This window comes from Coptis chinensis, chromosome 1 (genome assembly GCF_015680905.1).
Source record: "Coptis chinensis isolate HL-2020 chromosome 1, ASM1568090v1, whole genome shotgun sequence".
NCBI classification, from domain to species: Eukaryota; Viridiplantae; Streptophyta; class Magnoliopsida; order Ranunculales; family Ranunculaceae; genus Coptis; species Coptis chinensis.
In genome coordinates, this window is record NC_141456.1 from 5,536,418 (window position 1) to 5,680,596 (window position 144,179).

At 37.6% G+C, this 144,179-nt stretch overlaps 7 protein-coding genes, 4 long non-coding RNA genes and 3 pseudogenes across 20 annotated transcripts; 7 read left to right on the top strand and 7 right to left on the bottom strand.

The window, feature by feature from the left end:
• Nucleotides 1–1,691: 1,691 nt before the first annotated feature.
• Nucleotides 1,692–9,829, top strand: LOC147521608 (hexanoyl-CoA synthase-like). The gene is given in 16 exon segments (XM_086576473.1): nucleotides 1,692–2,025; nucleotides 2,115–2,244; nucleotides 2,342–2,610; nucleotides 3,023–3,227; nucleotides 3,724–3,764; nucleotides 3,847–3,914; nucleotides 3,917–3,977; nucleotides 4,199–4,272; nucleotides 5,220–5,440; nucleotides 5,853–5,947; nucleotides 6,233–6,449; nucleotides 7,139–7,264; nucleotides 7,377–7,475; nucleotides 7,556–7,768; nucleotides 7,869–8,014; nucleotides 8,749–9,829. Coding segments are annotated over 15 exon segments (2,187 nt in total). The 5' UTR covers nucleotides 1,692–1,768; the 3' UTR covers nucleotides 7,980–8,014; nucleotides 8,749–9,829.
• LOC147521609 (protein trichome birefringence-like 19) lies at nucleotides 9,051–13,540 on the bottom strand. Its single transcript, XM_086576576.1, has 2 exons — nucleotides 12,912–13,540; nucleotides 9,051–9,995 (listed from the first exon to the last, which is right to left on the bottom strand). Exons 1-2 carry the CDS (start codon nucleotides 13,425–13,427, stop codon nucleotides 9,174–9,176), a joined length of 1,338 nt encoding a protein of 445 aa, XP_086432702.1. The 5' UTR covers nucleotides 13,428–13,540; the 3' UTR covers nucleotides 9,051–9,173.
• Nucleotides 13,541–17,027: 3,487 nt separating this feature from the next.
• Nucleotides 17,028–30,986, bottom strand: LOC147521610 (SART-1 family protein DOT2-like). The gene is given in 16 exon segments (XM_086576660.1): nucleotides 17,028–17,436; nucleotides 17,727–17,808; nucleotides 18,479–18,699; nucleotides 19,561–19,797; nucleotides 19,799–19,914; nucleotides 20,820–21,435; nucleotides 21,523–21,582; nucleotides 21,677–21,743; nucleotides 21,818–21,914; nucleotides 22,025–22,138; nucleotides 23,825–23,879; nucleotides 23,983–24,124; nucleotides 25,801–26,411; nucleotides 26,560–26,638; nucleotides 30,573–30,622; nucleotides 30,803–30,986. Coding segments are annotated over 13 exon segments (2,475 nt in total). The 5' UTR covers nucleotides 26,391–26,411; nucleotides 26,560–26,638; nucleotides 30,573–30,622; nucleotides 30,803–30,986; the 3' UTR covers nucleotides 17,028–17,358.
• Nucleotides 30,987–33,292: 2,306 nt separating this feature from the next.
• Nucleotides 33,293–34,514, top strand: LOC147521611 (uncharacterized). Its single transcript, XM_086566022.1, has 4 exons — nucleotides 33,293–33,463; nucleotides 33,659–33,767; nucleotides 33,880–34,172; nucleotides 34,245–34,514. The coding sequence occupies exons 1-4, from the start codon at nucleotides 33,293–33,295 to the stop codon at nucleotides 34,512–34,514; spliced, it is 843 nt and encodes a 280-aa protein (XP_086422148.1).
• A 2,626-nt stretch (nucleotides 34,515–37,140) lies between these two features.
• Nucleotides 37,141–47,391, bottom strand: LOC147521612 (uncharacterized). The gene is made up of 4 exons (XR_015194259.1): nucleotides 47,005–47,391; nucleotides 45,972–46,248; nucleotides 37,965–38,085; nucleotides 37,141–37,542 (listed from the first exon to the last, which is right to left on the bottom strand). It is a non-coding gene; the product is annotated as an uncharacterized LOC147521612 (long non-coding RNA).
• A 230-nt stretch (nucleotides 47,392–47,621) lies between these two features.
• LOC147521613 (enolase 1, chloroplastic-like) lies at nucleotides 47,622–51,737 on the top strand (annotated as a pseudogene). The gene is made up of 7 exons (XR_015198672.1): nucleotides 47,622–48,208; nucleotides 48,989–49,296; nucleotides 49,443–49,597; nucleotides 49,676–49,993; nucleotides 51,196–51,346; nucleotides 51,439–51,489; nucleotides 51,603–51,737. The product of XR_015198672.1 is annotated as an enolase 1, chloroplastic-like (transcript).
• A 1,103-nt stretch (nucleotides 51,738–52,840) lies between these two features.
• On the top strand, nucleotides 52,841–57,715 carry LOC147521614 (uncharacterized). 2 transcript variants are annotated; one of them, XM_086576748.1, is made up of 9 exons: nucleotides 52,841–52,952; nucleotides 53,081–53,214; nucleotides 53,304–53,437; nucleotides 53,686–53,863; nucleotides 53,967–54,107; nucleotides 54,734–55,345; nucleotides 56,042–56,221; nucleotides 56,474–56,659; nucleotides 57,191–57,715. In XM_086576748.1, exons 1-8 carry the CDS (start codon nucleotides 52,910–52,912, stop codon nucleotides 56,648–56,650), a joined length of 1,599 nt encoding a protein of 532 aa, XP_086432874.1. In that variant the 5' UTR covers nucleotides 52,841–52,909; the 3' UTR covers nucleotides 56,651–56,659; nucleotides 57,191–57,715. The 2 variants fall into 2 exon arrangements, with proteins under 2 accessions (XP_086432874.1, XP_086432928.1); XM_086576802.1 differs by having other exon boundaries at nucleotides 57,306–57,434.
• Nucleotides 57,716–58,389: 674 nt separating this feature from the next.
• On the top strand, nucleotides 58,390–63,274 carry LOC147521615 (tetraspanin-8 pseudogene; annotated as a pseudogene).
• An 8,549-nt stretch (nucleotides 63,275–71,823) lies between these two features.
• LOC147521616 (uncharacterized) lies at nucleotides 71,824–73,655 on the bottom strand. Its single transcript, XR_015194266.1, has 3 exons — nucleotides 73,582–73,655; nucleotides 72,375–73,421; nucleotides 71,824–72,267 (listed from the first exon to the last, which is right to left on the bottom strand). It is a non-coding gene; the product is annotated as an uncharacterized LOC147521616 (long non-coding RNA).
• Nucleotides 73,656–100,952: 27,297 nt separating this feature from the next.
• LOC147521617 (uncharacterized) lies at nucleotides 100,953–106,661 on the bottom strand. Of its 7 annotated transcripts, none has more exons than XR_015204272.1 (4): nucleotides 105,917–106,624; nucleotides 105,527–105,653; nucleotides 105,377–105,415; nucleotides 100,953–101,372 (listed from the first exon to the last, which is right to left on the bottom strand). It is a non-coding gene; the product is annotated as an uncharacterized LOC147521617 (long non-coding RNA). The 7 variants fall into 7 exon arrangements; XR_015204379.1 differs by having other exon boundaries at nucleotides 105,324–105,415; nucleotides 105,516–105,653; nucleotides 106,531–106,604; XR_015204388.1 differs by having other exon boundaries at nucleotides 100,954–101,372; nucleotides 105,527–105,666; nucleotides 106,531–106,661.
• A 7,860-nt stretch (nucleotides 106,662–114,521) lies between these two features.
• Nucleotides 114,522–129,576, bottom strand: LOC147521618 (uncharacterized). 2 transcript variants are annotated; one of them, XM_086577197.1, is made up of 3 exons: nucleotides 129,417–129,576; nucleotides 114,858–115,157; nucleotides 114,522–114,785 (listed from the first exon to the last, which is right to left on the bottom strand). In XM_086577197.1, the coding sequence occupies exons 1-3, from the start codon at nucleotides 129,471–129,473 to the stop codon at nucleotides 114,633–114,635; spliced, it is 510 nt and encodes a 169-aa protein (XP_086433323.1). In that variant the 5' UTR covers nucleotides 129,474–129,576; the 3' UTR covers nucleotides 114,522–114,632. The 2 variants fall into 2 exon arrangements, with proteins under 2 accessions (XP_086433323.1, XP_086433270.1); XM_086577144.1 differs by having other exon boundaries at nucleotides 114,522–115,157.
• LOC147521619 (uncharacterized) lies at nucleotides 116,839–125,460 on the top strand. Its single transcript, XM_086557358.1, has 8 exons — nucleotides 116,839–117,118; nucleotides 117,215–117,263; nucleotides 123,070–123,141; nucleotides 123,231–123,712; nucleotides 123,781–123,975; nucleotides 124,062–124,133; nucleotides 124,209–124,486; nucleotides 125,250–125,460. Exons 3-8 carry the CDS (start codon nucleotides 123,075–123,077, stop codon nucleotides 125,458–125,460), a joined length of 1,305 nt encoding a protein of 434 aa, XP_086413484.1. The 5' UTR covers nucleotides 116,839–117,118; nucleotides 117,215–117,263; nucleotides 123,070–123,074.
• Nucleotides 118,063–118,988, bottom strand: LOC147521620 (dehydration-responsive element-binding protein 1A pseudogene; annotated as a pseudogene).
• Nucleotides 126,862–128,759, top strand: LOC147521621 (uncharacterized). Its single transcript, XR_015194273.1, has 2 exons — nucleotides 126,862–127,221; nucleotides 128,194–128,759. It is a non-coding gene; the product is annotated as an uncharacterized LOC147521621 (long non-coding RNA).
• Nucleotides 129,577–144,179: the final 14,603 nt, after the last annotated feature.

Genomic DNA, 144,179 nt, shown 5'->3' on the forward strand with positions numbered 1-144,179 from the left:
TAAAATACATAGTGCATTAATTAAAATACATAGTGCTTTAATTAAAATAAAATATTAGATATTACATAAGCTTAGTTAGAACTAGAACCACCTCTAGCCCTTGCCCATTCAACACGTATTTCAGCTTGTTGTTGCTCGATTATAAAAGCGGTATCGGGATGGAGGACACTTGTATCGGTCGCTAAAATCTTAGCTTCATATTGCATCTTTTGAAGCCGATTTTTTTCCAATTGAACCTGATTTTTTTCTACTTGAATCTGATTTTTTTTCTTCTCTTGCCATCACAGTTCTTTGACCATATGCAAGTTCCATTTCCCTAAGTTCTAAACATTTTTGTGTTTCATTTGCATCCTGTGAAAATGTATCATCTAAACGTGTAAAGTAACCCCCCAACATACCAACTGATTTTTCTTGGTTCCTTTTGGACTTGGCTTTCTTCGATCCAAGAGGACGCTCCATTTCTTTGGACGCTCTATTTCTTGAGAACCCTCCAATTCAACTCCACCAACACTTGGTGAATTAGAAGTTGAATCTTCACCATCATTTTTGCGACCTTTTCCATTTGTGGGGCGGCTTGACCTTGCCTCAAAAACGTTACTCCACTTTGGATTATCCTTGAGTATAACGTAACAATGATCAAGTGAAAAAGCTGATTTTTCTTGTAGTTGGTACGTCATCCTTGCCTCGGACAACTAAAAAATAAAATGGTGGTAATTAGACTAAAATAATCACTAGGACTAAGATAATTAAACTAAAATAATAATTAGACTAAGACGAAAATGGAAATAATAAATGCACTAAGATAATTAGACTAAGACGGAAATAATTAGACTAAGACTGAGATAATCAATAAATTCACAATAATTGCAACAAACTTGTTCATCATTTTTGAAATATATTTTCACCTACCGCTAATTGAATTGGGAGACCTATCCGACCCACGTGCTTGATTGAACTCGTTTGTTACACGATTCCAAAATCATTTTGCATTTTGGAAAGCACCCACAATGGAGTCTTCAATAATTTTTATCCAAGCAAGACATAGAGCTTGATCATCGGACATGCTAAAGTGAGTTCTCGCTTTTGCTTGAGTTGAGTGCTACCACTTGCTTGAGATGTTTGAGTTGATGTCATTTGATATTTGTTTTTTTTTCAGAACTGATTTTAAAGAATAAGAAATATGATATATGATTGTTGGAAGTGTGAGTTGAAATGAAACAAATGTTGTATATATACCAAAGTTTTTTATTTTGACCGTTTTTTACTGTTCTGACTTTTTGACCATTGGTAAACTAGCCGTTAGGACTCCGGACGGGATGTTGGATTCCGTCTGGTGAGTTTTGTAATCCAGACGGAATCCAACATCCCGTCCGAAGTTAACAAGTCAGTGAAAAACTCGGTAGAAAGTTTCACCTTGTTTTGAACTGGGGAAAATAGTCACCGAGTTTATCACCCTGCATTGCACAGAGCTTTTGGACCCAACTAGGTGAAAGTTTTCACAAACCCCCCTTATTTCCCTACATTGCAAATGCTCTAACGGAAACGAAAGAAATTACCGTATCAGAGCACGAAGCGCGAAATCAGGAAAACGAATAGATCTACACCTACACAAAAATCGATATTTACGATATATTAGCAAAATATGTCGGAATTTGGACACTTTTATATGGATAAATATTGATTTTTGTGCCTTGCCTTGAAATGCTGACTGATCTACCTATCTCAACGGTTATAGCTGACAAGAAGAAGAAGAAGAAAAAAAAAACCAATGGCAACTTACAAGTCACTTGATCAAGTAACAATAACCGACATAACAGAACTGGGCATACCACCTCAACTCTCACAAAACCTTCACAAACAACTAACTCAAATTCTTCAAACTCATAAAACCAGCGCACCCGAAACATGGAAAAACATCTCCAAACACATATTAAGCCCAAACCTCCCATTCTCTTTCCATCAAATCATGTACTACGGTTGTTACAAAGATTATCCATTTGATCCTCCTGCTTGGTTTCCTGACCAGTAAGTACTATCATTGTCCCCATATATTTTCTCTTATTCATTATAATAATATTGTTCTAATTATATGCTACACGTACTGAAAACCACAGTGAGGAAGCTGTTTTAACAAATGTTGGGCAGATATTAAACAAGCATGGAAAAAATTTCCTTGGCTCTACATACACTGATCCTATCTCTAGCTTTTCTGATTTCCACAAGTTTTCTGTCTCTAACCCAGAGGTATTGTTATTATTATTATTATTATTAAGTCTTTTCTAGATATGAGTTGTGAATATGTCATTGCACAAGTTTATGTTCTCCTTGTTTTCTTTATTAGGAATTTTGGAAAACAGTGCTGGATGAAATGAACATATCGTTTTCAGTACCTCCTTCGTGTATATTCCGTGAACGTTCATCTGAGGAAGGCCATTTGTCTTGCCCCGGAGGGCAATGGTTGCCAGGAGCAGTACTGAACTCTGCTGGAAATTGTTTGAGTTTGAATTCTAAGAGGAGCTTGGATGATATAGTTATTAAGTGGCGTGATGAAGGGGTTGCTGATTTGCCTGTGAACAATGTGACGCTTAAGGAATTGCGCGAGGAGGTTTGGTATGTCATGTAACGTTTCATTTTTATTTCAATTATCAATATATTAGAGCTTGAGTACAATGCAGTGGCAAACTGCTTAGATTAAAGGATTGTGCGTTTAATTGTTTCTCAATGAAATATATTTTAGGAATACGTTATTGTGTATGCTCTTTGAGACACTTCATTATGCTTTGGTGTACTGAATAGTGAATATGATTTTGTGCATTATTGGAACCATAATACACGTGCATGCATATCCGGATTGTCTGTCCTTGAACTATTGATTTCAAATTTTTACTTATATAATACACTTTTCGATTGTTTCAATAAGTTTCGCGCTTTTATTGATCAGCTAATGTTCTCTTATAACATGCATTCTTGTGGTCTTTGACTGGTTATTCTACTTTGAATTTTATTGGCATTACATGTGCAGGTTAGTTTCATATGCACTTCAAACATTGGACCTGGATAAAGGATCTTCAATTGCAATAGATATGCCAATGAATGTCACTGCTGTCATTATCTATCTTGCAATTATTTTGGCGGGTTATGTTGTTGTATCCATTGCTGATAGTTTTGTCTCTGGTGAAATATCAATGAGGCTTAGGATATCAAAAGCAAAAGCAATATTCACCCAGGTAGGCTTTGTTTGTTACATTTTCACTAGAACATGATAATTTTAATTTCTCAACGGCTAGTATGCAATAAGTTAGAAGTATTTGGTGGGTTTCTGTGTGTTTGCTTTCGCATATTAACGGGCATCATGCAGTTGATAGGTTAGACTTTACCTAGAAGCTTCTAGCCTTCTAATTAAAAGGCTTTGTTTTCTACCTGCTGAGATTATGAATCAATGAGGATATGTTGATGGTTCATGACATTTGAGGTGCCCCCACTTGGTATCCATGGTTCATGGCATGCAAACAAATATTATCTCCAAATTCGATGCAATATGCTTTCTTTATCATGACTGGGTGCAATATGATTTATTCTTATTCTTTCATGCTTTTGTTTTTCGTGGCAACAAAAGGCTACTATTATTCAATGCAATAGCTTTCTTTATTTTATGGAAATATGAATTTATTAGCAGATTTATGTGTCGTAAGAATCTTTCATTTAGTTACCTTATCCTTTCAGGATTTTGTTCTTCGTGGCAACAAAAGACTGCCCTTATATAGGTGATGTATCGCCTTCAAATATTCTAATTTGACACCTTGTACATGTGGACAAAGTTCTCATAAAATTTCCTTACGTTTTCAGTAGAGTAGTTGATGCTGGATCTCCCTTAGCAATTGTTGTTCCTGCTGGAAGTTCTAGCTTCTCTCTACCTAAACTTCTTGGACTGTGATATATCGTGGGCCCACTTTCCTTGAAAGAGTCGAGCATCGCAAGTATGCTCTCTGTTGTGTATACTAACTTTCCTTGTTTCCTAGCTAAGCTCGTTCCATTTTCACTTGTTTTCAGTTAGTTATTAGAAATGAGTCAAATGACACTTAACATTATGCCATACTTTCAAGTTTTCACTATTTATCTCAGCAATAAGCTAGTACCGCACTACCGCTTCATAAACTTGGAGTGGATTTAATTGTTCTTTTTCGTGTTGATATTGCAGAAGTGATTTTTTTACTGCAGTGGAACAGCCTGTAGATGAATTTACCAATATCCTTTTTTCATCTGGAACTACAGGTTAGTTATGCAAGCATTCACCTTTGATCTCTCCAACAGTAGGTGGTATCTCAGTGCACGATATATGAGCATCCGTTCTGTTCTCAAGTATATTAGCATAGTACTTAGTAAATAAGTAGTGTCACTCCATAGTCTAAAGCAGATTGTGATAAAATAGGCATATATTGATTATGGAAGAGCCCAAGAGGTAAAGTAAGTTCAAGCTGGACAGAGACCAAGTGGTTCTGAAATGTGAATACCATGGTGCTTTAGAAACATTTAAGATTGAAAAAACACAAACTTAAACAAACCGAAGAGGCAGCAGTACCCGTTGGATGCATGATGTATATGCAGAATTGATATTCTCACTACTCATAAAGCATGGATGAGAAGCATGTGGCCAAAATTTTGAAAGAGTTGGTACTTAGTCAATGCAAGATGGATACTTACCAACTTTGATTTGTTGAATGAATGATACACAACTGTGATTGTTGTGAAGTATTTTTTTATTTTATTTTTTTGGTGTAGATAAGTGTCTTTTAATCATATATTTAAGTTTCCGTCATTCGACATGCTTGTCAAAAACTTTGACAACGCCCCTCTTTGGTTCTCCGATAAATTTCTGAAGATACTTTTATTTCTTCATTCACTAAAACATTAAAAAACTAATAAAAAAAATCGGCAACAGAAGTAGTATAGAACCGAAATGATAAATAGAGCAGTGGAATTCTCAAATAGGTTCAGATATTGTTATGTTTTTCTTCATGGTGCTGTTTTTGTTGTGGGCCGTTGCTAAGATAGAAAAGACCTCTTAAAACAGGGATACACATTAGACTTTAATTTTTTTTACCTGCAAATTTTTCCGATGAGCCAAGTAGAGTCTGTATGATGGATTTAGTAGCATCAGGTAGATAACGATTTTCTGCAGCAAACACAATAACTAGTATGTTATTGTTCTTGGTGTCTAGGGGAACCAAAAGCAATTCCTTGGACGCATGCCACTCCTCTTAGAGCTGCTGCTGATGCATGGTGCCACATGGATATTCGTAAAGGTGACGTTGTTGCTTGGCCTACTAATCTTGGCTGGATGATGGGCCCTTGGCTAGTTTATGCATCTCTGTTAAATGGGGCTTCCATGGCGTTGTATAATGGATCCCCCCTTGATTCTGGATTTGCGAAGTTTGTACGGGTATGGAATTTTATGATTGCTTTCTATTGTAAACATAGATGTAGAAGTTTGTAACTTTGTATGTCTCAACGACCTTGTAACTGGATGTTGTAATGTCTACTGTGAGGCCTAAGTCTGATGATGCTAGACTGGCTTCTCTCATTATCCTTTAATAGTACTTTTCTCATTATAGTTCTTTATATAATAATATAATTGATTATTATTTACCCACATTTATTATCAATCACATGCACTTCTTGTCATTGTCATGTTCATCACTCTTCAAACCTGAGCTAGCATGTCTCATTCACATTTTCATTATACTGGCTAATAATTTAAATTCTAACATTGATCATTGCACAATGTCTTTTGTTGTGGCTGTTTTATCTCTTGCATGGTCGCATTCTTTCAACGTTTCCTGCAACTTCCACAGGATGCTAAAGTGACGATGCTTGGTGTGGTTCCAAGCATTGTTCGGGCATGGAAAAGTACAAATAGCACATGTGGCTACAATTGGTCTGCAATCCGGTTAGTCAAGTTCTATGTAAAGGTTTCTATTTTTTTACCTGGTACACGTGAGTTAATGTACTTATAGGCATGCATGTATCATGAATAGTAATTCCTTAATAGGATCCTGTCTTCTAACTCTATGATGGGCATGTATATTCACGAATACTCGTAATTGTAAACGAATATATGATTAGTGCCCTTGTGACTTTGTGAGTATGTTTTGAGCAGAATATATGACAGAATAAAAACGTCTCTAGAAACTGATGTTAATCAAGCCTTTTCCACTTGATTGTAATTTCCTAGATGCTTTGCCTCCTCTGGGGAGGCATCTAATGTTGATGAATACCTATGGCTAATGGGGAGAGCTCGCTACAATCCAATCATTGAGTATTGTGGTGGTACTGAGATTGGTGGTGGATTTGTTTCTGGGTCGTTCTTGCAAGCTCAATCATTATCTGCATTCAGTACACCTACCATGGGCTGTACCTTGTTCATCCTTGACAGTGATGGAAATCCTATTGTAAGCAACTAAGCATACTTCAGATGTTCTTAGCTTATTGTCCAGAGTGTCTGTACTGCTACTTCCCTACACGCCTACTATGTGTTGGGTTGATCTTACTGAGTTTTTATTTGATTAGACCTTTTGAACTTACAGTTAAATAATCAAGTACTGTTCCTGGACAATATGCATACCAAATAGTTCTACAAATTATTATACCATATGCACTTTTCCTATAGTCATTAATATCTTTGTACTTGAAAAAATTGCTTTTCTGACCCTTGATGTATGTAAGTGTTTTTATGTTTTGGCTTTCAGTCGTTATTCTCCTGCTTATCCTTTTGTGTCTGTTGTATTGAACTGGTTTAGTTTGCAATGATGATATTTATGGTTTTTCGTTGGAACCTAGCCTCTTAGTTGAGTTTTTTGGTGTATAACAGAAAGCATTATTTCTTAAACCTGAAATGTTGGCTCTATCTCCTTGACACATCTGGGTGGAAACTTTTTATGGTATTTGGAAAAATTATTTGGAATAACACATTGATTTGGTTCTTTTTTCTTTGCATCAAAAGAATAAACTGTTATGGAAGTATGTTACTATAATTCCAGTTTACTACAAAAACTATATTGGGTCAACAGTCTATTGTAGATAAGAATAAGTGGTTTTCAGTAACCTTTCAATGTAATTATGGCTTGTTTATCATCCGCAGCCACAGAATGCACCGGGAATCGGTGAACTAGCCCTAGGTCCGACGATGTTTGGAGCCTCAAATACATTACTGAATGCTGATCACTATGATGTCTACTTCAGAGGAATGCCGATATGGGAAAGGAAGGTAACTGGATTTTCTCTTTTCATTTATAGATTATAATTTTACTTGGGAATTCTTTTGTATGCCTAAAGTGCATCTATAAGCTTTAGAGTTGGATTTATTTTCTCTAATGTAGGTTCTCCGAAGACATGGAGATGAATTTGAGCGTACTTCTGGCGGTTACTATCGTGCACATGGCCGCGCAGATGATACAATGAATCTTGGGGGTATCAAGGTTGTGATTTTTTGTTGGAGACTTTTGTGCTAGAACATCTCGGATAATATCGTTGAAACTAATCTGAACTTCTCATGCAGATAAGTTCCATTGAGATTGAGCGGGTTTGCAACGGGGCCGAAAACACTATCCTTGAAACAGCTGCAATTGGTGTACCACCTTTGGGTGGAGGACCTGAACAACTGGTTATTGTTGTGGTTTTTAAGGATTCGAAAAACCTAGTGCCGGACTTGGATAAGTTGAAGGCGAGCTTCAATTCCTTGCTTCAGAAAAAGTTGAATCCTTTGTTCAAGGTATATTTCTTTTCTCCTCTAGGAGGAACCTCGTCAGCACATAAAGTTTTTGACACCTAACTATACTTACACTAGCAGTCCTGGTTCTGTTTTTATGCAGGTTTCTAATGTTTTACCCGTTTCTTCTCTCCCAAGAACAGCCTCAAATAAGGTCATGAGAAGGGTTTTGCGACAACAATTGACCCAAGTTAACCAAGATGCTAAATTATGATACAAGTTTCAACATTACGATCATACTCGTTGTGAGTAAGAAATCCCCATATCTTGTACACTTCATCATCAAAACATAATGCATCATCCTCTACCCTTTCTTATTTTCTTTCTTTTAACTTACTTGGAATTAAGGCAGACCCCTAGGTGTAGACCATTAAAACCACACACGAAGCTTACAGTCCTCCCTAAGAGTATTATCATTAGATGGAGGAAAAAAGGTTGCAGAGAAAACTAAAAACCCTTCCCTACAGAAGGAACTAATGTATCATTCTGTACTTATCACTTGAAGGAACTATGATTCCATACTTTATCTGCTATGGAATATATGTTGGTCCTTTTTCACGGATTAATGCTTTGCTGAAATATGGGGAACTTTAACCCTGCTGCAAGGGGTGCCTAAAGGTACACCTCAAATGAGGTACCTTCATAGTCCGCCAGAGGTAACCCTTATCTTGTTGGCCATACCAAATCTGCTATGTGGTTTTGGCCATATTTGCCTCTATTTGTATTTGTCTTGGCCATACCAAATTTGCTATGTGGTAACAGGCGGATTTTACTTCCTATCTATATTTTACTCTATATATAGAGAGTAATATTGAGGAATAGAGAGTGCGTTCTGCCGCAAGTTGAATTGGCGCAAAATGAACAAAACCAATTTGTTTAAACTTTAAAGTGTTTGACTTGTCCAAGTGTTTAAAGTGTCTGTTCCAAACCATTGGATCCAATTTCGTACTCCTTATCCTTAAAACACTGTTTTTTTTTTTCAGTTTTGCAGATACAGTCATGGACTCAGCCTTAATTGCTTTATTCCTGTAAATGTGCTCGCAAGGAAATCACCAACCTTCATTTTTCTGTCTGTATGTGTTGGAAACATTTTTGGTAAAAAGCTCAAAGCTGATCCTTTTCTGGAGCTTTTGACTGACATGAAAGCTTTTGATAGCATCTTTAAGTTCAGCCTTTAAATTTTCATTTAATGGTTTTAGCTAAATTTGAAAGCTCTTGATAGAGATTGTCAAGTTGCCGACAATTTGGATGAGAATAAGTAGGGTTCACAAATTCGCTCCACAAATGATATCTACATTATGTAATTTTATTTTCATATTGTTTGTCTACAAATATAAATTGACCAAACTCCTAATAAAAATTATAGAAAACTAATTAAACTGCAAAGAAATATTAATATGCAAAACCGTTACTTGAATTTCATCTTTCTGTCACTTAAATGGAGCCTCCAGTCAAATGATCCCATTTTTTCCATCTTTAACATCTCAAGCAAGAAATCATTCCATGTGTCAATTGGTCCTGGCAAGCACCAATGCACACAGTCATTATACAAGGTCGCATTCTCTTCTGGCCAGTGCCCATATTTGCTTGGATGCCCATCTGGTCTCATTAACGTAGCTTCAGTTGTATCAAGCAATCTAAACTGTTTTCCTGTTTGTACTCCTTCCCGCTCTGCACCTTTAAATTCCTCCAGTTGGGTCATGTACAGCTCTAGGTCTCGACCATCTAAATGAGTTTCAGTGCTCAGGAATGGTCTCCTCCTAACGCAGTTCCCTCCCTCGTTCCATAATCCATTTTCAAAGTGTGAAGGCGCAAATGTTCTTAGAAAAGTTATACCTTTGAAGTTCTTTAAACTATTAATGGCTCTGAAAGCTGTTCGAAAGGCTTTTCTGTAACTATAGTACACGCCGAGGTCTGTGACGTTTTTGTCGAGACAATAGTGACATCCGACAAGTTGATTATTTTCGAAAAACATAGATGGGCGAAAAAACCAATGCCCACCATTTATGATCACATAGTCGAATTCATCGATCTTGGTTGTCCAGGCCTCGTCGAATTCATCTAAGTAGAGATTGAATAAACCTGTTCCTGCTGGACCATTTGGATCAGCTTCCCTCGCTTTTACTAGGTATGGTGACCAAATGTTTTCAATGGTGAAGTTGTAATTGATGTATTCCCATCGTCTGGATAGCTCATCTGTTGAGGTTGAAACATCTACTGGATACTCCACCTGAAAAAATGAAAAAACGAGGTTGCTTATGATGTATTACTAATATACAAATTCGGCTTCTTAAGTTCGTTTTGGAGATGGAGATCACGTAGTTTCAAATAATGAAATAAGTAAATAGCATAACTTCACCACTTAATGTCATTCCTGCCTGAGACTAATTTCATATCAAGTAACCCAAGCTCACCAGACTTCACTTAAAAGTCCCACTTACCTAGATATCTTAAAGTACATTATCGACAGCGGGTAACATACTCCATGCACTCAGTAATTTTCGTTTAGGTACGTAACAATTAGATTTAATGGTTGAGTTTAACACTTTAGTCAACTGCTCCAATTATTAGATTTAATGGTTGGTTGATTTCTTCGCTGTAGGTACTAGGTACCCAATACGCTTGTGTCGTCTATGTTATTCGCGCGACCAAAATACCATTTAGATTAAGAATATAAGCTGCCAGTATCCTGTTTAGTGATTGCAATTGGACAAAAACCACGCTGGCACAATATATGATCGAGAAAAGCTTCGGTCCTCTCCGTGCTTAGGACTGAAGTCCATCCACATCAGCAACTTAAAAAAAAAATCCTCATCAAATTAAAAAAACCAAATGTGTGATCTTAAGTCGTTTAGGACGGACTTTGGTCCTAAGCGCCGAGGACCGAAATCTTTTCCACATTTAATCAGTCAACTTCTTGTTCTAATCTAGTCATTTTCTCGCACTATCATATGCAATATAGTAAAGAACCCAGAAACGATGGTAGAAGTGAATTCTTACCATGGCGAATATCAGGGTTATTTTTCAATAATGCCTTCTTTCGATCATTTGATGTCGCCGACTTTCTTACTGATGTAGACTGAGTACCAACTACCAAGTATATTTTGCCTTGCGACTGCCACTAACTGATTGACACGTGGTATAATGATCTCACTGTTGCATGCCCGTGAAATATTGGTCATATCAATAATTATTATTATTATTATTTGATAGACAAATATGCAAACTGTGTTAGGCATTGAGATTTTTTTTTTCCTGAAGTCTTAAAACTCGTCATTCGAGATGATAATTAAAATGGTTTTTTTGGATTCTAATTGTAATTACATAGGGGAGGCACATCTAATTTAATATAAGAGATAATTATGTTATTTAAGTGACATTAGAGAGTTTTTTTTATAAATTGTTAATAAAAGAAGACTTGTTCTAAATTCAGAGAGAAAAATGGAGAATAATTATATAATTTAAGTTCCATTAGAGGGATTCTTTTAAATTATTAATAAAGAAAAGGGGTTTCTAATTTTTGTGAGGAAAGTAATTATAAATTGAACAAATAGAGAGATTTCAATTTGCCTACTCGATAGGAGAGAGTGGGTTCCTCATTAGTGTAGAAATAAGCGAGGTTGATAGAGAGGGAAGACTACCACACATGGCCAGGTAACAAAATTCTTTACCAAGTCAATTCTTATTGGATGCTGGGATCCAACGTGAAAAAGATAGAGAAAACTAAATCAAGCAAAGAAAAATCAAAATTAAATGGGAATAAAATAAAAATGTCTATCTCTGTCCTTCCTCTCTCCTCCTCTCTTCCACTTTTCAAGTAAAAACCACCATCCCTTTCCTATTCAACAAAAGCTTTAAGTCCATCGACTAATATTGAAGTTGGGAAGATAAACCAAATTTATAAAGTTTGGTGTCTCAAGTAACCATGCATGGAGTTGTACAAATGGGGAATTTTGTGCAAAATTTAACAACCCCACACTTATTCTTTTTGGCTAAATCTACTATGCACGAGATGTAGGCTACGCCCTCACATCTCGGCCACTCATCACAAAGGGGGTGCGTGTGTATTGTATCAAGAAGTAGTGATCCACGGCCCTCAGTTCTTGCGCACGATACATCTCGCGCACCGAAGTAGTGCTCATTCTTTTTATCTTTTCTTATTATGGACAAAAAGAGGTACATCGAAAATTTTAATCTAAACTAAGATCAGACATGTAAAATTTCAATGTTGAGTATATATCCACAATGCAATAAGATTTGAGTCATTTGTGAGGCTTCATACAACACCACCGCGAGCATAATTACAGCAAAAGAGAAAAGGAGGAGTGGTCACAAAAGATAGGGACTAGAGGTTGTCTTCTTGATATAGAGGTCCCCTACCCTTTTCATTAATAAATTATCAAAGGTTGCGAGGACAATATATAACTAAGACACTTGAGAATTCTCATATAATTAAATTCTCAATGATAATGTGAGAAATAGGGTTGTTTGGTTGTCCATAAAAAATTTCTTAGACCATTCAAAAACATGTACATGTGTCATTCAATTAAATAAGAGTTCTTTAAAATTCTTCCATATTTTAGGACCACTATATTACAAACCCCTTTTTCTAAAGATGCACTTCTTTGTTAACTATATTTAATAAATTAACTAGAATCCCAATTAACATGGTTTTAGAGTGAGAATTAAATTCCCACCAAAGTTAGAATCCAAGTTATTTGCAAACAAACACACATGAGAATAAGAAAACCCACCAATTTCAGTTAAAATGGGAATTCTCTAGGTTGTCAAACGTACTCTAAGATGTCATGCAACTGTACGTTGTTTTAAGTTCTGTGGTAGACTGGTAGCTACTAGCTAGGCTTGTAGGTTACTTCCGTAGTTATTTGTCTAATTAAATGCCTAGTCTTTGTAACGAGGTAATAGCTATTGGCAACCAACTTTGAATTGCCACCTTTTCATGCTATCTTTTAAAAAAAAAATCAATTGTCAACCATAATGAATAATCAAGCGATCAAATCGCAATACTTCAGTTTTATACTTTTATAACTCTGAAGTCTGAACATGATAGACACCGAAAATTTACATAATGAAAGCATGAACATATATATAGTATATTAGGGATAGGGATGAAATTAAAGCTTACTCTGGACAGTAGGCATATCAAGGACTGCATCTGGTTTCTTCCGACCGAGTCTCCTACAAAAGCTAAGGACTTTCCTCGAACTAGTTCCAAGAATTGAGATGGATTGAAGATGGGTAACTCACAATCATCTGGCTTCCATCTCCATTTCATGAAATCAGTGTCTGGTCGTCCATATTTCATGCAGTTTTGGTGATTATGGATAGCCCAACAAGTATTATTTGTGTAATATGGTGCACTTGGATTTGGCACCCATTCTCCTGTAAATATATCACACTTTTTAGTTGTTATATGATTTTTAGAATCTTCCACAACATTCGAAGAAGAAGAAGATAACGATGATGGCGATGATGATCGAGAAAGATTACTTAACAGAAATAATGGATAACTTATTAAAGGATAGTAAAGAGGAACAGCGGTGAGAAAAAGGAAAGCTACTCCCACAGCAAAAGTTATCTTGGAGGTGCCCTGTAGATTTTGTTTCTTCCCTAGTGGAAGATCAATGGGATGAAGTTTCATGTAGAGTGATTTGAAGAGGAAGAATGGAGGGAAAAGAAGAAAAAGAACTAGCTAGCATAAATGAAAGAACTAGCTAGTTAGTTCATGCAAAAGGTGCGCAGGGATATCATGCAAGAAGGTGGTGATAGAATTTTATAAGGTTTTGCTCTGAATAGGACACGATGTCAATAATATCCTACTTTTTTAAACAACGCCAAACAGAACCATGTATTCCAAATCTAATTATTGTAGATTTAAAAAAAATGCACACCGCCTATTGAAGGCTTGAAGCCACTAAGCCAGGTCAAGGTGGGAGATTTTGCTTAAATGTTTCTCTTGTATTCCTGGATGGTTCAGTGTTTCACTGCTGTGTCTGACTGATGAGGCATCATACATTCTTACCCACTGGCCGCTGCTCAAGTTTGTTTAAATTTTTTTATAAATTAAGTTCACAAAAATTATTTAAGTCCAGGCCGTATGATCTTCATATGATAACATTTCGATAATGAAAATTATGGTATTAGTCATACTTCCTAAAGTCACTAAGAATAAAGATATAGTATCAGCATGCATCTGATATTCTGATGGAATAAAAACATAACTAATTTGGGGATATGGATCATAAACTCACCCATATATATTTGGGTTTGGGTACACACAAAAAAAATATGGTCAACCCAGTTTGACTTTTTTTTTTTTGTTAATCTAGGGAGAGACCCTAATTTTCCATTTAGAAAGAGAGAAATCCTAATTGCCTCGATCATCTAGGGGGGCTAATATTGGTTAACTCTTTACCCTATATATTTTAGAACTAGCTAGCACCATTCCATGCTTTACTTAGTTTACTGTCCAATTAATCAATTGATTTCAAAATGTATATCTGTTTTGCATACTAATTATGGGAAAATTGACTCCATTGATTAGTACAGTGTTGTTAAATGCAATAGAGTATGGAATGTTATTGCATGAAATAATTTAATTCTATACTCACTTCTTAAATCAAACTAGTCTGGTTTTGACTAGAGGTCTTTATTTAGTTGGCCTAACCATTGGTCTTGATTTTAATTAATTTTGTTTGCCATTCACGTCTTCTACATCAGTTCTCACAGCTGGGTGGAGTAAATAGAGTTTTACAAGTATTGGGTAACTTGTACGTGAAAACAAAAATAGATTTTCAAGAATAATGCATGGTTCGATAAAAATAATAATAATAAATAAATCCGAGTTGGCCTAGACCATGTATAATGCATGTCGATGTCATTCTTTAATTTCTTTTTCTTTCATGAAATGCACGCCTATGTCATTAGGTTGGTATAACATGCAATCTCATATTCTCTTTCTGGGACGTATATGTCATCAGCTGGTAGTTATACTGTATTAATCAACATTATTATGTTGAAATCAATCAATAATATCAGAATGAAATTGGAATCTCATTCAATTTCCCCATAAAATCTGAATAATTTTTAGATTATGCAGCTAATGATCATGATTTTTCAACGACCAGTCGACGATAATGCATGGTTCTCCTTTATCTTCTTATCATAAATTCATAATCTATCTATATTCCCTACGACATGAAAATTGCATCTCAAGGTGGTTTCTACATGAACCCAGCAACCCCACACGCCACACCTAACCACGTTTGAAGCCCAACCAAATACGGGCCTGATTAAGCATAAGCTCACCCCATCGATGGTATGTAAGTAATGTAACCACGTTTCTTTTACGAATTGCCGTCTGTGCCCGTAGTCCCAAAGCCCATGAAAATTGCAACCCAGCCGAAAAACGTCACTTACAAGAACGTACTTAAGTTTTCTTAAAGGGCATTCTGGTCCAGTCTCTCACATTCAGTACATCTCTTTCCAAGCAAGAAGCCCTTCCTCTCTCGTGTTTTAGACATCATTTTCTTTTGTCTTGAACTCTTGTAAGTCGCTATTGGTTCTGAAATTTGTTCAACTGTTGGTTATGAACTTAAGAATGATGTTGAAATTCTGATTTTATGCGCTAGAAAAGTGAATATGATCTAAGAAATGATTCATATTTTGGAAATTGTATATTGCATGTTATGATGTTAAGGCGAGAGTCCATATGTGCAAGAATTATATTTGTTCTTAATTCATGATAACCAAAGTTTTTTTCTTGGTTAGGAGGTTAGAGGATTTTTTTTTTCCCGGTTTAGTTAGCTCTAGTGAAGTAATCTCTTCAAGTGAAGTGATATAAAGAATTTTTGACTTAGTAGTAATTTGTTTCCCAGTTTATATTGGTTAAACTTATCTTAAACCAATTTATTTTCTTCATGCCATCACTGCTCGAGAAAATATCAGCGAAAATGTTCTGAACTCTTATCGATGATTTAACATAAACAAGTGTAAAAACAATAATACTAATTGGTATAGACTACACAGACTAGAAAATAGGAAGTGTTTTTCCGAACTTATGATAGTGTTTTTGATTTCCAGCAATCGACACAAACAATAATTGATCATTTCAATGGTGGGCATGACCATTTCAATATAGCTGTGGATTCGTCCATCGTTGTCTTTGATGATCAATACGCATATGATGACAGAACCACCATTTAGACCCCAGGAGAAACTTCTCGAGAAGCAAAAATACTTCCAAAACATTCACAAACCCGTTTATCTTAAAGGGCCACTTGATATGATCATTTTTTTCAAATGTTCCGTAAAATCTGTTCTATTCCCACCTTCCTAACACCAAACTGTTGTGGTGTCGGGCAAAAGGATTAGGGAGCATAGATCATCTGGATGTTAAGACTCATGACCTTCCTCACACCAAACCAATCTGTTATAGGATGGCGCATGGCATTAGAAAAGGAATGAGAGAGGAAGTGTGTATCCTCCATTCCTCCTTATCCAGTTCTATAGTAACGTAGTATTAGGGAGCATAGATCATCTGGATGTTAAGACTCATATGAACCTTTTGTCTGGGAAGTTGTAACTGTTGATTAGCAGTTACTGTTGTTTGTGTAGTGTATAATATATAACAGGGCGGCATATAATATCGTGGTGAAAATAAAATAAATGTATATATAAATCTACTATTTCTTATCTAGCAGCTATTAAGCAAGAATTATTAATAGTATAATCTACCCTTCACTAAATTGTTTCATCCAGTATATGCTGGTTGCTGGTAATTCACTTTAAAATGTTTTATACTCTAGAGTCTAAAGCTGATGTGGGAGCGTGGGACTTCTGCCCCTACTTCTACTCTCACGGTTTCACTCTGATAAATTTAGTAATCGTCGCTTTTCGAGTTCACAATGACAATTTACCCCTGAATCTTAAAATGGTGTTGTGCTTTCATTTCATTACAGGTTGGAATCACATAAACTAATTAATATTATTAATCATTCTTGTTGTAAGGCGATAGATTGATGAATTCAAACAACTAATACCTTGAGTAACTTTCTGAGGCCCGATGCTGATAGTGGTTGTACTTGTCGTGATGAAAGCGAAGTAGCACTTGAGAAAATGAACACGGGCATAACTAAGAAAAATCAGTACCTATTCTATCTCTTTTTTTTTTTCTTTTTTTCCAGTGTTAGCTCGAAACAGGCCATACGGAACAACCCTTTCTGATTAAGTATCTGCAGAATGTCAAATCGAAAATTATGTTAAAGAAAACTGCAGTTAACAACTATCAATTGCAAACGTAACAAGTTCGAAAAGCCACCTGCTCGGTAGTAAAACTGTAAATAATGTACAGGGTTCGTTACATTGAATAAAGCCATGAAGCTGCTTAAATTCTTTTTTCTTTTTGTGTACTCTATTTATATAGTGCACTGAGGAACATCCTGTACGTGTCTCCCCACAGAATCGAAAGTGGGCACTTACACTGTCATCTAATCAGCATAGTATAGGGGCTATCGAGACCGAATATTCCCCACGCCACTGGAGCGCAATTAGACCACTTATATACCCAGAAGTTAATTAGGTTTCTGCTTCTTTGGTGGACCCATGCTGCCAGGCTCAGCTTTTCGCTTGATCCCTAAGAAATGCTCAACCTGGAAGATGGAATTATTGAAAGACATAAGTGAGGAAGTTGTAAACGTCATTTACAAAAAAATGAGAAGAAAAATTAGATAAATGTCTCAGCTATTTGGTCATCTAATTAAGTAAGAGCGAAAATCAAGAACAAGTTAACGGATAGAATTATGCCTGGATATATGTTGGGCAAGTAAGCTTGATATCTTGCAATATTTGCATAGGGATTACATGTGACAATGTAATGCATGTAGAGATGTAGGGAGTAGAAGAAAAAATGAAAAACAAGAAGAAAATTAAGTTGACTTACCTTCCTATCACCAAGCATCGGCGTTAACCCCCCTGGAAGATCTTCAACAGTCGCATATCCACTTCTAGGATCACTGTTTTGCCTGAAATTATGAGGGAGTAAGTTCAGTGACTGCTCTGCATAATACAGTGTGAGAAAGCAGGGAGGGGAGTGAGATCAAATGGAGAAGGGGTGGGGTTTACTACTGAGGGAAGTCCAAATAATATATCTATGATGCATTAGCAGTTTGCAATGCTCAAAATGTCATAATGTAAGGGGCTGATCTGAAGGCTCATCAAAATTGCCTAAATGAAACATGACAGCATGACAAAGACCTCCAACAGTTGCAAGCTATGCTACATGGACACGCCATATTTTGAAAATAATACGAGTCGGATACGTATCCAAATGTCCATGCCGGTAACATATTGTACGTGATAAACCTCAATTTTTAATATTTTGTCATGTCAGACACACCTACCGTGTGTCAATGTAACTTAAGGTTGCAAGAGATCATTTACCATTATCATTCACATATTCAGTCTGACCCTTTATAGATTATCTATTGGAGCCGTCAAATGAGGTTCAAGTAGCATTTCGTTCTCTTAGCTTCTTTTCAGTTTATACGAGAAATTTGTGTTTCTTTTTCATAAAGGAATGTTATATTTGTCTCTCCTCTCCCCCCCCCCCCCCCCCTTCTGTTTCCTTTTTGGATAATTCAAGCAATTCTCAAAATATAGAAGTTATATAATGTCTACTGAAGCAGAAAATACCCTTGCGTGTCTTTCCCACTGAGCAGAATATATGGTGTCTGCATCCGAGCTTGGGCTTCCCTCATCCTCTCCACCGAAAGTGATGGTGTGTCAGAATTCTTCATCTGCTTCAATTTCTTTTCTTCTTCGTATTGCTTCATACGCTTTTCAAGCTTTGTTTTGCCTGGACCCTTCCCATGAAATTTATGAGAAATCAACCGAAAAGCCTCTTTCGGAGTCATCTATAAAGAATCAAACAAAGGAACAGTATCAACAACAATATGGAAAGGCAAACAACTACATGATGATTACAAAATCTTGTGAAAAATGATAATATGGGATGCTCCCATATACAGCAGTTAAGAGTTCTATAAATGGCATGCATGCATGCATAGTGCAGAGTGAGATCTAATAGTCTCGATTTCCAACAGCTAGGTCCAAATCTATGTTGCATGGACGCGGACACAGACGCGGCGACTTGGTTATCAAAAAGGTAGGACGCGGAAATTAATTAATATTTATAATTTTATTTTATATAATTTGAACATAAAAAACTAAATTAAATGTATCAACATTCATAAATTCAAAACTATTAAAGATAAATAGCCACAAAATTAAGTTTAATATATCCTAATCAAACTTTAAAAACATGTCATAAGTCTTAACAAAACAAAAAATGAAAAAAATGAGTTTTTTAATATTATTTTGATTTATTTTTAATTTTTTTGGGTCAAAATCTGCATCCTGACCATGTTGACCGCGTCTTGACCCGCGTCCGTGTCCGCATCCGACGCAGACACAGCCCATTGGTAGGTGCATCTGTGCTTTAGAGGTCCAAATTATACCCAATGTAGAAGAGAAATTCGTGTTTCAAGGACACTATTTAGTTTATCCTGACCGACGGCAACCAAAATAAAACTAAAAAGGTATTTCTACCATATTTTCAAATAGGCACAGAGTTTCCGAGACTTTGTCCATTGAGTGTTCCAATAATGAGTTTTACTTGGACTACAATCACTCGTGTCCGAGGTCAACCTAAATATTATAATGGTATGCACATGCAGAGTTAAAGCAACATGAAACATTGGGAACAGAAAACTTACAACTCGGCCAAACTCATCCAATCTCTCAATATTTATCTCCTTCGGCCCATCACTTTCATGTATACCAACAAGCTTGCTCTTTTTCTTATCCATGTTTCTGCCACCCCACTCCACAGTCTCCTTGAGTGTTCCCCGCTCTTGAAGCAGCTTAAGTGCACCTGACAGTCCTTTCCCAACCGCAACTTCATGGAGATTCTCATCTGGAACAAATTCCACTTCTTCAAGTACAGGAAGTTCGCCTTTTACTAGTATCATTTAACTCTGTCGAACTACCAGATTCATCTTTTACTTCCTGATCCGAGGGCTTTAACATTTCATCTTCATCCATATCTTCACCCTCAGGCTTATGCGTTTCTGGTTGAGAAAGCCAATTGTATAGATGTGAGTATGCTAGTATAGGCCTTGAAAACACAAGTTAAGTGACTAAAACATTGAATTTAAATCATCTTACATTTCTTATTAGCAGAAGCCATTCTAAACTGATCCCTAAACTCTTAAATTCCCCTCTCAAGGTGAAGGTGGGAAGTGATCCCAAGACCTTAAGTGTCCAACCGCCAAACGCTTAACCAGAAGGTCACTAAAGAATTTAAATTGGTATAAGCCTTGGAATTATGAAATTTAGAGTAACATCTTTCCCCAACAACCCCAAGTATAATAGTTAGAAATATAATAAATTAGATGCGATAGTTTGATAACTTTATCCCTTCTTAGTCACTAATAAATGGCTGGTAATCTGTGATATACTTAGGAGATAGTGTGCCACTAACATTATAAGCTTATTTCTGAAGGGAAGGTAGGCAGGGAGTAACACCTACAGTTTAAATTCTGAATGTGCTAATACGTAAGGATATAACAGACTAATCTGATTAATTACGATAAACCATGCATCAACTTGAAGCACTAAACGTAATGTAAAATGGACTGTTACTTTAGTTCTAGCTCAGATTTTGTGAGTCAGCCAACCATAGAGCGGGAAGACTAGACTAAGAACAAGTACAGCTAGATGCTGGCTCGCTGGCTGGCCTTGTGCTATAGCTGCTATATCACAGTAGGCTCAACCAATGGAGCACTGCCCTTGATTTGATCTAAAACTTGCTAATGGCTGATGGATGATGATCTTGTTAGTGTCAATAAAAGTGTTGCCAATTGAGATTCCTCAAAAACTCATCTCATGTGTAAATAGTGAACCACAGCATAATTACAGTCTGTAAATTAGAAGAGTAGATATGATGCATAATAATGACAAAACAGATAATTACCTTCATTAAGTTGAAGACCCCCAACAAATTCCTCCATTTCTGTGAAGACAAGTGTGTTCTCTTGTGTCTCCCTGGATAAGGGTGTGTGGGTGTCTGCTGATTGAATTTTAATGCTAAGAGCCAAGGAGGCAACTGCCTGGGGACCAGATGTCACTCCATCATCGCGCTTCTTTAAAGCTATCCTCCTAGCTTTCTCTAATGACTTGTACAAATCCTCATCTTCATCTCCAAAAACAGGACTTTCATCTCCCTCCACTTGAGTGGTTGACCCTAAATCTTGTTTAAGTGCTTTAGACGCCTCTTCAGCTTTAGCATAAGCTGATTGGTAAGCATTACTTCTCATCTGTACCTCGGATCTCTGTAGTTCCTCTTTGGCCGTTTGCCTCTTCCCATCTTTCCTGGAACCAAGATCCCCAACACCCAGTCCAGCTGAAACGGCTTCTGCTTCAAGGGCGTCTAAATCTAGCTTGTCTCTCTTCCTTAAAGATTTCTTTTTCTTGGGCTTTTTAAATTGAAGCATCTCCTCATGGGTGTAGAAATCTGATGATATCTTTGTAGATGAAGTAAGATCATCAAACCCACGTTTTGTGGAAACTCCCTGTATCCTTTTGCGAAGCTGAAAACAAAAAGTACTTCTTTTCAGGAAAACATAACTAGGTGACAAGTCGTGTGTATAAAAGATGAGAAAAAGGCTGAGAGTTACCTCCTCCAGTTTCTTCTCTGCCTCACCAGTAAAGCGTCCACTTTCATCTAGAGTTACACCCTTCAATATGTAACGATTTTTAATTTAATTTATTTTTTTAGAAAAATAAAATAAACTCAGAAATTAGACACATCCAACTACAATGAGGACTTACTTCATTTTCAACAGGATCGTCATACTGTGGGAGCATCTTCTTCTCAGCTTCAGCTTCCTCACTAAACCTAATAGACAAAGGTAAAAGTTCATTTAAAGTTTTATTATATCCAATGAGTATCATATATAGTATCACTCTTACTTGTCATCATAAATCCCAGTCTTTTTCTTTGCAGCCTTGTAGGCCTCATCGCGCTGCTTCTGCTGTCCAATCTCAACATTTTCAAGCATATCAACCTCTGAAACAAAACACGTCTATTCAGTTTCCGGAAATATAAGACATGTCGACAAACAGAACATTATGAAAATGTAAATCAATTTAAGGATGCAATTCAAAAAAGAACATTACCATCGTTAATATCACCGTCAGCTAGTATACTCTGATCTTTAAGAGTTAAAACAACTGCTCCCCCTTCAATCACTTTATCAAGACCATGAAGAACTTTAACTCCAGCAAGATCCTCTGCCAGAGATACAGAAAATGTCAAAATATGATAAGTTCAAGCCATACCGAAGAAGTAATGCAAGCCCCAGTTACAAACTCATATACTATCTTAGAACCTGCAATCTGAAAGTAGATTTTGGAAAGGGTTAGTTAGTGTTAGATGAGCCAACTAGGATTCTCCCCCAAATACACACAAAAAAAAACACGGTCAACCCAAGTTGACTTTTTTTTTGTGTACTTGGGGGGGAGACCCTAATTTCCCCATCTATTAGGGGGGTAATACTAGTTAACCCTTATGGAAATTGATAAGACAATATATATTTTGTACTTGGCCCAATTTTGTGTCAAAACCTGTTTAGAGTCTCTCTAGGAGTATCAGAATCTTCTGATTACCAACAAAAGTCCGAAAGATACAACTAGGTTTGGTCAGGAACAAAGCTTTACATTAGCCACTCTGGAACAAACTAACACGAGTTAAAGCCCTGGATTAATATAAAAAGTGAGAGAAATCGTTTGATACATATTCTGAAATGAGCCTATTGTCATTTTAGTTTACATGGACAAACCATGTTTTAAAAATGATGCATGTCAGATACGTATGCACGTGTCCGTGTCGGACACACCAAGGACACATTTTTTTTGGTCGGCACCACCAAGGACAGATTGTATGTGACATACCTCAATTTTTAATATTTTGCCGTGTTAGACACTTCTTATTCATGTCAGATATGGACACACATATCCGTGTCAATGTAACTTAGTGTAGATATCAAAATGTGGAAAAGAAAGAAACTAGATTCCCAACACCCAAAAGAAAAGGTCTAACTAAAGTTGGAATGGTCCTGACTTATAAAGACTGGCCTCAATCTTAATTTTTCCTATCAAAAAAATTGGACAATCCAATATTAGGCTGGGGAGGTCGTGATGTTTTTTGGTCACTTCAAGGTAAACTAGACCAGTCCAAAACCAAATCAACTGCAAGAAAAACTTTTAATACCCAATTCTGAATTTTAAGAAGGGTTTTTGTGATTATCTTTTTATGATTTTTTTTAAAAAAACAAATATAGACATTTAACTCGATCTTACTATACAAGGCCCTGGTGTAAGAAACTTAATCTTTCAATCAGGAACTGTTTTTTGGTAAGTTTTCTTCTTCATTGAGAGGGAATCTAACCTCTAAAATGTGTCTCCATTTCAGTGTGATCTGAAGCTTAGGAGTAGAGAAGGAGATTCATCAGAGGCGGATTGACAGAGTTGCAACAAAAGCATCAACTGCTCATACGACGATCACGGATTGGTCACTCTGTAAGTTCTCCTTATAAACAGCCAATACGTGCAGTCTCCTAAGATTCGTAGTCTAGATTCTCTATCTCTTGTTAAGTGGTGTCATCTAAATAATCCCAAAAAAAAAAACACAGTCCACCTATATGAGATCTACAAAGGCTACACTTCCAAATAGTGACACTAATTGAACAGACCAATTGATTCTTAAAAAATATATAAATAGAAAGATCCTGATCAGATGGGTGGTACTAGAAAGATTCTTAGTCGGCAGAGGACCTTCATATATTTTTCTATTATTGGTATGAGGTTTGGTCGCATCCAAATTCTCTGAATTGAAGGTCCACAAACTCACATGAGAAGTATCAATAATAATAATAATAATAATAATAATATAGTAATAATAAAAGGATAAATACATACTGATAGTATGCATAGCTGGCTCCTCGTCTTCACTTTCTCCAAGAACAATATTATCCTGTAAAGAGTTGAATCAATGTCAATTAAAACGACATTCTGCAAATAAACATTAAGAAATAAAGAAAAAGTAACCTCACAGAATACAGATGACACAAACTAACCTGCTCTTCAAAAACCTTAGAGCGTCGCAAAGCTTTCTCCTTTTCAGTATTTACTTTCTCTTCAAGCTTGCGGCTCTTATTAACCCATGAAAGAACCTCAGAAACACCTTCAGACTTTTGTTTCAATCTTTCTTCTTTCATTCTGCAAAAAGAACTCATAAGAATTATATTCATAAACTAAGTATTTATTTGCCTTAAGAACAAGTTATTAAAGAAGGAAAATAACAAACGGTAGGCTGAGGATGACAAAATAGAAAGATAAAATGTAAAGAAAAGTTCCAATATCTCTTAAATCAATAAAACTATATTTGATTCCAGTTTGCAAAACATTACGCAACAATCATACGAGAAGCAATTGGTGCAATTAGTGATAAAATTTCAGACATGAATATACAGGATACCTGCAAGTAAAAATGGAAATGGTGGTCGTAGAATAGTGATGCATTCAAACCAAAGTGTTTGATGCTCGAAACAACAATTCAACGATAACCAATTAGTCATGGAAAATTTTACACCTCTGAAACTTCAAAAGAAAATAAAAGGACTAGAGAACACACTGAATGGACCCCATAACAGATGCCTTAAGGGTTGACAACTTTATTAGGATGATCTCCACACAATAAATTTCAAGAAATCAGCTTGTGCTACCACCTCCGACCTTATGAAATGGTGCTTTTCAAGTCTAAGTAACCAGGGCATAGAGAGGTTGTGGAGGTAAGAACGAAGTAAGAGCACTAGAGCATCTTACTTGAGAAGTTCCCAACATTCAGAGCGCCACCAAAGCGCCTACACAGAAAACTTAGGGCCTCAGGAGAGACCAGCTTCTTGGACAGCGAAATTGATAAATTTCTACATGATTTTATAAATAAATACACGTATTTATAGAGATCATGAAATAGTAACAAACAAAAACAACATTACCTAGTTATAATCCTATATTTATCATATATTTTACCAAAGATTCTAGTTGTCGGTTAAGAATATTGAATATTGCTTACCTAGATATTCTTATTGCAATAATTGGGAAGTCAAACATTTTAGGGGTTGATAACTTTTAAATTCTTACGCATAGAGTTTGAAGTCGGAAACCATTGAGTACTTGTTGATAGGATAGGACAACCAAATCAAAACATTACAAGAGGCTTTTGATGGTACATGCTTCATACCACTACAAAGGTAGAGTATCGTACCATGCAAGAAAGGTCTTAGTAAAATCAAAGTTCTGTTATTCCTAAATTGGAGAGTGCACTTTACAAAGTGAGAATATTCTGTTTTCAAGCGCTTTTGCAAAAAAAGCGTCAGGTCGCACTTTCGGAGCACATAAGGTACTTCTCATAAAAGTATTGGCTAGTGGTTACTAAGGCTCCGGTTTACGAGAACAGCCCTTAATTTTCAAGATCTCAAATCGTTCTTCGACATGATCAGATATATTAAAATGATCTGTTTTACATGATACTGATCTTCACAGTGGGGATATCACCTACATATGGGAACCAATTCAATAGATCTACAGTTCTAATTCTAAATAATCTGGCAATTTACCTCTGTATAAAACATGATAATGATATGGTTCAGCTACAAGATTAATCTCTCTATCAAGACATACATGTAAAAATGAAGGAAAGTGTATGCATAAACAGTTTTTTCTAAAGGGTCGCGTGTACAAGATACCCTGAAACGAGTTCACGTGAGCTTATAAATTTTCATGGCACACTCAAAATGTATGTTTCCTAGGGTAGAGCTTAAGATTTATATAAGTTGCTGAAAGAATATTCTTACTTAACAGTAAAGCACAAAGGAATAACTAATGGGACTTACTTTCGGATCCGTTGTTCAATCTCTGAAGTTGATGCTTGTGGCACACCTGAAGTGACCTCATTCTTCTGTTTATGCTCATTCTTAATAATGTCATGCCCATGATCATCCATACCCTTGCCATCCTCTTCATCATATTGGACTAGTTCATGACCTCGATCACGGTTTTTCCCACTTGATTTGTCTCTCTCTTTATTAGATCTCTCATCCTCTTCATCCGTCTCCCTATCCTTTCCCTTACTCTTCTCTCTCTCTTGATCTTTATGCTTCTCTCTGTCTCTATCCTTCAACCTATCACGTTCCTTATCCTTTTCCTTTCTGTCTCGCCCTCTGTCCTTGTCTAAATCTCTATCTCTATCACGGTCCTTGTCCCTTCCTCTATCTTTATGATCTCTCTCCCTTTCACGGTATCTATCTCTATGTCTTTCCTTCTCACGGTCCTCCGAATCTTCCCTCTTATCCCTACTAGAAACTCTTCGTTCCTTGTCTAAATCTTTATACGAATCCTTCTCCCTTTCTTTCAATGCATCACTAGACTTTCCACGATCACGTTCCTTGTCTTCTCTTCTACTCTTCTTGTGTTCCTTTCCCATATTATATAAGTGCCAGAATAACTGTAAATGTAACAAATAAATAAATTACTTTGCAGCTAAAAACATACAATTTTTAATCTTTATAAATCATGTAAAGCTAATAACAATGTTAATTAGAACTCGTAAAACTAATTCAATCGTAAATATAATACAAATACAAATAACTCACGTGGAAATGTCACGTTGCTGCTGGTGGATGTTGTGTATATCGACGGAGCAAAATTGATTCAACGTTGCGCAAGAAAGCCCTAAAAAATTGTGTTTTGGCGGGTCAGTTTTATCAGTCTCCACACTTGGGTTTTGTTTTCCTTGGGCCTGGCCCAACTGGACCCAACCCGGAATCTTTGTTCAAAGTTTCGGGTACATCTTGATACGCAATTAATTAACAACTAGGTTTCTCGAAAGTAGCCAGTGCACACAGATAGATTTTTTATTGATCTAATGAGCATGGGCCAGGCCTTGAGTGTTTCAGCATGGTTATCCAAACGACGGACCTAAATGAACATGTATTTCGAAAGTTGTTGCCATTTCAAGTTTTCAACCAATTACTCCCACAATGTGAGATTGTGAATGTTCAGTTTTGAATTTTGATGATATTTATATTCATTTAGACTGGTTTATTTATAACTTTATGTACATAAAATCAGTCAAATAGGATATTGTAAGCTTTCTAACGAAGGTTTAACTATTGGTAAAGGTTGTACAAACTGGATACCACTAGATTTTTGTTCCACGAACGGGGACCGTTTTTATATAATTTTTTTCCATTTTATTATTATGTATAAAAAATCTTACTTCCAAACTATATTGAAATTCAGACAGTAAATTAAGTGATCAAAGTTCCCATCGCAAATAATTTGTTAGACTAAAAGAATGTTTTTTTGTATCAATGGGCAGTGTAAATCAGTTATGTAACTAAATATACACTTTACTAAACATTTAACGGATGCCGTTTTACTTAATTTATGTAAGGGAAGAAAAAATTAGTAAATACTTTGTTTTGTATAAAATGTGAAGTTAAAATATGAAGTGAACATGTTCCACTATAAAATCATTCCAATAGTTAAATTTTGAATTCAATGACTTTTCCAATTTGAGCGTGAGAGAAAGCATTCTTTTTTTTATTCAATGGGCATTATAGTGTATTAAGATGTCCAAAATTTGTGGTGTCTTTTAATTTTTTTGGTTTTTAATTGTTAGCCCATTAATATATATACTTAACACATTTTGTCACTTTAACCACTTGCAACTCTAATTTCCATACGTGTATTCTCGATAGTAAATTGGTTAACTTACTATATGGCTTTAACCACTTGCATCTCTAATTTCCATACGTGTATTATCGATAGCAAATTGGTTAACCTATTATATGGATTTATCTTAAGGGGAATTTTGACTTAACCCCCCAAAGTTTGGTAGAATTTTGACTAAACCCCCCATTTTTAAAATCATTTTAGTTTGCCCCCCACTCCGTCAATTTTGTGTGTAACAGACGTTGGTATTTTAGCTATTGACCATTTTACCCTTATGAAATAGACGTTGTATTGCCCCCCCACATTAACACGTTAAACCCAGCTTTGCAAAAACCCCCCAAAAGTTGTCATTATTTAATTCTTGCACTCTCTCTCTCTCATATTTTACATATTGGCCATTTTGCCCTTATGTTGGGTTTCCCGCCACATTAAAACGTAATACCCATTTGAGAAAACCACCCAAATATTGCCCTAATCTAATTCTTTCACTCTCTCTCTCTCGATCTCTGTATGCGGAGTACTTTAATTTAGTAATTGTTGGTAAGTCTCGTTTATCTACATTTAATTTAGTTTTGTTTAAAAAGATTATATTTTTGTTTCATTTTTTGTTCTCTCTCTTCTTTCCTAACACTTTTTTACAAAACTTTGAGAGCCTCAGAGTAGACATTCTTGTGTACACTTTTGGATAAGAGATGAAATGTTTATGTATCTAGATTGCTATATTGCTCTTCATCTTCTTTCTTTATCAATGTGGGGCTATCTTTTATGTGATTGTCCATACGCTGGTGCTGACTGGGCAGGGTGTCCTTATGGAGTGGTTACTGATTCTTTTTTGGTTCAAAGAAGTATCAAGATCCTCTATAGAAGCAGAGATCTGTAGCCTACACTGCTGCAGAAATGACATGGCTAAGGACCTTGTTAAAAGTGTATCTGTCAGATCCACCAATGCTTTAGGGTGACAACTCGAGTGCTATGACACTATCTCTAAACCCTGTGTTTCATGCGTGTACAACTGTGTCTGAGCTGTATTTGTAACAAACTATACTGATTCTCTAAGAATAAGCAATGTAAGTTTTCTGTTGCAGGAGAATAAAACAATTTCAGTAGAATGGCACAAGGGAAAACAACGAGAACATTCATAATCCAATCAGAAATCAAATAAAACAGAGTTTTGCAGGTATCCATTCTCCTATCAAACCCTAGTGTAGAATAATAGAGAGAGGAGTGAGTACTGAACCATGTTTACACAGTCTCACTCACAACAAACTAATTACTCTCACCAAAAAGTTCTTCTCTTTTCATCATTTTTTCCTCAAAACTTAAACAAGAATCAGGTGAATCATCATCCAAACTTCCTATTTCCAACACTTCATCTTCCTGCTCATCTCTTGTAACATTCACAACTTTGAACTCCGAGGAACCAAAGTACTAGTACCCGATGATCTAAGAACCCAGAAACGACTTTGATTATTCAAGCGTAACCCTCTCAACTAAAATTCTAGTCATCTTAAATTTCCAACTCAACCCCTCAAAATTGTCCTTCAAATACCCAAATGCTTATCACGTGCTCTAGCTTTAGGTATAGTGAAACCAATACCAAAGCTAAAAGATTTCACAATTTTTTGCTCTTCCTCAAATATCAATCTCTGCATCCCCCTAACAATTCTCATGAGACCACACAACACTCAAATAATTTCTATATCCTCAAAACTCACCAATAAATATACCTGTTTTTTTTAATACTGAACTCAAACCTTGGAACCCAACCTATTAAAAAACCATTTAAAGTAATAAATTTTCATTCTTTTACACAATTACCCTTACAATTTATTCAAAAAAAAAATGATATAGTGTTGTAATTTTTTCATCGTATGTTTTTTTAGACTTTTTTGGTTGTTATCCAAGTGGTTTCAACTTTCAAGTAAATAAAAACATGAAAACTTCATGTTGTAGAAAGATCCTGCTCCCTCCTTGGTCCAATTGTTTAACTAAAAACATTTCCTCGCTATTTATCATGTGTTCGAATTCAAATTGATCAACATTTATAACACTAGAAGAATTGAACAAAATAAAAAATTGAATAACAAATAGAACAAGGATATTACTTTAAAGTTTTGAAGAAAGAAAGACAAGCAAAACATTTATACGTATTACGTAAAGAAAAAAAATATTATATATTCATATATCAAATGCTTAAGAAATTTGGAAAATCCATAATTCAATGTTCTAGAAGTTACCGAAAATTCGTTGGAAATTTTAATGGTACGTTTGCCTACAACTAGGTCAACATCTATGTCCTCTGTAAGACTGTAGCCATTATGGTAAAATAAACAACTCTATGACAATCAACCAAAGCAACGTGTCACCTATATAAAAGGCTTCCAATATATGAAAAACAGGAACAATATTATAGATGTCGGGTAAGAAATATAAGTTATTGTGATCAGAAATGACATTTATAGGTTTAGATAACCTATCAAAATAAAAATCACGGAAACAAACAAATTCTTGACTTTCAAACATGCCATCCTCCTGGATGAAAACAAAGGAAAAAAAGGACTATGAATGAAACCATCTCATATACTAACAAAGATGAGACCTTTAAACTAATTGTCATATCCTACCACTGTATTCAAACCTTCTGTTAAACGATGGAACACTAGGTCGAAGTAATTAGCCAATTACATCAACAAAATGTAAGTAAGAAGCTGTACATTTTAAGACCAGAGAACACCAAACCCAAATACGGCAGAACTAATTCTAGTGGCATCAACAAAGAACAAACCAAAGACACCCAACAGAGAGAAAATAGATCAATTCAATATAAAAATAGTTCCTCTACTTAAAAACACAACTTTCCACTAATAAAACTAATACCCATCAATAATTAGTTATATTTCACGCAAAATTTTCACACAGGCTGGCTTACCAAAATGTTCTTCGAGATACTCCTTAGGATCAACCGGTTCTTCGTCCGCCCTAAAATTTTCAAAGATAATATACCAATCAGATCCATTATTAAATATGTAAAACAAAACATGGCCATCTCTTTCTTCCTTTTTTTCACATAGTTTGGTAAAATTTTAATAAATGAATAAATTTAATAAATGGAATGATAAAAAGATTGAGACATGGTAAGTGACGGAAGAATATCACGACCTCAGACTGGATGTGTTTTCTGTTGTGGACTGTATGAAGAAAAGGAAAAGAAAAATCGAAAATTAGTTTTGAGTGCGGTGATGAATTAGTTTTGAGGGGATGATAATTTTAGGGATGCGGCGGTGAGAGAGAGAGAGCGAGGAGAGAAAGAAATTTTCGTTTTTAACTCAATGATATTTCGTTTTTTTTCGTTTCGCTCTTTCGCGAAATTTTCAAAATTTTAATAAGTAACACTTCTCCAACGCTTTTTAAGCGTTAGCAATTAATTCCGGAAATTCAACTAAATAAAGTAGCGCTTTACAAGATTACCAACACTTATTTAGCGTTGGAAATTTACTAACAGTAAATAAGCGTTGCAAATCAAAAAAGGTGCGTGTTGCAAATCAAAAAAGGTGCGTGTTGCAAATATCATATTATGGTGTAGTGTCTTAAGAGGAATTTTGACTTAACCCCCCAAAGTTTGGTAGCATTTTGACTAAACCCCCCATTTTTAAAATCATTTTAGTTTGCCCCCCACTCCGTCAATTTTGTGTGTAACAGACGTTGGTATTTTAGCTATTGACCATTTTACCCTTATGAAATAGACGTTGTATTGCCCCCCACATTAACACGTTAAACCCAGCTTTGCAAAAACCCCCCAAAAGTTGCCATTATTTAATTCTTGCACTCTCTCTCTCTCATATTTTATATATTGACCATTTTGCCCTTATGTTGGGTTTCCCGCCACATTAAAACGTAATACCCATTTGAGAAAACCACCCAAATATTGCCCTAATCTAATTCTTTCACTCTCTCTCTCTCGATCTCTGTATGCGGAGTACTTTAATTTAGTAATTGTTGGTAAGTCTCGTTTATCTACATTTAATTTAGTTTTGTTTAAAAATATTATATTTTTGTTTCATTTTTTGCTCTCTCTCTCTCTCTCTGTTGTGTGTTTCTACCCTTTTATGTTTTTGGTTGGGTTGATTACTTGTAAGGGGAATTATCATTTTGTTGTATGCTGTAGTTTTAGAGAAAATGGTTGCTTTAAGGTATCGAGTTCTTAGATTGCATATTAATGGTGAATGGAGAGAAGCTACTAGGATGGTGTTAGGCGTAATGTATATATGGGTGGGCATGAACTAAATACCGAGTTAGTTGATGGCGAGAAGGCAAACATGACAGAATTAGTTGAGTGGATCACAAAACATGTTGACTGCAATTGTAACCCTATATTGGAGATTACCTAGAATGAAAGAGGAAATCTAAGGCAGCTAGTTTCTGATGATGATTTGAAGTATATGTGGGTTCATACAAAAGCTGATAGAAGTAGATATACTGATTTGTATGTGAAAATTACTGAGGTTGAGGAATTGTCGAGTAGTAGTGATGATGAGGAAGAAGTAAATGACGATAAGGAAGAAGTGAGTGATGATGATGTTGTAATTGTAGGAGGGAAACCATGCAAGAAGGGGATTGAATTTGATCTCGATGAGTGGCCAACTGTGGAAGAAGTTAATAGGATTGTGGGCTTTACAAGTGGTTCATGTAAAGGTAGAAAACTTTTAGAATACAATATTGATGGTAGTGGGTCTCAGCCCCAGACTTTAAGTGTTGAATCACTTGGAGGGGACCATTTGGGTGGGGTGGAAACCTAACCTAGTTAGTCTACTAAAGGAATACCAGAAAGCTCTAAGTCCCAAAGCAGCTCTAAAACAGAATCAAAATAAAAGTAAGGCAAACTATACTTTCCAAGCCTCTTCTTCTCAAGTTGCAGGTACGTTTTCATTTATTGGGCTTACTTCCGAGCTTATTTTTCATTTCTTCTTCTTACATATTTAATTGCCCCTTATTAATTAGATGAAGTTATTGATGACTACTTTAACTTGGATTTTCTCAACTTTGGAGTGGATGACCATGCTGCTGATACTGCTAATGTGACCATTGATAATGGTATATTAATAGATTGGTTTTAATTTCATATGTGACATTTTTCTATTACAGTGTCTAATTACATTGGTTTTAATTTCATAATTTTCATATGTAGATGAAGCACAAACTGGTGGAGCACATACAGAAGGGGGTAGATTAAATGTGGACCAAATTGATGCAGAAGAGGCTTACCATAGTGAGTTCTCATCATATGAAGAATACATACCTGATGCAGTAGAGAGTGATAGTAAAGAAGAACAATTGGTTGAAGAAAACTTGAGAGGAAATGATAATGTTGTAGATGAAAGGGATGTTGGTAGAATAAATGAGGTATTGGAGAGAACATACAACATACTAACTGATGAAGGAGTGGTTGGGGTTCCACAATATTTGAAGTTAGAGGTTGTGTAGTGCTGGAAAGATAGGTATGAGTGTAGGGATTATGTCAGACTTTATGCTATTAGTAATAAGTTTGTTGCTGAATACACAAGAAATTATAGTAATAAGATTGAATGTAAATGCAAGGCTGATGGCTGTCCCTGGATGATTTATGTGAGGGTGTTACCAAATAAACATACAATGAAGTGTATGAAGTTGGTGAACACACATATATGTGAGTCTGATAGGGAAGACAATAATCCAATAGCAAATGCAGGCTGGATAGCAACCAGACTTGAGAAAGAAATGAGGCTTCATCATAGGGTATACACACCTAATGATGTTATGGTGGAAATTATGGATAAGTATCAGGTTAGGATTAAGTATTGGCAAGTTTGGCATGCAAATAACATGGCAATGGAGAAGATTCATGGTTGTTATGATACTTCTTATGCAAAATTATCTGAGTTGTGTAGGCAGCTTTTGCAAGCTAACCCATGAAGTGTTGCAAAGCACTCTAGACATAAAAATTTCCATAGTTTTATGACTGTGTGTATTGCATTCAAGGCTAGTCTATATGGTTTTGTGCAAGGTTGTAGGCCTATGATAGGACTTGATGGTTGTTTCTTGAAGGGAAAATATGGAGGTGTCTGCCTATCTATTATTGCATTAGATGGTAACAATGGATTGTTCCCTGTTGCTTTTTATTTGTGTATTGCTGAAAATATAGAGACACCCTCAGAAGTTGACTATTATCTCTGACAGGCATAAAGGATTATGTTCTGCAGTTGCAACTGTTTTCCCTTATTGTAATCAGAGGTATTGTTTCAAACACATGGTCAAGAACATGAAAACTAAGTACATAGGAGTTGAGCTTGAAGCCTGGAGTGCTGCCAAAACATATTCAGAGTCAGAGTTTGCAAAACTGATGGATGAGCTGGAAAAGCTTGACAGTGGAGCAAAAGACTATTTGATGGGTGAAGACCCAAGGTTGTGGGCAAGATCATACTTTGATGAAGTGTGTAAGTCTGATCATTTGTCTAACAACTTTTCAGAAGCATGGAATAGTCGTATATTGATGGTTAGGGACAAACCCATTGTCAAAATGATTTTACAAGCGATGATCTTGCAAATAAAGTTATTATATGACTAGAAAGAGAAATGTGAGCCATGGAATGATAATGATTTAGTGTCAAGGGTTAAGAATATTATTATTGACCTTCGCAACAAAATTGGAAATTTGAATGTGAGTGGTTCAGCAATTGAAGGCACATTTTTAGTGACTAATGTCTTTACTGGAAAATGGTGGAATGTGGACTTAAAGAGACACACATGTGATTGTCATGAATGGCAAGTCACTGGCATTCCTTGCCTTCATGTTGTAGCTGTCATTAAACCAAAGAGACAACCATGGATTGAGTAAGATCATTGAATTTCTATTTCTGTGAATCATTTCTGTCTGTCTTTCTGCGAATCATTTATGTCCTGTCTTTCTGTGAATCATTTATGTCTTTCTGTTAATCATTTATGTCCTGTCTTTATGTGAATCATTTATGTCTGTCTGTGAATCATTTATGTCTGTCTTTCTGCGAATCATTTATGTATGTCTTTCTGTGAAGGGGTCATTTATATCTTCTTCTTTCTGCGAGTCATTTATGTGAATCATTTTTGTCTTTATGTGAATCATTATACCTCCATTTCTGTGAATCATTTGTGAATCCAAACCTAACAGATTGCTCTCTTCTTGAACATTAGTTGTGTCTATAAAAAAATGACATTCCCAATTGACAAACATGAAAAAATCAATCAAATAAGAATAAGTAATTAAATAAGCAGTCTTCTTACCTCTTATTAATTGCTTTATTCTTTTTCTTCTTCTTCTTATTCTTAGTGATTCAAAAAGGAGAAATTGGTAGGATGAAAAAAAGACGGTAAGCAATTGATTTGGGGGTTTATTTTTTCTGTTGAGAAGACAAAAACTACTGATTGAATTGATTTGATTTGATAAGAACAAATTTGTTTGACAGAGGGAACGTGGGTAACGAAGATCTTCTCTCTGACTCTTGTTTTGATTGGGAAAAGAGAGTATGGAAAAAGGGTTTTATCTATTTTGGATTAGGAACAATTCAGTTCGGCAAAAAAGGGCGTAGAATTCCTTTTTTCTGCCGAATTATCGCAAAATCTGATGTGTCAGTCTCAGAGGAAAAAGGGGGGCTGACGTGGGTGCCTGGGAGCATTCTCAACTACTCAATACTAATGGTCTTTGGCTAGCCATTTGGCCCGCCCTATGGCCGAACTTGCTACATAGATAGCTAATGACTCAAACACTTAAAGTCCACTTGAATAAATAATATATGTATATTGATAGCTAATAATTCATTACATACTTTGTTTGAAGAGTTTATGTTTTTCTATTTTTTTTAGGAGATTGCAATCAAAATATTATACACACACAATACTTGTATAGATGAAAAAATTATGATTAAGTTAACATTTCCGTGAAAATTGGAGGTTCTTTAAATATGTATGATGAACATGAATAATTGCTAAAATGAACCAAAATTATACATAACCACTCTTAGGTTGTTTGAAATGACCGTGAATTGACCCTTCCTCAACGATAAGCACTACTGTCTTTTTATCGTGGTCAAGCATTTTACATCCTCTTCCTCTGTGATTTCCGTCTTAATCAAGCAATTAATCACGGATGGTAAAGCTATAAAATATATGACTATCATTTTAATAAAAGTGTGATCAGACTCTGTACATTTTAGTAGCAACTGAAGTCCTTACCTACATATAACCAAATCCCAATAAAATTACAATAAAAATTAGGTGTCAAAATAGAAATGTCCAAATTGCATCAACAGGTACCTACTAACCAAATTGCATCTCTGTGATTACATCAACAAGTTCTCACTTAACCAAATAAATATTGTTAGTGATAGAAATAACTTAAGCTTAAATGATTTCATAAAACACCAATCACCATATAAGACGAAACATCTAAAATGGTCTGCCCCATTAGGTGGTAAATGCTAGGATGCATTTATCTTCTAATCGCTTATTCGAGCACATCATTTTTACCCCCCACACCCAAAAAAAAAAAAACTGAGCCCTTTTTAATGGTTGTGCAATTAATCACAGGGCTTACAGTAAGAGTGGCAAAGCGGCAAAAAGCAGATCCACTGGCATTAGTACCAGCGTACTCATCATATGGACATACCTGGTGGTAGATTTCACAAGTGATGCCCTTCTTTTCGTCACACCATCGCTGTACACAGCTCCTATGAGCATACTGAATAAAACAATATTAGAATCCACATAATTCAACTGCATGAAGATATTTACATTACCCTTTTACGGATTAACATTATTATCCGTAAAGTCACCGCAGCTTTCATCATCTGTTGTTGTTCAAAGCATGGTTCACCTATTTATGAATTTAGTGCTCACCATAGAATTTAATCACGATAAATATGGTACATAATATGGTACACGACTCAACATGTGAAATACATAGCAAAATCTGAAGACATGGTGCACATTTTTTAATATGCAAGTGTAGCAATAAGAGTCGTCACAGACCCACAATCTTAGTTCTAAAATTGGGAAGAGTAACGGGAAGAAACACAAAAAGAACAAAACTATTCAGCTAATCACTCATAATAAGAATTCCACCAAAACATGCCAACATAATACACATCATACATGGCTGAATCGTTGCTTGACAACCAAATCCACAAAATGTAATCTTCAATTTCAAGCCGCTCGATCACATCAAGGAGTTGCAGGGATAAGTGTAGCAGGATGCCTGGTAACAGTAGCCAGAATGTTAGCATAACCCACGAGCCTAACCAAACTTTCCTCATCCTCAGCCTCAGCCACCCATACATGAGTTGCCATGTGTGACAACATTTGAGCCATGACTGCCTCCAATGAACTTGTGACCTTGCATGTCAAGGGTGCATTGTGTCCCCTATGCATGCTCCTTCCCATGCCGATAGTCAGGCTTGTGAGGCTACTAAAGAATCCAATAACACAAAAAGAACAAAACTATTCAGCTAATCACTCATAATAAGAATTCCACCAAAACATGCCAACATAATACACATCATACATGGCTGAATCGTTGCTTGACAACCAAATCCACAAAATGTAATCTTCAATTTCAAGCCGCTCGATCACATCAAGGAGTTGCAGGGATAAGTGTAGCAGGATGCCTGGTAACAGTAGCCAGAATGTTAGCATAACCCACGAGCCTAACCAAACTTTCCTCATCCTCAGCCTCAGCCACCCATACATGAGTTGCCATGTGTGACAACATTTGAGCCATGACTGCCTCCAATGAACTTGTGACCTTGCATGTCAAGGGTGCATTGTGTCCCCTATGCATGCTCCTTCCCATGCCGATAGTCAGGCTTGTGAGGCTACTAAAGAATCCAATACTCCTACAGCCACCAAATCCCTAAATTACAATAGCTCGCTCATTTCAGAAATCACACACACACACGCACAAACCAAAAATAAATAAATAAAATAAAATAAACAAATAAAAAATCAGTCCCCTAAACAATGGAGTAGCACATGCCCAAGCAAAGAAAAACTCTTTGAACCTACCAAATTTTGCAAATCCTTATGTTGGGTTTTGTATTGGGAGCGAGAAGTGAGTCTAAAGCTATTTGGTGGAAAGTGGGCGAGAAGGTTAGTTGTAGGTTTGTAGCATGCAGTGTGGAAGTCCAAATCTGAAAAAATTCTTAGCGTAGAATCAGTAGTATGAAAATTGAGAAAAAGCAAAAAACATCTAAACGTATATATATAGGCACGCACACAATTTAGTCGTTCCAAGTAATGTAATGGAGAAACAATTTACCTCCAACAGACATAAGCAATGCCGCGAGAGTAATGCAAGAACTCCAAATCCATAATTTCCAGCTCTTGATTCCATAACCACAGGATGTACACCTGGTCCATCCGAACTAACCACTGCATAACTGTCACACCCCGAATTTCGACAGAATTCGAAATTACATTATTTGTTCCCGACTCTTCGATCTCCGAGGTGTGACGCACTCTCCACTCCCAAAAACCCATAAATAGTTTAAAATATGCGGACAATTAAAAACCAATAAAATTTTTTAACTTAAACAACAGTCCTCTTCATTTCAAAAATTTCCAAATAAGATTAGGTTACAAATCTCTTTTCAATAACTCCTTATTTAAAATTACAAATGAAAGTACAAATACATTGTCTAGACTGAAAATCTATATCACCTTTAGGGAAAACAAAATACATCCTGAGATGCAATGCTAACACAAACCACACGCAGCAGCCAATCTTCTTCATCACTAAACCTGTCAAGACTTATCAACTATGTTCATTTAATGAACACACCCGATAAGCAAACATGCAAATCGGGTCAGCATTATAAACAATGCCGTGTGTGAGTAGTCCTAAAATACAACATATAATATACATATATATATACACAATCCATAATGGCAGTTAGTTCCTCCACCGAGGCCTTTAACTTTCAACGACTAATACAACATCCTTAAGTACAATAATCTAGGCGGTGTAGTTCCTCCACCGGAGGCCTTTTAACTTCCCACTAACCACACAACAAACTATACGCGATAATAAATAAGGCATTTAGTTCCTCCACGGTAAATTTAGGTTATAACTAAACTACTAACCAGCCAAACATATACAATCATCTATCTAGAGATATATTATTTACCAACATATTACCATAATTATATTAGTTTAGACTTTCTTTGTGTGTCCCTAAAATCACGTCAGATCTATGTTTTACCTAGTTTCCCTGGCTACCACAATCGCTACCCAACGCCCGACATGTACATCCACATGCCTCCCTTTACATAATGAGCCACTACGCCATGTAACCACCACGAAAGGGATGCCGCGACACCGTAAATCCTCACACGGAAGCCAAATCTATGTAAGCACCGCCACTATTCGGCATAAAATATTATGCATCATCGTTCTATTTTTGCTTAACGGAATATATCAAGCCACTATTCGCCACGATTGCCCAACACATGGGTCAATCACATCTTATATATACACCCAACACATGGGTCAATCATATCACATAAGCCCACACAAGGCAAATCTCATGAGTTGTGGTAGTCGTTCCTGTAGATTTTCGCTATTCGTAATTTATTCAGGTGTCATACGTTTATGACTCATAAGCATTTCTACTATACCACGTGCAGGTCAATTACCTTATTGCACTAAGCCACAATACATAGAAATATCTCAGTTACCTCATAACCATTTTCATTCTTTCACGTGCCAATATATTATTGCACTACACCACACTCCCGTGGGCAAATATTCACCAATACTATATTAGCATCTCACATATAAAATAATGGAGTGTATATACATTTTTCCATGATATTGCAGTAATATAACTATCTCAACATATTATATTATGTCACAATGCTTCAACGTATCACATACATTTTTATTATAACGTATTAGGAATATAATATCTCCTAACATCTCAATATCGTCACGTGTCAAAAATACATAACATCAAGGTCAAATCTTTCTTAGATATTGACAACCACATATATACTAGCTTCCACAGCATTTTATTATTATATGTGTCCATATAATATACACATAAAACGTATCACAAATAAACAGTCCACAGTCCACAATCAAAGCCCAATATATATATATATGCTTTACACACTACTCACGTCAAATCTAAATTAGATAATGACAAACCAAGTTATATAATATCGACAACATTTTATTTCTATATTTATCCATATAGTCCAATATGTGAAAAACTATAAAAGTCAACATTCACAGTCAACGGTCAAATGTCAAAGTCAACGGTCGACGGTCAAAGCCAAAGTCAACACATCATGGTCAAAGTCAAAGTCAACACATCATGGTCAAAGTCAACACACCCACTAGTAGAAAAAAGGGCTTTTGTGACTGTTTTAAAATGTTATTTGTGATCGTTTCATTCAAACGGTCACAAATGGCAGAAAATGGCTTTTGTGACTGTTTTGAAATGCTTTTTGTGAATCTCGGATCTAGAACCGTCACAAATCCTTTTTTTTTAGAAAAAATTTGTGTATTGAAGATTATTTGTGACTATTCTCCCAAAATAGTTAAGCCCATACGTGCCACCAGAAGAAAAAAGAAATCCCATCTAAAATAATCCCAACACTAAACACACTTAGAAAAAAAAAATAAAAAATACTAGACAGTTCCAAATGAGCCAACTTTCTCCTTCTAACCATTTTTTTTTTCTTTTTGTTTTTTTGCTCTTTCTCCTTCTTTCTCTCATCTCAACAAGGTAAGTAAAGGAAAGTTTTCATTTCAAGCACCGATTTTTTTTAGGGTTTTATTTGACAAAATTGGGAGGACTAAAGTCCGAGAACAGTGCCCCAAGGAGACTTAGATTCGTGAAAAGGAAGAGTATTGGGAGAGAACGAAAACGCTAAGGGTGATAATAAAAGGAAAAACTTTAAGAAGAGAGAAGTTGATAATGGTGGCACTACAGCGCGTCTTTGAATCTGAAAAAGTTCTTCTTAGGCACCAAGATGTGAATGGAAAGAAAGATGCCCAAGGCTTGCTCAATAATGTTATTGAAGAGACTGCAAGTTGGCTGAGACCAGGAAGAGCAAAGTCAAGTCCTTGGTGGGTGCTTTTGAAACTGTTATTTCTCTCCAAGAAAGTAAACCTTCTGCTACCAGTTCTGGATGACTTGGATATTGAATGTGCTTGTGATGTTGTAACATAAATGAAGATAGTTCAGTTGAAGTGTGGAAACATTGTATTCAGGAATTGAAGTACATTCTTGTTTCTAAGTCTTCTTCCTTGCGGTATGTTTTCCTTGTTTCATTTTCTTGGGGTTTTTTATTTTAGTGTAACCTCAACTTACCTTACAAATTACACTAATCTGAGTTTGCATATTAAATTAAAAAGTTGGTTTAAATTTTGATTTTGTTTTCTTTGTTGATCAGGCATTCAGACTGCAACTAAGTCCTTCCTTTTTTTTTTTTTTTTTTTTTTTTTTAAGTCTTGTTTGTTGGATACTGTATAAATGTATAAACTCAATTAAGTTGGAGTCCTGAACGTTACCTTTTCTTCTTAGGATTCCCCGGTTGAAAATCAAGTTCTGAAATTCGTAAGGCAACTATAATGACTCGCATAAATCACAAAAAATCTTTGCACACAACTTTTTAAGTAAAAGCACTATGAGCCAACAACAACAGATTACAATAATTGTACATCTAAATGCTCCATAATAATTAAAGTAACAGTAATTCATCATTAACAAATGAGAAACACACGCCATATAGAATCACACAAGATTCACTAATACAAACTAGAAATAACATCCAAACAACTTTAAAGCTAGGCGGAGCATACTTCTCTAAATGTAGTCCTCCAAGTAGTCCTCTCGACATCTTGGATCTTTTCATCTCTCCTTGATTGCACAAAACCTTCAGAACCCGTGAGCCGAAATGAGTTTGTGAACATTGATCTCATAATCTTCTGTAAAAAGACCAAGATAGAGAAAACAAGACTTCAAGTGGGAGGGTAAATCAGTGTAACTCAAAGCTAAAATTTATCGACATGGATTTGAATCTTTACTTACCTGCCAATTCGCCACTAACAAATACTTTGGCCCAACTCCCAAGCGTGATGTGTGTTAGAGTTCTTGGAGTGGGAAAGGGATTACAAGATTTGTTTCACTTCTCCAAACTCGATTCTGCCATTACAAGATTGTTTTCTTGCTCCTTTTTTCTTCTCATCACTGCTTTCATAATCATTATATATTATTTATTATATTAAATATGTTTGGCTTTGGTTAGTTCATTGTAGCGATGTTATAACTTGAATAGTTGACAGTGCTGTAATTTGACTTCTCATATGCAAGGCTAAGATTATCGAGTACAAGTATTAACTCAAAAGTAAACATTCGACTAATATTATACAAGATGTCGATTATCTTAATTATGTACTAAAAAATCAATTATCTATTTTGATTGCCAATGACATTTTTAATATTCTCGAACCATGATTGGAAGGCCTTCGCCTCTTCAAGATACACTCCCTCGAGGATGATCGCCGAAACGAAATTGTTGTTGTGTGTTTTTTTGGGGATTTTTCTTTTACTATCTTGTAGTCGGTTATTTTGGAGATTCTATTCCTTCTACAACCAAATTAAGCGGAATCTTTTCCTAGAGCCGAAGCGGTCTAATTGTTCTATTTTTTATTAGGGGCTTATGAAGCTTAGTAGTTCTCGTTGATCGGGAACCCAAAGACAGTAGTGAAAGGTGGAAATCATCGATTCCTCACTCTTCTTCGGTTATAATTTTGATCTCGAAGTGACTCCAATCATATCCCACTTAACCTTGTAACATCGTAAACCGGAACCCGCTTAATCGTCCATCTTTTCTTGACTCTCTTAATGTTCCCGAGTCTCCCTTCCCTCCACACTTACCATTGAGTGAAAATAAAACCGAACCATATATGTCTAGAAGTTCTATATTTCCGAAAGTGCGATACACCAACCTCCCTCTGTTTTAGGCGGCGCTTATTTGACAAGTGGAAAACTCCAAATATACCGATATGCATCACAAATGAACAATTCAGTTTAGTGAGCAGCGAAGAAGAAATGCAAGGTGCAGTGTCAAGGACGATGGTATAAAATGGAATCATGAGTTTGCTACAATGAAGGCAGACAAAAACTTTGCTACTCTCGAATAGGTTGACTTGCTTTCTTTTTGGGTTCACTTCATAAGTCTTAAACAAAGATCATTTGTGCATGCTCTCGAGATAATATATCTCTCATCTCCTTGGTAGCCCTTAACTTAGCAAATTATGATTACTTGTTGGATCTATTGGGCCCTTCACGTGTACAAAATCTGCTATAGGTTTTATCCAAGGATATGAGTTATTTTGCGATCGAGGAACCACTTAATGTTCATTATTCTCTCAGACCCTTTTTCGTTGAGAATCAATAAAGTTGACTCAATTTGCTTGTCTTGACATTTATTCCGTGTCTTTTTTGTTGAAGCATATTGAAGATTTGACACAAGCAAAGTTCTCTATGGAGCGAGATCTGAATGCCTCAAGAGCCTTAGCAGAATCATTAGCTACTGAAAATTCTTCATCACAGATAGTTATAGCCAACAGGTAATCATAAAGTTATAGTTGATATATTTTGCTACAAACACATCTCGAATTTTTTACCCCCGATCATCCATCGAAATTTCCTCAAGTTTATTTTCCCATAAAGTTATAGTAGATATATTCTGGTATCTTTATATTACTTAATAACATCTGTGGTATATAACTTACAACTTGATTTTCTTGACCTTCCAAATGCGCCAATTATTTTATCTTGTGAACATTTAGTATTATTCATAATGTTTATATTACATTCCTTTGAACTTTAGCACGATTATTTGACGACTTTTGCTAATTTTGTATTGATCAATGAGTCAAGTATAACCACTAAAGTCCGACATGGAAAGTTTCCCCAGAGGAAATCAAGGCCCAGATGGTTAGTATCACAAGTGAGATGTAGAAGGAGCTATACTAAGAGTATTCCCCTCCTTGTTGGGTACTAGGGAGTACTGTGAGTACTGTAACTGTGTTAGAGGTGTACGCTGAGAAATAATGATACGAGTTTGTTGGCTTCTTACTAGAATTTGTTGTGGACTACGCTCAAAACGAATGATAAATAACAAATGATAAATGTATTTGAGTTCATGTGACCACTCCGGTGGGCTGAAATGATTTATTTAAATAAATGTAATTGTTATCTAAGTCTAGCTTGGATTGGTTCAATGAAATTAGTGTTTGTAAATGCTATGTGGAAATTTAATGGATTACGGGTTTGTTAAGACTTTATTTTTGTTAAGGTTGTATTGGGATTCAACAGAGATATAGAGTGCGGAACCAATTCATTGATTTTTTTTCGTTTTTTTTTTGTAAAATCTTTAACCATTTGTCACGGTTTTGTGAAAACAGTTATAGAAGTGTTATTTCTTATGACGGTTTTGGATACAATTTATCACACTTCAAAGAGAAAGCGTCACTTAAAGTTGGTTATATTATGGTGGTTTTCAACTATTTGTGATCTGTTCTTCAAAGAATATTTGTGACGGTTTTGGGGAAAAAAAATGACTCCCCACTCAAATCCACGGTTTTGGAAAAAAAAATTAAAAGACTTTTTCATCACCGCTTTTAACAAAGAATATAAAGCATTTTTCTTGTAGTGACATCATGGTCAAAATCAAAGTCAACCCATCATGGTCAAAGTCAACACATCATGGTCAACGCCAAAATCAACACGCCATGGTCGAAGTCAAACCGTCATTGTCAAAGTCAAACCGTCGTTTCCGCTGTTTCGACAGGTTCAGGTCATAAATACGGTTCATGGCTAAGGTCAAAGGTGCATGGCTCATGGGCTCATGAAAGGTAATGGTTCGGACCCAACAAAGTGAGCCCAAACCTTAGACCCTAAGTCTAAACAAATAAAGACCCACGTAGATCTATTTTAAGTCCAATGGACTGGGTCCATGCAATATTAGAAACGGGCCCAAAAACAGTTAAGTTAAACTGGTCCACAAATACAAATGAAACGGACCCATAGGCTAATATTAGAACTGGTCCCAAACTTAATAAAAATCGGGCCCAAACAAAACTTAATAAACTGGCCCAACTAACAAAACCAAAATAGCCCAAAACCAAAACCGCCTTAAGTTTCCAACTAAGATGAACGAGCCATCGTTCATCTTCTAGCTTATCTCCTCCACCAAAAATCCGGCTACCACCAAAACCGATCGTCCTCCCCTTTCAACACATCGGTTTAACTCAAAATGAAAAACCCAATCACATTAAAGAAAACGAAAACGAAAACCCCAAATCCTACAATCCAACCCTCGCCCAAAACTAGATCTACACAATTTTTACTGCCGCCATTAATGAGTTTTGGGAGCTTCCAATGACCCCCATTCGAACATCAATACCCACACTACACTAACCACTTCAACCCTTTGCCACTCAACCAACCAAAATCGACCAAAAAATGCCCCACCACGATTTGGCCACCGCCATTATCGCTCCAACCAAGCTTTGGTAGCCCCGACATCACGCACTACACAACCCAACAACACCCCCCAAACCTCAACAACCAACATCCAAACCAAAACAAACAATCAAACACATAAAAAAGCGATTTATCGAGGATCGCCTCAAGGCCCGCCATCGATGGACCTTCAAGCTTCAAACTCCCCAACCCGCGATACAACAACAAAGAATAATCTAACTAACAAGACAGATAATCAATACGATTTCTCTGTTTTTGGGCTTTTAGCCGCCATGAACAACCCAAAGAAGAGTTCCGGCGGTTTTAAGCTCGAGTTCAACGGTTTAACACTCCAAAATTCGATTTACCAAATGCAACAAAACTCCAAATAAAACAGAAATTGAATAATAATAACGGACATAAACCTTAGATGATAAAATGTCCAGATACACGGAAAAACCATAAATTCGGTGAAATAGCAAAATAGCTACTCACTTAGATGAATGAACAAATGACGACGAATCCTCCTAAATATTCGTCAAGGCCCAACGCCTCCAAAGAAACCAAAACTCTCCTTTCCATTTTAATTATTCTATTCTCCGGGGAACCCTATTTTCTAAAAAAGTGTTTATATCTTGGGTCCAAACCCAAGCCTCAACAAATCCACTCTGCCCAAAACCGTGCCCACGTGATCCCGAAAATCCAATCCTAATTTTTGAAAATAAATAATTTAATTAATTAATTAAAATAGAAAAATACGTATTTAAAAATACGGGCGTTACAATAACCATCCTGCCCAACCCCAAAGAAAAATTACATGACCACCACTGAAGCGGAATTAAAAAAAGAGGTGTTGGTTACCTTGATGGAAGCGGGATAAGGAGGTAAAGGGTCAGGAGCATGGATATCTTGAGCAAGAATTTTCCCAAGCGAGTCTTGAAGTGGCACTATCACGACTTCTAAGCGTAGAACGACGCTTAATACTATCCCAAGCGTTTCTTGCATTGAAATCATCGGACTATTACTTCCGCCGCAAGAATCCATTATTCCTCAGTTGTTCTTTTAAGTTAAGATAAACAGAATAAATTCTTTAGCTACCCATCGATTACAATATACCAACCAAGGATTAAATACCAATTAATTCTTATAAGAAGCATATTACCAAATTAAATAATACTACTGTGATCATAAAATCAATGTTATCAACACCTGATCTGATGTACATGATCTGTTGGTACAACACTGTTTATGCATGAACGTTGTTTTGTATCTAAAGTTACGTCACAGATCAATTACACAATGCACTGTACAGACAACAATCAGCGTTTGTTTCAATATGAAAAATCAACACTTTAATACAGAAAAGAGGGATTGACTTCACCACACCTGAGTATAGTACAAAATATCATGATATAGGTATTTATCGATATTCAATTTCTGGATATGTATCGTGGATATATCATCTTTTTTGGGGATATTTGACATTATTTCACATGCAAATATCGTGGATATATCTAAAATATCGATAAATATCGTAGATATTGTAGATATTTATTGATATATCATGATAAATTATTTATATTTATTTGAAATATAATTGTAAATATTAAATAAAATTGTTATATACACAAAATATCGTCAAATATCTCAAAATACCCTCAAATATCACAAATATCACAAATATCGTCAAAATATCACCGATATTTACAGTCGTATATATCTCTAAACATATCGTGATATTTATATATCTTTCTCTAAAATCTGGATAGATATCCCCAAATATCGCGATATATCGGAATATTTTGTACTATGCACATGAGTATAGCCTCGGTCATTGGATTCTACACCCTCCAGAATCTTGCCCACGACGGACATTGCCATACGCAGAATTCCAGAAGATCCATGTCACGTCCTACAATGTTCTTAAAACAAAAATAAATCTAAGTTGGAAATAAACGAATCGAGCACTCTTTATCTATATTGGTTTGTTTTTCAGTATCACTCTATCATTTTGAACAATTTATTAGTTTAATTTTGGAAGAAGAAAAGAATAAGAGAGAGAGTTTGAAGGGATGAATTTTTTTTTTTTAGAGTTGGGAGTGTTTTGTAGAATTGAAAAGAGATTTTTATCTATTTTGGGTTATTCCCGAACAATTGAAATCGACAAAAAAAGACGTAATGTTTTTTTTCTTATGAAAAATCTGATGTGTCAGTCTAATAGAAAAAAGGGGAGCTAACGTGTGGGCCGTTGGAAGCATTTTCCACTGGTTAGTATTAATGGTCTTTGATAAGTAAGGACCGTATTGGGTCGAGGAGCCAACTAACACGTGTTTATCCAAGTCTCCATCCTCCTCGTGCACAATACAATCTGGACCCGCATTCAAGTGAGCCCCCACATAGACAACGAACGAAAGTAAACGCCTACCAAAATCAGTAGCCACCTACTTTCTTCGTTCTTCTCTGCCTTTCTTGTCTCTTCAAAACAACACATTCTTTGTTCTCTCCGCCCTTTTGACGGACTTCTCAACACCACTCCACTCTTCTCTCTATTTATTTCCTCATACTCATTTCTCCAAACACCAAAAAAAAAAAAAAAAATAAAAATGGCCTTGCTCACTTCACCATCTCTCACTACCACAACCAACCTCTCTTCCAAAATCCCATCACTACCCTTCTCTTCATCTTCTATCACCCCTTCATTCATATCACGTCCCTCAACTGTTAAATGTTCAGTTGCAGTTGCCCCTTCTTCTGGTATTAAAGTTTCGAAAGAATATAGTTTGAAGGCAATGAAAGCTAGACAGATAGTTGATAGTAGAGGTAATCCAACTGTGGAAGTTGATATTGTTACTGATGGGTTGTATCGATCTGCTGTACCCAGTGGTGCTTCAACTGGGATCTATGAAGCTTTGGAGTTGAGAGATGGTGATAAAACTGTTTATGGTGGTAAAGGTGTTCTTACTGCTGTTAAGAATATTAATGAGATCTTAGCTCCTAAGTTGCTTGGTGTAGATGTTAGGTAATTTTTTTTTCCCATTTATTTATCATAGTAAGCCAATAATAGAGTAGATTGTACACTTGACTTTTTACTGCTTTGAAATATATGTGTTGGTAAGTCTTAGGGCAATGTAAAATGTAGGTATGCATTGTAGTGAAGGAGGTTTGGGATGTCAAACATTAGTATATGCAGGGTATTATTATGGAATGATAATTTTCGATAATGTCATGCATTTAGGATGTTTAGTGAATCTGTCAAACATAAAGGAAAATGCATTTAGTAGCATTTTTAAAATTCTACAATGTCTCCAAAGGTTCTTTTCATGAGAAGGTCTGGGTGTCGTGATTAGGGAAATAGGGACAATATTACGAGAGGTACTCTTTTAAAGGTTGCATTCGTGTTACAATCTATTGTTCAGATGCAATTGAAATTTTAAAAGAGGAGACTCTCTGCATCCTTACTTGTAAATTTGTTGAACAAATACGCAATACATTTGTATCTTGAATGAATAACTATTGATATTACAAGAGGCATATAACGGTTTTTCTGTCAATGAGTAGGGCATAGTTAAGAAAAATTGTGATTTGTGAAGGCACCGAGGCAAACCTTTTGCTTCCTAGCTTATGAAAAACCTATACCACAAATTAAGATATGCTCGTGAAAATTCGACCATGCAATTAAACATACCCTACATATTCAGGCTCCATGGTAGGTTGGTATTGGTTTCTGTAATATATAGGATTCATCCGATTTGTCTAATATAGTTTTCTGTCGTATCTTCTTTCTCTTTTCTTCCCTCAGAAATCAATCGGACATCGATGCCATCATGCTCGAGTTTGATGGGACTCCTAATAAGTCCAAATTTGGGGCTAATGCCCTTCTTGGAGTGTCTCTGAGTGTATGTAGAGCCGGTGCAGGAGCAAAGGAAATACCCCTGTACAAGCACATCCAAGAATTGTCAGGGACAAAGGAGCTTGTGATGCCAGTTCCAGCTTTCAATGTAATTAATGGTGGAAGCCATGCTGGTAATAACTTAGCCATGCAAGAGTTCATGATACTCCCAGTTGGTGCAACTTCATTTGCAGAGGCAATGCGCATGGGTAGCGAAGGTTAGCAACATAACATACTTATTTCTCCAGTTTTATCTACTTTACTGTCATAGTGATATTTGTTTGCAAAGTGCATTCTTTTGTATTGGATGTAGGTGCATGACATTTAACTAAACATTATTGTCAAATGCTGCTTCTGTGAACAGTGTATCACATTTTGAAGGGCATTATCATGGCAAAATATGGTCAAGATGCATGCAATGTTGGAGACGAGGGTGGATTTGCTCCCAATGTTCAGGACAACAGAGAGGGGTTGGTTTTGCTTATAGATGCGATTGAAAAGGCCGGTTACACTGGCAAGGTAAGACTATATATTATCTCTTCCCTTATCTTTTATTTCTTATTATTCTTATGACTAACCATAAAGTAATTGATGCAGATTAAAATTGGAATGGATGTTGCAGCATCAGAATTCCTTACAAAGGATGGCAGATACGACCTTAACTTTAAAAAGCAGCCAAATGATGGGGCTCATGTGCTCACAGCCCAGGAACTACGTGACTTGTACAAAGATTTTGTCAGAGACTTCCCAATTGTATCTATTGAAGATCCTTTTGACCAAGATGACTGGAGTGCATGGGCTTCACTACAGTCTTCAGTTGATATCCAACTTGTTGGAGATGACTTGTTGGTTACAAATCCCAAGAAAATTGCCGAGGCTATCCAGAAAAAGGCTTGCAACGCGTTGTTGTTAAAGGCAAGTGTCAATAACTTGTCCCCTGTTGTTACTCTGCTTTGCATTTGAACAGAGTTCTTAACTTCTTTTCAATAATCTAGAACCTTATAGACTGCTCAGATTGGTATGCTTTACTTTGACATATTTTTCTGTTGTCTCTCATTCAAAATTGAAATGGCACTATGTTTCCTATTAGATAGTCATCTGCGTAGAAATCACATTGTCTAAGATGTAGAACTTTCATTGTTCATTAACTAAATGTTACCATTTTTTGGAAGTTAGGGTCATCAGTTTGGTGGTTTAGTGGTAGTTCTTGGCTTCACTGTCGTTGTAGGTGGCAAAATAGGTTAAGTTGTTCAGGTTGACGATAACCTTGTTCATCGTTCATTAACCGAATGTTACCAGTTTTTGGAAGTTAGGGTCATCAATTTGGTGTACTTCTTTGCTTCACTGTCGTTGTAGGTGGCAAAATAGGTTAAGCTGTTAGGGTTGATGATAACCTTGTCAATGAATTGTAAGGATGACTGGAGTATTTGCAACATGTAAAACTGGACTTTGCACTGTGTGACGTGATTTGTTTAGTTAGTAGACTAATGCCTCTCGAATGAGTGCTCAGTTAATTTGTGAATGTGGCTTAATTAATTGCGGCATGAATTGTGGTGTAGGACACAGTTATAATTTATGAGCAGGTATTTTCTTCATAAATAATAGGAACTGCCTATTCTCATGTTTTTTAATGTCAAAAAATAATAAGTCAGATTGCGAGAAGAATACACAGTTATGTTGTGATAATTAAATTATTTGAAAGTTTTTGTCGGACACGTTAGTTGAATAGAAAGACCATAATAGCATCTCTTGGTGGACAAAACTACAAAGTGAATGGTACAACTAAATTTGGGTATCTGCTACACGTTTCACAATCTTTTCTGCAAAGAGATATTTGGAAGGTGGAGCTTTATTTATTTATTTATTTATTTTATTTGGTTAAGTTGGGTTTTCTGGACAAACATTCTCCATCAGTTCAAGTGCTAATAGACAAAATTTGAAACAGTAAAGTGATTGGAAAGACAGAGACCATTAACACCATTAAGCATAGTTTCATAACTATATTCTCAAGGATCTGTTTCATTCTATGAATTAAGTTGCTCGTGTGTTTCTTGCTTCCCTATGTGACGAGTACCTATTTTGAGTTTATTCCAATTCAAAGGTATCTTCTCCTGCAGGTTAATCAGATTGGCACGGTTACAGAATCCATTCAAGCAAAGACTAGACTCAAAAGCTGCGGGATGGGGTGTGATGGTTAGCCATCGAAGTGGTGAGACAGAGGATAATTTTATTGCAGATCTCTCTCTATTGGCTTGGCAAGCCGGACGAGTTTGAATATGGTTCTCCTTAGCCCGGTAGAAATGTTTTGTAATTTTCTTGAGAATGTTGAGTTGATTTTTTTTTATTTTTTTCTCTTATAGATTAAAACAGGTGCTCCCTCTTGGAGTGAGCGGTTGGCTAAGTATAATCGGGTATTTCTCTCTTTCCTTTCTCTGTAGTTGGTCTGGCTTATCTATGTAAAATATGAAAGTGGCATAGCTTTCCGGTTCTACATAATGCTAGTTATATCTTTTCAGTACTACAGTCAAAGCACAAATACGCTCTTAATGCAACAAGATATTTGGTCATGTATACTCTACTTGTAATCTTATTTAATGATCTCAACTTTGATGCAGCTTTTAGCATTGAAGAGGAGCTTGAAACGCGTTATGCTGGGTGAAGCTTTCGATCTCCATAGAAAATACTGGATCACACCTAAATTTTTTTATCTTAAAAATAATGCATTGAAGCAAATTCACCACAAGGTTGAGAATGGAAACCAATGATTACCTTTCGATCTAAAGCAAGTTTTTCAGACATTAGAAGTTTTTGGGTGCAGCCAACCGGCTTATATAGGATTTTGATGAGGGACCTCTAGGGGTGAGGAAATCATGTTCTTTGAGGTGTTTGAATAATCTTTTCAGGAGGGATGCGAGAGATATTTTATTGACCAGAAGAATCTTGTTTCCATTTGTATTTGTTTTTGGTTAAAATGTAATGGTATAATGTTGAATGTGATATGTGTAGCCTGTATCTGGACCTCAATTCCCTTGTTTTAAACAAAGTTGTTTGTAGTTTCTTGTTTGTGAATTTCTATTGCTGGTCAAGAACAAAATTTAAAAAGTAGTTCTGTAAACATCAGGTAAATGTTTCTTGTTTGATTTGATCTGCACCTCATTTGTCAAATTTTGATTTTATCTATCCCGAAATGCTTATAGACATCCTCTAAATTCGTCCTGCTTTCAACTTGGACAAGAACGTGACCGTTTTTTTCGGTAAAGACAGGAACGTTACTTGTAAGAAATGAATACGTACTGGCATGATCACTCAATCTATGTCACTGTGACCTAAAAAACGTACTCACCTTTGGGTAATTGGATACAAGTCAAGTTTGTCAAAATCCTAGCTATTGTGATGGGGAGACACGCTGACAATTTTAGGCTGGTCAAGTGACCGACTTTTGTAGACATCACGACCCTATCATGTTAGAATGGTCGAAATCGTGAATATTTTAAAGCTATGTATGATGTATTCATGTATCTATACTCATTTTATAGCTCATGGTGATGAGGTATTGATAGCAAATTTGCAATTGCGCAACATGACAACATGTCTGCATCATAACAAGAACAACAACAAGGGTAGGCCAAACAACCGCAAAATTTTCTAATATAGCTGAAAAATAAGGTTACCAACATTGACATTTACGAAATTCCAAATTTCCAATAAGGAAATGGGCTAATCAAAGCCCGATATTTTGGGCTTTAAATGTGGGCCGTATCATTTGAGAGCTTAGTCTGATTTTTAAGCAGTTCAAAAATATTTCATTTCCCCGGCAAAAAAAATAAAAAAATGGAAGACGAATCCACACTCTCTAATAAAAATGGTTCTAAAGGTAAAAACAGTCTGAAAATCTCTTCAATTTCTCTTCTATACTTCAAATATGTCACGCATTATAACACATTGCTCAATTTAAGATTTCAAAATTAGGGTTTTCTTGATTCTTTCTTGTTATTAAAACAGCTGTTGGAGGAATGGAATCAGTTATTGCTACAGTTAGTGGGTACCATGGTTCGGAACGGTTTAAGCTCATAAAACTAATTAACTACACTGGGGCTAGTTATGTTGGTGCAATGACCAAATCGACCACACATTTGGTCAGTTTCTTGATTTTCTATTTTGAGGTTGTAGATTTTTTTTTTTTTTTTTATTTATTTATTGTTAATGTTTTTGGTTTGGGAGGTAGGTGTGTTGGGAATTCAAAGGAAGGAAATACGAGTTGGCGAAGAGTTTCGGAACGAAAATAGTTAGTCATAAATGGTTTGAGGATTGTGTGGAAGCTGGGAAACGTCTTCCGGAGCGGCATTATATGATGAAGAGGTATTTACTGCTTTTTCTAACTTGCTAATGTTTTAATTTTGGTTTGCATAGAGGAGTGGAGCCCTATTTTTGTAGTACCACTAGAGATCAATGTTCGCTATATCAAGTCATATGAACTCAGCTTTTTTAAATAACCAGCAACTTGAAGTTTTTGTCCATTGTTTCGAACTTTAAATCCTTTATACCTACCTACAATTGAGATTTAAGCATATTGGTAAATATATGTATGGTGTTTTTATTGTTTGCAGTGGGCAGCAGGCAGGACCTATACTGTGGGAAGTCCCAGTTGCTGTTGATGAGAAAGATGATATATTAACTAGAAAGAGAGGTAATGTCTTGTGTGATATGTCCAATACGAGCAATGGTACCCAAGCAGTAGAGAGGAATCCAGAGTCTGTATGGTTGGATTCTCATTTATTAAGTGAGGTAATAATAACTGGAGTATGGATGTTTCTTGGACATGTTCATTAATGTCTACTACAGTATTTGTTGCATGGCTCACTTTTTTTTATGTGATTATGTTATGCAGAATTTGTCTCCAATGGGAACGAATGTGACTTATCATAACCGTGGTAAATCTGCAGCTTGCCGAACTTCGAAGCGTGGTTGCAGGTTGAGCAGCAAAAAGTGTTCAATAGAGCAGTCTTTATCTGGGCTAAGAGAAATTCAGGTTGGTCATGTGATCTCACATCAATATTTTTAAGCACAGACCTTGACGCTATTTATGTGGATGTTTGAGAGTTTAATAATCTTCATGCAAATAAAATTTAAAGGGTCAGGATCTGTTTATTATTTGTATTTTGAAGTTCTACTATTTCTTGTTTGAAAAGTGTAGAGTCTTTGTGTCCATCTTTTGTTGATATGATCTTCTGATCATTTAGATCATTTCCATAAAAAATGAAGCAAATCTAACAACCTCCATCAGAATTTTCTTACATAGTGAAGAACTATGCACTGTCCATTTTCACCATTGAATTGACCCTATATATCGTAGGTTTAAAAATTTGGAGGGGCCATCTTAGGAAGTGATCATATCCACCATAAACTACTCCAAAATTTTGATGTGGGCCAAACAAAAAGTAATTTTTATTACTGAAAAGATAGAGCAAACCAATTTTGAGTATTTTTGTTTTAACAAAAGCACACACATAGACAAACACTTTTAGGCGATACTTATGCCTTTCACGGTATGCTACCTAGACAGTAAATTCCAAAAGTAATATAATGAATTACTCTGCCTGAAAAATATTTATAGCTTGATAAATTTTACTGTTTTGCAAATCTTATTATCTACAGCATGGAGAACCTAGTACTTATTCTTCGACATTTTCTACGAGACACGAAAGAAATGCTTACAGCAGTATTGAAAATCCTATAACAGCGGGACCCACTCGCAAGAGCCGGCGCCTTGTGAAAAAGAATGCTTGCAGAGGCATCTTGGAGTCTTCTATCATGGATTTGGATCAAGAATTTTCCCCACTGAACGACATTGTTGATGTATCAAACGATCAAAACACTCCTAGAACTGAAAATGAGAATATATCAATACCTCAAGGAAGAATTGTGGAGGCCAAATTCTGTGGTATAGAAAATAGGAATGAAGAGGCAGAAGGTCGTGAAGGTATCACACAAATGAACAACGTGCACGCTGATGATGATTTGATTGTAAGAAATGAAGGTGTGGCACCTGTTGATGATGTGCCTTTACAACATGGGTTGTCAGATTCTGAGGACAATTATGATAGAACACAAGAAGTTGATAGTGAGTTGCAAAAGACAACCAGAGTCCCTGCATCAGTTGCACTCTCATGTGTCATATGTTGGGCAGAGTATAGTCCAACAAGGGGGGTATTACCGTGTGGACATCGTTTCTGCTATACATGCATCCAAAATTGGGCTGATCATATGGTATGCAATCTCACTAGTCAATATCTTTTGCATTATTGTAGTTTCTGTTATTTTATTTTGACATTGTATATGTTTTTTCATTTAAGAGCATAGTCATCTCAAACTAAATCTCGTTCTCCTGAATAAACTCGTTGTTGTAGATTCTTACACTGATATTTTCGAACAGTTAGGGTTTTAGTTTGTCCTGACTGAAATGAAAGTGTGAAACCTTGCTTGTAGGTTTTTATACGGGTATTGTAATCTTTGAATGCAATGTTAATTACTAGAAAATGGAAATTTTGATCTTAATCTTTCAGTTTGCTGTAAGAGTTTAGTATTATACACAAGCAGTTTGGTACTGAAAATTTAAATGAGTCATTTGAAAGCTTAAAAAGAAATTGTGGATCGACAACAATCAATCCTGTTTTTTTTTTTTATTATTATTATTATTATTTATAGATATTTACAAGCAGTTTAGTTCTTCCACTTTGTGTTCAAGTCAGTCATTTGAAAATTTATGTTGTAGACTTTGATTTTCAAAGTTTCCTTGACTAAACTTCTGTGTCCACATTCAAACAATCAAACCTGGTCTAATTTTTTATAACTATTTGTTCCTTTGTTGGCTCAATTGTCATCTATTATGTTGTTTGTGAACATTGTAGTTTTGCCGGGGAACTACATCACTATGGCTTACATAAATATTTTGCCTTTGACTAGGCTTCAAGAAGAATGGCTTCGACATGTCCTTTGTGCAAGGCTATTTTTTCGAGCATAACAAAGGTTGATAGTGCTACCTCCTCTGATCAGAAGATTTACTCCCAGACTATACCATATGACTCTTCAGCAACAGATATATATGTGCTTCCGGATTGGGAGCTGACCAATTTTAGAGCACAGGTAAACACAAAGATGCCACTTCTCTCTGCACCCTCTCTCCCTTTCCTATACATGCTTCATGCATCTTGTTACAACCTGATTGCATTTTCAGTTCTTACTGGTAGTCAGGGAATTTTTTGGATACCGCTCAAGTGCAAGTCTTATTCAATTATTTGTCACTTAATTCTTGCACTAATACTGTATTACTGTGACACTTTCTTTGCTCATGATGTTTTCAATGCTCATCCTCTTTCTTTCGTTTTGGGATTGTAGCCCACTGCAGCACCAGTTTGTTGTGAGTGTCTGTCTCGAGAACCTGAGGATCTTCTTATTTGTTGTCATCTCTGCTTGAACCGATTGGTTCATTCTTATTGCCTAGATCCTCCTTTGATTCCGTGGACGTGCAACAACTGTAGAGACCTCCGTATTCTGTACCAACGCTTCCATTAGTTTGTAAAGGTAAGAGTTATTGGAAATTGTTTCTTCTTTTTTGAGAAATTTTGAACTTGAGTCTGGTGTTGTCCCTTTGTCTGTACAACCTTTTAACTTAAACCATGGTTGTGACTCCATGAGTAACTCTACTTCTGAATGTATCTAGTAATGAGAAACAAAAGCAATTTGTAGAATTCTTGAGACAGCTTGTATTTCTTTTCAAATGCTCCTACAGGTTATTAGATCGATTACGGAGAATTTTAGAAAGGAAACAAACATTAGTACGATTGGTGATGACTAACAATGTTGTTGTTAGTGTCTTGAATATATAAAGTAATATACAAAAATATTTGATGCTTACAATAATATTTATATTTTTGTTTTAAACAATTTAATCAGTTGATAATGATTTTCTTCCTGAAAGTTTGACACTACATACCAGTTACCAGCTTACCATTATCAACAATCACCTTAGAGTCCATTCCGATACTTTTATTTTGACTTTTTGATTCCTGTTGGAGCTTTGAGATCTGATGATGTCTTTAAGTATTTATTCAGGGAGTGCCAATAATGCATTGGGAGTTTTGAGTGACAAGATGTGTATTTCCAGCATAGCAGTATACTTTTGAGTTCTGAATATACTTCCTGGTGTTAATTGCTTCTGATTCAGCAGAAGAGTGAAAGCTCGTGTCTGATGATAGGTCACGCTTGGTGCCACAAACAAACTTGGAATGCAGACATTCCATGTTTTAAGCGATTGTCTTTGCAGCTGGGCTGCAAAATTTGAAGGCAGTGTCCACCAATCATGGTCTTATTTGGCAGTTTGCATCATCATTCTACTGCAAGACATGATTGAATCCAATGGAAAAATTGCTCGAACCTCACATAGTGGTATAGTGCCTATATATTGCACTGCATCAGACAATGTCTTCGCAGTGGCTGAACACACTTATCCTTGATCCAATAATATTGAAATCAAAATTCCAGCTTAAAGACCACTCTGGCCAGAACATCTTGTCTGGTTCTACAATTTTTTAAATGTGAGAAACTACTTGCATGGGCAGTTATTTTTCTTCCTTCAAATGGTTTCTTTGGTTCTTCCTTTTGATGACTTGTATCCGTAGCTCCCTAATGGAGAAGATATGCACTGTGGTTTTTGTGGAGCTTGGAAGAGGCGGAAAGTAAAGAAAAAATGGGTTTTTTCGACGGGATGTTAGATGGATTTCACTAAGATCATAGTGGAAGGATGTTTATCACGCTATGTAGTGTAGAGTACTAGAGTCTAATGGAATTCAGAAAAAAGAGGTGCTGGATTTATTAAATAATTAAGAAAAATGCTTTATTAAATAATTAAGAGTGCTGTACCTTGTTTTCTTCTTGTTTTCAAGTTGTTGAGTATTGGTTGGAGAATAACAGGTAGAATGAAATTATTGAATCAGCGTTTCAGTACAAACAAGCAGATAGGAACAGAGTTGCAAACAGATTAACAGTATGAACTTAAACCATAGTCTAGAAAACATTTCTGTTATTCAATTGAAACAACTGAGAAAATCTACAACCAGCACCTAAATTGTAGACTTCCCCGAATGTCAAATGTGACCTACCACGAGATGGAAGCTTTCGCTTAAAATCTCAGAAACAATAATGAACTTAACAAGCAACACCCAAAGACAAGTAACAACTGAACAGCATTTCCATCAGTACTTGAATAGTTAGGGTCAAAGGGGTACAAATTCCCTGGTGGACCTGTTATGTATATGTATGGAGGCGGTGGTGGAGGGCAGTACTGCTTTGATGGAGTTGTAGGTGCTGGTGGTGGTGGTGATGGTGGTGGTGGAGGAGGGTGTTGGTTACATGGATTTTCACAAGACGAGCATGCAGTACACTTGATTCCTGAACCATCTCCCCCTGGCACCAAACTTCCATCTTCTTTCTTCTCTAAATTTAAACCTTTGATTGGTGCTGCAATTGCAACCATGACAAGAAGCATCACTAGTATCGGAATCAGACGATCCAAATTACGCATTGGGCCATTTGGGGGTGACATAGCCGGATAAGTTCACACAAATCTCAGATGATCTTTGTTCTCCCCCTTGTCTGAAAGTGTAGATCTGCTGAGGTTTGAGGTAATTAAGTGAATGAAGGCAAAGCTGGAAATAGGAATGTGAACGTTTTGCCTACGATAGGTGCATGGACAGTGTGAAAAAGTTGTATTAGTTAGGTAATTTGGTTTAGAAGCCAAGAGTGAGAGACTTGGTTTTGTTGTATTGCACAAACTTATACACCTTGAAAGCGAATCTCATGTGTGTATGTTAAATAAATTGGCCCACTATCTACCCTTTCCAACCGTTTTGATTTATTATTTAGTCCATAAACACCGCCAATTATTGCTTACTTTTACTTGTAACGTTTACGCAACTGCGCGAGTAACTACTGTCACTTTGTTGTAATAATGTTTTAAGGGATAAGGAAATTGACTTTTTTTTTGTTTCTATATCATTTCCATCCATCAGTTGTAGAAGATATCAATACCACAAGACTTTATTTGTTTATATTTTCTATTTTCATTCAAATTATCCTCAAATCCCTCTTTTTGGTCTGCTAATCGAGCCATTGAGAATTGACATTGCAGAAATCAAGTGTGTGTGTGTGTGTGTGTTTTCACTTCTAGAGTTAATCCAGCCTAGCCACATAACATTTTTTCTTTTTCAGTAATCAAGTCGACATAACCTTTGTTTCCAAGAAAAATACTTGTATTGAGCTGATTAACACTGGCTATAATAACATAATTTTACTTTGTTATTATTTTTACACACTTGAGAATTGAGAACTATATCCAATCTTAGCTTGAAGATCTATGCTTCAGCGTTCAGCTGCACTACATGTCATGTCTACCTAATCAACCAGAACATGTTTTTCGAATGATGAGAATCAATATCACACAGTTGAACTTTCTGTATATATAGATGTAAAGGTTCAAAGTAATCCCTTCATAATTGAAAAGATCATGTTACCACAACCTTTGTTTCGAAATTCTAAGCTCAACAATACATGTTACTGCAAGTGCCTTCACATTTGAGAAGTCACCACAATTTTTATTTCTAAGCATGATGATGATCTTATAAGGAGATCAAAGATCAACAATACATGTTATGCAGGTCATAAATTAAGACAAATATGCCAAGTTTCATTGACTGTTAGAATAAAAGTTGACCAAAATTGCATTATACTATCACCAAATACGGCCTGCATTCGAAGCACGTAGTGGACTAATGGGATGTTTTTTGAGAAAGATTCTGGCTTCCAAAGCAGAACGTAATGAACACTATTTAAAAGGAATCGTATTCCTAGCTAAAATAAAGTGCCCTTTTGAATATAGAATGTTTGTACAGCCTTGCATTGGAATGATGTATTAAACCATGGTGTATTACACCGAATTTTTTAGGCGAAGGCCGGAAGGGAATGCCTGTTCTATAGCAATTAGCAATCCATCTATAGGCAGCCTAAAAAAAAAAAATGTTTGTGTGGATTATTGAATCGAGGTTAATTTTGATGTTTACTCCAAATGTCCAGAAAATTGAACTAATTAAAGTCCCTTTATAATTTTTGCAACCTCGAGGATGATATCTGACTGTTGATTGAAACTGACTCTACCTCAACCAACAAACACACTAGATAGTGATTCATTTGACGATAAAGGAGAGTGAGCCTAGGTTTGTGGGATTAACAATTCAACCACTTTAACACCTTTATTAAGCAAGTAAAAGAACCTAGGTGGATAGCGACGGTGTACGATTGGTATGTGGTCTTCACTCTTCACGCAAACATCCTGTCTTGGGCCAACTGTTAGGTTGAGCCTAATTTCATTTGTATAGTTTCTTGGGCTAGGTGTGGTGATGTAAGATCTACTTTTTTAACTCTCCCACACGCAATTGTAACGCCAATCCCTATTTCTCAATGCGACATTGTGACATTGGGGGGAAATGGCAAAAAGTGGAGTATGAGATTGTATCATCTACTGCTACATGTAATGGCCAAACATTTTGAAGAGAGCAAAATTTTAGTTAAGCATACACAACTTCAAAAACAAAAACTCGATTATTCAGGAATCATCAGGATATGCACAAGGTAGACATTTTGCCAGTGTTCTAAAAAACGCTAAGTGGTAGTCGGGCGGTAGGAGAGCGCCTAGGCCTTCTAAGCAGTGTCTAGACAGACTAGGCGCTAGGCGGTTTTTTTTTCTAATATATATAGTAATACACACCTATACTACAAGAAATGAAGAAAAAATTTACCATAACTCAAAAAATAAACACAAATAAATATATTTATTACAAAAATTGCGTAATAGTTGAAGAATATCGACTTCATATAAAAATATACTTTTTGTTATAGTGGCATATAATAATACATTAGACTTTAGTTTTTAAACTCATTCAATTCTTAAGCCTACACAAGCCTTTTAATTTTCGATATTTAATCATTCAAAAAAAAAAAAAAAATTGATTGGATCGCTTTAGACCATTATAGTTGGTCTACCGATTTTTTAAACGACTTGGGCTTAGACTAGTCGGTTGGGCACCTAGCGCCTAGGCCGCCTAGACTGATTTTTAAAACAGTGCATTTTGCAGGTACACATTACAAAGCAAGGTCATCTACTCTAAGCAAAATGGCCCGAAATTTCCATCAAATATTCTTGGACCAAGCCTTAAATCCTGTAGAAGCCCAGCCCGATTAACAATACTGGGTGTTTGGCCTCGGGCCCTTTAGAAGAACAACGCAAGTGTAAAAAGGAAGACTTTCAAAAAGCCCACCACACCCATCACAAGTTCACAACTATTACGGAACTCGATACTACATTGCCTCGTTCAATCAAGCGAAAGATGTCAAGAGCACAAATTTCGTTGAGCGGTTATGTCGTTTTGAGTTGAACATGTAAAAGCAATGGAAGTATGGAACCGTTAGTCTTTTAGATGAATTTGTAAACAGGAGATATAAAAAATTGAGATCACATTAGCTCGGAAGTAAAGCAACACGTACTCACAATCAGGGAAACAACATTCCTAAAATTTGTATCTGTGATAAACTGATAACTGATCAGGAAATGGGATGAAACTCTGCAACTTTTAAGGTCACGAACTATTGTGGTGGAGTGTCCATAACGTCTTAGTGTTTACTGTTTAATAACGTTAAGATCATGGTGATTGAGTAGTCCCGTCACTAACTATTCTCTAAGCTTCTGATAAACTTAGACATGCCAGGTCAAGAAAACAGTACTAATGACTAATGAGATAATGCCAATCTGGTAGTTAGCACCAAGTTTAGGCTTGTATTCAAAAATTCAAAATCCATATAATGCATTAAAAACAGTTATCAATCCACACGGTAATTAACTCCCTATACATAGAAACCACCAACTCATTCACCTCTTTTAGAGGTTTTCTGTTTCTTCCATGCAATACCATCTGTATCTACATTTCTCCATCAAAAACATCTCCAACCTCTTTTCTAATTAAACATTCGAGAATGGTTCGTCTAAGCAATAGTTTGATAGGGATCCTAAACGGTTTAACTCTCATTCTTTCGATCACGCTTATTGGTTCTTCGATTTATTTACGTGTACATGGACACACCGAGTGTGAAAAATTCTTGCAAGACACTCTCTTAATAATTGGACTAGTTTTGTTGGCGTTGTCTTTACTGGGATTTTTAGGTGCATGTTGTCGGGCCTCCACGCTTCTATGGATTTATCTATTTATTCTGTCATTGTTGATATTAGGACTATTTTTTTTTATGATATTTGCGTTTATTGTGACTAATCATGGAGCTGGGAAAGCTATTTCTGGAAGAGGGTTTAAGGAGTATAGGCTTGGTGATTACTCAAATTGGTTGCAGAATCATGTTGTGAATGGCAAACATTGGGGTAAGTTCAGGAGTTGTCTGATTGCATCAAAGCTTTGCATGCGTCTTGGTGACAATGCTGGGAAAGCTAGTGCGTTTAACATGAAGGACTTGTCGCCAATTGAGGTATACTTGCCTACTCTTTTCTTGTATACTTTATTTCTAATACATTACATCCATCCCTAAATTTAGCCTCCTGCTTGTTATTAAGAATGTTTTGTATCGTCACTATGTAGTTTTGGTCACTGATAAATGTGAAAGTTTATTTTATTTGAATTTTTAATACTGAGAGAAATGTGAAATTGACTCGACCTGTTTTAGACCTCTAGTTCGCATTATAGAATGATGTTGTATACACCATTATCGAACATTATATGATTCCTCGTTCAATTACTGTGATGATATTGTTGACATGATTCTGTTTTTCAGTCTGGCTGCTGCAAGCCTCCTACCTATTGTGGATTCACATTCAAGAATGCAACCTTTTGGGAAGTCCCGAAATCAGGTCCAGCAGCTCCGGATCTCGACTGCTTGACATGGAGCAACCACCAGGAGACATTGTGCTATGACTGCAAATCATGCAAAGCTGGAATTCTTGACAACGTTAAGAACGACTCGAAGAAGCTTGTTGCTATCAATTTCTGTGTCCTAATATTCCTTTCTATAGTTCATTGCATTGGTTCGTGCGCCTACAAGGGAAATCGGGATGAGCGATACAAGAGATACAGAGGTTATCCCTGAGCAGGCAATTGGGGCGTATGATGCTCTCATTTGTTCTGTTTTTTAATGTTACAGAATTTGTTGATAATTTCGTGTTTTAGATTATCTTTTAGGAGTTGCAGAAACTTATTTTGATGAAAACAATCATGTTTAGCTCAGTTGGAGATTTCTTATTGTTGGGAGATTTCACCAATACCAATCGGTTCCCCCACTACACAGATAACTTGTATGAACACAATTCAACTCCGGACAAAATCTAAATATCAATTACAACCTATACTAACATGCCCAACTCGCTAAACAACTATCAACAACAAATAATAATGTAAAGCAGTAAAAGGTAAACCACAAAACAAAGATTTACCGTGGTTCGGCCAATGATGCCTACTTCCACAAGAGCCAGTTCTTATTAAAGTGGGAAGGAAGATTACAATCTCTCCTTACAGTCTCTCACCTTACTAGATCACTCTTATCTCTTTACAGGGTTGTATCTCTGTAAAGGTTATCTCTCAATCTTGATAGCTTTCAAGATTGGGTTTCTCTCTCTTTGGTTTTGGTCTTCTAGCTTTTCTGGTTAGGTTTTCCAAAACCTTGATTTTGGTTTTTATCTCCAAAAAACCAAATTTCGCGGGTACTGTAGCGAAGCCCACGAAATTAGGCACAGGCGCTGGCGCTGCCACTCGAAAGCGAAGTCGCTTTAAACATCGATTACCGAGCGCTGGTCGCGCTTTGGCTGGCTGGCCAGCTTATGTATTGGAACTCCTGGCGAAGTCATTTCATCCGAGCGCTGGCGACATTCGATGCCGAATTCGCCCGCTTTCTATCCAAATTTTCTCTCCTCATGTGAGGGATAACTCCAACAATCTCCCCCCGACAAATGGTGGGGCTTCCTCCGTGCAATTTCCAAATCAACAGAGGAGCTGTCTCGCCATTCCGCAATAGCACAACAGACATCAAACTTACCTTTCGGTAAGACTTTGGTCATCATATCCGACCCGCTCTTGTCGGTATGGATCTTCTCGATACACAAATGCTTGTCCTCGAAAGTACTTTTCTAATCCAATGATAACGACGCGTGTATGTGCTTGGACCTAGAATGAAAACTCGGATTCTTGCTCGCTGGATGGCGCCTCGATCGTCACATAGAACTACAAACCGCTTTTTTTTAGCCCTAGTTCGTCGAAGAACCTCTTCATCCATAGCAACTCTTTGCAACACTCGGGTCGCAATATACTAAACTTCAGAAGTGGAGAGGGCAACACACTTTTGCAACTTTGATTGCCAAGAAACCGCCCCCGCAAAAGTAACCCGGATAACCGAGGTGGACTTCATCGAAGTCAATATCACTCGCCATGTCCGGTGATCAAGATAGCCTTCAAGTAAGGGCTTACTTCCACCAAAACACAAACACGATTTGGAAGTGCCTTTGAGATATCTCAATATCCACTTAACACCTTCCCAATGCTCCTTACCGCCCGGATTTGATGTAAATCTGCTTACAACCCCAACGGCGAAAAGCAATATCCGGCCTAGTACACACCATGACATACATCAAACCGCCCATCGGATGCATAATGAATCTTTTTCCATCCGACTCGCCATGCTCACCCCCTAGGACACATCTCTTTGGTCATGCGGAATCGCCACCAAGCGGATAACTCGACCGGGCTTCGGCAGATCCATGTGGAATCTCTTCAACACCTTTCTCAATGTAGCTTTCTTGAGAAAGCCACAACTTTCCACTCTTTCACACGAGTGATCCGCATCCCAAGTATCCGCTTTGCTTGACCCAAATCCTTCATCTCAAAAGACTTACTCAAGTCTTTCTTCAAATTTTGATATCTTGTTGATGTTTGGGCCAACTATCAACATATCATCCACATACAACAATAAAGACTATGAAATCCCCATCCTAAAATCTCTCAACAAACGCGACAATGATCTAAGCGGACTTCTTGTATCCTTGTTTCACCATAAAGGAGTCAAACTTTATGTACCAATCGTCTCGGTGCTTGCTTCAACCCATACAAGCTCTTTATCGCCTTGCATACTAGGTGCTCCTTGCCTTTGACCTCAAACCCCTATGGTGGTCCATATAGACATCTTCTTCAAGGTCTCCATGAAGAAAAGCTGTCTTTAACATCTAGTCGCTTCAACCTCTAGGTTCATACTTCATGGCCATACCCAATACCACCCTGGATAGAAGTCATCTTCACTACAGAGAGAAAAATCTCATCAAAGTCAATCCCTTTTCTTTGACCGAATCCCTTCACAACAAGGTGAGCTTTACGCCTTGGGTGAGGATTGTTCTCCCCTATGCTTGACTTTGTATATCCACTTATTCTTGAGAACTTTTCTCCCCTGGGTTTCTCAACTAACTTCATAAGTGTGATTCTTATGCAAAGAATCCATCTCGTTATGCATGGCCTTCAACCACTTTTCTTTGTCCTGTACCTTCAAGTGCCTCTTGATAGTACATAGGTTCTCCACCATCCGATAGTAGCACGCATATATGTGGTGGATACCGGTTGAAGCTATTCTCCTTTCCTCACAAACCTCCTTGCCCCATCCGGCCGGTGCCTCGTGAGGTTGCACTTCGCTTGCTCGTGGTGGTTCATGCATCTCATCTGCATCTTCTATACCAATAGGTTCTATCCCATCATGAGCAATATGATTCTCATCATGAGCTTCAAACTCATGGTTCTCTGATTCTCAATGCCTTCTCGTGACGCTCCACAATAGGAACTTCGGGTTCAATCAACAATATCATTGGTGAAAGCCTCAGAACTTCTCACCTCCTCAAAGTCCGCTATGGTTTGGTCTTCTAAGAACACAACATCTCGACTTCGATTACCTTCTTGTTAATCGGATCATAGAGTTTGTAACCAAACTTTTCATCTCCATAACCCGTAAAATGCACCGCTTGGCTTTGTCATCAAGCTTGGATCTCTCATCCTTCGAATATGCACAAATGCCCCGCACCCAAATACCCCTCAAGTATCCATAATCAACATCTCGCCCGACCATACTCTCTCGGATAATCACTATTCGGAGGCTTTGCCGGGCGACATGTTGATCACATGCACGGGTATGACGATTGCTTCTACCCAAGAGTTTCTAGGTAGCTTAGAGTGAGATAGCATGCATCTCATCCTCTCTACAATGGTACGGTTCATTCTCTCTCTGCTATTCCATTCTCATTATGTGTCTTGGGAACGGTCCGCTCATGACGAATCCCATGACTCGCAATACTATTCAAATGGCCCAATGTACTCCACCCCCATTATCCGAGCGAATACATTTCAACAACTTCCCGATCTCTTTTCCACCATGTCGTGGAATTTCTCAAACACGCCAAGTACTTCATCCTTGGTCTTCGACTATAGGCCCATATCTTTCTTGACGATCATCAATGAATGTCAAGAAGTACGGCTCCCCTGGGTGGGACTTTACTCTCATAGGACCACATAAGTCCGTGTTCACTAGTTCAAGGACATTGTCCTTTCGTGAGACGGAATCTTTGGAAAGACACCGTGTTGCTTTCCTACCAAACAATGAGTACATGTATTTAAATGTGTACCTTTAATGTCCGCACGCCTTTTGCTTAGCAAGAACTTCCATCCCTTTTATGCCCATGTGACCGCGGTCTCTTGTGCCACGGTTCGTATGAAGCTTCTTCTTTCTCAAGGCATTAAACTTCGCTTTACAAAACTAGCCTGTGTTTTGTAAAGAGAGCAAGTTTTCTTTCCTCCGGCTGCTACAATGGAACCTCTCGCCGTTTCCATACCCCGCTACCAAACGAAGTTAACAAAGCCGTCCATCATCTAATTTCCCACTGAAATTAGGCTTAACCGTATGTCGGGACATGTCTTACATCCTCGAGTGTCAAGGTGTAGCCGACATTGGTTTCTACATGAACATCTCCAATGCCTATAATCTTCGAGACTCCATCGTTACCCATCCTTACTTCACCATATTCACCACGGTACGTAGGTAGTGAAGAATCCCTCAGACGGTGTGGACGGATAGGATGCTCCTCAGATCACCCACTCGTATCCCTCGACATGAGGTACTAAGACAAAGACACACCATTCACCGACACAATTCCCCACTTAGGTCATCGACTAGTGCGGTAGTATCTCGGCCTGGTTTCCGTTCCTCCGCACCATGTCTTCATGTACACGCTTATTCTTCTCATCCCTCTTCGTTTCTCGCGACTCATATCCGAAGTGGCCTTTTGTGGCACAATAGTAACATTGCCTCTCGCCTTTAGAGTTCTAGCTTCACCCCTATATTTACTTCGCCATCACCTCTAGAACGAGATGGTTTTCTGTTTCGACCTCTCCCCGTTTCCTGCGGAAAAGGATCTCCTCGAGCGAGAAGAGCCGCTTCTTGCACTCCTTCTAGTCTCCTCATTCAACAAAGACGTGGTAGCCATCTCCATGGTAACAATTCCATCCTTGGTCGCTCCATGTAGAGAAACCGCTAATGTCTCCCAACTTTCGGGTAGAGCCTAATAGAAACAAAGCCTCAACTTCGCCTCCCAAATTGATCTTCATCAAATGCATCCGATTGATGATATTCTCAGACTTCATTAAGATGCTCGGACATTGAAGAACCTTCTTGGTACTTCGTGGTTCCGCAAACTTCTTAACGACTAGCACTTTGTTTCCACCCGACTTCCTCTCATAAAGGTCTTCGAAGTTTCTTCCATAGATCGGGGTCAGAAGTCTCTTAGGCCACACGGTGAAAGACAATCGCCGCCAATCCACTCAGCCGAATGTATCTAATCGGCACTACGTCAAGCTTTTTCCACTCCATTTCATCGGTCTTTTCTTCGTTTTACTCCCTCATTCTCAATGGGAAGTGCCAAGTCCTTTTGCAAGATAGCAAGTCTTCCATCTTGGCTTTCCGGATGGTGTAGTTCTTCCTATTCGGACTCATCATACGAAAGTGTTCACGGAATGGTCCATCTCTACAAGTTATTTAACCTCAAATCTTCTCTCGTGAATTTCACAAACACCTTCCTCGACTAAGATTCGATAACACCCTAAAGGCTATTCTAACCAAGGCTCTGATACCACTTGTTGGGAGATTTCACCAATACCAATCGGTTCCCCCACTACACAGATAACTTGTATGAACACAATTCAACTCCGGACAAAATCTAAATATCAACTACAACCTATACTAACATGCCCAACTCGCTAAACAACTATCAACAACAAATAATAATGTAAAGCAGTAAAAGGTAAACCACAAAACAAAGATTTACCGTGGTTCGGCCAATGATGCCTACTTCCACAAGAGCCAGTTCTTATTAAAGTGGGAAGGAAGATTACAATATCTCCTTACAGTCTCTCACCTTACTAGATCACTCTTATCTCTTTACAGGGTTGTATCTCTGTAAAGGTTATCTCTCAATCTTGATAGCTTTCAAGATTGGGTTTCTCTCTCTTTGGTTTTGGTCTTCTAGCTTTTCTGGTTAGGTTTTCCAAAACCTTGATTTTGGTTTTATCTCCAAAACCAAATTTCGCGTAATCGTGAAATGAAGCCCACGAAATTAGGCTAAAGCGCTGGCGCTTCGCTCTGGCGAAGTCGCTTAAACATCGATTAATCGAGCTGGTCGCTGGTTTCAGAATATGGCGCTGCTTATGTATTTAACTTCGAGCGAAGTCGCGCTTCATCCGGCGCTGGCTCGACATTCTAATGCCGAATTCGCTCCGTTTCTATCCAGCTCTGTTTTCTCTCCTCATGTGAGGGATAACTCCAACACTTATTATACAGAAGTCGATAATTTGATCCAGCATTCCAGCTTACATTGAGAAACAACTAAGATGTTACATAATAATCACATACATAATAACATGAATGACAACCAAGTATACAGTGACTCTATGTCGAATAGAACACTTAGATACACATGCACTACTGAATGAAACATCTAACTTGAACAAAATTGGTTATTAATCATGTTCTAGTATAGTCTGAGAATCTACCTGCCTGACATGGGGTTTTGGCAACCTGAGCGACATGAGCCCAAACTGTACATACAAAGTTACTATTATCAAGGCCCAAAATATCGATATCGATGAATATATCGGTGTATCCAAAAACCGATATATATCGGATATTTCGGATATATCCATTTTTTTTGGTAACCAGTCCAAACTATTTAAAATATCGAAAATATCGGAAATATAATATCGGAAATATCGGATATATATCGGAAATATATCGGAAATATCGGATTTATATTTTAAAATGGTCAAAAAGTCAACCGATATATATCGATTATATCGGAAATATCGATTATATCGGGCGATATAAAGTTTCATATCGGAAATTCGATATATATCGGAAAAAAAGAGTTCTATATTCAGTGGATATATGTCGGAAATATCGATGTCGGTGTACCAAAATACCGATATATATCGGCGATATATCGGATATATCGGCGATATTTTGGTCCATGACTATTATCAAATCATACGTATGTTAGGTTCTCTGCTCTACTCACCTTCTTGTTGTATTTAATTAGTGTCAACTTCGGCTGTGATGTGACCCCTAGGCTTCAAACTCTTAGCTTTGCGGTGCCCCTAAGCCCTAACTTGCCTGAGCTATACCAAATCTCTGGACGGTTTCATTGTATAATAAGTAGATATCTAGGAATCACTGGACTGAGGATGCCCCACACCTAGGCCACCTGAACCGAAAACTATAAAATCAATTAAATCTTATGATTAATTTTAGCCACATAATTAATAAAACCTATACAAAATTAATCATAAATATTACTAAAATATCATTTTATCGGTTCGGATTCATATCAGTTCAGTGGAAGGCAAACCCAAAACCAAATCAATATCTTATCGGTTTAGTTTTGGTAAAACACAAACGAAATTACCAAAACCCAAACTGTTTTTTATCGGTTTGATTCAGATCGGTTATCAGGTTATCAAAAACCCATTAACAGCCCTAGCCACAACCCATATAGGGCGATACACCTGGTCCAGATATGCATGCCTTGACCCAAGTTTACAACTCAACAACTACTGAGAGCTTGGCTTCTATGTCATAAGATTGGTCCAACTAACTTTGAAAAAGCTACGACATGCCACAGGTCAAAATCTATTGTTACTACAATTTGGGTACAACCGTACAGCCGCAGTCCGCAGGTCCAAATTTGCATCAGATCATCTATTGAGAAACAAAATACTTCAAATATCGACCATGGTGTTTGCACTCTTGAGAATAAAAAAATGCTGTATTCAAGTTCTCAACTACCTAAATGCAAGTGATTTTTTGCTCCCAGCGGGATTTGCTCGAAGAGCTCCAAGCGAAACAGGAACCAGCCACGTGTCTACTAAAAAGAGATTTACAGTTATCAAATTCCTTCCTTAGAACAAACTTTCTGATTTGCCCCCACTAAAAATAGAAATAAATAAAAAGAAAAAAAATTAAAAAAATCTCATTGTAAAATATATAGGAGTTCTTTCCATTATTAGCTAAATATATATTTTTTTTAATCTTTTTTAGTTTGAAAGAAGTGTCACTAGTTCAGTACTTCAAGTTTTTTATTCATTTTTTTCCCCAACAATTAAGACCAAAAACTAGATTTTGTAAGGGGGTAAATCAGAAAACATATATTAAGGTGGGAATTTGATAACTGTTGACCCCTTTTCAGTGGACACTTGGTTGTTCCTGTTTCCCTTGGAACAAATCCCGCTGGGAGCAAAAAAATCACTCCCTAGATACAAACAAAAAATTACCTACGTAGGCCTCAATATTCTCAACTCACACAATTCAAATTAATTCCGTAGGAAGTCTTCTCAACTCCCAGAGAAGTATCCAAAACTAACACTGTTACTTAAGACTCAGCCCAATCCAACTCAAAAAACCTAAATTGCAGACATACGCATCTATATCTGAATTTTTGGAGTCACTCAAAGCCAGCATCAAGAACCCTACATACCTAAACCATTATGAGAGGATTGCATGATTTTTGGATTGCTCTAAATTGATTTCAGGATCCTCATCCTGCATTCCCACCAGTACTAATCCATCAGGATGAGGTGTGCAGCTTGCCCAAGTTTCTGCTCATTACCGATGAATCCAAGAAAATCCAATCCAAGTCACCATATACTAATCCAACCAGTACTTGTTCCTAACTTCAATCTACAAACACAACATTATCACTTTCTGACATCTTGAATTCTTAACCCCTCTCAACACGAAAACTGTGATTATATCTTGTTGTTGCCAATCATATAAAACAAAGATAATAAACGGATAATATGGTGGCTCAGCACCAAGTCAATAACTGATCTGAAATGAAGTAACAAGTATTGAAAATTTGACACACATTACTAACTCTGGCAGTTATCAGCTAATATAATAAAAGCTTTTCCCTACAACACCTCCATACATTAGAACCGAAAAAATGAAACTGATACTGATTTTGGATTTCCTGGTGAAAGAAATTACAGTATATTTATCCAGCAAGGAAAAAAGTAGAAAACTATAGTTTCTACTACCAACATACAGCAGTTACAACTCTTACAAGTACCTGGTTTCAGTATACTACGAAGAAACAAAAAAGCAATATCTCTAAATCCCCAATGAGAGAAAAGATGACAAACAAAATTTATCTAGTTCTCAACTTTGAAGACAAGAAAAAAAAAACGATGGTAATTTTCACTGTTAAGTTTCTTTCTAATGTCTATATGATGCCTGTTTAGTGAATACCGTGACAAGAATACCTTTTTTTTTTTTTCATTTGAAGAAATTCTTTTACTTCTAAGAAAATATGACCAATGATTCTTGTTTGTGTATAAACCCATATACATAAAAGTGAATCCAATCACTTGAGGAAGGTACACGAAAGAAATAAGAACACATAGGCTACCAGTGACGTAAGGAGCTCAAGTGTCCAAGTTGGTTGCAACAGTACCGATGGAACCATTGGAACTAGGAATGAACCGCATATCCAGCCAACGACTAGTGCTCCAAATCTGTCATCAAGTCGATACATAAAAAACACATAATTATAAGTTTTCCAAATAGTTTCGTAATTATTTTGGTAGTTCACTACTTGATTGATCTTCTAATAAAGACATACCCAAGAATGGATGCTCTAGCTAGACTCTTGGTCTTTTCATTTAGGAAGTAAATACACGCTGCCAATGAGATTGCCACCTGCACAAGTAACCCAGCAATTTATACAGAAGCCTAGTTAGTGACAAACACAAGCAAAAATATAATGTCTCAATTTCAACCAAGGCTCTCAGTGCTTAAAATGAAAAGCCAGGACAGGTTGTTAACGAAGGTACAATAGTAATATCTCCTAGAACAATGAGAGATCTATGTACCATTACATGTGAGGCAACGGCTAAACAGGAAAAACAAAAGCACGAGTCCTGTATTTATTTCAATTTGAAATATTTTATCAGTACCAACCGTTTGCAATAAGAAAGCCAGGAAGATAAAGTAAACAATCTGTCCAATCTGTTTCCATTTAACTGTACAGCGTGCAAACGATGTACTCGAGACTAGATGATTTTCTAGACAGGGTCCTTTTGGAGTTTGGCACTTAAGTTCGATGATAATAGATGCCCTTGTGTGGAACATAGTAATAGTAATTTCGAACATAATAGGATGGAAATCAGTTGAATGCAACGATAATTAGAAAAAACCACTTTTTCAAGTACATCTTGGATAAACGTTTTTCAAGAACATTCAACTCAGAGCTAAACTACTGCAGGTGTGCAATTTATGCTCATTTGTCTATAATTCAACTCAAACACTCGAGAATTCATGATACTCCAGCCTCCCATGAATGCAAAGAGAAATAACCTTCTCATGATTATTACAGGTGGTGGAAGTTCTACAAAATCAAGTAAGGTTTTCACCCAAGATGGGGACTCCTCTACTCTCTTTTTCAACCTAGTTTTCAAGTTGAACTTTGTTTTCTTCCGTTCTTTGTAGCTGTTCATTAAAATTTTCTCGAAAGCACCTTCAATAGACTCTTCACTTCTTTCATGTCCCGCATATTGTAGCAAAAGAAAATTGCGTGAACTCCAGATTTCATCTTCAGAAGCATCTTTGCTTATTCCAAGACGCTTATATGGATCCCACACTTTCGTCCGTTGAAATTTTGGAAGGTTCCCTGCAGAGAAGACCCAGAAAGATAAAAGGCATAGATCTAGGAGAATATTAAAACTATGTGTTTGTGTGTGTGAGTAGTATAGCTGGAAACAAAGCAACTTCAAGCCTTCACAAACAGTAAGGAAGATAAAGGACAATTGCTAAAAATGATATTACTATACATAGTACAGTAAAGCCATCTGCGTGATAACGTAAAAGTGGTTCTGGGAAAGAAAGTGTGCTGTCTGCATGGCATGATGATTGATGAGTTTATACTTTATACAGGACACACTGTCAAATGAATAGTTATGGGATATAAAATTGAAATATTCTAGAGTGTGGGGCGGCTCAAGACAATCAGGGCCTAGGCAAAGTTCAAATGCCAATGGATGAGAGCAATTGTTTTGGTAAGAGAACGCCAAATGCCAATGGATGCGAGAAATTTTTTTGGTCAGAGAACGCGAGAGAAACGTTGGAGAAGACGAAGGAAACAAATGGTTATCTAACGTTATTTCATAAATTCCAATGTACGTTATCTAACCCTTAAATAAGGGCCAAAAAAACGATTGTAGGCTGAAAAGAAAGTATTAGGCTGAATTATATTGGGGTCCTTGGGCTGCAGGGCCCTAAACAGCTGCCTATTTTGCTAGGGGGTTGAGCCGGCCCTGTCTAGAGTCTAGGTGCCAAAGCAGCAATAGTGCGGTTAGCCATCAAAACTTGGGTTTGCATTATGAATACTTCCTACCACAGGAAAAAAGAAGAATAAATAGTCCTTCTAAATTGTGTCATTAGGATGGTAGTGCAAAAAAAGAATATTGAGTAAGAAATTACCAACATTTCCAGCATCGGTTACAAAAAAGAGGAGGCAAGGCAATAATTTAATGTACCAGGCCAGGAACAAGGAAGAGGAGTAGGGGAATAGGAGCTGGGCCGCTGCTGGACTATTTTAAACTTAAAGTAATAACCAAAACAGCTGTTAATATACAAATTACGCGCACACGGACAGTCTATGACGCTAACACGCTATGCGTATATGAGCTGTTACATACTTACATATCGTTCTTCCTTTTTTTATTACATTTTACATTTAAAGACATAGAATGACAAATTGACAAGTAGTCAATTAGAATTTAGACATAAGGAGGGGGCGGGGTCTCAATTTTCTATACATCAAATGACACTGATTTACATATGGGTTAACCAATATTACCCTCTAGATGAGCCCATTAGAATTTCTCCCCACTAGATGGGAAATTAGGGTCTTCCCCCTAATACACACACAAAAAAATCAAATTGGATTGACCGAATTTTTTTGTGTGTATTTAGGGAAGAAACCTTAACGAGTAAGCACATGTTTTCATGGATTGGAAGAATGGAAGTTCTCCAAGGAAAAATGCACTTTAGAGTTTAGGTAAGACTTTCAGGTATCCATGGAAGGACAGATAGATATTTTGTATTTTGATGGAAGATTGCAATAAGATAACATCAAAGAGAGCTTCTTTTTGCAATTTTCAATTACAGTACGTACTAAAAGAACCCATGACTTTACATAGCTCCAACAGATCGAGTAACAGATTTAAACCACTTCAGACAATTTGACAGAATTACAATACCATAACGAACAAGATGAATCATTATACATTACAGACACTAGCCATCTGGGCATGCTCGATGAGCGTGAATTGGACCTTCAGTCGCACACAAAGATTGTGCATATACTCGTATCCTTTTTTTTTTAAAGAACATTGTGTAGAATATCTTGTACAGAAGTCTCGTTCGACATGTAATTAGAAGTTGTAAAAAACTAAAGCCAAAAGTAGGCGGTGGGTTATGTATATTTGTTTTAGCAGATTAGAATATTATGTAGAACACTATATACAGAAGTCTTGATCAACATACAAATAGAAGTTGCAAAAAAACTACAACCAAAAGTAATAGGAGGTAAGTTCTATATACTTTTTAATATCCTATATATATATAACTCTTTAGGTATGCAGTAGTAGGCTCCTGCCTGAATGGCGCCATTATAGACGCATTCATAGAACTTTTAGTAAACGTCGGAAAAAAGATTACATATGAAGCAAATACTTGAATAGAACATCATATTTACCACTCTTACATTGCAAAGATGGTGCAAAAATCGTCCTTAGAAAACCATGAATCATCCAGAAAATACGCCGTCCCTTTTCCCTGGCCATTTGTGCTTGTATGATCATTTTGAAGCCCAAACTTCAGCTGGTGGTAGACGACTTTAACAATCTGCAACCATAGACATGCATAGAGAAACAAAAAGGTATCTAACAGGTTGTTGGAGAACAACAGCTGTATCTTGACAACCAAGAATGAAAAATCCTTTGCTTAAGTCATTTACACATTGCTTCTAAAACTGCTTTATTAAAAAGAATATTTTTAACTCTCATGACAGGAACTTTCGACATAATATAGCACTCGATACTATTACATTTGTGAAAAGAACACATGATATTAAATAAGGGTTATCTTCAGAATAATTTACTTTTATTAGAGAAATAAGATGACCAAAGTAAGTACAGAACTTACAGTGAGGTGAGATCGGACTTATGGAGAGTGCGCCGGAATACAATTGCACATTACATGATCGGAGAACGTCTTTGTAGATAACATTTCTTGTAAATGTACCCTCGAAACCACTTAAGACTCCTTTTTTGACCAACAATTTGGTTGTGCTCCTGGACACTCCTCGTGACAATGCAACATAGAGTTGACAGTGCTCGAACACATGATCTGGTAAATAGGTTCCCACATGAGGCAGTGTTTGTCCTTGGGATTTGTGCACCGTTAAGGTGAATCCCAAACGTATGGGGAACAGTTTTCTTGTGAAGTCGAATAGAAGTTTGAGATCTACTGACGGTTTCATTGGAATTTGATGAAAAAAAGCTGGTTTGCCAGCATGACTTCCACTTAGAATTTCAGCATAGATAACATTTCTTCGAAATCCCCGACAGAGAAGTCTGGTCCCATTACAGAGCCCATTAACTGGGTCGAGATTTCTGAGAAGTAGAATTGGTGCTCCCAGTTTTAGTGTCAGTTTGTGTGGGGCTAAACCACCTGTAGATATGGAGTTTAAGAATTCCTGCTCATATAGATGCCTAGGGTCATTCTCAACCGAGTCGAATGAATAGAATATTCTATCCTCACCCGGGAACATTTGAATGACTATATCGTTAAGCTGATCAACATACTCATTTGTTATAGTTAGTAAAGCCCTATGAGCTATGTAGTTTTTATCTTGAGCATTTTCAGGTAGGGTAGGAAAAACAGAAGATATCAAGCGGAGCAGCGAATGCTCATTCTCCCACGGAACAATTATTGTTGGAATCTTCATGTGTATTTCAAATACTTGTGTGTTGTTTAGTCCCACATTGGTGAACCACCACTAGGTAGTGAGGTATATGAGGTGAACCTCTAACATAAGGGTGTGCCCTTAGGGTACAAAGGCTTTTGTGTTAGGAGGGAGGACTCACCCAAAGCCACACCCGCCCGCCCCGCACCGAGTCGTGGGCTTGGGCTTGGGCTGGTTGTCTAGTGGATTATCAATTGTTTTTCTTTTTTGAACAAGTTTTGGCTGGAGTCGCAGTGCGAGTTGGACGCTGACCGAATTGAGGAGCAGAAACCTCTATATAAACACAGCAGTGTGTGTCTATAGGGATGAACCGATTACAGAGTAAGAGATGGTTGAAGTCGAAGTCGCCGCTTCCACACACCGGTAAACAGAACTCGTGGATACTCCCTTCTCTCCACCCTACACGAAACAGATAAGTCTTTTATTGCTTCAATCTTCTTCTCTTCTCTTCTTCCTGTCAGCCGCCAGAGAGAGTTATATTGCTGTTCTAGAGGGTAGTCTGTTCTAGTGCAAAGTCAGACTGCTGTTAACCATTGAATCCTGTGAGGAAGACGCCACTGTTGCCTTTCTGCACCATTGGAAGGGGCGAAATCTTTCCTTAAGGACAGCCTAATCCGCGCCTTGGTTATTACCTGTTATTCTGTCCTTGTCTTCTATTGTTTTCTTTTATCTGCATACAACAATCTTAAGGAAAGATCAAGATGTCTACACCTGTTGACACCACGCCGATCAAAGAAACTAATTCTGGAGTCATGGAAGTAACTTCGTCTATGAGAGATCCTGCACCTCTACTGAATGCTCGCAATTTACCTAATGTGTCAAAGATTGAATCCTTCAACGGTTCACACTTCAAGAGATGGAGAGAAAGGGTGTTCACAGCCCTAGATGTACTCAACTATGCAAAGTATCTCATCGATACAAAGACCCGGAGGGTTCTAATGATTTCGAAAGAAATCAAAAGCGCTTTGGCTCAATGGGAATAAGGTATGTCGTCATGCTATTTTGAGTACCTTGTCCAATGAGATTTTTGATATTTATTGTTCAAATAAGAATGCACATGATATATGGGAGAGTTTGAACAAAAAAATACATAATAGAGGATGCTGGTACTCATAAATATGCTATTGGGAATTTTCTAAAGTTCTATATGAGAGAGGATAGAGATGTAACGCCTCAAATCCATGATTTTCATGTCTTGATTAATGATTTGAAAACCGAGGGTATTAATTTACCCCTAATCTTTTGTCAGCGGATGTTTGATTGAGAAACTCCCCGAAGTCTTGGAAACACTATAAAAATAGTATGAAGCATAAAGCGTGAAGATATGACTCTTGAGGATGTGATCATTCACATTCACATAGAGGAAAAGAACAAGACTTCGGGATGAGGTGTTGTCTAAGGAATTTCATTCTAAAGCCAATATCGTTGAAGGTAATCCCAAAGAAATATAACAAAACCTCTAAAGCAGTAAGTCCAACAAAAATAAGAATTTCAAGGTCAAAGGCACTTCTTTTAAAAGGAGTGGTACCGGCAATGGAAATTGTTATGTTTGTGGTAAACCCGACATAGGGCTTTTCGGTCGGCGCACACAAGAAAGACAATCGATGATCCTCCCAATGCTAATCTAGTTGAGGGAGATGATATTGTTGTTGCTGTCGTGTCACAAGTGTTCATAGCCACCGGAAGAGGAACTGGGTACTAGATTCGTGCCACCCGCCACGCCCTGGTGATGTTGAAGCCTTCTCGGACTACATACTAGTGAAAGATGAAAAGGTCTATATGGGTGACTCTAGGTCTGTTCTGTTGAGGAACAGGGCAAGGTTCTTCCGGTTAACTTAAGGGAAAACCCTTTCACTTAGTAATGTTCTTCATGTTCCCCGAGATTCGTCGCCGAATCTGATTTCGGTCCCTACTGGGAAAAGTCGGCCAAGGTGACTTTTGAGAGTGACAAGTTTGTTCCGACAAAGAATGAGGGTTTTGTTGGTAAAGGTTATTGTAATAACAATGGTCTTTTCATGTTGAATGTACTTGACAACATTATTATTAATAAGGATGAATCTGCATACGCTTACTTGCTTGACTCTTTTAATATATGGCATGGTAGACTAGGACATGTGAATGTTCAAAGATATGAAAAGGATGAAAGCTTGTGGTTTATTGTCTAATATTTCTGATTTTTCTAATGATAAATGTGAGATATGTCTTTGAGACTAAAGCCACGAAGAAACCCCTCATAGAAGCTGTGTCTAGAGATAAAACCGGATTACTAACTCTTATTCATACGGGATTTGGGTGAATTCAGAAGTACCATGTCTAGGGGGGGGGGGGGAAGTTTTATTATATTACATTCATAGATGACTTCTCTAGGTACACCATGGTATATTTACTTAGACACAAGCATGAGGCAGGTGAGATGTTTCTCAAGTACAAAGCTGAAGTTGAAAACCAGCTTAACTGTAAGATTAAGAGACTTCGGTCTGATAGGGGTGGAGAATATGAGTCTAACCCCTTCCAGGACTTTTGTGACAAGAGTGGCATTATTCATGAGACTACTCCACCATACTCTCCTGAGTCTAATGGAGTAGCCGAAAGGAAAAACAGAACACTTAAAGAGATGATGAATGCTATGCTTGTAAGTTCTGGAGCTTCCCTGAACTTGTGGGGGGAAGCAATCCTATCTGCTTGCCATATCTGAGAATAGGATACCCAACAAGAAAACAGGGAATTAAGACACATATGAGTTTATGGAAAGGTCATGTACATAACCTGACATATTTAAAAATGTGGGGTGTCTTGCTAAGGTTCTTGTGAACGAACCTAAAAAGAGAAAATTGGGACCTAGAACCTGTTGATTGTATGTTCATTGGTTATGCTCATAATAGTCTTTGCATATAGATTTTTAGTAGTAAAATCGATAATAACCTTGTCGATGCTAACACTATTATAGAGAGTAAAAAATGCTGATTTCTTTGAGAATTTGTTTCCTTTGAAAATTGGCATTGAGAGGTTGGTAGCTCCTAGTGAACAACAATCAATCGTGATCCCGAAATTTCTGAACAAGAAATTCGGAAGAGTAAAAGAGATAGGAAATCCACCAATATTGGTGATGACTTTTACACATTTCTTCTTGATGATGATCCTGTGACGTATAATGAGGCAATCAGTTCTCGAGATGCTCCTTTCTGGAAGGATGCTATACACTCAGAACTAGATTCGATTATAGCTAATCACACATGGGAGATAGTTGATCTACCTCACGGGCTGAAACCTATAATGTTACAAGTGGATCTTCAAAAAGAAATTGAAACTAGATGGTTCCATTGAGAAATACAAGGCTAGACTTGTAGTCAAGGGGTTCTCCCAGAAGAAAGGCATTGACTATTTTGATACTTATGCTCCTGTAAATAGGATTTCTTCTATAAGAGTTCTAATGGCTCTAGCTGCTATTCATAATTTATTTATTCATCAAATGGATGTAAAACTGCATTTTTGAATGGTGATCTTGATGAAGAAATATATATGATGCGACTGAGGTACGATAGTACCGGGAATGAGCATAAAGTATGCAAGTTAGTTAAGTCTTTATATGGGTTGAAACAAAGCCAAAACAATGGCATGAAAAGTTTGACAGTGTCATGATGTCTAATGGATATCACATAAATGATCTTTGATAAATGTATTTACTTCAAATCTTTTGATGTGAATTCATATGTGATTATCTCGCTATATGTGGATGACATGTTAATCATGAGTCCTAGCCTTGATGTTGTGAGAAACACCAAGATGTTTTTATCCTCCCAATTTGAAATGAAGGATTTGAGAGAAGTCGATGTGATTCTTGGAATCAAAATCATCGAAAACGATGATGGCTATCTGGCTTTCACAAGAGCATTATGTTGAGAAGTTTTTGAAGAAGTTTAACTTTTATGATAGTAAGCCCGTAGCCGACACCTTATGAGGCAAATAGTGAACTTCAGAAAAATGCTCAACATGGTGTACTTCAGTCTAGATATGCCCAAATTATTGGTAGTCTCATGTACTTGATGAATTGCACTAGACCTGACATTGCTTATGCAGTTAGCAGGCTAAGCAGATACACTCATTGTCCTAGTCAGGAACATTGGAGTGCGTTAGAGAGATTAGCCAAGTACTTGAGAGGAACAATGAATTACGGCATAAGGTTTAGACAAACTCCACCTGATAGAGGGTTATTGGGATGCAAACTGGATATCTGATTCTCATGATATCAAGTCCACTAGTGGTTATATTTTCACCCTAGGTGGAGGTGCGATCGCTTGGAAATCTTCTAAGCGGACCTTGATAGCTCGTTCAACCATGGAGTCCGAGCTTATTGCTTTAGATAAAGCAAGTCTTTGAGGGTCGAAGTGGCTTAGAAACCTCTTGGCGAGATCTTCCTATTGGTACAAAACCGCCTCCAAACTACATGCATTGTATTTGTCCGGACCGCGAATAGCAAAGGCAAAGAGCAAATTGTATAATGGGAAAAGGCATATTCGCCCTGAGACTACAGTCTATAAAGCGATTCTTTGGAATGCACGGAGTTGTGGCTCTAGATTATGTGAGGTCGAGTTAAATTTGGCCGATCCTCGACAAAAAGCCACTTTAACAGAGACAAGTGGTTGATACGCCGAGGGGATGGGACTTTTGCCTTAGATAGAGGCGCTTAATACCGACCGGCAACCCCACCTATGTGATTGGAGATCCCATGAAGTAGGTTCAAAGGGAAAAACAAGTCACCTCGCCGCTCTGGTATGCTATTGTCTTTATTTGAGGCGTCCCACCCTATGACTAGATAGCATTATTGTATACTTTGTATAACTTGAATAGCAATGAGAAAAAGGATGAGTTATTTTACTCTTAATGGAATCCATAGTCCATTATTTTTATGAGATAGTGTATTTTAACCTATATGTACACTTGATGGATATCCACCTACGTGAATGTAGAACTAGGTCGGTTCTTATGAGTATTCGAGCAAAATACTCTAGAGCATTCACATAACACAGAAGCCTTAAGGGCCAAAAAGCAAACAATCACCCAGTAATCGCATATAATGAAGGAGCAATGTGGGTGCATGTCCTCTATTTTACTACAAGGAATGTTGGTTCAAAGATTTTTTAATCCACCACTTTCACGTATTATAAGACATGTTACCCTATGACCGGTTCAAGCCCCAAAAAGCACCGATATCTTATGCATTGTTTTTCGATTCTCTCGGCATTTCGTTAACCCATTTCTTTTGTAATATCCTATTCCAAAATAGTGGGGGACTATAAGTATTTTGAAATAGTGGGGATTGTTGGAATCTTCATGTGTATTTCAAATACTTGTGTGTTGTTTAGTCCCACATTGGTGAACCACCACTAGGTAGTGAGGTATATGAGGTGAACCTCTAACATAAAGAGTGCCACCTTAGGGTACAAAGGCTTTTTGTGTTAGGAGGGAGGACTCACCCAAAGCCACACACAGCTTGCAGCAGCATCCATGCCCCCCGAACCGAACCGTCGAAGTCGTGGTGTAATGCGTGGGCTTGGGCTTGTTTGGTTGTCTAGTGGGTAGTGGATTACCAATTGCCTAAACTTGTTTTTTTTTTGAACAAGTTTTGGGTGAGTCGCGATCTTGAGTTGGACTCTCTCATAGCTGTTTTGGGAGACCGAATTGAGGAGTCATTCTCATGTTTGGATTCCTACAGAAACCTCTATATAAACACGGTGTGTGTCTATAGGGATGAACCGATTCTGAGAGAGTAAGAGACGTGAAGTTGAAGTCGTCTTTGCTGCCTCCCACACCAGTAAAACGAGAACTTCGTGGATACTCCTTCTTCCACCCTACCTACGAAGCGGATAAGTCTTTTATTGCTTCAATCTTCTTCTCTTCTCTTCTTCAAATCGGCCCGCCCGAGAGAGTTATATTGTTGTTCTAGAGGGTAGTCTGTTCTAGTGCAAAGTCGATTTGTTAACCATTGAATCCTGTGAGGAAGACGCCATGCTGTTGCCTTTACGCACCATTGGAAGGCGAAATCTTTCCTAAGGGCGACCTAATCAGCGCCTTGGTTATTACATTATTCTCGTCCTTGTCTTCTATTGTTTTCTTTTATCTGCATACAACAATTATGTCATCTGGAATTTTGATCATATCGTCAAGTACGCAAATAACAGTTTGGTGGATGTGAACAGGCGTGGTGGTGGTGCTAGAGGCGGCGGTGGTAGAGGTAGTGTTGGTGGCAAGCCATATAATGGTGGAGGCTCCATCCCATTATATGCAGTTGGTAATGCAGGCCGACATAAGAACTCTGCTATATATCCATTATCACAGCAAAGTTGGCCTTACAGCACAAAGCCTCGCCATCTTAGCTTTTCTTGTTATTCTACGTACTGTAAATAGTATTTTAGGATCACTTAATTATTTTACCATCTTTTCCAAAAGAAAGTTCTTTGCAATTTTCAATTGTATCATAGTATTAGATACACATTGTGGCTTGAATTCACAAACTAAGTGTTGGGGTTTAATACCAATACCAATCGATTCCCCACTACACAGATAACTTGTATTTGAACAATAACCACTCTAATCAACAATCTAAATATTTCATACAACCAAACTAACATGCCCAACTCGCTAAACAACTATTAACAACAGATAATAATGTAAAGCAGAATTAAACGCATATCACAACACAAAGATATACCGTGGTTCGGCCAATGATGCCTACTTCCACAAGAGTTAGTCCTTTTATAAAGTGGGAAAGAAGATTACAATCTCTTCTTTTAGTCTCTCACCTTACTAGATCACTCTTATCTCTTTATAGGGTTGTCTCTCTGTAAAGGTTATCTCTCAATCTTGATAGCTTTGAAGATTGGGTTTTCTCTGACTTTTGTGTTGTCTCTCGTGTGTTAGGTTTTGCCAAAAACCCCAACATATGATGCAAAACTCGCGGTTCTGCAAAAATAGAATCCTGCCAAAATTAGGCATGGGCGCGGTCGCCTCAGTTGGTTTGGTGGAGTGATGGGCGTGCTCTTTGCCTTGACGATGTCGGTAGCTTTGAGCCGGGGAGCTTTTAGAATGGCTTGTGGAGGGCACGGGGCGCGCTCTTGCTTTTCCACATAAGCTGAACATGTATGTGCTTGGATCTAGAATGAAAACTTGGATTCTTGCTCAAATGGATGGCACTCTGATTGTCACATAGAACTACAAGCTGTTTCTGCTTTAGCCCTAGTTCGTCGAAGAACCTTTTCATCTATAGCATCTCTTTGCAACACTCAGTGGCTGCAATATACTCGGTGTCTGTAGTGAAGAGGGCAACATACTTTTGCAACTTAGATTGCCAAGAAACTGCTCCCCCTGCAAAAGTAATCAGATAACCGGAGGTGGACTTCATCGAGTCAACATCACCTGCCATGTCTGCATTAGTGTAGCCTTCAAGTAAGGGCTTAGTTCCACCAAAGCACAAACAAGATTTGGAAGTGCCCTTGAGATATCTCAATATCCACTTAACACCTTCCCAATGCTCCTTCTCCGGATTTGACAGAAATCGGCTTACAACACCAACGACGAAAACAATATCCGGTCTTGTACACACCATGACATACATTAAGCTGCCTACTGCGGATGCATAAGGAATCTTTTCCATCTGACTCTGCTCATGCTCACCCTCACCCTTTGGACAGATCTCTTTGGTCATGCGGAACTGGCCACCAAGCGGACAATTGACTGGCTTCGCTTGATCCATGTTGAATCTCTTCAACACCTTCTCAATGTAGCTTTCTTGAGAAAGCCACAACTTCCCATTCTTTCTGTCACGAGTGATCCACATCCCAAGTATCTGCTTTGCTTGACCCAAATCTTTCATCTCAAAGGACTTACTCAAGTCTTTCTTCAGCTTGGATATCTTGTTGATGTTTTGGCCAATTATCAACATATCATCCACATACAACTTAACAAGAGCACTATGAAATCCCTATCTAGAAATCTCTGAACAAACACACAATGATCGGAAGCAGACTTCTTGTATCCTTGCTTTGCCATAAAGGAATCAAACTTTATGTACCACTGTCTCGGTGCTTGCTTTAACCCATATAAGCTCTTTATCAGCTTGCATACTAGGTGCTCATTGCCTTTGACCTCAAACCCCTCTGGCTGGTCCATGTAGACATCTTCTTCAAGATCTCCATGAAGAAAAATTGTCTTAACATCTAGTTGCTCAACCTCTAGGTTCATACTTGCGGCCATACCCAATACCACCCTGATAGAAGTCATCTCCACTATAGGAGATAAAATCTCATCAAAGTCAATTCCTTTCCTTTGACCAAATCCCTTCACTAGAAGGCGAGCTTTGTGCCTTGGGTGAGGATTGTTCTCCTCATGCTTGACTTTGTAGATCCACTTATTCTTGAGAATTTTTCTTCCTTTCGGTTTTTCAACTAACTCATAAGTGTGATTCTTATGCAAAGAATCCATCTCATCATGCATGACCTTCAACCACTTCTCCTTGTTTGTACCCTCAAGTGCCTCTTGATAGTACATAGGTTCTCCACCATCAGATAGTAAAACATACGTATGTGGTGGATACTTGGTTGAAGCTTGTCTCTCTTTGTCTGTCATCCTTGCCCCATCTGCTGGTGCCTTAGGAGGATGCACTTCTGCTTGCTCAGGTGGTGGTTCATGCACTTCATCTGCATCTTCTATATCAATAGGTTCTATCCAATCATGAGCAATAGGATCATCATCATGAGCTTCAAACTCATGGTTCTCTGCATTCTCAATGCCTTCTGCACGTTCCACAGTAGGAACTTCTGGTTCTGAATCAACAAGATCATTAGTGAAAGCCTGTAGCTTCTCACCCTCTTCAAAGTCTGCTATGGTTTGGTCTTCCAAGAACACAACATCTCGACTTCGGATTACTTTCTTGTTAATCGAATCATAAAGTTTGTAGCCAAACTTCTCATCCCCATAACCCAGAAAAATGCACTGCTTGGCTTTGTCATCAAGCTTGGATCTCTCATCCTTCGGAATATGCACAAATGCCCTGCACCCAAATGCCTTCAAGTATCCATAATCAACATCTCTGCCTGACCATACTCTCTATGGATAGTCACTATTCAGAGGCTTTGACGGTGATAGATTGATCACATGCACGGCTGTACGCATTGCTTCTACCCAGTAGCTTCTAGGTAGCTTAGAGTGAGACAACATGCATCTCATCCTCTCTACAATGGTACGGTTCATTCTCTCTGCTATTCTATTTTATTGTGGTGTCTTGGGAACGGTCTGCTCATGACGAATCCCATGACTCTGGCAATACTCTTCAAACGGCCCTATGTACTCACCCCCATTATCTGAGTGAATACACTTCAAAAGCTTCCCTGTCTCTCTTTCCACCATGCGATGGACTGTCTTGAACACGCCAAGTACTTCATCCTTGGTCTTCAGACTATAGGCCCATATCTTTCTTGACGCATCATCAATGAATGTCAAGAAGTACAAAGCTCCCTGGTGGGACTTTACTTTCATAGGACCACATAAATCAGTGTGAACAAGCTCAAGGACATTGTCCTTCTTGTGAGACGGGAATCTTTGGAAAGACACCATGTGTTGCTTTCCTACCAAATAGTGAGTACATCTATTTAAATGTGTACCTTTGATGTCTAACAAGGCCTTTTGCCTAGCAAGAACTTCCATCCCTTTTTTGCCTATATGACATAGTCTCTTGTGCCACAGTTCGGAGGAAGCTTCTTCTTCTGCCGCATTCACTTTTGCTTTACACAAACTAGCCTGTGTTTTGTAAAGAGAGCAAGTTTTCTTCCCTTTGGCTGCTACTATGGAACCTCTGCTCAATTTCCATACCCCATTACCAAACGAGTTTATAAAGCCATCATCATCTAACTTCCCAACCGAAATGTAATGTTGGGATACCTGAAACAATTATTATAACAAATATTTTTATTTAAATAAAAAATTAATATCAGATGGATAAAAACTGTCTAGTTGTAAACTACCCCGACGGACAATAACATTCGCCAATTGTCGAAATACCAGACGGCCTATGACACCCGTAATATCCGACGGCTAGTGACAGCTGGTCTAACCGATGGTTAATAACAACAGCTAATTGCCGACGGTTTTTAAGAGCAGGAATATCTGACAGTCTAAAGCAATTGGCATGTCCGTCGGCAAAGATCTTCAACGCCGATGGGCTATTTTGACCAATAATAACCGTCGAAAGCCTATGCCGACCGAGCGTTTTTTGACGATCTTGCGGCAGTTTTCGTCTGTTGGGTAATACCTTAGGCGATAGTTATTTTCTGTCGGGTAAAGTCGTTCCTTTTGTAGTGAGGTTGGGAATTAGGATCGACCTAACCCCTAACTTGTACAAAAAAAATGTTACTCTAGGCATTAACTAGAAATTGGGCGTCCAACTCATAGTTTAAGGGCTTGACTAAAAGAAATTGTACCAAAGTCAAATTTTCAATCATAATTGGACCAAGACCTAATATCATGTCACCATTATAATTAGGACCAAACCCTAAATCTCCATTTCTTTGCAATGTCTTGTACTTTCTATCTCATAATTCTTATTGACTATCCGATTATATCATTTTGCATTGGAATGAATACCACTACACAATAATACTACTCGCTCATATATGAAGAGAGAGAGAGAGTCTAACTGAAGTACTATTCTTCAGCTAGCTAGTTATAAAACCATAAAATTTATTCATTCGATCATTTAGTGGTTGAACATCATAAGTCTTGGAGGGCCTAAGTACGTATTGCGTTTTACAAATCATAGTGCATGAATTAACACAATCTTCCATTTATTTCAAACCACCAAAGCTGCATGTCAAGAAAACCAAAAACCAAAAACCAATTCTTGTTAGCAATTTCAACGTAGAGATGTCCAAAACAAAATAAAAACAATATATATATATATATATATATATATATATATATATATATATATATATATATATATATATATATATGCCAATGGGTACTTTCGAAACCGAAACCGAATGTTCCGGTTCTAGGTCTTAAAAAGTTAGACCCATTTAAAATGGGTCATTAAAAACCGAACCAATAAAGAACCGAAACCGTTGAACCGAATAGTAAAAAATCTGTGGGTACCCAAACCGAAACCGAAACCGATTATTATGATTTCGATATTTAAAATTTAGTATTATATTACATTTAAGATAATCAAACTCATACATTATAATATAAAATATATTTTTTACGTGTAAAAGTCTATTAAATATATATAGCATAATAGTGAATTTGTATTGTTAAATGTATATTTTATAACTATACGTTAAACAAGTGTATCATAGATGTTAATAATAATGTCAACGTGTATATAATGAATTAACTAATACATTTTATATTTATTAACTTATGGACGTGTATATTTAAATAGGATATACATGCTTGATATATTATGGTACACGCACTTATTATAAACCAATATATAGTGTTCATGTTAAAAATTAGTGATGAGATGTAATTGTAAGACGCATGTACTCGCATGATCGATTTAAAATGCGAGTTAATACACTTGTACAAATATATGTGTATGCACGTAAAATATATCAAGGTAACAAATATATGTGATTGCACGTATACACGATCGAGTTAATACAAAGAAACAAATATATGTGTATGCACGTAAAAAAAAATCAAAATTATAAGGTTAGATATTTGATTATTTTAATTTCTATATCAAAGGTTTAAATTATCACATGAATTGTAAATGTTTTAACGTGTATAATTGATACGTATTCATAAATTGATGTAAATATGATTGTTGATACATCACTAATTATATATAAAATATTATCATGTAGGAAAATAAAAAAATAAAAATAAAAATAAATTTTAGTGTTTAAATGATTTATAAATAATAAAGACCCGAATTAGAACCGAAACCGATAAAAACCCGTGGGTTTTTATGGTTTTGGGTTGGGTTCTATAATTCTCATACTAAAACCGTTGAGAACCGAAATCGATAAAACCGTAAATAGTAAAACCTAAACCGAAACTGCTAAGACCCGACCCAAAAACCAAAAAAAAAAAATTAAATCTAAATATCAGTTCTTGTTTTAATCTTTAGTCGAGTTATATACCATATTTTTCTAGTGTGCTATTGGTGGCGTACTAGCTCTTTGGAGATTCATCTGAGTGGGTAAATTGGGACATGTCGAATTGAAACACTCCCACCAACAACCGAACTTGGACCCTCCGCCTCTCCTGCAGTCTTTATAACACCTAGGAAAGCAGATGACTTCATATGGGTGGACTGCAGAAGTCTCTCTTACAACCGAAGCCAAAACTAATACAATCAAAATAACAACTCTTACACCTTTTCCTTCCATCTTCACTAGCCTCTTTGATTAAATTCTTTTTCTTTTGGTCTTTTTAATGGGCTCAATAGTCCTCCTATAGGCTAAATTTATAAAATTTGTGCCAGGAGCAAATTTGGTTTTTCAATCGAGTCTTTAATGCAATATTCTAGACAAATACATCACTACCATATGTACTTGAACACCTATAGGAATATCCTCTTGAAAATCCAATTTAGTACATGAAAACATGTCAAAAAACATATATAGCAATTATTGGTATAGATATAATACATTACTATATAAGACTAATAACAATATTTTGGATGTAATATTTTTAAAAAGAAAATGGAAACCTGCCAATCGACCCTAATTTGTTTTTAAAAAATTATGATCTTCGTTCTGGAATCTTAATTAATGTTAGGCATCGTTTTCAAATTTTCCATAAAAGTTAGGAGACTGAGGAGGAAATTTTATTTATTTATTTAGGATTTCCTATAAAAGATTCCTTGATGGATTTACCTATCTTGTAAGAGAAGAAATCCAAAAAAACAGGCCTAGGAAAAGATAAGAGTTGGGCAATATATATTTACCTTTCTACTCAAACAAACATTTTCTAAAATTTAACAAATATTTGTTTAATAATTGTAAATGCACAAATGATATGAATTACATTAATGTAGATGCTTATTTCTAGCATCAAATTAGCATCATAAAAATAATTTTTGTAAGTGGAGAAATAGAAATATATAAAATCACCCAAGTATGTAGGTGGTTCGACGTTGATTGGTGCCGACGTCCACACGGAATGCAGATGCACTGACATTCTTATCAGCCGCAATAGATCAACATATGTCCAAAAAGGCTGGACAATCGAGATTGAATTTCATAACATCCAAGCATAAAAGTAGATAGAGCCATTCTCTCTGCATTCTATATATCAAAGGGAGTTAATCAACTGTAAAACATATATCTATCAACATGCTAATTCGAGTTATAGAACATACCTTAGTCCTAGCGGAAGAAACCCAAATATAAAGAATGATAACCCTTGTTTGTTGTTACAAGCCTCGTCTCTTTAGTAGGATTGCCACTAGAATCCACACCTTAAACCCACTCCTTGGTGAATGGAGATAGTAGAGAGTAAAATCTTTGAGATAGATTGTTTTGTTCTTTTTTTTATAATACCTACGTAAGGTATTTAAAACCAAGCTAGAAAATAGCTAACTCCCACTACTCTTGTGCAACAAGAGATTCAAGATAGATTCTATTCTATCTAGTACGATAACCCATAGTACATTATATCCTACGATCTAGGGAGTAGCCTATATTGGAGATGGATCTTTGATCCATGTGAGCAGACTTAACTGATCCAACCCACTTACATCTCTATTACTCATCTTTGCATACAGGGAATAAGGTGTGCGACATCACGAGAAGGACAAAGAGCAACAGGAGCGATATTATTAAGTTTTCACCCAACTAATAAAAACACATCACCCAAAAGCATCTCGTATACGCCGTAGACATTGTTGATTACACCGGAATCAACACTCTTAATCCCTCGTATAAAGCAGTGCTACATCCCCTCCTTGTTTTGTACTCATGACATAGCAAAAATATAGTCGCAGGCTTGCTATGAGTCACAAAATAGATGTAATATCAAAAAATCTTCCCTAAGCATTATTCATGCTACTTCAATTATATTCAGCCACTTTTCTAGAAATTCCCCGTAATACGGTAAATATCGTCGTACTTAGGAAGCACACTAAAGTAGCATCACCAAATATTCTCTTCATGACATAACCTTAGGTTAAGAAAGGCATACAATGGGAAAATATTTTAATTATCCCAGTGGCTCACATAACAATGAAGAGGGGATTCATTCATTGTTCTAAGTATCAGTCGGCAAAGCACATACAATATGTTATGTATGCTATGATGTTATCCCATTAAAATGGGTATGTCACTTGCAAAACTGTAACACCATACGAATCTCAGTCTAGTCACTAAACAAGCACCTAACTTGAGTTTTATCCCAGTCACTTGCTAGCGACTGTCAAGAAAAACACTTAAATTCTGCTTAAATACATGCTACATAAAATTGTGGATAAATTTTATGTTCGACCTTTACTTTATAAGGTCTCATCTTAGCTCTAACTAAGGCGACATTCAAGAATTTTAAAAAAATATTCTTTTCGCTCTTCTAGCGCCACAAATATAGTATCTCATCTTGCTTGCTCTCCAAGCGCCAAGGTGAATCACCTGTGTGAGTAGGTCGATTTAAGCCCGGTGACAAAACAAATTAAGAATGTGTAATTAAAATAATATTCCAGAAAAAATTGAATTAATAAAATATATCATAAAGAATATGTCAATTACAAAAAAAGATACCCAAACATATAAATCCTACAAAGTCCCATACTCCTAGCATGAGATTTAAACGCATCTCGTGCAATAGGTTTAGTCATGGGATCATCCATCATGTTAAGTGTGGAGATATGTTTCAAGACCACTTTTCCTGTTGCAACCTTATCTCGAATGTAGTGAAAATGAGTCTTTATGTGTTTGGCCTTCCCATGATACTTAGGATCCTTTGCAAATGCCAAAGTTGCAGTGCTATCACTATAAAGTAATATTGTATCCTTTGCATGAGTTGTGATATCTAAGTGTATCAAGAATTTCTTTAGCCAAATAACTTATTGGACTGCAGCTGATCGAGTAAGCAACATACTCTGACTCCATTATAGACCAAGTAACACATTTTTGCATCTGGCTACACCAAGTAATAATCCACCTTCGAGCATAAAAGTATAACCTGAAGTGGACTTGCGCTCATCTTTATCACCAGCCCAGTCTGCATCGATATAACCTTTCAGTTTCAAGTCTCCACCATGGTAACTTAGGATAAAATCAGCAGTCCCTTGTAGATATATGAGTATCCTTTTCACAGCTTTCCAATGAGCGGGACCAAGATTACTCTGATAACGACTGACTAACCCGACTGCAAAGATGATATCTGGTCAAATATACATCATGTCATATATCAGACTACCAATTGCAGCTGCATACGACACATTGGACATTTGATTATTTTCTTCATTAGTTTTGGGACACTGATCAAGGTTTAAGACACATCCTTTTTCCAATTGGGTGTCTATTGGTTTGGAGTTTTGCATACAAAAACGTTCAAGAATATTTCTAATGTAAGTCTCCTGAGACAAACCAAGAAATTTCCTTAGGCGATCTCTTGTGATCTTAACTCCCAACACATAGTCTACTTCACCCATATCCTTCGTATCAAAATTGGAGGACATCCACATCTTAGTGGCAACAATGGAATCCATATCATTCCCAGCTAAAAGAATATCATCAACATACAATGAAAGACTAAGAAAACTCTTTCTAGATCATTTAGTGTACACGCAGTGATCTGATCTTCTTCAATCATCTCAAAACCAATTGAGGTAATTGAATTGTGGAATCTAAGATACCATTGTCTAGACCAGTGTAGTTAAGGCGCAAATAGGAACGCGACTAAGGCACGAGGCGCGGCAAGGCACACCTTTGTGCCTCGCCTTGACCAAGGCGTGGGAGCTAACATAAGGCGCGTGCCTTTTTACGTATTTTCTTGAGGCGCAAAGGCGCACACGCCTTATCAACATTCATAGGTTTTTTGTACAAACTTTGCTATATATGACACATTTACACTCGATCCAATGGTTGTATAGTACAAGAAATTGTACAAATTTAATAAGTTTCATCTTGGAGTACACTCTAAGTTTTAATTTTGACTAGTTTCTGTTAAGTTGTATAGATTGAGAGAATACATAAAGATGGATTAAATAAAGTTTTACGGGATTCCAAAATTCGAATCATGTGTTCTATTTCGTGAAGAACTCATTTGGTTCAATTTGATTGGTTCACTCTTTTAGTTTATTAAAGTTGAGCTAGATTGTATTGAAAAATACAAGTTTTATTTTGCTAATGTTTACAATCACATAGAGTTAATTTTAATGTTTGGCTAAGTAAATCAGTGATAATTCATGTCACATTTAATATTTATTTTATTTTTTTATTTGTTAAATCTTCTTTTTTATTAATGCAAGCCTCACTTTAATAAGTCACGCGCCACGCCTCACGTCTTGCGCCTAAGGCACAAAGATAGTGTTACATTTTAGGTGTGCCTCAATGCCTTGACTACACTGGTCTAGACGACTGCTTAAGGCCATATATAGAACATTTTAGGCGGCAAGCTTTGCGCTCTTGTCCCTGGACCTCAAAACCAGTCGGTTGAGCCATATAGATCTCTTCCTTTAATTCACAATTGAGAAATGCGGTCTTAACATCCATTTGAAAAAGTTCTAAATCCTGTTGTGTGACAATATCTAGAACGAGGCAAATTGAAGCGAATTTCACCACAGGGGAGAATGTCTCTTCATAGTCTATACCTTTTTGCTGGGTATATAACCATTTGCCTTGCGTTTAAATTTAAAAATCCATTTATTTTCAATAGTTTTAAGCTCATGCGGAAGATCAACTAACTCCCAGACCTCATTTTTCCCCATTAAGCTCATCTCATCTTGCATAGTAGCCATCACCTTGTCTCTGGCAGAACAAGAAAATTGCTTATTTGAAAGAAGTAGGTTCTTCCTCATCTAATGGAGGGCCTTCAATCTCGAAATGACGATGGGGAATATTTCCACGTTTACTCCTACGCAGTTAAGGATCTTGTGGAGGATATAGTGGTACACTCCCACTAGGTTGAAAACCACTCCCACTATCTTCAGCGATTACAAGATGGGGAATTAATTCCCCACCTTCGCTTGAAGATGGTAGGATGTCTTCGCCCTCCTCTATCTAATATAGGTCAAGATCTTTCTTTTCGTTATGTATGCTAGGAAAATCATTCTCAATGAAATCTATATCGCGAGCCGAGACTCTATTTCTGGCATTCCTCTATCAAGATGCATGTTCAACATACATAATGTAAGGGAATTTCTGAGTATCCTACGATCCTCCTCTATGCCATGTGATGAAGAACTTTGGGAATGGAAGAGAAAAAATGAGATGAGTTGATTGAGTAATCAGGGTTGAACCGCTATGCGGCTGCCTATGTATATTCCTATATGTTTAGAAGAATCAAACCCTATTTTGCGTAGTTCCTAAGAGTAAATTCCTATTGTATATATAGGAGGAGTCTTAGGAGTCCTAAGGTTTAGGCTAACTTCACTGCTTGTGAGTTTCCTCCCCTCCTAGGACTCTGCTGTCGTCCTATTAGGAATCCTCTCCCCTTGGAAGTCTGAATCTGGACCATATCTTATCAGAGATAGGTTTCCTTTTAGATCATAATAACCCGTCATATACGAGAAGAGGATGAGCGGATCTTTGTGGGGTACCGCATTAACCTGAGCTCATGTAGTCAGCTCGCTGTTCATGATCCTCATCTGCTTGGCGATGCGCATTTGATATCGCACACCCTTTTCAGTGGGTCCACTTCATTTACTTGCTTTTCTAGAAATCATATTTATCAAGAAATTAAGCCCATTGAGCGGTCCAAGACTGGGGATCCCGAATCGACGTTGATCTCCTCGGTATCAGATTGTGTTTGCCTGTTCGTGTCCCACAAACTGCTTCAAATACCCCTTTTCAATCAGATCATGTAGTTCATTTTTCGTGGTCCCGCGGGGCTCACGTCTTTGTGACCACTTACTCTTATGGAACTTGCAGTAGGTCCTTTGGTCTCTGGTACCCAGGGAGCCTAGCTTTAGCGAAGCTGGCCATTTGAGGTAACTCTGATTTTTTATCGAGTCTAGAACCTCATCTGGCATTTTATTTAGAGGGGTGAAGTTTTTGTCCATTGAGGGAAGAGCTTCTTCAGCTCCCTCCACACGGGGCTTCTTCTGTGGTTTTCCATCTGCACTACTGGCTACATTTTGGTATTGCCCTCTGGGCATTCGTCCCTTTGGCGACCATGATTACGATCTCTCTTAGATTTTTTAGGGGAAGAATTTCCATTCCCTTCTCAAGGAACCCCAGGAACTGTCCGACAAGTCTTCTTTGCTTCTTGACGTCTGTTTAGGACATCCTCTTCCCACCCCGCATGAGTTTCAACATCTAAATCGCGAGGAGGTTTCCTGGAGAGAGATCCGAATAAGGCGTTGTTTTCATCCAACCCTTGCTTGAAAGCTATTATAGCAGTCTGTTCGTCACAAGACTCTATTTGGATTGAAATTTCCATGAACCGTTGCATGTAGGATCTCAAGGCCTCTCCATCTTTTTTCTTGATATTGAACAGTGCATCGATCTGTTTTGGCTGATGCTTAATTGTTGCATGAGTACCTATCTATGAAAGTCCTAAATAGTTCTTCTGAGGACCTAATCTGATGCTCAGGTAACATGTGGTACCACTGGAGCATAGATCTAGACAGGGAGGCTTTGAACTCCTGACACATGACATGGTTATATCTCTCATATTGTCTCATAGTGGCATGATACTTGAATACGTGATCCACCGGATCTGACTTGCCACTAAAGACACTGAACTTTGGTTGTCTGTAACCACGGGGATATGACTTCCTCATCACCCGTGATGCAAAAAGAGATCTGCCTGCATTATGGAAGATTGAACAAGGGAGTATTGCATTTTTCTCCCTTTGCCTATCATCTGATGCATCTGACGGATCAGGTCATTCTTCTCAGTTTCCCATGCACTTTCTTTGGTAGAAAGTTTCTTGTTCTGAGTTCTTTTTCGGTGTCGAGGGTCGACATCACGATCCTGGTCAGTGGACTCCGATTCTGAGGCTGTTCCCAAGTCCTCATCTGAGTTGCTATATTCTGACTTAGATGGCTGGCACCGAACTGGATCCCTACGCCTTGGGTTCCTAGCACAACCACCTTCCGGAAGGTCGTCATCATCGAGGTCGATGAGTGGCTCCTTCCCTGTGTCAGACTGATATAAGTGCCTTAGCAGCTGTAATTCTCGCTTAAGGTTGCTTCTTTGCTGTTCCAGAGCCTGCACCGCCTGAATAGACTCTGGCTTGGTGAGGACATCATTCTCATCATTTTGATGTTCCTCCCGGCGTTATTCACGGACCTTGCTCCCGAACAACCGGTAGATCGTATCTGGTCATAGGTCCCCTCAGGGGGATCATTCGCATCTTGGTGACCGACATTCTCACCCCCTTCAGGCATCTCGTGCACTTCTTATCTGATGGCGACGCTGCGCGTGGTAGCGCCACCCTTTGTTTTTTTTGCTCCTGCCATCACAATAGTAAGAGTTTTTAAACTAAATCAGTCGTTTGAAACGAATATTTACCTGCTTTCATCCCCACAGATGGCGCCAAAAGATGTAGGGGAGATTCCGAGTATCCCATGATCTTCCTCTGTGCCTTGTGATCTAGAAGCCTTTACTGAATGGAGAAGGGATGAGATGATGGTGAGTTCAGGGTTGAACCGTCTAACGGCTGCCAACGTATATCCTTTGCTATTAAGGAGAATCAAACCCTATTTTGCGTAGTTTCTAAGAGCGAATCCCTATGGTTTATATAGGAAGAGCTACGAGAGTCCTAGGGTTAGGGCTGTTTTCACCGCTTGTGAGTTCCCTTCCATCTTTGAACTCTGCCTTCCTATTATGATTCCTCTTCCTATGGAAGTTTGAATCTAGACTATATCTTATGAGAGATAAGTTTCCTTGTTGATCATAATGTCCCATCATGTATGGGAAGATTATATCTAAAAGGAAACTCTTAAGATATGTCATCACGATTCCTTCCTTATCATTAGAGATCGCCATCTACAGTTTCTTTCTGTTCAGGAACTGTCTATATCAGTTCCTAATGACTTGGAGAACTGTCATACTTAGAGGTGGTCAGCCACGTGCCTAGCACATGCCCACTAACACTCGTGCTAAGCACGAGATCACTTATTCACGAAACTGATCCGATGGTCCTCATCTCATTTTGGACATCTATCGTCTTAGGTTATTTCCCATACATGTGTCATATGTTCAATAACGGGAAATCCCCCTATAGACGTCATGAGTGAAATTTTTTGACATCGAGTTTAGACGTCGTGAGTGAATTTTTTTGACCTCGAGTATAGACATAGTCACATAGATGTCATGAGTAAAAAATTTTGACCTCAAGGCTAGACACTGTGAGTGAATTTTTTTGACCTCGAGTGTAGACATAGACGTCATGAGTGATAAAATTTTGACATCGAGTTTAGACGTCGTCGTGAGTGAAATTTTTTGACCTCGAGTATAGACATAGACGTCATGAGTGATAAAATTTTGACATTGTTTTGTTTGAACCTTTTCATCAGGATCTTGACCCAAACTCGACATTTATGCCAGGAACTGGATTTTTTTACCCGAACTTGCATTTCTGCCAAGAACTGGATTTTTTGACCCGAACTTGACATTTTTGCCAAGAACTGGATTTTTTGACCCGAACTCGACATTTCTGCCAAGAACTGGATTTTTTTTCCCGAACTCGCATTGCTGCCAAGAACTGGATTTTCTTTGACCCGAACACGACATTTCTGCCAAGAAATGGATTTTTTTACTCGCATTTCTACCAAGAACTGATTTTTTTTACCCAAACTCGCATTTTCTGCCAATTCAAGAACTGGATTTTTTGACCTGGTATCGAGATTAGGATCGACATATCACCAGGGTTTTCATCACAATCTTGACCCGAACTCGACATTGCTGCCAAGAACTGGATTTTCTTTGACCTAGTATAGAGAGAATGCTACCGATACCAGATTTTTTTTTTTTTTTTTTTTTTTTTTTTTTTTTAATTTGAATTACACTTTGACAATTAAATTAGGATTTTGACCATTTAAAACTTTTGAATTTGGAATTGAATTTTGATAAATGAAAATTTTGAATTCGAAATAATATTTGATAAATGAAATTTTATGAATTCGGAATAGGATTTTATAAATGAAATTTTTGAATTCGAAATAATATTTGTTAAATGAAATTTTATGAATTTGAAATAGGATTAGATTTTGATAAAAAAAAATTTTGAACCCAAAAGTAGGATTTTGACAATTAAAATTTTGAATTTGAAATAAAATTTGATAAATGAAATTTTATGAATTCGAAATAGGATTTTATAAACGAAATTTTTGAATTCGAAATAATATTTGTTAAATGAAATTTTATGAATTCGAAATAGGATTTGATTTTGATAAAAAGAATTTTTTAATCCAAAAGTAGGATTTTGACAATTAAAATTTTGAATTCGAGATAGGATTTGATAAATAAATTTTTTGATAAAAGAAAATTTTTGAGGTCTTTATCCAATCTCCAATTGATCGATCCATATTGTCATTAAACAGTCACCCCGAAGCGATAATTTCATATCGGCATTCCTTAAATCATCAATAAAATATCCGAAAATATGAGATGCAAGAAGAGAATATATAAAGATCACTAAGCTTTTCTTTTTCCATTAATGATGGTTTACACCATTCACTCTTTCTCTCTCTGTTTACATGCGAGAAATAGAAAATGAAAGTGTGGTCGGGAAATGAATGTCCTCCCTCTCTCTTGGCTCCACTCCTTTTATAGTTGCTCTACATGTGTCAATCCAATAGCTTTTTGTCTATTTCCTTTATATCTGAAATTTATCATGAATATATCGGTCTTTATGTCGATATTATATTAGAACTTTATTCAAATAATGGCAAATATCGGTATATACGATATTTGGCCACCACACCTGGGCTTGTGTAGAGTTTATAATAATTAACTTGGAAGTTGCACAACCCAATTTGCAATTTGCAATTTGCAACACTGCTTTAAACACTCTTTGTAAAGGAGCGTTTTAGCTTTCTCCTGATTACTGTAGAGGAGAACGAGATGGGTTTGGACTTTGGATGGGACCGGTGTCATTTGTGAAACCGAACCTACGTATCTTCTCTTCTCTCGTTTTCCTTTTGTTGGGAGAGAAGAATCAGTCCGACGAAGTTCCAAAGATGGTATTTATAGGATTAAGGGGGTGGAGATCCTTCGACATGTACCCTTTGTGTACAAATGTAGGGTAGAGATCGTGAATGAGTCTTTGGAGTAGTTTTGGTGTGAGTCATACTCGATTTGGGAGTTGGTGCGGTAGTCCCTATTTCCGGTGGTGGGAAATGCAAATAAGATTTTGGCAATGATTACATCCGGTGGGGCTGCTACGTCTCGGCCAAGTGTTAAGATCTTGAAGTATCTTCGTTCGTACCACCTACTTGTAAGGAGTCGCCAAGATCGGTCTTGGAGGTCGGTCGCGTTGAGGTCGCTTTAGCCCGTCGCAAAAAACACACCTACTTGTAAGGAGTTGCTCCGCGGATCGGTCTTGGAGGTCGATCGTTGAGGTCGCCAGTGCCGTGCGCAATGTTCCTTAGTGGGGATATTGCTCCCCTACACTCTTTACCACATTCGAGAGGAGCAAGTTTGCAAGAAAGAACGCATTTCATAAAGCAGGCTTCAATAGGGACTCCTGCGAAGGCTGCGTAACTTTGATAGGCAACCACCATAAATAATACAACAAGAGCTCGTACAGCTTTTTCCGCCATCATCTTAACAATAATTGCAAACACTCCCTGATTTTTTGTGTTGTGAAATGAGATAACCCGGTGCCCGAATTTATATATACTAGCTTGAGTTATGCAGTGTAGTAGATAGGGAGCCAAAATTATCCATGACTTTATGATGCCGTTGTAGGGTGAATGGTTGTGTTTAGGGGATGTTGTGAGTGGTCTTTAGGAGGTGTCCTTTCTCATATATGGGTGAAGAGGTTGTATGGAACATGGAAGTAGGTGAATCATGGAACGTTTGAAGGTTGTAAATTAAATTATTTTAGTTTCTTCCTTCCACATTTGATTACGGAGTTGTGAGAAAATTCGGGTTTATTTTGAATCAGAATTTTTCTGATAACAGACCGGCCACATACCAAGTTACCAACCATGTCCCTCACCCTCCCTCCAAGCACTTAACGCATACACAGCCTATGACAATTTACAACCTCCAAACGTTCCATGATAGATCGTGTCGTTTTATGTCAATTAACTTCAATAACTTATTCGATGTGTAAATAGATGCCACTTATAAACTTAATTAATCTAAGATGATACCAAAGTTAGGTACTCGGTCCTTAAAAGAACCAAATAAAACTTAGGGTATTTTGGGTTTTATAGATTTGCACTCCTATTTTAAAACGAAATTAGACTTGTCCGCCCCAAATTCAGGGAAATGAGATTTGCTCCTCCAAAATCACATACTGTGAAATGTCACTGTTAAGAAGACTACAATCCAGCAGGTTAGATGACTTTTTCCACTTTCTGGTTATGTCAAACTCACTAGGAGAAAATAATTTTTTTTTGATGGGTAGAACCCGTCAAAAAACAATATTTTTGAGTGACATTGCCCGTCGTAAGGCCCGACAAAAAATTCGCGGTCATTTTTTTTCTTGACGATTAGTTACCATCAATAATTTTAAATTTATTTGACATGTGGTGAATGTCATTAATAAATAAAATTGTTGACAGACTATAATTGTCAAACTTTGCTATTTCACTAGTTAAATTTATCCGATTTTAATGGAATTTGGGATACAAATTTGAAAATTATTGACGGTATGCTACATCAATTTTCTATATACATAAATTTTCTTGACAATCTATATCCGTCGTTTTTCTGAGCATTAATGTTTTTTTTAAAAAAAAAATCTTATAATCTAAATTTCATATCCATTTTTCCCGCAAAAATTAAACCATCCAACTGAAATCAACATTCTACCAAAATACAGTAGATACGGAAGTAGATTCTTTCATCAAAACACACGTGATTATCTAAAACACCAAAATATTATAACAAATTACATTACATGAGTTTTAGTATACTCCATAATCCATATACAACCATACATCATGTGTATGCAAAACCGACTAGGTTGCACAAAAAAAAGTTCACCAACTCATATCAAATTGGCTTCACAAAAGGCATAAGCCATGTGATTGTATCTCCAATTGAAATGTCGCCAAATGTTTCTTCCCCAACATATAACTCAGTTGTGTAATCAAAGATATCGTCAATTGTTATGTTATACGAGTCAACAGATGGTACGTCATTAGACACGCTTCAAAGTGCAACGGTTCTTTTCCTGAAGTTCTTTAAAAAGCATCGTGTGGATGGTGGAACATGTGACACTTCATCAAGAACACGTGATTGTCTTCTTACCTACACTACAACATCACAGGTATAAATGAATACAAGTATACAAGTTCAACTCTCAATGAAAACACAACAATATTTAAATTTAAATACTCAATTTAAATTGGCCTATTAGCTTAGTTGGTTAGAGCAACATCCATTCTCTCTACTGAACGGATGCTTAGAATATACAGTACACAATTCCATTCCTTTCTTCACCGACAAGATGCTTAGACGTTATATAGTGCACAACATCTAGGACGGAATCACCAATATATCATATTCCGATTACCATTGTTCGCAATTATGGAAAACTAGAGACATGTAACCAAGATATAAGTGGCTTAAAAAGGTAAAATACCAACACTGTTCCTGCTTGATATGGGCTGACATTATGACAACTAGGGTACAACAACTAATGGATGGTGCTCTGAGCAAGAAAAGAAAAGAAAAGAAAAATAAGATGCAGGCTACAATAATGTGCAAGAAGTTAGCAGCGTATCAGTTCGGACTGACAGACCTAGTACTCCCTACATGATGTACATTGCCTCATTCACATTTTCTTAGTCCATCTAACATCTCTGCAGATGCCAAAGCCTCTTCCAAGACCATAGGAGCTACTCAACCTAAAAGTCAGTTGCATTCAACCATAGGAAACTATTTGAACACGACTTCTCCTGGAGAGTCTCGCTCTGAAAAAGAAGGTTCTAATGAATCCGAAGAAAAGAGCACATTTTGGCCATGATCGGCTAAAGATCACTGCCATCTCATGAATTGGATTCGAACCAATCAAGCTACTTGCCCTTTAGTAAATCGTGAGCAGGTTTGTCATCTAAGGGTTCATCAGCACTAGTGTTTTCATTCTCCCAAGCTGGCAGTACTACTTCGTTTGCGTCTCTTCTGTCTCAGCCAGTGTTTGGTACCCCAAACCCAGCTGTCCCGTTTGGTTCAAACCTTCAAAGTACTAATCAGATGAATATGGAGGATAGCATGGCAGAGGACACAGTCCAAGCAACTAATCCTACACTTCCTAAGAACTTCTTTTCAGTGAAAATGAGACACTGAACTTCTTTCATTTCAGTAAAAATCGATAATGCCTCAATAAATCTCTTGTTCTCAACAAAAGTACTAAGAAGTGTACAATAACTAACAGTATCGGGAACAACACCAGCTTCTCTCATTTCATAAAGAAGCTGTGTCGCTTCACGAAAAAACTTAGTTTTATCAAACACATTAATCATAGAATTATAAGCAACTAAATCAGGAGTAATACCAGCATTCTTCAATCTCATAAATATAGATATTGCTTTACTATAATCACAAAGCTGACGTGAAAGCTCAATAAGCTAGATTACTATACAACACAAGGTCTCCAATAATTCTATCTTGTTCCATATATTGTAACAAGAGAAAGTTGTCCAAAACAAGGATGAGGAAAAAGATATCTCGAACAAGGATGGGAAGAAACCAATCTCACTACAGCAGGGAACCAATAGAATTAAACCTATTGTAGGCAGTAATGAGAATGGATTAGATAGAAGGCTGCCCAAGGAGACGACACAGAACAAAGGGACAAAGACAAGTCTCTTGATACAACCTCAATTATGAAGATGATTAACCTTGCCTGCTGGATTGTAAGCCTCGTTATTCATGCATCTCTATTTATAGGGACCCCTACACAAATATATACACATACAATTTACACAGATACAAAACTGCTACTTTAATCAAATTTACACTAATCAAAACCTTATCAAATCCAGAAACCAAATGTTTTATGATTTTCAAATTTTTGGAAAAGTTATTAAATGTTCCAATAAAGGAACCCCCTAAGTATGTTCCAAATCTAAAATTTAACGGTTCCCATATTGGAAAAATCGTGTAGTGGTAGTATTTTCTAAATACAATAAGAAAAAACAGTGATAACATTAGTTAAGGAATGCATCAGAATTTAAATAGCATAATAGGAAAATGATAAAACATAAAATAGGTCTTTAACAAATCTACCAAGCTAAAGTTCTTAAATAATAGTTTGAAACTATGATGCACGGATGCAATGGCATTTTAGGAGTATCCGTGCATCATAGGGTTGAAATATTAACATGTGTTATTAACAAAGGCCGAAAATATCGGTCGATTTATCGAAAAATTGCCGATATACATCGTTTTTTCTGCAATCCGACTTTGAAAAATCCGAAATATCGGCTCCGAAAATTTAATATTTTTTAAACCGATATATATCGGTAAAAACGATATAAAGATATATATCAATGATATATTCCGACATATTCGATATATATCGTTTGACTTGGTTGGACAGTTTGACTTTTGACCGATTTTGTTGACTGTTGACCGATATATCTCGATATATATCATTATATATCAGCGATATTTCCGATAAATCCCGATTTTTTATTTTTTTGAATATTATCACCAAAATTAGCAAAAACGATATATCAATCTGACATATCGATATATCCGATATATATATCTTTTTTTGGCCCCTCTGATATATCCTAATATCCTGAAAAATTGGGCCTTGTTATTAACATACAATGGTTTCAATTCTAACACTATTGTTGGTTATCCATACTACCAAAGATGAGAACAAGCAAATAAATATAACAATAAACCAAAAACCAAACAATGAACTGGACAAAGTCATGAAACAACGTGATCAACTCAGATTGGACAGAAACGTGCTCTAAGTGGTGCATGAGCCAACTGGATGCCCAATACCAAATGCCAGATTTCTGGCATGTCCATAAAATAAGACCTGTAAAAAAAAAATCAGCACAACTATACGCCCTAAGCTGTTATGTTAATGTCACGACTAAGTTGGCCATGCGCCCGTTTTATATTTCCAGATGCATGCACATATAGACCAACCAAACTGAGTCAGATCAAGTTGTACCAAACTGGGGTTTGTAACCAGGGTAAATATAGTCTGATCTAGTTGTAAAAGCCTTTCCCGATAAAACCTTCTATCTGACAACAAGCACCTCTGCATGCCCTATATATACATGATGCTAAGAAAGGTAAAGAAGAGAGCGGGGTAACATGTAATCGTTCAGTAGACTTGCATGAATTAATGAGGTTGTTCCCCTTCCTTGGTTTTGTCTGTAATTGTTCAAGCAGTCAAGAGGTGGGGTTAAAATGTAATCCAACTAGATCCCAAAAGGAGCTCAAATTACAATCTTAAAAAACCACCTCGACTTCATGAAACCCAAGTCGGATAGGACCCAACAGCTCTCCACCTCATCATTACAGAAACAAAAATACAAGAACACGAACACAGACAAGAAACAGGAAAATACAGATCCATGCTAATAAGCGTACAGACTGGAATGATGCAATGCCCTTGTTTTAATTTCTTTAATAAGATCCAACCCCTCTGCTAGCTGCTTAAGCAATAAGCATGCAGTGTCTTCATTTTGTCCATCTCATTCAAAAGAACTTTAACACACAAATCTTAGAGGCTTTAGAGCATTTCAATTGCAGCTCCATAAAGCCCAAGCTAATTTCAAATTTGAGCACTTGTTCAGTAGTTAACTTTGACATCTACTAGAAATTAACAGTCAGAAATAACCTCCAATGGCTCCAGATAACCGACGCAGAACATGCCCACTAAATAACTACAATTAGCTTATTTGAAACGGTCATAAGTTACACTCAACGTCTAAGTTTTGTCTAGCTCTAACATCACCGAATCACTAACAAGGTACCACTGAATATGGTAAACCTTTGATTTCTCTTACAGAACCCGTTGGATTTGTATTATACAAAAGATTTTATGCATTTGCAGGATTTTGGCCGTGAAACGACTATAACTATAGCGTGGCTTTAAAACAGCTTCATTTAAAATCACAACAATAAAAAGAAAACAAAGAATACACAATATTCAAAAGATAACATATGAGGATTGAAGCTATGTGAATTGAAGTTATGAAAATAAGAGGTAACAGAGAGACTACATACTGCATTGGTAACAGAGATTCTGAGTCTGGCAGATCAACATATAAGAAACTCACCTTTGCCAGATTTACTTAGACTGAAACCACAAGAACCACCTATTCAAAAGATGTAAAACAAACATAAATAAACTAAAATATAGTCTTAGGAATCAGTATTTCATCAAAAAGCAAAAAGAAATATTAAGTAATGACAAACTTGAAGCAAACCCGTATGAAGTTCAGCTCCCAGTGTCTCCACTTGCTCCAGATTCTCCGAAATCTCATGTATGCAGCCCAAAATGTAGTTCCATCTCCCAATTTAAAAATAGCTCGTGCATCCGCATATTAATTCGCCCTGAAATCAAGAACTGAAAGGGGAATTTGTAATTGGAATTGAATAACGCGGACTTATCAAAAAAACAAACGGCCCCTAACTACCATCTAAACAGACGAACAAACCGGTTTGGTAATGACAAACAACCCATTATCTCATAGAAAGATACCAAAAATCACACTTAAAAAACCAAGAACATTCAAACTAACATTTTTTTTAATGAATAAGTAGTTGTATTAAACAGCAACATGGATTGCATTTTATATACATGATACCGATATTACAATGATGTTTTCATAAACTTTACAAGCAAAACTGGTAGCAAACTCTGTAGCTGGGCTTTGATGCAGGTTAGCAAGTTGTAGTATATACCTACAAAAGATTCTCATCTTAGTTTTAGCAAATTTTTCCGAACCATCTTTTGGGCAGTGTTTACTGAAATCTCAAATATAAATCAATTGACCTATCTTGATTTAATTTTACTATTTAGAGACTTTAATTTACCGATGTTTTTATCTCGGGCTAATTTTATTGGAATACATAATCGTCATCAATTGATTAAACAACAACTCAAAGCAAGAATTTGAGCAAATAATATTTCGCTGAAGGAAATAAGTTACAACATCCGGAAAATGCGAGAATAGAAATCCAAGCTGACTTTAGGATCTTTAATTTGAATCATGTGCTACAACTTGAGCTATTAGCAATACTCAACGGGATACAGATCAATACAGAACAAGGCTAAAAAAAGATAATTAGTAGCTTCAGGCATCAAGAATGCAGCAACAAATGCCATCGAATACCAGAAAATACAGTGACAATTATGGGAACTTTGTCATACGATGAACAAATAGCAGTTATACATGTTTTAAGGGAAACTAATAGTGTAGTTGATTACTTAGCTGCTCTAGAATGTCCTACTGGCTTAATCTCTTTACGAGCTCTCGGCAACAGAGAGTGAAATGGTGGATAGTTTTTCTAGCTCCTATCGTCCAACTGTATATGTTTTTGCCTGAGTTTATCTTGTACTTCACGGTTCAAAGTAATGTACCCACAGCTCGCACTTTTGCAAAATATAAATATAAAAATATATCATAATGAATGACATTGACAACAAAGAAGGGAAGTTAGTCAATGCCACATAGGTAGCAACGCTTAGAACCAATGCCACAACTCCACAACAATTTCACCTTAGATGACTTCAACTGTGGTAACTCGCTCAGTTAATGCAAGCCTTCTACAATATACTACTCTAAAGTCACATAGTATACTACCTAGGTTTTTGAGATACTAGAGACCAAAGAGAAGGTACAAAGCAGGACAAGCCACCCAAAAAAACATAACAATAAAAGCAACAAATCCAAGGCATGCATGCAAACAAAAAATATTACTCTTTATATACGCAAAAGCTTTGTTCGACAATTGTGTGCCCCTCTTCAATTAGGTGTCAATGGTTTAGGAGATGTTCGGAAGTTTTGTTTGGGGAGCTCTCGTCAATTTTCCAACTTTTGGTTTCTGAGTATTGTGCTTATTTAAGAATTAGAGAAACAGAGAATGCTTTAGTGTTTTACCTATCAGCACACAATGTTCAGTGCCTCACTAACAACACACGATGTTCAGCACCCAGAGTCTGTGCTTGCTCCAGATTCTCTGAAATCTCATGTATGCAGTGTTGGAATCTTCATGTGTATTTCAAATACTTGTGTGTTGTTTTAGTCCCACATTGGTGAACCACCACTAGGTAGTGAGGTATTTGAGGTGAACCTCTAACATAAGGGCGTGCCCTTAGGGTACAAAAGCTTTTGTGCTAGGAGGGAGGACTCACCCAAAGCCACACCCACCCAAGCCCGAACCGGGCGAGTCGGTAATCGGACGTGGGCTTAGGCTGGTTGTCTAGTGGGTAGTGGTTTACCTTTGGGCTGGTTGCTAGAGTTCTACTCCAAGTTGGTTTTGTGAAACCGACTTTGTGAGGTTTCCTTCTCCCATCTGGTAACCGGATCACCTCTATATAAACACCTGGCATTGGTCTATAGGGGTATTAGAAACGTAGAGAGAGAGAGGACGCAGAGAGATAGAACTCGTGTGCTGCTGCTGCTATATCGACTAAGATAGAAGTCGTGCAAGCTGCTGCTACTACGAAACAACTTCGTCGCGACTATCCCTTCATCTCACCATACCCGAATCGGAAAAGCGATAAGTCTATCATTGCTTTCTTTATTCTCTTCTTCCGCCGGCCCGCCCGAGAGTTATATTGTTTGTTCTAGAGGGTAGTCTATTCTAGTGCAAAGTTAGGCTGCTGTTAACCATTGAATCCTGTGGAGGAAGACGCCATCGTTGCCTTTCTCGCACCATTGGAAGCGGGCTTAAATCTTTCCTTAAGGACGACCTAATCCAGCGCCTTGGTTATTACCGCTATTCTCGTCCCTTGTCTTCTATAAGTTTCTTTTATCCGCATACAACAATCTTAAGGAAAGATCAAGATGTCTACACCTTGACACCACACCGATCAAAGAAACTAATTCGAGTCATGGAAGTAACTTCGCTCATGAGAGATCTTTGCACCTCCCTTGAATGCTCGCAATTTACCTAATGTGTCAAAGATTGAATCCTTCAAATGGTTCACACTTCAAGAGATGGAGAGAAAGGGTGTTCACAGCCCTAGATGTACTCAACTATGCAAAGTATCTCATCGATACAAAGACCCATGGAGGGTTCTAATGATTTCGAAAGAAATCAAGCCGCTTGGCTCAATGGGAATAAGGTATGTCGTCATGCTATTTTGAGTACCTTGTCAATGAGATTTTTGATATTTATTGTTCAAATAAGAATGCACATGATATATGGGAGAGTTTGAACAAAAATACATAATAGAGGATCTTTGGTACTTTCGAAAATATGCTATTAGGAATTTTCTTAAGTTCCATATGAGAGGATAGATAGAGTAACGCCTCAAATCCATGATTTTCATGTCTTTGATTAATGATTTGAAAACCGAGGGTATTAATTTACCCGAATCCTTTGTTCTTTGGATGTTTGATTGAGAAACTCCCCGAGTCTTGGAAACACTATAAAAATAGTATGAAGCATAAAGCGTAAGAAGCGATGACTCTTGAGGATGTGATCATTCACATTCACATAGAGGAAAAGAACAAGACTTCGGGATGAGGTGTTGTCTAAGGAATTTCATTCTAAAGCCAATATCGTTGAAGGTAATCCCAAAGAAATCTAACAAAACCTCTAAGAAGGTAAGTCCAACAAAATAAGAATTTCAAGGTCAAAGGCACTTCTTTTAAAAGGAGTGTAATGCGGCAATGGAAATTGTTATGTTTGTGGTAAACCCGACATAGGGCTTTTCGGTCACGACACAAGAAAGACAATCGATGATCCTCCCAATGCTAATCTAGTTGAGGGAGATGATATTGTTCTTCCGCCGTGTCACAAGTGTTCATAGCCACCGGGAAGAGGAACCGGGTACTAGATTCTCGTGCCACCCGCCACGATGTGGTGATGTTGAAGCCTTCTCGATTACATACTAGTGAAAGATGAAAAGGTCTATATGGGTGACTCTAGGTCCGTTCTGTTGAGGGGAACAGGCAAGGTTCTTCTGAAGTTAACCCGGGAAAACCCTTTCACTTAGTAATGTTCTTCATGTTCCCCGAGATTCGGCCGGAATCTGATTTCGCGTGTCCTACCGGGAAAAGGCGTCAAGGTGACTTTTGAGAGTGACAAGTTTGTTCCGACAAAGAATGGGGGTTTTGTTGGTAAAGGTTATTGTAATAACAGTGGTCTTTTCATGTTGAATGTACTTGACAACATTATTATTAATAAGAATGAATCTATACTTTATTTGCTTGACTCTTTTAATATATGGCATGGTAGACTAGGACATGTGAATGTTCAAGATATGAAAAGGATGAAAGCATGTGGTTTATTGTCTAATATTTCTGATTTTTCTAATGATAAATGTGAAATATGTCTTTGAGACTAAAGCCACGAGAAGAAACCACTCAGAATCGTGTCTAGAGATAAAACTGAATTACTAACTCTTATTCATGCATTTGGGTGAATCTCGTAAGTACCATGTCTAGGGGGAAGTTTTATTATATTACATTCATAGATGACTTCTCTAGGTACACCATGGTATATTTACTTAGACACAAGCATGAGGCGGTGAGATGTTTCTCAAGTACAAAGTGAAGTTGAAAACCCGCTTTAAGCTGTAAGATTAAGAGACTTGGCCCGATAGGGGAGGAGAATATGAAATTCTAACCCCTTCCGGGACTTTTGTGACAAGAATGACATTATTCATGAGACTACTCCACCATACTCTCCCGAAGTCTAATGGAGTAGCCGAACGGAAAAACGTAACACTAAAAAGATGATGAATGCTATGCTTGTAAGTTCGAGCTTCCCTCGAACTTGTGGGGAAGCAATCCTATCTGCTTGCCATATCTGAGAATAGGATACCCAACAAGAAAACAGGGAATAAGACACCATATGAGTTATGGAAAGGTCATGTACCTACCCCGACATACTTAAAAATGTGGGGTGTCTTGCTAAGGTTCTTGTGAACGAACCTAAAAAGAGAAAAATTGGGACCTAGAACCGCTTGATTGTATGTTCATTGGTTATGCTCATAATAGTCTTTGCATATAGATTTTAGTAGTAAAATCTGATAATAACCTTGTCGATGCTAACACTATTATAGAGAGTAAAAATGCTGATTTCTTTGAGAATTTGTTTCCTTTGAAAATTGGCATTGAGAGGTTGGTAGCTCTAGTGAACAACAATCAATCGAGATCCCTGAAATTCTGACAAGAAATTCGGAAGAGTAAAAGAGATGAAAATCCACCAATTTTGGTGATGACTTTTACACATTTCTTCTTGATGATCCCGCGTGACGATAATGAGGCAATCGGTTCTCGAGATGCTCCTTTCCTCGAAGGATGCTATACACTTTAAACTAGATTCGATTATAGCTAATCACATGGGAGATAGTTGATCTACCTCACCGGGCTAAAACCTATACGTTACAAGTGGATCTTCAAAAAGAAATTGAAACTAGATGGTTCCATTGAGAAATACAAGGCTAGACTTGTAGTCAAGGGATTCTCCTTAAAAAGGCATTGACTATTTTGATACTTATGCTCTCTGTAACTAGGATTTCTTCTATAAGAGTTCTAATGGCTCTAGCTGCTATTCATAATTTATTTATTCATCAAATGGATGTAAAACTGCATTTTGAATGGTGATCTTGATGAATAAATATATATGATGCAGCCTCGAGGGCACGATAGTAGTACGGAATGAGCATAAAGTATGCAAGTTAGTTAAGTCTTTATATGGGTTGAAACAAGCCAAAACAATGGCATGAAAAGTTTGACAAATGTCATGATGTCTAATGGATATCACATAAATGATCACGGTGATAAATGTATTTACTTTAAATCTTTTGATGTGAATACATATGTGATTATCCGTCTATATGTGGATGACATGTTAATCATGAGTACTAGCCTTGATGTTGTGAGAAACACCAAGATGTTTTTATCCTCCCAATTTGAAATGAAGGATTTGGGAGAAGTTGATGTGATTCTTGGAATCAAAATCATCGAAAAATGATGATGGCTATATGGCTTTCCACAAGAGCATTATGTTGAGAAGTTTTGAAGAAGTTTAACTTTTATGATAGTAAGCCCATTAATGCGACACCTTATGAGGCTTAATAGTGAACTTCAGAAAAATGCTCAACATGGTGTACTTCGATCTAGATATGCCCAAATTATTGGTAGTCTCATGTACTTGATGAATTGCACTAGACCCGACATTGCTTATGCAGTTAGCGTGGCTAAGCGGATACACTCATTGTCCTAGTAAGGAACATTGGAGTCGTTAGAGATTAGCCAAGTACTTGAGAGGAACAATGAATTACGGCATAAGGTTTAGACAAACTCCACACCCGTGATAGAGGGTTATTGTGATGCAAAAGCTGGATATCCGATTCTCATGATATCAAGTCCACTAGTGGTTATATTTTCACCCTAGGTGGAGGTGCGATCGCTTGGAAATCTTCTAAGCGACCTTGATAGCTCGTTCAACCATGGAGTCCCGAGCTTATTGCTTTAGATAAAGCAAGTCTTGAGGTCGAGTGGCTTAGAAACCTCTTGGCGATCTTCCTATTGGTACAAAACCGCCTCCAAATTGCACCTATGCATTGTATTTGTCGGGGCCGCGAATAGCAAAGGCAAAGAGCAAATTGTATAATGGGAAAAGGGCATATTCGTGCGACTACGGTCTATAAAGCAACCTAGCGGAATCTGGAGTTGTGGCTCTAGATTATGTGAGGTCGAGTTAAATTTGGCGATCCTCCGACAAAAGCCACTTAACAGAGACAAGTGGTTGATACGTCCGAGGGGATGGGACTTTTGCCTTAGATAGAGGGCGACATTAATCGACGGAACCCCACCTATGTGATTGGAGATCCCATGAAGTAGGTTCAAAGGGAAAAACAAGTCACCTAGTCGCTCACGGTATGCTATTGTCTTTATTTGAGGCGTCCCACCCCTATGACTAGATAGCATTTTTGTATACTTTGTATAACTTGAATAGCAATGAGAAACGGGATGAGTTATTTTACTCTTAATGGAATCCATAGTCCTTATTTTTATGAGATAGTGTATTTTAACCGCTATGTACACTTGATGGATATCCACCTACGTGAATGTAGAACTGGGTTCTTATGGGTATTAGAGGCAAATACTCAGAGCATTCACTTAACACGTAAAGCGCAGGGGCAAAAAGCGAACACCACGAGGAATCGGCATATAATGAAGGAGGAATGTGGGTGCATGTCCTCTATTTTACTACAAGGGAATGTTGGTTCAAAGATTTTTTAATCCACCACTTTCACGTATTATAAGACATGTTACCCTATGACTGGTTCAAGCCCGAAAAGCACCAGTATCTTATGCATTGTTTTTTCGATTCTCTCTGGCATTTTGTTAACCCATTTCTTTTGTAATATTCTATTCCAAAATAGTGGGGGACTATAAGTATTTTGAAATAGTGGGGGATTGTTGGAATCTTCATGTGTATTTCAAATACTTGTGTGTTGTTTTAGTCCCACATTGGTGAACCACCACTAGGTAGTGAGGTATTTGAGGTGAACCTCTAACATAAGGGCGTGCCCTTAGGGTACAAAAGCTTTTGTGTTAGGAGGGAGGACTCACCCAAAGCCACACCCGCCGCCCGCCCGACCGAAAACGAAGTCGTGGTCGCGGACGCGTGGGCTTGGTTGTCTAGTGGGTAGTGGTTTACCTTTGGGCTGGTTGCTAGAGTTCTACTCCAAGTTGGTTTTGTGAAACCGACTTTGTGAGGTTTCCTTCTCCCATCTGGTAACCGGATCACCTCTATATAAACACTGCTGTGTCTATAGAGGGTATTAGAACAGAGAGAGAGAGAGGACGCAGAGAGATAGAACTCGTGTGCTGCTGCTGCTATATCGACTAAGATAGAAGTCGTGCAAGCCGCCTACTACTACGAACCAAAAAAAAACGAAACTTCGTGCAAACTATCCCTTCATCTCACCATACCCGAATCAGAGAAACAGATAAGTCTATCATTGCTTTCTTTATTCTCTTCTTCCTGTCAGCCGCCAGAGAGAGTTATATTGATGTTCTAGAGGGTAGTCTATTCTAGTGCAAAGTTAGAATCTCATTAACCATTGAATCCTCGTGAGGAAGACGCCACCTTGCCTTTCTCATTGGGAAGGGCTAAATCTTTCCTTAAGGACAGCCTAATCCGCGCCTTGGTTATTACCTGTTATTCTGTCCTTGTCTTCTATAAGTTTCTTTTATCTGCATACAACATGCAGCCCTAAAACTAGTTCCATCTCCCAACTTAAAAATAGCTCGTGCATCCACATTAATTCGCCCTGTAATCAAGAATGGAAAAGGGAATTTGTAACTGAAATTAAATAACTCGGATTTATCAAAATAACAAACGGCCCCTAACTACCATCTAACCAGACAAACCAAAAGACAAACAAACCGATTAGGTAATGACAAACAAGCCATTATCTTATAGACAGATACCAAAAATCACACTTAAAAAGCCAAGAACATTCAAACTAACATTTTTTTTTTGGATGAATAAGAATTTGTATTAAACAGTAACATGTATTGCATTTTATAAACATGATAACAATAGTACATGATGTTTTCATAAACTTTACAGGTATGATAACAATAGTACATGATGTTTTCATAAACTTTACAGGTAAAACTGGTAGCAAACTCTGTAGCTGAGCTTTGATGCAGGTTAGCAAGTTGTAGTATACCTACAAATGATCTTCAATTCTGTTGCTGCTGGTTTTGGCACTGCATATGACATGAACTTGCTTTGTTCTTTGTTCCTTAGTTCTTCAAATGCCCTCATAGTTTCAGTATCAAAACTGATGGTTCTTTGAAATTAGTTTTTTTTTTAATCATTCATTTCTTACAAATTCAATAAATTGAACTGACTAAAACTCCTCAATCACTTAGTAATTCACGTCACAACAACAATGAAATGTTTACATAACAATTTTTTAATACACCCCCATATTATAAACAAACACTCAGCAACTCCAATAAATTTCATGAGAAAGATGCATCATCCCAATATACTAATTAAGGAAATAAAAACATCTTTTTTGAATATAAGAAACAAACCGGTGAAATTGAAGCTTTTGCATTTATGGTTACATTAACCAATAATGTAAGTTAATGGATTGGATGTGTACATTCTTAAATTCAATTGTTCCGGAATGGTATAGACGCATACATGTTCCCTAATCCAAGTATTCTAAGATTATGATCATATATTTTTTTTGTAAAATTGCGAGGAAAGTGAAACTGCAAATCTCGATCCTTTCTTTAACATTCAACGCATAATGGATAAAGTAAAATAACGCTGTACGCCGTTTATTACAACTGGGAGTTTTAAGCGGTTTCATTTCCACTAGTTATTGTAAACAGATAAATTGGGCCTAGGCTCAAAGTCCTTAACAAAGGACTTCTCTTCTTTCAGTTCAGTGTCATCATGGTAAACAGACACATTTGGTCTTGGCTCAGAATCCTTGACAAAGGATTTATCTTCTTTGTTTCCGGCATCCTTATAATACCCAGTGGCACTAGGTCTTGGCTCGAAATCCTTAAAGGATTTCACTTCTTTGTTTTCGGCAACGTTATAATACCCAGTGGCACTGGGTCTTGGCTCCAAATCCTTAACAAAGACTTTCACTTCTTTGTTTTCGGCATCATTGTCGTATACAGAAAGATTGGGCCTGGGCTCAAAGTCCTCTGCAAATGATTTGTCTTCCTTTTTCTTGGCATCACCGTGACAATTTGCTTTAGTTTCATGTTTGGAAAGAGCCTCTTGGTTGGAGTTCACAAGACCTCCAATAGCATCTGGCATGGGCTGGTCCTTCATCACTTCTTTCCAATATTCTTCTGGAGCTTTTCTTGCATTGATAGTGCTAGCAAACTGCATCAGTATGAGATAAACTTCACATAAACAAACTAACAGAATTACTACACAACAGTTGGTCGATTTTATGTAACTATTTCAGGCGAAAAGCCTAATTCATTTAAAATGTAGCTGAATATCAGTTTTTCCTACAAAAACAAGCTGATGATTCTATGGCTGCATCACTGTTAGATGTGTTGGAAATGTGAATGAATTTGTGTCCTCATGGGTTTGAACCCATGACCTTTTGTATCTACTACACTCTAATGTGGGGGGCTTTAGTCCCACATTGGTTACTAAACTTAAGACTCTTAAGTTTATATTGGTTGTGTCCTTATGGAGGGATAGTGTAGAGAGATATAAGGAGGTGCTCGCATGCACACAAGGCCTCCTTGGTTTGGGGCTCTCGGGAGGTGGAGCTCGAAAAACCTTAGTCTTGGCGTGTGCCCACACACGTCGCTTGTGAGGGGATGGTCTTCTTTCTTTCCAAAAATAAAAACTGTAACAGATTACAAAATCTTTCCTTGATTCAAGTCAAACCATAAAGGCAATAGCCCGAAGTTGCGTTTTTCGGATCTATAAAAACAAAGGTCTCTCCCCTTTTTCCGGATCTGAAAAACACAACATTATTTTTCCTCTGTTTAGAAAAACTTGTCCGGAGTATCTTTGAGGGTTCTACGCAGATTTGGTCATTGGTCGGGTGACACGCTCATACACTTCTTTATCCTCGGGGAGACGTCGGCTTGAGGTTGGCGAGAACCATACCGGCGGCGTTTTTCGTCTTAAGGAAATTGTGCCGAGCACAATCCTCAGTGATAAGTTTTACCTGCTTTATTATTACTGTTTTTCGATTACTAGATATTACAAGATGTATGTACGTCCGCAAGAAAATTGCTTCTTTGAAGCTGGTTTCCTGCTTCAAAAAATTTGCACCCCTTTTCAGTACTCACCAGGCCAGCATAACTTAGAGGCACACTTAGAAATAGTTGTGCGCTGAATTGGGTGATGGCTCAACGGGGCGTTTTTTTCAAAAAAAATTTTCCGGCATTAGACCGTAATCAGACTTCAGAGTGTACGTACTCCTAGCCAGTTTGAATAAATCACATATAAAAAGCAAGGCATCCTCATTGATTAAATTTGAATTTTCTGTAGATACAATGTGAGTATTTGTCGATATTTAGAAGAGTTGTTCTGTTTTTTGTTCATTAACAGTAGAATGCAAAAAATAGTTTCCCAACATACGTTAGCCACTTAGATTCCCAACATATGTGAGTATTAGCTTTTGATGAAGTACATAAAAAAAAGTCTAGTTACTTCACAGTTCTGCTCTTTCAGCATGAAACATATCCGCCAATAGAAGACTTTAGGTGCATTTGTTGATGGCACCAAATCAAGAAGAGACATGTTTCTTTGCTGCAAGACCAAGCCAGATTCAAATTGTATTTACCAAATATCTAAGATGTCGATTACATATAGGGCGGTCTTTGCTCTTAACAAAACAGTCTAACGATCATAAACAACAGCTAAACCATATAATAAATGAAAATGTGGGCGAATAATTTATGATGCATGCAAACTCACTACTAAAAAATAGACATTTCGGGACGGATCCAAAATAGATATGCCGACGGATCCAGTCCATACTTCTATTTCTGATGCACAATATCCGTCGGCAAAAAAGCCCAGGCCCGTCACAGCCAACTTTTTGCATATTCCAAATCGGCGACGGTTTTGTTGGGGATCTCATCCGCAACAAAATTGAACCCTAAAATCCCAAATTTCTTCTCGGTGGCTCTATTGTTATTTAGGCAAAAACAAATTTCAGTAAACCGTCGGCTTATATTTAGGCGCCAAGGTGAAATCTCCCCCCAAAAGTTTTGTACTGAAAGAAAAGATTTTTTTTTAAGACGGCGGTTCCTTTCAAGACGGCGGTTCCTTACGTTTTTCAAGACGGCGGTTCCTTTGTGAGCTTGAAGACGGTACTTTTCAAAGCTTCAATCTCAAACGCAAGATTTCTTTTTTGTTTGTAATTTGGTTTTACCATTCTAATATTCCGCAACTTATTTTCTGTGTAGTTTTGAGTGATTATTCAATTGACCAGGACCTTCTCTCTCTGCAATTGTGGTAATCTTCTCACCTCTTAATTTGGTTTAGTATAATAAAATCGATTATTTGTTTTAATTTATTGCTTCAGTTATAATCTATGTTCTTGATTTTAGTGGTTTCTTTCCATTGACCAAATATATGTTTAAAGTTTTGCAATAGAACCTTTCATGGAAGAAACAGAAGATTTAACTCTCCTTTCACAGCCACCACAGTCCATTTTCACCTTAATCTCCACTGTCTGTCGATGAAAAAAAAGGCCTTAGTAATAACTTTCTGCAAAAACAAAGAGTAAACCATATAGAAGGAAAGAGAGTTGCTATAAGATCGAGCAAAAGTGTTCCAATTCTTTGTCCATTACTAACAAAGCAAACACTATCAACTGTACCAAATCAAGGTGTGTAAAAACTCATCACCTGAACCTGATATCGATATTTGATATATTCGCTAATGATATCCTCAACTCTATTGAATGCTATCTCTTTTCCTCCTGTTCTCTTGCAAGTTACAACTTGGGCAGATTATGAGAAGAATGCATGCTTCAATACTGTGAAATGATTTTGGGATCATATGATATAATATAAGTTTACAGACAATTTTCACTCATGCATAATAAATTTGTACATATACAACTGTAGATAGTAACTGTACCCCTAAAAAGAAGGGGGCAACATCAAGCCATCCAAGACAAAACAACAAAATCACAGCCTATCCCAAATATTTTGGAATCGGCATATCCCAACATTTTAACTCTATCCTAATCCATTCCCATGTTACTATTTTTCTTTTTTTTTTCCTACAAAGCCATGGTACTTTGCAACCCAATACTTTTTTTTTGTTTTTGGGTAAACCCAATACTAGTACAATCATCAAATAGAGAAACTCCATAATGACACTTCACTATTATTTCCCATATCTTCCCAATTAAACTCATCTCCAACACTTGGAGGCGGAGATAGTAGCAAACCTTCTGCCATATCAGCTAACAACCCATGCGTTCCATACTCTGTTTCATCATCCATGTAAACCACATTGTCCTTCTCCTCTGACGGCGTCGCATTTTCATTTCCATCTGTAGATTCTTGAAATGCTTCAGCAGCTTCAGTGGTGGCCTTCCTTATATCTTTCGCGTCTGTGGATTCCGGTATGGGTAGTCTCCAAACTGAATCAGCAAAATTAAGACAAGCTGACCTTCCTCTTAATGCTAATACAACAACATCATGTGCACGAGCAGCCATTTCAGCTGTTTCATATGTTCCTAACCATATTCTCGACTTCTTATTCGTTCACTTAACTTCACATACCCATTTATCATTGTTCCTTCTTCTAACTCCTCTCAGAAACTAGGTGTCGCGTCCTCAAGGAAACTTCTTCCGCCTCAAGGCTTTTTAGGCCTATCCGATGCTAGTATTACCTCTTCATCTGAATTAGAACGGTAACGACGAGAAATAGTGTCATTGATAGTAATTATTGCCTACGTTTTAGTCGTAAACTTGCGTAATAAAATATATTTTCTTGTTACAAATAAGCTAGTCTCGGATTTTCGTCTATATAAATTGATTTTTAGCAAACCGGTTCATATGATTTTCTTGTGATTGTTCATGGAATTTTTAATATATTTGAGGTGCTTAGCATTGCATTGTAGATGGCTTAACATTTTAATGGTTTGAACTCTTAATGAGTCTTTTGCATACCTTTCTTAATTAAAGTTACCCTTTCCTTCAAATTATGCTTTCCAATTCGCATACCCTTATTTTCCCCGCGAAAAATGATTTATTTGATGCCTAATTATCCGATTTGGTTGATGTTTCTTACATACTAGTTTTTCTTTGTTATATATAGTGGTATGGATGCTTTCGCTTCATCGATAGATAAGAGTTGGATTTCCTTAAAATATCCGGATAAAGCGTTTTATAGTTTGGTTTAGAGAAATTTGTGGAGTTCACGAAGATACACCATCGTAATAAAAAGGTCATACCACTCGTCCATGTGGCAAATGCCTAAACCAAGGCGGGCCAAGACCCATGATGACGTCAAAGTAGATTGTTTTTAGGCATGGCTTTGACGAAACATATAATGTGTGGTTCGTGTGCATGGTGAAGTAGCACAAAATCGATATGTTGAACAAGGATCGGGTTTTCGTGATAATGCATATAATGAAACGGACATGGCTAATGCCCTTAACAACGTGGTGGGGAACTTGGTGGTGATAATTTGGACACGCTAATGGGAGAACATAATGAACAAAATGACTTATTTGAAAATGACTTATTTGAAGATGTTAAGTTTAGTTCTAATTTATGTAAAGGCGATGAGTGAATTGTATCTTTGAAATAAGGACTTCACCGTTCTTAGATTTGTAGTGAAATTATTTAATTTGAAGATCACACATGGGTGGATCGACCAAAAGTTTTATTGCATTGCTTCAACTATTCCAGTTGGTACTTCCAAGTGGGAATAACACACCAAAAATATGTATCATGCGGATAAGATAATCAAAGATTTAGGATTGAAGTATGATAAAATTGATCGCGTCTGAAAATGATTGTATGTTATCTTTGGGGTGACTACAAATCTAAGGTTTCTTGTCATATTTGTGGGGTCTCGAGGTTTAAAACTTTAAGCATTGAGGAAAGAAAGAAAGGGTCAAGTCCGGTGCTGCGAAGATCTTAAGATATTTTCCACTAGCGGATAGGTTAAAGAGATTATATAGAGTGGATTGGGTAGCAAAGGCTATCGTTGGCATTCAACCGAAAGTCCCTCCCGTGTACTTTGGGGCATCCAACACTCTGGGGTGTGGAAGCTAATTGATACACAATACCCGTTTTTTTGCCGAGAGCCTCGAAATGTCCGTTTGGGGCTAGCAACTGATGGCTTCAATCCTTTTGGATCATTAAGCTCATTGCATAGTTCGTGGCCTGTGATGTGTGTGACTTACAACCTTCCACCTTGGTTGTGCATGAAACCCCAATTCACCATACTCACAACACTTATCGAAGGTCCAAAACAGCCAGGTAAAGATATTCATGTGTTTTTGCAACCATTGGTCAAGGAGTTGAATGACTTGTGGCATGAAGGAGTAATGGTAAAAGATGCATCAAAAGGAGACGTATTTAAAATGCGGGCTGTTTTGATGTGGACAATACATGACCTTCCAGCTTATGGAAATATCTCTGGTTGTAAGACTAAAGGAAAACTTGGTTGTCCGAAATGTGGTCCAAAGATCGCTTCTTTTGGCCCAAATGGAGGTAAGCATGTGTACATGAGAAGCGAGGCGTTGGTTGCCTTTGTTAGATGAAGCCGTAAATGATACAAGAGAAAGCACCTATGATAAAACTCAAGAGCTAGAGGAGCCACCGCCAAAGGCTAACTCGATCGAGGTTGATACTATGACAATGAACTTAAAAGCAAAAAGTTGGGAAAGGCAAAACGAAAAACACAATGTTACCGAAAGTGCGATGATAACCGAGAAAATGAAGGTGAATCATGTTTTACCAATAGGTCGGGATTCTTTGGATTGGATTATTGGAAGTACATTCCAAATCCCTCATAACTTTGATGTCATGCATATTGAGAAGAATTTTTGTGAAATCTTGATTGCAATGATGCTTAATTCGAAAAGAGAAGACCAAGGATAATGACAAGGCACGCGAAAGACTTGAAGCTTTTGAAAATTAAAAGGAGGTATTGGTTATCCTGTGAATGGTAAAACCTGTTATGAAGCCGGAATTTTTGGCTTAACAAAGTGGAGAAGAAATGCTTTCTTGATACATTCTTAATCTGAGTGTGCCCCCGCTGGTTTTAGTAGTAATTGGTCTAATATTGTCAAGGCCGATTCAATGATTTAAAGGGATTGAAGTCACATGACTATCACATCTTGATGCGAGACTTGCTCCCTGTAGCGATTCAACATGCCTATAGAGATGGCGTGCAGAAGGAAGCTCGATCCATCATCAAAAGCATTTGTACTTTTTTTGGTGCTTTATGTGCTAGAACAATAGATGTCGAAACACTCAATGTACTCGAAAGAAATATGATTAAGACATTGTGCGCACTCGAGAGACATTGCCCTCCATCACTTTTTGTTATCATGATGCATTTGCCCATTCACCTTGCTCAGGAGGCTCGTGAATGTGGTCCTGTTTGGGCAAGATGGATGTATACATTTGAAAGGTATTAGTTTTGTAATTATTATCTTGCAAATTCTATTTCCTATTAATGTTATTCCTATAATGTGTGTCTTGTCGTTTAAAGGATGATGAAGACTTATAAGGGATCCGCCTCAAACAAAGCACGCCCCCAGAAGTATTGTATTGCGGTGCTACTTGAAAGAAGAGACCCTTATTCATTGTCAAGGGGCTATAAAGGAGGGGGTGGTATTCTAGAGAAACTTGATAGGATGGTTGAAAATGAAGCTCCACTTGTACCTGATTTGTTTGATAAGATTCATGATCATACTATCAAGGAGGTTAGGCCAATTGGTGTGGGTCATGGATATGGGTTAGAAGGTGTTGAGTATGAACAGGCACGTAATTGGGTATTAAAAAGCCATGCTAAATATGATTATTGGCAGGAGTAAGTATACCTTGACATAATTGTTTGGAATTGCATACTAGTTTAATCAAATGCAATTTCTTTCTAACATGTTAAATAATGTGTAGGAAGTACACCAAATTTCTTGAGGACCGGAGAAGAACCGGGAGGAAGAGGGCAGGCCAGTTAAGGATACCTGTGTGTGATAATTTCACATCATGGTTAAAAACACAGGTTGAGTACATAGAGTCAAATGATGTCCAATTCAAAGATATTGTGAGAGGACCTACAGGTTTTGCAACAACATACACAAAGTATTGTGTAAATGGTTTTCTCTTTGTCACCAAGGATCATGAACGAGCACGAAGGAACCAAAATAGCGGTGTTAGCACAAGATGCATGACTACTTTTCGGTCTAGTGCTAAGGACAAAAATCCAGTTGAAGACTATATCGAATACTATAGTGTTCTTCGGAAAATTGTCCAGTTACAGTATCGAGAGGGGTACAAGCCTGTTTTGTTCAAGTGTGATTGGGTAAAATGCTCCCAAACTGGTGTGAAAATGGATCTAGAAGCAAACCTCAAATTGGTGAACTTGTCTAACCTAATGAGTTCAGACCGCATGGCTGATGAACCGCTTATTTTTCGGAGAAGCGTCTTTGCCTGTTTTTATTCGAAAGCGATCCAATGGATCCTGATTGGCATGTAGTCATAGAGGTTCCAAAAAAGTTGTATTCTGATCATGATGAAGTGTGTCTGCTATCAGATGATAGACCGATAAATATTAATATTGATATAGGAGGGCCTTCCAATGTGGAAACTATGGAGGATGATTTGGTACCTAATGACCCAGAAGATGTGTTTGTGGTTGTTGAGAGTAGGAGAAATAAAGAGAAAGAGATCTAATAGACCCTAGACCATGACTTGGTTGTTGTCTTTTTTTATTTTATTTTTTGGACTGTTTTGTTTCCATGCTATATATTTTGTTGGTTGCAATGACTTGTGTATTTCTTTACTGGTTATTGCATTATATAAAATTAAACTATTTGGTTATGTCCTTATGTCATTGGTTATACTCTTTTGTTTGTTAATCTATATGTGATGCTTACTATAATTGATTGTGAAGTGTCACCTTGGGACTAGAAAATCAGCACAAGTATAGGATTAATAACTTCTTTGCTCCCTATGTTATGTTCTTAGAATCTTTTAATTTGGATGTATGCTCTCTTTGAAATGTCACTGTTTTCTTTATTTTCTTTTGCTCTTTGCTTCATGAAATTCCACATTTTATTTAGTGAACATGGACTCTCACTACTCACCTGGTGGTTCAAACTCACTGGATGATGATCAGCTCAATGAAGACATGGGTAATGAATTTCATTTTAACATTTAAGATTTCTTTTAATAATTATGATATGGTCCACGCTTAATCGTGGCATGTTGTTTGGTAGTGCAGGTGATGATGCCACAAACATTCCGGGTTCATCCACATCTGCAGCTTCTAAAAAAAGAGGCCCTTCAATTGGCATTGAAGAAATTGAGGGTCAACCACGTCCGAAACTCGTAATGCAAACTAACCGAAAAGGCCAACCAGTCACACCCATAGAAAATGTTAGTGAATTTGGCACAAGATTGGGATACATTGCTCGTCGAGACATTCCAATATGCTATGATGATTGGCGACATATTAATAAGGCTATCAAAGACAAAGTTATTAAGACTTTGGGACGCCAATTTGTGTTTGAATATGAGAAGACGATAGATACTGACTACACACGGCAGAAACTGAATGAAGCATGGAGGAACTACAAGCACAAGTTGTACGAAACTTTTGTCGAAGATGAAGATCCCTCCTTGGTGAAAGAAGTTGCGCCGCGTAATATTCCCTTGGAGGATTGGCACAAATTTGTTGATTATTGCAATACAGATAAGTTTAAGGTATGTGTCAATGTTTTAATAGATAGTGCTTCATGTTAGTTTGATTTGACATTGCTTTAAATATGTAGGCCATGAGTGAAAGGAACAAAATGAATCGCGAGCAACAGATCATGCCTTCATCTCTTGGCAGAACTTCAATTGCTATAGCTCGGAACAAGCTAGCTTTGGAGAAAGGTATTCCTGAATCAGAGATTACAAGGGCAGACTCCTATATGCTTATTCATAAACCAAAGGAAACTGTTCCGCAAAGCCAGGAAGTATTGGTTAGTGTTTTAGTATGTATTTAGCTTATATACACATCTTTAGTTTAAAATGAATGACTTTAATCTTATTTTTGTAATATTAACAGAATTCGATTAAGAATCACATCTCTGAGCATCCAGAGTTACAATATGATTTGTCTGAAGACGCAATTGCTACGGTATAGTTGTTTTAATATCATGATAAATATTTATTTTTGTTTTTGTACATGTTATAAATTGCTCAATGAAAACAGGTGGTTGGGCCAGATAAAAGAGGTCGTTACCGAGGTCTAGGTACAGGGGTTTGTAAAACTGTACTGCGAAAGGGAGACTCTTTGATGAAAAAGAATGATGGCTTGATGGAGGCAAATAGTCTCCTTGAGAGGAGGATGGAGACTATGGAAGCGAATATGGATGCTAAAATGTCGAGGCACATGGAAGAGGTTAGAGGCATGTTTATGAGCCAAAGGGGAGCTTTCAACGACAATGTTCCATCGCCACATTCTCGTGCCAGTCATCATAGTACCGCCCGGTAACTATCATGTTGCTTTTCTTTTTAGTTAATAGCTTTCTAGAGTCTTAGTTAGTTAATAACTTTCTCTGTTTATAGACAATATCATTGCCCTTCTCTTTCCTTGTCTTTCTATAGCTTTGTTATTTACTCTTTCCATTTTGTTTCACATGATAAAAGGTAGCTCCTTCTGTTCCTTTTGCCAACACTGAAATTCTGTCAACACTGAAATCGTAATTCTTGAATTGAAACTTCACTGCTTTGTAATAAAACAAGAAGTCTATCGAGAAAACCATAATCTACAAGGATCATTAGGGAACTTCTTGAGGAGAAGCAGAAAGTCTCAATTGCTCTAAGTGCAATTTCCATGGTTTTCAGTTGGCAGCTCATTTTCTTGTTTTGTGAGTTGGGTTTAGGGTTTAGACCTTGTTTTTCCAGGGCATCCAAAACAGGTCTGATCTGCTCAAGGGAAGGATTCCATGGACAGATATAACAAGACTCAGTGCTACCATGGGGATGCCCCAAGCCCCCTGTGCTCTACCGGAAAAACCTCTCGAAAACCATAGAACTCCATTGGACCAGGCTTTCAGTCGACTCCCCATGCTTCTCTCTACTTCCTGTTGACCTAGTGCGCAAAACATTGTTATGGGATGAGAGGTGGCATAGCCGCCGCTAAGAGATAATGATTGGTCTTGGCATGTGTGTGTGTACGGGTGCTTTCATTGGTCTATCCTTACTTAGGGAAGAACTACGCATTACCTAATTGGATTGATCTTTTAAACAGAAAGCAGAAGATTGGTCCTTCACTGAGGGCACAACAACTGATATATCTGTTGGCAGGGCTTCTCAGGAGACTCAATGAAGCTCCCCCACACCTCCTTAACTTCATGCCCCGGGTTGCATGCGAGAAGAGGGTTGGCGGTGGCATGTCTGTCTCCTTCCCATTACTTTCTCTCAGTCTTTTCCCTACATGTCCACGAGCAAGTATGCCCTGACCGCCCGACTTTGGCTGTTAATGAAGGCAGATGATCCCATCTATCAGCCGAGAAGCTAGTCTTGTTGGTCCTTCAAAACACGCCCTGGGCGACTCTTTAAGTGGGTAGGACTGGTCTACCAAAAAGGATCGGCTGAAATCCATAGGAGTATGAAGGGGGCTTAGAGCAGCTTTCCTAGCAATTCAATTGAGAGATTGATTGGCTTCAATACTTTCTTTCTAGTTGAAGAAAGAAAGAACCCAGAGCGAATACCCCCTACAAGGCATACATCCTGCACGGCCCGATAATGTGCAGCTATTTTTGTTATGAGCTACCCTTTCCTTATGGATTTTTCTACTTGATGAATTCTCCTATATAAGAGTAGTAGCCTATCGTGGAGTTCGATAGGCCACTTTACAGAGTGCCATTAAGTCAGGAGTTCTTTTTCCTTTCATTTGAGTTATCTAATTTGCTAGAGTCCAACTCTCAATTATCTGAGTCTTCCATTTGGTGCACTAGATTTCCCATATAGGAGAGCTGAAACAACTAAGGATTTATAGATTATAGAAAGTATTGGTAGTGCGCTTCCCCGTGCCTTTTGACTCCCAGTCCTTGCACCTGCGAAATCAAGGAAGTTCTGGTTGACAGCTTTCACTCTATGCAGTTAGTCTTAGAGTTAGAGCAGCTAGCTAAGGAAATGATTGAACTGGTTCTAGTTTAGCTCAAGTGACTAAGTCGTAATCTTTCCATGTGTAGTGTACTAGATCTTAACTTAGTGAGTCATAGCTTGGATGAATAGAGAGTTCCATCATATCTCATTTTGTACTCGTTTAAGCCGAACTATAGACCTTGCTATGGTTGAATTCACTCCTAGGCCAACAAAGAGAGCATTTTACCGCCTATCTGATGTAGGAGGAGGTAGCGTTGATCCCTTCTGATCTACGACCATCCTCAAGCAAGCCGTGACAAAAAACCTGGTGTTGCGACTAAATCTTAGACGCAGAAGCTGAATCCTAGAATCCCAGACGCAGAAGCTGAATCCTAGAATCCGCATCCACCTAACCTATTATGTCGAGCTTCAAACCTCAACACTAATAGTGAACTAAATCTTAGTAAGATCGACCTCAGCAGAATAAGGAGTGGTGATACTGAAGTCATAGAACGAAATGAATAGTCGACCTAGGAATTGCATGTCTGAACCATGCTTTAAATGTATCAGCTTGACTATAATCACACATGAAGATCTTTTATCGCTACATTTGGATTTATAAAATACTATCTTGGAGGCAATATCATCGCCCACCCACCAACAGCTGAGGCTCTTCTTTCTGTTGACCGCAGAAAGTCTCCTTACGTAACTATCAAAATAGAACCACTAAGGAGAGTCAAATGCAAAGGGCTATTCTCATCTTCATCCGTTATAAGTCAGTAAATTACTTATGAGTCAGAAGCCATTGACTAACAAAGTCTTGTGCTCGGTTTAGAATTTAGACCATTCAAAGTGTGGACTGTGGAGCCTAGTAAAAGTCAACAAAAAGGCAAAGGAGAAAACGATAGTTGAGCACATAAATGTGTGGCTGTAGTTGTAATTGCCTGCCAACTTTGCAAGGTCCTGTTTATTGCAGCGGGGTTGTCTGATCTCATTCTCACCACTTTAGACTCCTGAAAGTTGAGACAGAAGAAACAATGGCAAACGGTAGCTGCAAAAATGGAACCATGGATAGTGCGAAATACTCAGCTCCCTTGCTTGTCATTGGCTTATACATAGAAGCAGGATCTTCGGTATGTTTGTTCTTTATGCTTTATGACATTGTGTCTTGAATTCGTAGTAGGAAGAGATGGTTTCCATGCAAGTTATTTTCTCTCCATTCAGTTCTGCTGACTCTGCTTTCAGTAGCAGCAAAAATCCCTTTAGATCTCACAACATCAATGCCCAGCCCAGAAGACCAATTAGCCAAACTTAGTTAAATTTTGTCCTGGAAGTTCTGATTATGATTGGTCAATGTGGGCAGTAGTCGCTAGCCATATTTTTACTGTTATAGTTGGAAGTGTAGCAACTGGATTTAGGTGGCTAACCTTATTTGATAAGATGAACATGTAAGAAACTAGAGTAAGTATTGTTCTCTGCTGGGTCAGCAGAGTACAGGAAATCATTTGGCTCAAAGAAAAAGCAATGATGAACATTAATTAGTCGAAGCATTTCTAAGTATCTGTCTTTGTGTTTGTTTGTTGTGTCTGTTCGTGTGTGCAAGTGTCTGTGTGCCCGCATTAATGGTGGAGTCTAAGAGGACTGACGTGCACTTTGTTTTTTTTAGTGTTATCTATGTTACATCATATTTTCTATGGATACAAGCAACTTTTTAGTAAATATTCTGGTTCAATTTGTGTTTGAATATCTTGCTGCCACTGATTTCTTTGTGAGAGGCTTTTGGGCCTACGAACATTTATGTGCGCATTTACACACATTGATTGAGTTAGGAAATGGGTTTGTAGGGGTGCATAGAACATGCAGTACGTTGGTCCTTATTGTTATTTGTTGATGTACTTCTAGGTATATACTATTTCGTAGTCCTGTGGCGTGTTATATAGAAGTAATTTTCAAATGTTGATTAGAGTATTATGAGCTTCATCAACTTGATAACTTGAGGTGTGGGTGGGTGGGTGGTCTAGCTAGTGGTCTAGTTTAATATGTCTTTGCGTGTATGTATTGTTTTAACGTTGAAATCTTTATTAATTAAAATGTTTTCTTTTCAGCTGGAAAATGCCTACTATATTGGCAAAGACTGTGAGTTCTTCGTGGAGGTTGGCAGCTTGAACTTGTTGCTAGAGGCGTTGTGCAAGACATCGACCCTAACACAGAGTATGGTGAAAGGACTTTAGAAGAAGGGAACTTCAAAGTTTATGTTCAGGTCGTGCGTAGGCCTGATGCTATCCTGCCTTTCCCTCACAATGCATGGCAAAGAACACTTGGTCAAGTTGTGCAAGGAGCTGTCATCTGGCCTAAAGAGTTCTTGGTGTTTGCATCTCGCAGTTCATCTTCTTGAAGTGTTTATTCAACTTCTCTTTTGTCTAAAACTAGTAGTTAGTGATCTTTTATTTTGACTTCTTTTGCCACATTTTAAGAAATTAAATTGACGTGGTGGAGGATGTGAACTCGATAGGTACTTAAGTGATCGCACGAATATGGTTTTATTTGCTAGACTGAATTCGATCTCTTTTAAGTTCAGGACGTGAACTTATTTTGTAAGAAGAGAATTGAATTGAACATCTTTTTTATGTTCTGAACACAAGTTATATATATATATATATATGTTGATACCCATGAGTTCATGCTAGACAGTTGTGTATGGATTCAAATGTAGGATTTTGGTAAACATGGATTGAATTAGCAAAATATGAGTATTTTAAAAAAATTAAAAAATAAAATCCGACGGACAAAATTCGTAGCCCAAGTACCATACAACGACAGATAAAATCCCACACCAAACCCACCTACAATGACGGATATAATCCCACACAAAACCGTCGCCAAAGGTCACCTACAGTGACGGATACAATCCCACAAAAACCGTCGCCAAAGGTCACCTACAGTGACGGATACAATCCCACACAAAACCGTCGCCAAAGGTCACCTACAGTGACGGATACAATCCCACAAAACCGTCGCCAAAGGTCACCTACAGTGACGGATACAATCCCACACATAACCGTCGCCAAAGGGCACCTACAACGACGGATCCAATCCCACACATAACCGTCGGCATAGATAATCTATACCGACGGACTCTGCTGACGGATTTTGTCCATAACTAAAGCAATGGCGACAGAGGAAATTAGGACGGCTTACGGACGGTTTTGATCCGTCGGGGTAGGTCTACAACGACGGTTTTTGTCCGTCGTCAAATGTCGATTATTTTGTAGTGACTACATGTGGAGGGGAGGAAAGGGATCGACGTTGCTACTTCAGGTTCCATTACCAGAATAAGCAAGAAGAGAGTGAAGAAAGAAATGAGAGAGTCCATTGTCTTCGCCATTTCAAGATGATTGTGTACTCAGATCACTGAAAGGCTTTAGTCCTTCACTCCTATTTATAGCTCGATCAACAATTATGAATGCAAATGGCTTACACACGAGATTCGCAGGAATTGCACGTTCTTGTCATTTCATGTTTTGTATTTTTCGATAAATAATCCTTTCATGTTTAGTGAGTAGTGATTTTTTGCTCCCAGCGTTGGTTCCTCCGAGCCCTACAAGGGAATTATCGCCACATGTTTCAATTTTTCCATAAAATAATGGTAGTTACACTTGGCACAAAATCCTCAAAATTCCAGATTTTACTAGTTTGTCCCTAATAGTTTGTCCCTAAGTCATAACTAAAAAGGAAATAAAAAGAAAACATAAACAAAACAAAAAATAGGAATCAAAATATGAAAAACACGATGGATGCATTAAGAACAAGCTAACAAGCTAACAAGAAGATGATATTATTGTTATTAACATGTTTTTGCAGGAAGAAGATGAAGAAGAAATTCACAGGTTTGTTGGTTTATTCTACTTTACTTTATTTTTATTTTTTTTAGTGGAAATTTTATTAATAATGATAACGAGTTTTACAAATAATTAGGACAAACGTCTGCAAGTCGGCACCGCAAGTCCTTTCGAATGACAAATCTATCATCCTAAATACAAACTTCGTTAAAACCAGGTTGTCATTACGTTGCAGTCCATAACTTTCTGCAATCTCTTAAGGACTGTTATGCTAAGAAACCAAATGTGTCGAAACTGAACAGAGTGAAACAATGCTGGTTTGCCCTACAAGCCTCCTTGTGTTTCTCAATCTTTTCTGCCGCTGCTCTATTAGCTGCGACGCCCACCCCAAAGACTCCATTCCCAATCCCCTACCAATGGAGAGGCTCTAGTTACATCAACATACACGTCTCCCCTCAGACCAATTATAGATCAATATATCCGCAAGCCGAAGTATCGATCTTCCCTCATTCAGATCAGTGAGAAAATTGACGGGAGCCTTCTTCTTCACTTGTACCTCAGCCCTCCAAAATGCATCACATAAAATGTCTCTGACATGATTATGTCGATATTTGAAACCTGGAAAGTGTTGATAATGTGTTGCATAGTCCCCGAAAGCATCCAGTATACTTTTTTTACAAACAGGGCATAGACCACCGTCAGAGTACAAAGGAATTATGAGACGGTACCGGAGAATATAACGATACTCCACCAGCGACATACGCTGTCTAAGTCCCTCCTTTGCGTGTTTTGACTGCAAGCATCCAATGACTGTTTTTTTTTTTTTTTTTTTTTTTTAGGGACAAACTAGTAAAATTGGAAATTTTGAGGATTTTGTGACGGTTGTAACTTTCATTTTTTTTTGGTAAAAGATGAGACGTGTATGGCTCAAAATTCCCTTGGAGCACTTGGAGGAACCAACCCTGGAAGCAATAATGTTAGTGACCGGGCTTTTGAGCCCCATTGTCGGTTCCTTATTACAACATATAATTGTTCGTGCAGGGACTCAATTATTTGATTGATATTTTCTAGTAGGACCAACTAATCTTATTTCCAGAACAAAAAATCCAGGGTCCTATTACTGCCGGACCCCAATTTGTGTTAGGCGGACTCCCACAAAAAAAACAATTATTACAAGTGTGCCATTGGTTTCAAAAAATCTAAAAAAAAACAATTATTACAAGTATGCCATTGGTCCCCTAAAAATTGAATTCTAAACCCCCAAACTTAAACGACCTAGGCTAGAGTGCCGTTTGGGACTTGAATCCAATTCTCGGCGAGTCGTTTGGTTGATAAATCCCCAAACAATTTGGCCACACCGTTTGGGACTTAGTCTAAACGACGACCACACCGGTCAAGAGCCCAAAAACGTAACTTTGAATTTTTTCAAAGTTTAAATCCCAAACGACATGGCCACATCGTTTTGGACTAAGTCCAAATGGTGTGGCCATATCGTTGGAGACTTAGTCCAAACGGTATAGCCATATCGTTGGGGATTTTTCTAAGTCCAAACGGTGTGGCCATTTTTTTATAAGTCCAAATCCTAAACGACATGGCCAAAACGATGTGGCCATGTTGTTTGGGATTTGAACTTTGAAAAAAAAATTAAAGTTCTGTTTTTTGGGCTCTTGACCGGTGTGACCGGGTCGTTTGGATTAAGTCCCAAACGGTGTGGCCAAGTCGTTTGGGACTTAGTCCAAAAACGACCCTAACAATGTCGTTTAAGTTTGGGGTTTCGAATTCAATTTTTTGGGAATCAATGGCATACTTGTAATAATTTTTTATTTTTTGAATTTTTGAAACCAATGGCACACTTGTAATAATCGTTTTTTTAAGGAGTCCGCCCAACACAAATTGGGGTCCGGCAGTAACAAATACCAAAATCTATTTAGACTTCCTTAAGAACACCACGGGGACTACATATCTCTCTATGGGGACTACATATCTTACGTGGCATCCAAATTATATTTTTCTTTTCAATAATAAAAAAAAAAACAAAAGTAGAAACAGAAAAATAACTAATAACTTATCCAATTAAATAACTAACACCCATAATAATAACAAATAAATAACAAAAATCTTGCCTATATTTCCACAAACAATTAAACAAAAAATGAAAGAAGATAAAGAAAAGTAAAAAATAAAAAATAAAACCCAATGCCCTAAAAAAAGTTGGGTGCCCAAAAAATCCACTTTTGTTATTCTCAATCCCCTCACTCTCTTTCTAGCTTGTTACAAAATTCCATTTTTTTTTTATCACTTTAGTTTACATTAATTTTGAATGGAGAAAAAAAAATACATGTGATTATCTGTCTATTGACTTAAACAAATATTTGGATGATTATGTCAAAAAATCATTTTTTTTTAGTCAAGGTTTATTTTTATTTATTTTCTTTCTTTATTTGGTTGAATTGTTTGTAGAAATATAGGCAAGTTTTTTTTATTTATTTGTTATTTTGGTTTTAGTCATTTAATTAGGTATGTTATTTGGTATTAATTTATTTCTATGTTTGCTTTTTGAATTTTGGAAAGAGAATAGAGTTTTGATGCCACGTAGGAAATGGAGTCCCAAGGAAGTTATTAAGGGAGTCTGAGTAGAACTACTCTTTCCAGAATAGGGTGGTCCGTTAATTCCTTTCTTGGCTAAGAGATGTATCTTACTACTTTAAAGACAGTGAATAGTGATGTTAATTTTCCAATTATACCCCTATATGGTTTTAATTATTACGATCACGATCAAAAAGACATTATGTAATAACATAGTTGATGGAGGGGTAAAACTGTCCATTTGTACAGTGAAATTCAAACGTTTATCTCTTGATTTATCACCATGCCCTCTATTTTACAAACAATTGCAAAATTGCCACTGACTGAAAGTTGGATTTTTGTCTTTGCCCCCAAACTAACTGACCGCTGCGTGTAAATGAACCGTGCCATTTAACTAGTTATATATAATCTTCATTTGATAATGTTCCCTTAGAACAAATGAACAATAGATAAATAGTTAAATACCACTCTTAGGTTTTAGTAAAGCGATAGGCACACCAAACCTTTTTAAACATACATAAAAGAAAACCATTAATACACAGTTTTTTATTACGATGTTAGAAAGGTAATCTTACATACACCAATCTCAGATATGCATATACATGACATATTCCATATCATGAAAACATTCGAATTTAATTTGTAATGTTTGAACTTTGGACCAAAGATGTTCTTCTCATGGATTGATCTTGCATGCTAAATCATAATCGTGGTCACGCAAGGCTTGCGAAAGGCGCTGGCAGTACAAGATAAAATTGGAAGAGTTTGATGTTGGAAAAGGGGTTATTAGAGACTGAAATGAATTAAAGGACAGAAGAAGTGATGTCAACGCCGTAAAAAAACCCAACACAACGCGTATATGAATTGAATCCTGTCCTTAAGAGAAGATTCAAGCCCCGACTTGTAGATGCGAAGGCTTCTTAAACGTCTTCTCTCACATGATTGAATGATAATAGTAGTCTAAAGTGCACTCAAATAGTCTATTCGATCTCTAGAATAACAAGTATAATTCTCGATCTCTGGCGGCTAAGGTTGTTTGAAGAAGAAAATATAGGTTTAGGTATTGGAAAAAGGTGCATTGGATCTCGACGAGTGTCACAAAATACAAACTTTTTGGTTTCTTAAAAAAAATTGGAAACTTTAGGAAGGAAAGACAATTTCCAAAAGCAAATATGAAACTCCAAAAAAACGTGTTTAGTGTTTCGGCAGTAAACTGCTTCAACACAACGAGAGCAATGGTAAATAACACACTAAGAAACAGAGAAATTTGATGTTGGGGGAGATGAAACTGAACCAAATAATGGCTGCCTACGTACCCAAGATCTATTCTCTAGGGATCAAGTTTCAACGTAGTTCCTTATGAAAAATAATGTGGTATTTATATAGGTAGAGTAGAGAGTCCTTGTAGCTCAAGTAATCTTGTTGCTTGAGTAATTGTGATAGAATATAACCGGTGATAATTATCTTTTTGATAAGAAATGAATCACGGACATAAATCAATGTATATTAGTGGCAAGCCATGTGGCTAAGGTTCACCTTAGAAACACATGAGTTAATGGGCTGTACATTGATTCATGATATTGCGAATTGGGCTTTAGCCCTGTTGATTAAAAGAATAAAATAGAGACCCCTACTAATGGACGTTTGCCACGTAGGTGGGGGTCGAAACACCGCCCCCTCTTTGTCATGCGAACAAAGTTCACATGGCAAAGAAGAGAAGAAAAAGCAAGGAAAAAATGGAATACTGAAAATAGTAAAATTAAATGTATAGTAAAGTGTCGTGTGAGCGTAAACGATAGGAAAATGGATAAACGGAAAAATTAAAATGAATTATCGGAAACCAAATAATGTTAAATTAACGGTATGCGGGGCAATGGCGTGGAGTTAAAGAAAAGATGGCCGAAAATGTACAGAAAAAATAAAAGATGCACATAAATAAAATTGCAAAAGAAATTGATTGGCGAAAATGTACCAAACGCGTCACGTGATAACGCGAAATTTGAATTCGATGAAGCGTGCCAACGGAATAGCGATACTTGGATTATACCGTTGGAAATTAAACGTAGGGGCAGTTTAGTAAGAATATGAGAAAAAAAGAATAAAAATACGAGTTGGAGTCGAAAGTGAATACTTGGGCGACTAAAACTGTATTTCACCCTGAACTAGATAAGAATCCAGGTTAGATAAGAATTTACCCCATAAAACTTATCGCCGAAATAGTATAAAACCGTATCCGTAGACCAAACTAGATCTAATAGTAAAACAGTACTAGAAGACGAAACAAAAGTTGTTGTTTTCACAGGAGGAAACCAGCAGAGAAACAAGGTGTGGGTTACGAATTCTTGAGAGGCTTCAAGCTCGCAGCAGCGGTGAAAAGAAGATTTATCGGCGATCGATCTTTTACAGCAGCCTTTCGGCGCATACCTCTCACGATTGTTTTGTTAGAGTAAGTGCCTCTACGTATGCTGTTTTTGCCAGCCGAAATTCTCAACAGTTTTCTTTGATATGATTTTTGATCATGTTTTTGGATGAGAAAATATGGCAGTTATCTCAGATAATCCTCCTCCATAACCATTGCATGATTGCATATATTCCTTTTCTCAAAATAATTGGAGATGTAGGGATCCAAACTACCCTGAGTTTGCTTGGGGGCCGCCGCACCTTCTTGCTTAGAAATTTGCATGTGTTTAGTTTTTTTCGTGCATGAATAACAAGCCTTGCAAGGTCTTCTAAGGATCTCGCATTCAATACAGATGTTAAAGATTGCGACTTTCTTTGGTAATGCTCTGACAACCCTTTCTTGAACTGAAGTTGTTGCATGAGAGAGGCTTTCACACAAAGGACCACCTTTAATATAATTAACTTGGTTGCAAAGTGATGTCCCACTTTAGACCCAGAGTCATCTGGCGATAAGGCCATACTTCTTTGGGAAGGCTATGGAGGAAACACTGTGAGGAGAAAGATGATGGCGCCTGTATCAAAACTGGTTTTAAGTTTTGAACTAAAACATGATACGGTGCAGCTCCCACAAAGGAAGGGCACCATACCTGTGCCACATTAACAGAGTGCGATACTGGTTTTAAGTTTTGAACCAAAATATGATAAGGTGCAACTCCCACAAAGGAAGGGCACCGTACCTGTGCCACATTAATATGGCCCAAAATGAACCCGGTTTTTGTGCTCTCTGACCCGGTTTTTGACCTATCTGACTCGGTTTTCTTTTCTTTTTTTCAGGTAGAAACTACCGCACTACTATCACGGTAAAATACCGAGAAAAAACTTCGATGGCGATCACGCAGACTTGGTGAGGTGGAAAGAAGGTGACGGATACACGACTACACGGAACCGCGTCGATGGTCGCAAGGAAATAAAAAATACTAGGACTCGAGAAATTTGAAATGGAGGAAGTGTACGAATTTGAAACGAAAGTCGAAGAAGATGAAGTAGTAATGGCTTACACACAATTAAATTGCGGGAGTGCAATTCCGTTGAAAGCAAAGAAATAACGCATGATTACGGAGTGGTGGCAAATTATACGGGACAACCTACCAATATCGTTACGGTTAATCTTCACGAGCCGCGCCGTTTACAAAATGAATTTAACAGAAGGTTCGGGGCTCAAGAAATCTTCGCGTTGATACGACCGAAAGCCATACTGACGAAAGGGTACATAAAATTTGAAGTTGAATTCAAGGATTCAAACAGAAGTTTTAAAGGATTCCCAAAAGTATACACCGGATGGGATAGATTTCTGTACCGCTTGCGAGGGAAGTGGAATCCGACAGAGTTTAAAGTGCCGAACAAATTTCGAGGTAAGCCAAAACATAATTATTGGAAATTGTACTATGAGTAAACTGTTGACTAACATGAGTTATTTTTGTGTCTAACAGAAAACGCGAGTACACTACCAGACATTGAATTGGACAAGGAAGTGGAGAACAATCTTTGTTTCTTCTTTCATGAATGCTCTGATGAAAGATTGGTAGATCTGAGCTACTTTGATGATATCGTTGATTTCCGACATTATGGGGGTATCGAACAACGGCCCGATAGGTCCAAGGAGACACATAGTGAAATGGTGAAGAAGAGTAAGAGTCTCAGAAATGCAATATTTGGCAGCAACAGCGATAGTGAAAAAGAAGATGGAATGGAATTAACACAAATGAGAACTAGTCTGAGTTTGCCAAGCAAAAAAAGCGAATTGTACAAAAGAAGATGTGCCACAAGAAAACGGGCGAACGGAGACCAAGAAAGACAACCAACGTTACAATGTATGATGCCTCGAGGGACGAGACTACAATGCACAAAACATCCCAGATGAAATATAATACATACGCAGCATCAAGAGGAAAAGGTATGTACCGTAGAAAACATAGATATGTAAAAGTGTGGTGAGATGTAATATCTCGCTTTGGTTTGGTATACACAGGAAAAGAATGGCGGGGAAAAGAACGAAACAACGATACTTAATTACAAAAGATAGTGCAGCGAAGAACACAAAGTCGGTGAAAGAAAATAAACTGCAAAGCAAAATGCAAGAGCAAAGAATCCAACAACCAATCGGCAAAATCTTGCCGGGGGGTAATACTACTACTCATGGAGGAAAACCACAGAATCTGTTAATAGTAAGTTGACCGTTGAATTCTACTATTGCGTTAGGACGGTAAAGAAATTTGTGTCCAACACTAATCCGATGAAATTGGTAGATGAAGCAGAGATTGTCAAGTCTGGAAGATGAAGCGAAGGTCTCGCCATGGACCACGCCAATGGATGGGCTCGAAAAATATCAAAACTGTGACCAGAATACGGAGAACATCGGAGAATATGACAGAGCAGTGTCAATGATTTTCGATAGTATAAAACAGGTATGATAGTATTTTTTTTATTAGTTATTGCAAACTTGTGTTTAAGTCTGAAAGATTGATGAAATCAGATATTTTTCGCCGCAGGTTAAAACGGCGGTAGTACGGGCCAAAGAAATTCATGAAAAAGTCGCGAAGAAAAATATCGTTCCGAATGAAGTCAATGCCTTAGAAGAAATAGAGAAAGTGAAGATACTCAACCAAAAATTGGAAGAGACAAACAAAGCGTTAAGCAAAACCATCAGAGAGTTAGAAGACGAAAACAAAAACTTAATCGAGCGGACGGAAGAAGCAGAGGAGAGATCGTACGAAGAATTTGGGAAAGCCTGTGAGATAATGGAGGAACACAAACACTTAAAAGCAGATGTGATAGAATTGAAGTCACTCGTGGCGACCAAAGATCAGGAACTTAAACGTGTGCAAAAAGAGGTAGAGAAAAATAACAAGCGAAATGACCGATTTAAGCGGCGGCTTCGGCCAAGATCGCGTGCAAATGGCACATCGCGTGAATCGTCCGTAAGACAACCGACATAGACTTTAATAGAAACGGAGATGAACTAGAAACGTGAGAAGATGAATTACAAAGATTTGTACGAATTGTATATCGAAAAAGTTGGGGAAGAAACCATTGGATTTTCCTAAATCAATGATCATGTGATTGCGAAAGTATGTAATATCATGAGAACTAAAAATTCTTTTATGAAAATAAAAATAAAGTATGTGTTGGCTATTGAATATCATTGTGATGTCAGATAACATACCTGTATAAAACTTAGTGTTGTTGATTTATGAATGTAAAAGAACGAGACGCCCCCATGTAGAGAGAAAGACCCTCCAATATAGAACCATTGGAGAAAGTTATTGAAAGGCAAAGGGGACATGATCGTCCTCAATGAACCTAGCTATTCGGTGTGAAAATATTTGTACCTAACGCGTGAAGCAAGGCGAACCGCTGTTGGAGTTGTCACAGTTCAAAGTCGCCACCCGTGCTTTCGGACCAAACTAAAACACAACGCCATTTCCGTAGTAGTGGAATTAGCACGGATATTGTATTGTGGGAGTATTGCAATAATTGTTCCGAGCAAGAATAACCATCTTATTGACTCGGATTTCCGTCAAGTAGGCATGAATGCGACTTACTTGGACCGAAAAAGGCATAATATGAATGACCTCCCTAGAATGAACGTTAATGAATGACATTGTTGAAAGTAAAAGTACAGAAGAATAGAGAAATGTAAAATGACAACCAAACTAAGAGAATGGAAGTTGAATGCCTTTATTGATGGATAAAATAGAACGAACTACATAGATGGATAGATTTGTTATTGATGGAGTAATGTAAAATTGCAAAAAATTTCCTAACGGTAAAACTTGCGAAGGTGGTAAGCATTCCATGGCTTCTCTATTATTCTTCCGAAAATAGTGCGGAGGAAATATAACCCCTTAGATCTTTGGGCGATCTATGATGTAGGGTCCTTGCCAATTTTCCCCAAACTTTCCCCGATTCTATAAGCTTTGGGTTTCTCTGAGAGAACCCAGTCTTGAGAACAAAAGACTTAGGGACGGATCTTCTTGTCGTAGTTCCGTTTCATGTCCTTGATACTTAATAAGTCTGTTGTAGTCCCTCGAGCCGAACCTCATCAATAAGAGCTTTTGACCGAGCCAAAGTAGTGTCATTGGAACTGTTTCAACCGCAATCGACCGAGATGTATTGGAAATCAGTTAGTAGGGTAAGATCGCTTTCAACACCATATGGCGGGGTTAAAAGGAGATAATGCGGTTGAATATTTTGGCGTTGTCCTATAAGCCCACAAGACAGCTGATAACTCCTTGACCTAATTTCCTTTGGCGCCACTCAAACGCCTCTTTAGGTTGGCCAAAATCACCTTATTGGTGGCTTCGGCCTGCCCATTGGCTTGCAGATGATAATGTGCGAAAAAGTTATGCCGTATCTTCAAATTAGCCGAATCCCATCGAATTTCTTCAAAGATCGAATTGTTTACCATTATCCGATACAAGTGCGCAGGATGCCAAAACGACAAACAATATTTCTCCACAAAAACATTTTGACATTGGAAGCATAGATTTGGACCAAAGGCTTTGCTTCTACCCATTTGGTAAAATAATCGGTTGCCACAAAAGGAATCGTGATACTACACGGAGCTTTAGGTAAAGGACCAATAATGTCTAAGCCCCATTTGGCAAATGGCCACGGGCTTAGCATGGGATCTGACTCGATGCGGGTAGTTTACTCATATTATCGTGCTTTTGGCATGGCTCACACCTCTCGGATAGGTGTTTTGCATCCTTTTGCATCTCACGCCACCAATAGCCGTGTCATAGCCTTATGAGCTAAACTTAAGCCCTTTGGTGGCTTCCGCATAATAAATCGGAGTGAATCTCTTCCAAAATTTGAAGTCCTTCCTGTTTTGAGAGGCATCACAACATAGGGTTTAAGTCGAGCCTTTATGATATAATTGCAAACTTCCGGCGTCGAATGCCGATGATACCACCAAAACTTCCATGCATCGCGCGTTTGATTCTTTTTCAAAGAAGTTTTGGTTCTCGGGCGGAAGCGAAGAAACTTGCAAATAGTGGATATAAGGAAGACGCCAATCTTGCTCATCGTGGAGATCATCAGCTCACTCGATAGTATCATATCGAACTTCGGGACTATCATCCGCTTCATGTACCAATTCACTATCTCGTTTTGGAGCTAATTCGGGAGGAACAAATGGATCTATAGATTCTAATGGAAGATCCAAAGTATGGTCATGTTGTGTATTTTCCATCTCCCTTTTCCGCTTCGAAGTCATGATTGGTGCGATTATACGGTCGTCGATTTTTTATTTATTTAGTACAAGTAGAACAAGTAATTGCTTTCATGTACATACAAGTCATGCAATTCTTTTTAGGTAAAGTCAATGCTTGGCTCTTTCGGAACTCCACGGTGATGTGTCTTGACTCTTCGCTTCTAACGGCGAGAGAGATAAGCCAATGAATCAAAGGCGACGATGTCATTTAGGGTGTCTTTGAGTGATAGAGATGCTATCAAATTGTCGAAAGGGCTATGTATCAAGCCAAGATAAGCCACCATCACGGTCATCTCTTGCTTCAAAGACCCACCAAACCGATTGGCCACCGCGGCGAGAATCGTGTATAACCGGAGCTTCGGCAGCGCCCCCGTTCAAAGTCGTTTTCAAGGCACAAAGCGGCAGCTCATACTCGAACGCCGTTATTTGAAGCCCGGCGAAGCCAAGTCGCCTGCAATTTCTCAATCTTCTCTCCACCGGGTTTAACAAAACGCATCCATTCCGACCAGTTTATTATGGGGAGCCATCTGAATAAACAATCCATAGGTCAATGAGATTAGGAATTGCTTTTGCAAGTTAGTCTTAAAATTAAGCCCCGGTTATTGGTGGCGGCGGAGTCTTCCATAGATTCTTCTTGGCGCAAGAAATCGTCAATAGGAGAATCATCAATCGGAAAATCGCTATCAAAAAGCTAGAGCATGTCCTTTTTCAGCAAAGATCACGACTTTCAAAGACAATGCTATATGCACTAAGATAACTTTCCCATTAAATTAATCTGCGATTCCCGTGCATTCTGAAAGATCTTGCGTAAAGGGATACCGATTATAAACTCGACCAACCTCCCCGAAGTATGGTTTTAACCGACGAGCGGCATGAACCAATGCAAGTGCCATTTTTTCATCTTTGAATAACGAGACTTCGACTCCGGTTAACATCTTCTCGATAAAAAGGCAGTCTACCATCATCGACGAAAAAGAAGCGACTAACGGCTTGAGTTGTAGGCTGCTAGGCACATGCCAATCGGTTGACCCGTTGAAGGACTTGTCAATATGGGAGGATCGACCAAGTATTTCTTCGATTGTTGCAATGCCATCTCACAATCAATGTTCCAAGTTGCGCCCCTTTAAAGTCGGGAAGAAGGGATGACAACGATTGGAATATTTAGAAATAAATCTATGAAGAGCGGCAAACCCGACCCGGTAAAGCCGTTGAATTTCCTTCTTATTTTTGGTGATGGCATATCAATAACGGCATCGTATCGATCGAGGATTAGCCTCAATACCTCTACGAGTCATGAGGTATCCCGAAATTTTCCGGAAGAGGCCGAAAAGAACATTTGGCGGGATTGAATCTCATGTTATACTTGTTAAGCCTATCAAAACAAGTTGAAGATCGGAAAAATGATCACCCGGTAAGCTCGATTTAACGACTATATCATCATATAAGCCTCCATTATTATCCCCCGGATCGGAAAAATTGTATTGACAAGCTTTTGGTAGGTTGCACCGGCATTTTCGGACCAAAAGGCATAACAATGTAGCGAGAAAATGCCTTGGTCGGTAATGAAAGCGGTGAACTCTTGGTCATCCACATTCAAAGAGATCTGGGTAGTACCACGAAGAAGCATCCATGAAAGATAGGCGTTGGAATCGAAGTGGCATCCACTAGTTCGGAAATTAAGTGGCAATGGATCACGGATGAATCGGACAAGGCTGCGTTAAGGTTTGTAAAGTCAATACAAATTCTGATTTGTCCGTTCTTTTTGGCACTCTGCGGCGACATTAGCAAGCCATTTTGGGTAAGTAACTTCGTCGGATAAAGTTAACCGCAAGTAGCTTATCAATCTCCTCTTTAACTTTTGAGCTTCCGACGGTGCCATTCTTCTTGGTTTTGGCGAACCGCCCCTCAAACTTGGATCAATGTCAAGTTTATGACAAAAAATGTAAGGGTCTATTCCCCGCATTTCCTCAATTTTCCAAGCGAATACGCTTATTTCAACAGTAATAGGAAACCAACTCTTTTTGTTCACGCCGAAAAGTTCGGGCCGAAATAAAAGTGGTTTCTTCTATTTGAATCTCTACTTGCACTTCCAAAAGTCGATCCAATCGTAAGCCCTTGCACATGAGCCTCAATATTATAGATGGAGGGCACGCCGCTTGGTAACCGTAATCAAGGCGGGCACTTGCAAGGATCGTATTACCTCGAACTTCATTTTTTATAGTCATCCATTGCTTTGTCATGACAGAATGGGCGGATACCGTCACTACTTAACCTTGCAAATATGCCCGGATAATGGGAACTTGACCGCACCGATGAAATGTGGAGACTACATCCCCCATGGAATGTATCCATCTCGCCAAAATTAAGTATAGTGGGGCCGACGATCTATCAATAAGAAATCGAGCTCAACTTTTTTTGTTCATTAATTTGATTGGTAAGGTAATTCTTCCAACCGCTTGAAGACGTTGTCCCCCGCCAAAACCGATGATAGGATTGTCTTCGCGGCGATGATCATACCCTCGCCGGTTGCATCGAGAATAACATCCATCTAAAATGACGCCGGAAAGTGGCCCCGTGGTTTCGATCATTACCCGTTGAACACGAGAAGCACCTATAGACCTGAGAAATTATAAGCTGCGTCATAGTGAGGGTGATATACACCACGGAGATCATCATCAGTGAATCGGAGGGGCTCTTCTTCAGAAGTTTCGGTCTAGATTCCTTTGACAAAATCGACTTTGTTGATACGGTTAAACTCACCAACATAACTAACTTTCAAACGCTTTTGATTCTTACTCTGACTTTTGGAAAGAGACTCAACATGAGAATGGGAAACATTAATGACATGCTCATAATTCGTCAAAAGAATCACAGTTGAGAATTTTTCATAAGATATTTCGCTTAAAAGTCCTTTCTCCACTAATTTCTGAATCCGACCCTAGAGAGAGGCGACAAAGTTCGTCTCTATGGCCATAATCATTATGGAATTTACACCACAAAGACTTTGTCCCTTGTCGCTTTGGTATCTTCGAAGTGGATAAAGGCGGGAAAAAGAAGATTCCCACATTTCAACTTCTCATATATAACAGAGTACTTAACATTGAAATGGGTCGGGTTTTAGCTCAGGTAGAAATTTTCCATCCACGATTGAAATTGACTTGCTTCCCCGATTGTCATTCTTTCCATCATTATGTTGTTGACTGACTATCCTTGCTTCGGCTTAAAATTCTTGCTTTCGGAAAATCTTTATCTCGAATATCTTTGTCCTTTGTTGCTTTAAGCCGATAGGTTCTCCTCGATCTGTGGATGTGTTTGTTCAATTACTAACATACGGATCGATCGAGTTTTAGGACATCTTTAATTAAAGAGTGGTAAAGATCTCTTACAATAAAGTTCGAACTTACATCTCTTTCATAATATAATGCTTCTTTAAAGGCTTAAAAGAAGCATCCCATCGAAAAACTTCTGAACATCTGCTGCGCCTTTGAGCCTAGTAACAAAAAGTACGTAACTTTTCGTCCGTTGTTGCTTGATGTTCGAGTGAGTCGACATCTTTTGACGTCTTGCAATTGTGGGCGAAAAACGATTAACAAACTGATTTTCTAGTTCATTGAATTGGTGAATTGATCCCGAAGGCAACTCACTAAACCGGTAATGCTTCTCCCTTTAGAGTCGATGGAAAGAGCTTACATATGAGCGGATCATCTCCACCCCATAACACCAACTTATTTTTGAATGATAGAACATGCAAGCCGGGATCTCCTTCCCGACTCATCATCATAAAGTTCAAAATCGGGGTTGTTTGAAACCGGATGGTGGCAAGCTTCTTGAATGTCGGCGAAAACTTGTCAAGTACTCCATCATTGACCACAAGTTTTTCATTCTTACCTCCCTTGACTCTATCGTTAAGTTCTTTTGCAATCAACTCTTTCAACCGTTGTTCTCAGGAGTTAAAGTATTGGCTCGAACAACCGGGCGCCCGTCGCCCCCC

Excerpts from the sequence above, each read along its gene's own strand:
- LOC147521609 (XM_086576576.1), bottom strand. The coding sequence starts at position 13,427 with ATGAAACTTCATCCCATTGATCTTCCACTAGGGAAGAAACAAAATCTA. Across the intron at positions 9,996-12,911 it reads TGATATGCCTACTGTCCAGA|GTGGAGTATCCAGTAGATGT; the intron begins GTAAGCTTTAAT and ends TCATTTTTTCAG.
- LOC147521611 (XM_086566022.1), top strand. The coding sequence starts at position 33,293 with ATGAAGTGTATGAAGTTGGTGAACACACATATATGTGAGTCTGATAGG. Across the intron at positions 33,464-33,658 it reads AAATTATGGATAAGTATCAG|GCTAGTCTATATGGTTTTGT; the intron begins GTTAGGATTAAG and ends ATTGCATTCAAG. Across the intron at positions 33,768-33,879 it reads ATCTATTATTGCATTAGATG|TTGCAACTGTTTTCCCTTAT; the intron begins GTAACAATGGAT and ends TATGTTCTGCAG.
- LOC147521614 (XM_086576748.1), top strand. The coding sequence starts at position 52,910 with ATGGAAGACGAATCCACACTCTCTAATAAAAATGGTTCTAAAG. Across the intron at positions 53,215-53,303 it reads CCAAATCGACCACACATTTG|GTGTGTTGGGAATTCAAAGG; the intron begins GTCAGTTTCTTG and ends TTTGGGAGGTAG. Across the intron at positions 53,438-53,685 it reads CGGCATTATATGATGAAGAG|TGGGCAGCAGGCAGGACCTA; the intron begins GTATTTACTGCT and ends TATTGTTTGCAG.
- LOC147521619 (XM_086557358.1), top strand. The coding sequence starts at position 123,075 with ATGGACTCTCACTACTCACCTGGTGGTTCAAACTCACTGGATGATGAT. Across the intron at positions 123,142-123,230 it reads TCAGCTCAATGAAGACATGG|GTGATGATGCCACAAACATT; the intron begins GTAATGAATTTC and ends TTGGTAGTGCAG. Across the intron at positions 124,134-124,208 it reads CTGAAGACGCAATTGCTACG|GTGGTTGGGCCAGATAAAAG; the intron begins GTATAGTTGTTT and ends CAATGAAAACAG.
- LOC147521618 (XM_086577144.1), bottom strand. The coding sequence starts at position 129,473 with ATGGCGAAGACAATGGACTCTCTCATTTCTTTCTTCACTCTCTTCTTG. Across the intron at positions 115,158-129,416 it reads CTCTCTTCTTGCTTATTCTG|TTTGCTAGCACTATCAATGC; the intron begins GTAATGGAACCT and ends ATACTGATGCAG.